The following is a 108,346-nucleotide window of genomic DNA, read 5'->3' as shown; positions in this document are numbered from 1 at the left end:
TGTGAGGACACTGTGGTGGTAATGAGGCAGTGATTGATGAGACTTTATGCTTCTTTGCTTCACAGTCTTAAACCACCAGTGTTTGAGCAGACTCCAAATGAAATCAAATCTGTCTGCAGAAAGAAATCAGTTAGTTAAGACAGGAAAAAGAAAAACACAATTAGCTTCTATTAGCAGTATCATAAAATGTTTCTTTTGCTTGTTTTGTTTCTCAGTTATAATCACAGAATTAATTTCTTGCTTTGGGAATCTTTGTCCTCCCACGTGCTCCCACTGTGTTTCTTCATCTGGCATCGGCCCAGCAAAACAAACACACCTGGAGTCGGGTCAGTGTGGTGGTATTTGCACTCATCTGCAGTAGGAGAACACACCAAATGCAGCTGGCTGTGGGCCGTGGCCCTAATGCTAATCTGAGTGCATTTAAAAAAAACATTTTCCCACTGCTTTGGACATTTACCAGGACAAAGTTGATAATTCAGCTATCAGGAATTGGAACAATGCTCTAAAAAAAGAAGATTTCTGAACTCTCTGTCTCAATATCTTAGAGTGATCAATTTTTAACAAATCTTCCATTCCAGTGTAAGACGAGCATGCAAAATGGCATCACCAATTTAATTTCAGCGCTCATCAATTTCTTGTGCTGTCAAATTAAAGCAAAATAGCCACGGAAAATAAATACATTGCATAAAGTTGATTATCTGCAAACTTGATAAAACTCATAAGTACTTTTCCATTGTTTCTCTGGTTTAACGAATGCATGAAAAAGTATGATTAAGCTGGCATCGCTTTAATTGTTATCCTCACAAATGGTCCTTTCAGTCTTCTCTGCAAAGGTAGGTGGAATACTAAACAACAATCAAACTTAGAATCCATCCATCCATCCATTTGCAAACTTGGAATCCTTTTAATAATATTTTTCATCAGGACAGATTTTTTTCAGCTTTCATTTATTTGTTCTAATTAATCAAAAACATTTTAATCTTAGTGGTTTGTAATCAGAATTATTACCATAAGTATAAGGGACACTTTTGCTAGAAATTGGATGAAAAATCCAGAGCGTCCAGAGAGTCCAGAGTTACATTTTGTATAAAGATTTGATTTTGATGGGAGTGTAGATGCAGTAGGTACAGATACTGGGCACTGAACAACAAAAGCAGTGACTCTAAGAGTCCTGTACACTGGGCATATTTTGCATTTGATTGGGATGATCAGGAGCAGTGTGGGTCACATAAGAGTCACAAAGATTTGTGTCGTTTTGTTCAGGCTAAGCAATAACTCATAATGTGCTCATACAGTCTGTAGGCTACACTCATTAATGTTAGATTTCCCAGAAAATACCATCAATGCTGCAGATTGTTTGTGGTTTTGTTTTTGTTTCAATGTATGTTAAAAACATTAACTTAATATTTTTATTTTATTAATACCAGTTGTAATTCTGTGGTGCTGTTCTGGTCTTTAAGTGATGACGTATGAAACCTGCTTCTTTCCAAACTACTCTGCGTTTATTAAGGCTGTTGTGTTTTTAACATGTTTTAATGCTTTTTATCTTGTTCTATTTAAACTGAACAAGCCCGTGAAAAAAGGCAGGGATCACTGTCGGCCTCTCTCAGTTTTATTGCCACTGTTTATTTTAAAGCTCAGTTTTTAAATCCTTACGATGTCACTACAGCCCAGCACACACAGCAGTATATTAATGACTAACCTCGTATTGTGGATGGATTATCTCAGTTGTTCTCCTGACTGAAGTTTGGTCCGTTTACAGCATCCTGCCATGCGATTGCATTTGTCCCTAACCATCAGGAACCCTCACGTTAACTTTTATCGAGTGGAAAAAAAAAATTGCATTCATCCTCCTGCTTCACTGTGCTAATGTGTTTATATTGTGCTAACCATAGCTGTGTAGCTAGCCACCACGTAGCATATCATTATATACCAGCTAGTCCAACTTCGTAACCCTGTCTTCATTTATGTCGGAAGTGATAGCAGAGCTGTACGTTTTAATTTTTTCAGAAATCTCTCAGTCAGAACATGCTATACCATCTTTAGATAAAAGCTAGCAAGCTAACTTCCTGCTAACTTCTGACTCCGTTAAATGACATAGATTTTGTTTTCATGGATGCCTGGATGTTAAACTTATTCTTACACTTGGTAAAGTAGCAACACTGATCATTTTATTGAAGATGAAAGAATTTAGACAGTATTTAACTCTCAGTGATGCTGCAGTGTTCCTTTGACTTTGGGACCTGAAACTGTCACGGCCAGATCAGCAGGCCGCTGACTAGTAGTGTTCTCTCTCTTGCTCTCTCTCTCTCTCTCTTGCTCTCTCTCTCGCTCTCCCGCCAGGGTGGAACTCATGGTGGGTTCGCGCCCTCGGCCCACGCCCCTCTGAAGAGGAAACACCTGGGCCTCATCAGTGCAGCCAGCATTTAAGCCAGGGAGTGGCTTCTACTCATCGCTGGATCGTTGTGTGTGACTCGCGTCAGTGCAGCCCGGCTCTGAGCAAGTTCTCTTTTGCTTCCCTGTGCAAAACCTCTAACGTGTGTTTCCTTCTGTACATAGATCCCCTGGACCCGACCCTGCATTCCCCGAGCGGATTCCCTTTTTGTGTGAATGTTTGGAGAGAGAGTCAGAAGAGGAGCAAGTGTCTTTTCCCTACCTGGATTTCCCCGGAGCCTTTTCCCTGTCACCGCTTTGTATATAGCACTATCCCCTGCACTGTTTGTATATACACCTGGTGGAACTGTAATAAATACTGACTGTGCCTCTGAGTCCTGCATGTGAGTCCTCAAGCGAACCGTGACAGAAACAGATTTTGGACCCGGATACGGCTAATGACGTCAGACTTAAAGACCGGATTAGCCATACTTTGATTACTTTGATTTGGATATATACACTCAGTTTAACCATGGACATGGTCAGCAGCAATACTATTCTGTGACATCAAGGGGGGCAAAATGTGCAAAGAAAACATCACCCGAATTACAATTACGTGACCATCACCAACCTGAACAATTGATGCGATGTAGGACAGATCCATGCTTTCATGACATTGGCACAGCAGAAATCAAGACAACGGTGTGGCGCATTCAGAGATGCTCTTCTGGATACCTTAGTTGTAAAGACTGGTCATTTTCTCTGACCTTTGGCATCAACAAGGCTTTCTCACCTCCTGCTCACTGGATATTTTCACTTTTCCACCTATTCTCTGTAAACCCTGGAGACATGAAACCATGTCATATTCAGAGTAACTTAAATCACCATTCTTCTTCATTCTGATGCTCAGATTGAACTTTAACAGGTCATCTTGATACAGTTTCAATAGTTGCCATGTGATTGGCCGATTAAGAAACAAGTGTATCTAATAAAGTGGCCAGTGAGTTTATGTAGCCTCCAGATGTGAACAGTGAAGCCCTGAAGTGTCTTAAACCTGTATTTTTTGCAATGAGCACCAAGGGGAGGCTCCTTTGGTTGCAGAGGCAGTAATATGCTATTTTTTAACTTATTTCATGCTAAACTGTTTCCTAATGAATATATGGTACCAGTTGCTCGCTTCTTTTTAAAAAAAAATATAATCACAATGTTCATTTGAAATCATAATTCAACTCAGATTGAAATAGGTGATAAAGCTGGAGACGTTTTGGACGTGTTCTTTCTTAACCAGAGGTTATTCCTGGCTAATGTCTGGTTGAGTAAAACAAAGGCTGAAGATGTCAAAACAGGACTAATGGGTAACACCAAGATGGCTTTGTCCATTTCATATAGAGTCATGTATCATCTACCAAACTTCTGGCATTGTGGCGAGCTGCTTGCACTCTTACTCTTGCCTGAGGAAACAGGAAATGTGGGAAACAGTATGGTTAGGTCAGAAAATGTTTGGACACCAACACATATTCCTCAGTGTCAGCAAAGCGCAAGACACTAGATTTGAAATGACAAGATAAGTTGCAGTTAAAAAGTAGACTTTAAGCTTCAGCGGAGTTGCTCATTTTGGACGTAAGGCCTACACCTGTGGGTGATCTGTCATATCAAAAACCGTCCCGGGATATTTCTCGAGATAAAATACGCTAAGCAGCTCTTACTGCATCCAACAGTAAAGTGCAGGCTCTGCTGTTCGCAGTGATGTAATGCCTAAAATGAGTTTCACTCCCCTTGCAGTACCCCTTGCCAATGGTTTATAATGTTACTTAAAAGATATTCTGTGAGTCATGAAGTGAGTACATTTCAGCGCTTTCTGTTTCATCACCCTGGAGGAGTTTGTTAACAGTGGGAGCCGTAAACTGCGTAGCTGGCGATAAGAAAAGTGATGATTCCAATGTTTCCTTTCCATTTGTATTTTAATTTTATCCCGAAACACACACACACGCTCATACGGACTCAAATGTAAACCTGGCAGCTCCCCTGCCACTCGGCTTCTGAGGTTTGGAGGTCTCTGATAGGAAGCCTCTGAAATGGAAAAGAGATAAGAGTAAATAAACAAATAAATACAATAAAACTGAATTTGTGCTGGTTCAGTGCACACAGAGGAAAAGAGGGGGAGAGAGAAAAGGAGGGAGTGCACTCTGCGAGGCCTGACGGCGAATCCCACAAAGGTGCATTCTCAGTAAAGCAAAGCAAGGTAAATAGCTAAGTGAATTCATGCGAGTTGCATTTATTCTCTGAAATCTGATGGAGAGAGACACCATTTTGACTCAGACAATGAAGCTATCGGTTACTGCCTCTGATATGATCTCTGTCCATTTTGCACTACCCAATTGCTCCAGAAAAGGCATTTTTATTTCCATCACAATGAAGTTATTTGGTGCTGTCAGCTAATTCTCAATGGCACGACAAGCTTTCTTTGGGCACACATCGATACCTTCGCAGAGGAAACCACGCAAAACCAAATGTTCTGCACAGCGAGCCCGCCTTTAATGCAGTGCCACGGGCTTTGATGTGCACCCACACCAACACACCACTCCAACAGCCTTTCTTCTCAGATGTTGCTTAATTACACTATCATAGTCTGTTAATTACCTTATCAGTGGTGCATAATCCCATGGTCAGTGTCTGAACGCCACGTATCAAAGCAAAGCAATGTCTCTTTCATGCGGCAGTTTCTTTTTTCGGAGGCCCTGATTAGTGGTTTGTGAGATTGCAGATGAGGTTATTTTTTACTAACAATTAGTGTCTCGAGGCCAAAATAAAAAAGATTTTTAAAAAGGTGTGTTTATTTTGTTTTGTTTATTTAGTAGTAGCGCTCTAACGGTAACTCTAATTGTTGCCCCAGAGAATCCGTCTTAGTCATATGATTAATGAAAACAGTGCAAGGCTGGATTTTGTAGATATAACATTAAAAGAATAAATCAGCTCACTGGAAAAATGTTTAAATATTTGCTTTCTCGTAGAGAGGGAGTTGATTGACTGAAGAGATGATTGGCCTAGATTAGTACAGCCGGTGTGCTCTACAGTTTGTTTGTTTGGTACTTTTTGGTATTAAAGTAGGCAAAAGATGTTAATTTCTATGCATCTAGTGTACTCATGGGGTAAAGGTAGGGTTAGTTCACTATGGCCATAACTCACATCGATCCAATAATAATAATAATACAGGTTCAAAAAAATCAAGCAGCACACAAGACAACAGGACTCTCTCAAAAAACAACAAGTATGGTTTTTAGGACTTCATCCAGCCATTTAAAAGCTCTAAGCACAGCATTAGGACTGTATGAATTTATCCGTTTCTTACATTGCTGTGGAGGAAACATGGCATCAGTGCATTGAGGTTTGCAGGCATTCATTTATGAACAGCTCTCACAGCATTTCAGTCAGGTCAAGTTCTGGACTTGCAACATTTGTTGCTATTTTGGGGTCATTGTCTTCTTGCATAACCCAATTTCAGCCAAGTTTTGGCTTTTTGACAGAAGAGTTCATTGTGGAATCAGTGACTGCAAGCCGCCCACATCCTGCGGCTGTGGTACGCCCAAATCATGACTCTTCCACCACCGTGCTCGACAGTTGCTATGATACGCTGACATGGCGTGTTTGGTTTTCACTAAATGTGGCACTGTGCATTATGCCCTGACATCATCACTTTGGTCTCATCAGTAAAAAAAAGGGACATTACTCCAGAACTGCTGTGCTTTGTTGAGATCCACAGAGCTCAGTATACTGTAAATGTATACTGAAAAACAATCTCCCCATAAAGCCCTTATTATTTGGGCTGGATCAGGTAATTGTGCACCATCCCTTAATTACACTGTAATAGGCCAAGGCTGGCTGGAGGCTTTCCATGATGCATTGACTGTCTCTTCTTCCTGTTAAAAGGTAGTTTTTCCTTCCCACTATTGCCAAGTGCTTGCTCATAGGGGGTCTGATTGTTGGGGTCTTTGCCTGATAATAATATAAAGAAACCATTCTTGTGATGTTTTTATATTTAATATATAAATAAAATTGAATTTAATTAAACTGTAATTCTCTTGAATTGCTGGGATTCATGCCTACCAATACTTACTTCAAGTGCATTTAATGCGGTGCATATGTGCCGATCTCCACGCATCTCCGTTTTGATGTGGAGATGATAATTAAGAAATAATTGAAGCCGCTAGAGAAGTGTGAAAGATGCATTCTTAAATGTCTGTGTAATTCTGCTCAGAATATGTTAACGTATGCACAGATGTTAATGCAGAATCTACATTGGGCTCCTGTCTTCGCGCACCTCAGCGCTTCCACATATGTACTTACCCTCAGCTCTGCTTGCAGCCTTACTGGATCTGTCAACTTGGGGAAAATTTCCATTTTGCAGCTAACTCTGCAGCCTTTTGATGGGTGCGTCTTGCCGACTTTTATCTCTCAGCGCGTCTGAAAACTAATTAATATTTTTTTTACTCTCACTCACTCTCTCTCGCTCCCTCCTTCAGGCAAATATTTGTTTCCTCTGAAGTGAGCGTGGGCAAACCTTCTTCACGGCTCCATATGCTGCCAGCTGCCAATCAAGCGAGCTAGAACCCTGAAACTAATCGCAACCCCCTCCTCCTTTCTTCTGCGTCTCCTCTCCATCTCCTTCAGCAGAAATGAAGGAGCTTGGGAGAGTGATGTTTGTGTGTGAGTGTGTGTGTATGTGTGTAGGGGGTGTTACAGGAAAATAAAGACATACAGTAGAGAAGAAAAATGATGGCTGAGACACGAGCCCAAAGCAGGATCTCCTCTGTTGTGTCTGTCCACAGAGCACTTCATGCTTGTCTCTATGCTAAGCTCTCTGTTTCCATTTTACATCCTGCTATTTATTTATTTACTGTTCACATAGATTGTACTGTCTCTGTGCTGGATTTGTACTTGTTTGCTTGACAGCTCCAAGAGCGAACAGCGTGTGTACACAGTGGCTGGTGTATGTGTGCGCCCTACCAGATAGCTACAGTGGTGCCAAAAAAAACATACAGACTAGGACAGAACAGCTTTGCATGCCCCCACCCCCACGCAACCTGCAGCAGGTGAATGAAGAAGGTAACAGAAATGTATTTTGTCAGTCATACTGGTGTGTTTCCACGTGAGCTCGCTGTCTCTGTAAGATACTCAGTGGTTGAGAGTGTTTCCCATGGGGCTCTTTGTGCATATAGCACCACTGTGGGTAATGAGGGAAGAGAGGGAGATGATGGACAAGTGTCCAGTGCTCTTCTGAGGAACTTTTAGGGCAACATTTTCAGCATTAGCATGAGGCTCGTAAGCCTCTTCTCTTTATTTTCCAACCAGGGATTTATTTTAGACACATACACACAAAAAAATGATTGTATCTCTCATATGAAACATCCAAGACCAGCTTATTCAGGGAAGAGAAATCAAACACACCTGAGTATAAACCATGAGAGTGCATCTCTTGTCTGGGACTATTTTTAAGTTTTTTTATGCTACAGACACAGGGGAAAGGTGGGTGAACATGACCATGACTATGTGCAATCAACTTGTGATCTCTTTGCCTGAAATGGTTGCTTGAAAACGGGGACGAGGTCTGCAGCTGCCTGCAGTCAGCTGCCGTCTTCAAAGTAACTGGTGCGTCGAGATGGTGATAAAATAAGACAGAGTCAGTCTGCTATCAGCTTGCAACTGAATGTGGTCATTTGGCAATCTGTCTGGGATAAAATCACAAATCATGAATCTGTCACTCTCTACATGCTCGAAGGTATTTATTGGAGATAGGTCGCCTCCCACCAGACGACCTGTGCAGCTGCCTTGTGATCAGACGTGGCTGTCCAGAGATTGAGGGTGACAGTGATAGCAATGTAATCACTCTCCAACTGATTTTTCAGTCCTAGGGAAGTTGCTGTGTGACTGCAGAGTGTCCTGACCTTTAGAATAGAATAGAATTCAACTTTATTGTCATTGCATATGTCACAAATACAAGGCAATGAAGTGCAGTTTGCTTCCATCCGGAAAGTGCTTTAGCAATAATATAGATATATTACAGAATATAGATCTATTATAGGTATGTTACAATGCTTTATTATGCAAAACAAAAGCTTATTTACTTGTGTTTTTTTTTAATATGTGTATATTACTGATTTAGTGACTTTTATGTGTAGCACATATTATGTGTAACTTGTGCAACACTTTGGTCAACTGATGTTGTTTAAAACGTGCCGTAAAAATACACTTTGCTTTGACATGACTGAGGCTTCAGGGGCGGAAACTTCCCGGTCATGGTTTGGGTCAAAATATAACTTTTTTAGAATATTGAACACGTGTTAGAGAGATCAGTTTTTCAGGTTTCCCGGTTGCCTAGCGCCACTTCATATGCAGGTAATGACTTAAGTGATAATACCACGTGCAGGTCGAGACATGGCAGCTCGATGGTATTTTTAAAACTTCACTTTATCTCGCTAAAGCCTGATTGGACAACCTGTCTGGTCTTTTGGTGGGAACAAAGAGAAGGAGCCCAATCATGGCTGTTTTCTCACTTCCACATGTGTGGCCAATCCCTGAGCTAAGTGGGAAGTTATAACAGTTATCCACCTAGAAGGTTGGTACTAGATTATCTGACAAGCTTTTTCCACAAAGCATCTGCAATCTTCCACTTCAGTTATTGAATGAGAAGCACCTATGAGCACAGCGCTCACATATACAGGACAGTAATGTAATGACAGTAACGTATTTTGTGATTATTCTGAACCAGCAACGAGTGCCAGACAAACAAACACAAACCTCGTGTCGCTCTATTCAACTTCTCCACTAAACGTAGACAATCTGTTTTCCTTTGCCTTACATCCAGTTTTGACCACACTCAGCAGTGCATTTCACCTATTTGCTCTTTTTTTCTCTTTCCTGCAGCATATGTTGCAAACGTTTGAGAGAACATCTCGGGCGACACAGAAGAATCTCTCTGAAGACTGAAACCACGACATTAAGTCCTTCACTAAGAGTCAATTCTTGTATCAGGCCTTGCTGTGAAGTACAGTCTGTTGTATACATTACACACACACACACTCACACACACACAGGCTTCACTGTCTCCCTCCTGCTATCATCATCATGTGTGTGTAAATGATCCTGTCTTTGTGAGGTTAATTGAAGGCAGGAGCTCTGACTGTCTGAGACATAATCTGTCTGTGTGAAAAGTAAGTGTGCCTGTATTGTGTGTGTGTGTGTGTGTATGTGTGTGTATGTGTGTGTGTTTAAGGATTGGGTGTTTGAGGGGAGGGATGTCTTTAATATGGCGACACTACTTTTTAAAAAAAATACAAAAACAGAAAAAGAAACATGCAGCAACTCTTCTTTATCCCTCCACCTGCTCCCTCTCTACCTCGACTAAAACCCCCAATACAGATTAGCTGTGTGTGTGTGTGTGTGTGTGTGTGTGTGTGTGTGTGTGTGTGTGTGTGTGTGTGTGTGTGTGTGTGTGCTGGGTGAGGGGTTAGTGGGTCTGTTCCTGGGGATTTGGGGTTTACAAAAGAAACAAAAAAAAAGAAAAAAAAAAGCCAAGAGTGATGCCATAAGGCTTTGCTTTTCTCTCATATCAGCTCTTATCAGGGCAGTCATTTTTGACAGGAGAAAAAGCCTTTATCTGGAAGAAGCTGTGTCCGTCTGGCCCTGCGTGTGAGCACAGACACACACACACACAAAGAGCCACGCTCAGGGCCTATCGGACTGGGGCTCACACACACACAGAGCAGGTAATCGGCTCACTAGTAGAGTTAGGGGGTTAGAGAAAAGAAGGAAAAAGCTCTTGCCAGAGTGTATCCCGCTCTTTGACTGGATTAAAGCCCACCAGTATTCAGTCCAGGTGCTCTGGAGGACAGAGGGCCGAGGCGGTCCACGTGGGGTTAACTCTCCCTACGGTGCGAGATCACTTCCTGCTGTTCGCCACCTGACACATCGTATGCACGTGGCCCTCAGCACAAACTGGGAAGTACATCAACGCATAGAAAGAAAGTGTGTACATTATTGTACTTTATTGAGCCCCGTGGGGAAATTGCTCTCTGCATTTAACCCATTCACTCAGTGAAGCAGTGGGCAGCCATTGGGCGCCCGGGGAGCAGTGTGTAGGGACGGTACCTTGCTCAGGGGTACCTCAGGGTAGCTGTTAGACATACATGGAATCATTTCTGCTGATCGATATGCTCCTCTGATGTTTCAGGGTTCATTTTCAGAGCGTTTAAGATCTTATTACCATGTCATGCCTTTATTCTTGTGATATACATTAACTATAACTATATAATAACACCATAATTGCCGACACTTGAAGTGCAAGATTATTTCTGTTTTAAATGAAGTGATACTGTGTTTCCATTGTAGTGGTTGACAGGGGAGGAGACATAAGAGTTAATTAACTCTGATTAGGATGAGCCACAGTCACTGAACAAGCCAGGGTTCTAGCTCGATACTCCACTCAGTAATTGCTTCCTTTCCTTTTTCTCTTCTTTCCTTTTACTTTCCCTTATATGTCTTCCTTGTGTCCATCCACGCATGGGAAGCTCGTCTCTCATAGAGGAGAGCTGGAGAGCCCTCTGCTGGCTCATCATGCACGTCTGTCAAGTGAAGATAGGCCAACTATTCATCTGGGCTGCAAAGCATTGGTTTGTTCAATAAAAATAAATAAAGATGTACAAAGTACTTTTTTCCATACAGAGTTCAGTTTTTCAGTCAGCTTCATGTAAAAGTCTTTAGTTGATTGTTTTTCATGTCTTTTAATCGCACACTGAGATCAGGCTCTGCGAGGGCCGTGCCATCTGTTGCAGGAGCTCTTACTCTTCCTCATGCTGCAGATAGCTGTTTATGACTCTGATCTTATATTTGGGTTTGTTGTCATGCTGCAGCAGGAATTTGGAACCAATAATAGGACTCCCTGATGAGAATGCAAGACAGATAAAAATGCAAACATCTGTGTATGGTCATTTGATCTGCACGAATCAAATTTAGTTTTACAAGAGAGACGTTTTAAGACACTGACATCAGCTTTTTTAAATCCTAAATAGACAAAGAGTAAAATGACTCTAACAGTCAAGAGTCATGGGGTTTTAGTAACCCCGATTCTGAATTCATACAGCTTTTGTGGTCCCAGCAGCAGCAAGCCAAGTTTCAGTGAAATGTCCTGCCATTTGATTAAAGCTACAACAATAGGATCAATACTTTGTTTCTATCCCTAAAGGTCAGTAGGTAGCACTCTGAATCATATTACATATATTATGTTTTTGTGAAAAAGAAAAAACTGTACCAAAGTACATTTAACCAAAGCATTAACTTTAAAAGAAAGCTGATTAGCATGGCAATAGCAATAACATGGCTGATATCCTGAATTCAAATTGGATAAGCAGTAACCCTACTGATATACATCGATCTTTGTATTTCAATGTCATTTTTTTAAAATGACATTGGAAGATTGCTAGCATTAGCTAGCTAACACTGATATTTATGAAGGATGTATTAATAAACATCCATTAATTACACATATTAATTAAGTAGTCAAAGAATCAGCTTAATCGAAGGTCAGTTGTTTAATATTTATGAGAATATGTCATTATGTGCTTATTTTTACAGAAAAAATGTCTACGAACTGCAGTGCCTACTTTGTAACACAGTCAACTCATGCTAAGCTGCACTTATACTTTGACATATTCAACAGATATTATGAGCAGAATAAGTCAGCGAGTTGATACAGTATTAAAGTCTTCCTACACAATCATTAGAAGTTTTAGTTTTCTTCTGCTCATGACTTACAGGACGTAAACTGAAATAATTGAGGCTAGCCTAGCTTCAGGGCTAACAGCGTATGCGCTAGCATTATTTGTGATGGGTTCAGTTTCAAGATGAGGACCAGACAACTCTCATAATCATGTATATTTAAACCTTATTAGTCAGTTTTTTAAGTAGGTACCCTTTCTCTTAATTTAACTCACCGAGCTTGAACAGAAAGAGTTAGAGCTACCACAAGGAATGATGATTAGCTCTTTTATAAAACAGGTATGGAGAGGGGAAGACAGCAGGTGGGGTCTCAGCAGACGTCTTGGCAGGAGAGAATATTTATGCTCATGGCTCCTCGTGTTGTTAACAGAAAATGCAAATCAAAGTTACTATTACAGTGAGTATGTGTTTAAAGAATCAGGAGATGTACTTCTCTTTTAGTTACACAAACTGCTGTCGTACTGTTCAAGCCCCTCAGTGGTTCATCATAAGCCCCGAGAGTCTGAAAGAGTTTGGTTCTCAATATAGACCACAGGCCTGAGTCATGGCCTTTAGGTTACACACAACAAACTAAAGAAGTTCAGTCAGGAATCTCTTCTTATTTTTATTATTCACGTAATTGTCACATAAAAGCGGTTCATAAAAACATTTTTAGTACCCGACGAGCAGCTAAAATGGGAGGTTTGCAGATTCGAAAGACTTTTTAAAAACATTTTCAGGCCTGAGTAAACTGCAAGGGTCTTCTAATGGGCAGTCAAAAGACAATACAATGGCTGCAATGTTTATTTCCTCTTCTTCTTCTTTTTTTCTTCTCAAATTTCAGTGAACCAGAAGAATATTTTGACCTGTTCAAAGAGTTCTAAGGACAGGGCCCAAATACTTAAAGGGATTATGCTAGGACAAGCCGCACTACCCACTCTCTGTTCCTAACTTCCTCCCCAGTGCCATTCGGTCCCTTTGCCTGAAAGACTTCCAGTGTTGCCTCATCTCTTTCAGGACCCTCACGTCCTCGAGCCTGACAGCCATCGCCTAATCAAAGACCTTCTTTTCAGAGGGAATGCTAAGTGCTCCTTAAATGGAATGAAAACAGGACACTTATTACTTGCTATTAAATTATTTTCAGTGATAGTACACTTAACAGAAAACAAAGCTAATGTAAAACATGCCATTAAAGCTCAACTGTCACTGGAGACATCCGCTGGTCCAAGTCTGTCTGAGTGGCCAGCAAAGGTAGCGACAACCACATCATCGGCCTCGCATGTAGCGCCACTATCAAATCACTGACTGCATGCCACAGGCTTTGACTTCTTCTGTTTGTTTTTCATCTGTCAGACTGTCATCACGCTTCCTCAGATCAGAAGTGGTGCTTTTTTTCCCCCTGTGGTTGAAATCCTGTCAGAAACCAGCTGTGCTCAGCTGTTCAGACTTCCTGCTCAAAGGACCCAGTGTTCATTTGTTATGTCACAAAGTCGAGTCAGTTTTATTGATATATGTTGTTGTATTTTCTGCGCAGAAATAATTCCACACACAGAATTTCATTGCAAAGATGTTACAGTCGGTCTTGCATAAAGCAGCTCTAGTAACGATATTTAGATATTATGTGCACATGTATTTCAGAAATCAGTGGACAGTTTGATCACAGCGTGTATGTGTGTGTGTTTGCGTGTGCATGAACACACGTGTGTCGAGTCCTTTGAAGCAGACATACACCCCACCACTATCACTGCCGTTCTTGCTCCTCAGATGAAAGCTGATATGTGATCGAGAGTCCGGCCGCTTGTTTCCATTCAGAGCAGTGAAAAGGAAAGACGAGCTAATATTGTAGCACTTGTGATACAATCACACGTCAGCGTTTCTCCTTTTGAATAACACAAGAAAAGATTCCTATAGGGCACGGCTCATTTTGGGAATTATTTTTGGATTTAGCTGCACTCTGGGCTTGAAATCTAAATCTAAAGTTTCTGTAAAAGGTGGAAAAAAGAACAAAAAACCAGAAAGAAACAATAAAGCATGGGGGGATTGAATGAGGAGTAAAATGTGATTGGGGTGAAGGAGGCAGGTGGCTGGCCTGCTGTACACCAACCAAACCCACAAACAGCTGTTCATTTCTCAAAACACCCTTGTGCCCCCCTCCATGCATCAATTCTCCCTCTCTCTTTCTGTCTCTCCCCCCCAATATCTTCCTCTTTCCCGCTCCACCCCCACCCTCTCCCCAAGCCTCCAGTCCACCCAGCCATTCCTGCCTCCCACCTCACTCTGCTGCAGCTAAACACACTTTGATCACGCGCCAGAATCAGGACACAGCTGGTTCACCCGTGCACTTCTCACCGTCTGCTTATCATTTGTGGCGATAGTAAAACATGGCAGCGATAACATGTTTAAGTAAATAGTGACATTTGAGGAGAAATTAAGCAAAGTGGGAGACAGACAGAAAACTTCCAGGAGACCCAAAGCAGCGGCAGTCTTTCCTGTATTTACATCCCAAAAACACGCTAATCCAGTCAAGTGCAGGACATAAAAAAGTCAGGCCTCTCCACCACCACCCGCTCCCCTCCTCTCCACCCTGTGATCCAGGCGGGCAGGTCACTTGCTGGCATGAATTGCACGGCCTACCAGCAAGAAGACCAAACCAGAGATGAGCTCCAGGGGCACTCCGGCAGCCGCCACCATGAATGACAGGCCGTAGAGGACTGAAACCTCAGCGTTCAGACATGTTTCCCCTCTCTCCTGAAGGATGTAGCTCTTCACATCCACCACCTCCATCCACAGGACGTAGAGCAGAAGCGTGAACAGGAACAGGCAGGCTGCGGAGAGAGACAGTATTAGAGAGACAGACACAGAGGCCGTCAGTGCTGTGAGTGGCTGCAGAGGAACGCAGCTCCTCTTCATCTCTACTGTTACCACGGCAGCAGTGTTTACTGCTGTCGTTATAGTGACAACACTGCAGAGTGACATCTGCTGCTCCGCGTGCCGGGTGTGTGTTTATCATGTGACAGGTATGAACAGCTGACAGCAGCAAAGGCTGCAGAATGAATGTGCGTCTGTGCATTCGTCTCTTATTTCACGCTACAGTTAGGACTTACACACACATAGATGCACAGGCAGCAGTCTATATTTTACCAGCAGCTAAGAGGAAGGCCCCGCCCAACTTGTAGAGTTTGTAGCTGATGAAAGGAACACCACAGACCAAGAGGAAGCCTCCAGCCAGAGCTAAGACGAGTCCGAGGATTATCAGCACGGTCCAGAAGCCCCGAAACACTGCAAGAAACACAAGCACAGCAGTGGAATCCCATAAGTGTTCTGCAAAGAAAGGGTGTTTTTGCTCAGGTTTTCAGTTTAATCCCAGCCCCCTGGATTCATTTGCTGACCGGTCCGCAAACAAGATGCTGAAGCCCAGGTTGCTCCTGTCGGCTGGCGAGTCTTGCATTCCTACCCAGGAATTTTGTGTATGTGTGTGAATGGAAGAATAGGAAACACATTGCAAAGTGCTTTGTAGAGCTGCCAAGGTTAAAAGGATGTCATATAAGAACGGATCATTTACATGTAAGAAGCTAAAGTCAGCATCCAGTTACTCTGGCTCTGAGAAAAAGAAAGCAAGAAAACTGCTCTTCCACATCAGTCATTACATGTTCATTTTGTTTGGTTTCAGTCACAGGAAGGCAACGCTGGTTCTGATCTTTTGCAAGAAGATTGGAAACAACCAGCCATCTGTAGATGTGGTTAAATGCTGTCCTATTTAACACACAAATAGAAGAGTGTTTCCCATCTTCCCATAAAACGCTTAGCAAGAAAGCACAAAAAAGTATTTCCCAAAATAGACTGTTCCTTCAGGCTGGTCCTTTAATAACTTCGATATGGTCCTGATACGTTTAGGCTGTAATATGAGCACTTTTTGACTGAATAATAAATACCAGATTAAGTATTTCTCTGCTAAATCTTTACTGCTGTAGCAAAGATGGGATTTACTACTGATATATATGTGGGGACCTACAGATGAGGCCAAAATTATTAAGCGTTGCTTCTTTTAACGGATCGAAGGAATTTGTTATACAAGTGTCAAGAACAGGAGTGAGGAGTATCCTCAATAAATTCCAAGAAACCCACAGAGTACAGAACACGCCTGGCAGTGGTAGGAAGTGAAAGATTTCAAAGATTCTGGAAAGAAAACTAGTGAGAGATGTTTCTAGAGAGCCCAGAATAACTGCGAAGACACCCATGAATGATTTAGCCAAGTTGGGAATTGTAGTCTCAAATGAGACAATCACTAGAGCCCTGCACAGGAATGATGCGAGATTGGAGACCAGGAAAAACTTCACTTCTGCAGAAGACACGCCTTCAAGCCAGACTGCGGTGTGCTAAGGACACCCTAGAGACAGATAATGCACACTAGAAGAGCGAGAAGAGGAGATAAAACTAGAGCTCTTTGTCCACAGACACTTTGCTGATGTTTGGAGAAAGTAGTGAGAGTTCTACATCTCAAAGGACAGCGTCCCCACAGTGAAACACGGTGGTGGGAGGATCATGATGGGTGGATGCTTCAGTGGGTCTGGAACTGGGAATCTCATCAAGGTGGAAGGAATCATGAAGTTTATGTGAAGATTTTAAAAGCATTCAAAAACAAACCTGAGTCTGGGTCGTCTCTTTATCTTTAAACACAACAACAACCCAAAATATGTCGCTCCTGGGGAACAACTACCTCCAGAACACCAAAGTAAATGTTACTGACTGGCCAGTTCAAAAAAATGCAAAGCCCTGACTTGAAAATCACTGTGGGATGAACTGAAAACCAGGGTCCCTGCTGGAAGACCATCAAATCTGGAGAGCATGTGAGACATGTTGAAAACTACAACAAACGACTGCAGGCTGTTATCCAGCAAAAAGAGTAAACGACTGACTGTTAGCATCGAGGAGGTAATTATTTGGAACCTGGTAGTTTTTGTGAAATAATTTTGTTTCTATGTGCAAAGCAAAAATAATGTAAGCATCCAAAATAAAACAAGGATGTTCGGACAAGCTGTGCTAAAAACAAGTTATCGCTCTGTTAAACAGCATTTGGGAAATACCCATATTTTTATTCAAGAGTAAAAAATATTTCTCAATCATGTATCAAAGATTTGTATCAAAGATAATTTTACCTGAAGTTTAGGAGTGAGACTACACCTTAAGCACTCCTCTTCTAAAAACCTGTACCTGCTCCAAACACCTGTCTGTTCTCAATTTTAGGTCCCACCCTCCCCGTCTTTCTCTCCGTTTCCCAGATAGGCACTTGGTGTATCCGGCATCCTCATATCAGTCTTCTCCAAACCTCTGCCTCTCACCCAGCTGGCGTCAAATAATCTATCCACGATTATTTGTACATATTTTGTTGTTCATAAAATGTCTTGCATAGATTTGACCTCACTACTGAACAACAGGAAACAGAAAGACGTGTGTCCATGCAGCATATATTTGAGACTGTGAATTACCTGCTGTGGGGTCATAATTTGGATGAGGGACTTGTCCAACTGCAACCGGTAGCGGGAAGAGGTAACCATGGATGCAAACCTTAGACTCTGGCTGGTTTGCTATAGTTAAAAAAATGAGAAAGGTTTACAAAAATAATCACTCAAAATAATGGGCAAAGGTCTATAACCACAATAAACAGCAGACATATTAAGGCTTACACATAATTCAGTACTGACTTTATTGTTGCCTTTTATTTCCCATCATTGACTAGATTTTCTAAAAGCAGTGTCTGAATGAGTGGCAGAAGCACACTCAGCTATCGGGCCACTTGAATAACAATATGCTCAATGGTTGTTCTGGATTTCTTTTTCAATTCAGTGATGAAACATTAAGTGCAGCAGAAAATAAAAAAGACACAAATGCAAAATGCAGTCGGGGGAAAACAAAAAGCCCCAAAACACCCCATAAACAACATATTTTAGCAATCCTTTACATTTACTGTCATATATGGGCATTTTTCTTTTCTGCACTTGTAGCATGTCAAGGAGACCGCAGTGTTGAGCAAGGGACACGCAACCACATTGGACAACTCCCAAGAAAACCTTTGCTCAGCTTAACTAGAGGAAAGTTTCGCCTACGTACTGAAGAGAGTGGCCAGCACTGCGTGCGTCGTGGGCTCCACCTGAAACGCACAGCGCCAGAAAAAGCCCTCGTGGTGCAGCGTGAGGGAAGGAGGGGAGGTACTCGCTTCTTCCACCAACAGCGTCTAAGAAAAAGAAATGGAAGACAGACTGACATCACACAGATAGATGCTCGAATACCTAAAGATGGATGAATCCCATTTTCTGTCAGCGCTGTCAACACGTCTGCGCTCGCGGCTCTGTGTGATTCCCTACTTCACTGGAGCCACGGCATCAAACGTGGTTCTGATTATGGCCTGCTGGTCTGTGAGGTTTTCGAGGGGGAACTTATATTCTCTGCTCGCTTGTCAGAAATATGATTGATGGCGCCGAATAACACAACAACTTTAATCATCCTGTTTTATTGAAAATGAAAGACTTTGTTTCTGTGATGTTACGGAGGAATTCACTGGGGGATTAGCTTTTATAAATATATCCCTTACGTTGCACTCTTTGAACTTTCACACAAGTGCTTCATGGGAGAATAAACTGGAAAATTAAAGGGCCACTCCACTGATTTTACACATGAAGCTCAGCCGGCTCGTCAGTGAGAGTCCTACTCGCCGTGTAAAAACAGTCATATCAAGGTGCCACAGTTTTGTCAAACCTTACCCCGAACCGCTTTTATTTTACAGCTGGCAGTCGAAGTGATGGACCAAAAATATTAAATTTATGAAATACACTCAAATTTTCAGCAGCATGCTGATAGCAGCAAAAGGTTATCAAGGATGTCAGTGTGTGATGACTGGGTGGTCCACAGCTGTGGTCCAGACTGAAAGATCTCAACATCTGGGTGGATTACTCTGACATACTCTATATAATCCCTGTTTTTGTCTCCTATTCATGAAATAATACCTCGGCTGCTTATTTGCTTAATATCAGCATGTTCATATTTTAACCAGAGCCATGCTCGTCTTCACAAAGATGCTACTGTAGTGTGTATGATGGGATGCTGTGTCACAAACTCTGGATGTGAAGTCAGAATGTAGGTGTGTAATGAGCAGGGAGGGTTTGATGAAAGGTGCATTTGGAGGTATTGTGGTAAGATCATAAATGCTCCGTCTCTGGGCTGGGACCCGGACTGGGCCTCGGGGGCTTGGGTCCTGGTTGGTGTGTTGCCGGGGTTGTGGGCGGGTGGGTGCATGGGGGCCCAGCCCTGGAGCAGGGTGCCGCCGGTGCGTCGAGCCACCTGGGGGGCTCTTCAACTGGTGGGGGAGATTGTCACATCTTGCAGGAGCTTTCCTCTCCTCAGGAGCTCCCTCTGCAGGAGGGGGAGATACAGGAGAGGTGGAGGAAGATCTCAGCCTGGGTGTTTATTGTCTTATGTAGTCTGGAAGATGAGTGGATGGTGGGGTGGGTGCAGTTTTCTCTGTGGTGGGGTTGGGTGGACTGTCCCGGGCTCTGTGGGGCCGGGCGGCGCTGCTGCACTGGGCCCGGTCTGGATGGGCCTGGGCCCCCTTTCCCTGGCGGGTCGCGGAGTATGGGGGTGCCTACTGGGGTCAGCGGGGAAGCTGGCCCCAGGGAGGGGTCACTTGCCCCTCCCTTCCTTCCCTCCCCATCTCCAGCTGCCTCCCTCTTCCCGCTCCACCACAACCACCCACACATGCAGGGCCTTGGAGTAGGGGTATGTCACCAGGGTGCAGAGGAGGCTACCCCCCCTCTGTCCCCTTCTGGCTGCCTCTGCCTCAATTTTATCCCACAACTTAGACATTCACATTACTCACACTCTCATTACACATACATATAGGATCTTGGGGGTGGGCACGATACACGGAGTCCAAAGTACCATCAGGGTGTACACCCCACCCCTGGCATCGTTGCCCACCTCTCAATTTTAAATACACGTAGACATTGAGGGCTAGCAGGAGGGACCATGCGCTTACCTGCTGCTCTCTGGCAGGTAGCTCCATGCCCTCCTGGGTTTTAAATGCACCTTAGAACACACATGCATCAACATTACAATGAGCGGGTGGAGGGAGGTTTGGAGTCTTCTCTCACCCCCGTTCTCTGCGACCTGCTGGAGCGGGGGGGCTAGGAGGAGGAGTTGGCCGTCCGACTGCGGTCTGGAGTGTGGAGCCTTCCTGCTGCTGCGGAGTCGGGGCGGTCTGCCTCCCCCCACCGCAGGGAAAAGGGAAACATCACCTGGGTCTGGGTGCAGTTCCCCCCTCCAGGGGCGAGGGCACCTAGACCCGGTTTGTAGAGTACGCTTGGGGAGTGTGATCGTGTGTACAGCGTCTCTTTATGTCTGTCTCCACGTTGGTTGAGTGTGGAGTAAGTGCATATGAGAGCATGAGGGTGGGAATGGATGTTTGTATCTGTGTGTGCCTGTATGTCTGTGTCTATATGTCAGGTTGGGTGTCAGGCGCCACCTCTCTGGGGACATCTCAGGCCCTCCAAGGTTTGGAGGCCTATCTCCACCTACCACCACTTCCCCTGCCAATGGCGGACCCCCTCAGACATCGGTGCGTTGGTGGTTCTTTGTGTCCGGGGATGGGCGTCCAGGTACACACCGGCTCACTCCTTGGCGGCCGCTTATCGGGGCCTGGGGCCTGGGGCTCGCTCGGGCCACTTCGGAGGTGGGGTGCCCCCGGCCTCTCAGCCTGGGGCTCGGTCACTCAGGCGCAGCTGGCTGCCGGCGGAGCTCACGGGCGCGTCACTGCAACCCCCCCTGGCTTCTGCTCCGCGGCTGCTGAGTGAGCCCTCATCTGGGACTCTCCTCAGCTCTTTCCGGGACAGTGGCGCAGCTGCCCCTCTGTTGGTCTTCCTTGGTCTCTTGTGTTCTGGGGGCCTCTGGATGTCTGGAGTTTTGATCTCCTCCACACCTGCTTCACGCCCTGGAGGACGGGGCTGTGGCCCCCCCACACCCTCTAGCAGATTATTACATGAAGGAACCTTTTAAAAAACAAAAAACAAGCGCGTCCATGCTCACAGGTGTACACACGGGTGATCACACCCACAAACTACACCCTTTTTGGCTCCTACCTCAAAGCACACTGTGTTCTGTTGATCTTATGTGCTGCACAATAATGTTTAACATTTAGTATTTACTGTCATATTCCCATATATCATTGTGATGTTGTTTATTCTATTACTCTTGTTCTCTTCTGCTTGCTTTCTTTTTTCTTTCTCAGCAGGTGATCCAGGTGATTGATATATGCATTTTTTTTTCTCTGCCCGTTCTGTTGGTTTTTGTTTTTTGCCCTTCTCCCCCGTCCCTCTTCTCAGCTGTTTCTCTTTCCCTCTTTCTTTCTCCCCTTCTTTCCCCCAGTCAAGTCTGTCCCGTATTCAGTAAGTGAAAATAAAATAAACAATAAAAGGTGAATCAAATGGACCATTACGGCAAGGCTGGGATGGTCAGTTTGGTAAAGTAAATCCGTTGGGCATCTTTCTTTGCCTTTAGACAACAATTCTGATGGCAAAAGAGCCAAACGGGACAGGCCAAAAAAAAAAAAAAAAAAAAAGATCATAAAGGCCACTAAATACAAACTACAAGTCCACATGTCTCTTCTAACTCCTCTCCTGCACACTTTACAGAAGTGCAGTCACCTACAACAGGAAGGCCAAACATAAGGTCCGGGGGCCAGAATCAACCCGGCAACAGCTCCAATCAGGCCCACTGATTTTGAACCTTTAACTGTATTTTCATACGTTTTACAGCTTTTCTGATGAAGACCTCCAACAACTCGTAAAGTACCAGTGAGGACACTGCAGGGAATGAGCAAGCTGAACTTTTTCTGTACTTTTGAGAATTTATCATGTGGAAAGACTGAGGCGTGCTGTTTAAACTGCACTTCTTGTTCTTCTCATGGATTTAATGTTTGGATCAAAGTCTTTACACTGACAGAAAGGGGAGTTTTACTGGTCCAGTCTATTTAAGATCAAACTGGGCTGTACTAACCACTATGTAAAATGAGTTTAGACATCCCTGGCCTCCCACACGTTTGGTCAGAGTGTAATCGGTCAAAAAAAAAAAAAAATGCAGTGGTTTCCAAATCAGGAAGACTTCTGATAATGATTGTCAGTCAGCAACTTTTACTGGATTCACAAATGCAAGACCTTTGCTATGCCATTAAAGAGACAAAAACATATTTTTTAAAAACACTCCAGTTGAACTTATCTAAGAGGCAAAGTGGAGAACTGTAGCCTGACTGCTTTCTCTTGCAGGCCAAAGAGGTTAAGAGTCCTCTGCCCTGACACGGTTAAAAGTCAGTACCTGTGTTGGTATGGAAGTAGATTAATAATGGATTGTATTTATATAGCACTTTTCAAGGCACCCAAAGCGCTTTACAATTCCACTATTCATTCACACACTGGTGGAGGCAGCTACAGTTGTAGCCACAGCTGCCCTGGGGCAGACTGACAGAAGCGAGGCTGCCATATCGCGCCATCGGCCCCTCTGGCCAACACCAGTACGGTAAAGTGTCTTGCCCAAGGACATAACGAGCAGGACAGAGAGCCCGGAGATCGAACCGGCAACCTTTCAGTTACAGATGCGCTTCCCAACCCCCTGAGCCATTAGTGAGCATTACTCAGGTAACCGGTAATGCTGACCAGTGGATTCAGGTTCTGGAGCAACATATGCTGCATTGCAGTGTCTTGTTTCAGGGAAGGTCTTGCTTATTTCAACAAGATATCAGCAAACAACGTTCTGCATGTATTCCAGTATGGGTGGAGCTGTTGCCCAGTCAAAACATTTGGAGCAAGAGAGGTTCAAACTGCTGGGCAGCTGGAATCCTTACAAGAAAGAATAATGCTACTGCCACGTTTCAAGAATTCGATATTGCAGCAAAGCATCTGACCCAGCTTTTATGAAACATGCCGGTAGCATCAAAATCTAAACTTATATTTTTTTCTTTTAAAAACAAAATCCCTCTGCTTCAACATTTGCTGTTTTCCTTGTTCTAGTTTTAATTAAAACTCATATGTTCTGTGATTATAAATGTGTTTTGCACAGCCTCCCAGCTTCTTTGGAAACAAGGTTGTAAATTGCTTCAGGACATCTTTAAATATCTTATAGTGGCACAGCAGCGAGTCCACAGCACCTGATCGGGTTTCCCCGTTTATTCTTTTTGTGGTTTTCACGTGTGACCAGTTAAAAATAATATTTTCGGTTGCTGTTATTGAATTGATGTGTTTTGATGGAAGTGATCAGTGATTGCTTACAGTATGTTAGGAATCGCACTTCTATCTGTCCTACCTCAGTCCTGTTGGCATCTTTGTCCCCCATCGGTGTCGTTTGTGTTTGCCATCTATATGGTCCGCAGTTCTCGCTTGCGACCAGCCAGTAGTCAGTACCAAATGCCAGGAAGAAACACAGAGTCCCTATTACCCCAAAAATCCCCCCAGACAGGGCTGCAGCTCCCACCCTCATAACTCCGGCCTTTACCCCGCTTTAAAGTATGATTCCTCTTAGCTTTTAGTCTTCAGGTCAGTGACTCCTTACTTGTGTCCACTCTGAAGGCTGTCTGCCCAGTCCCAATCCTAAAGAACATGACCAGCCTCTCTCAGCCACTCCCTGGCATGCTGGGAGCTGTGAGGAAAAAAATGCTACAGTAACCGAGCAGGTCAAACAGAGGGAGGTGGGGGGACAGGAGTTATTTTAGGACGCAGTAAGCCTGTCCTCGTCAGATTACCAGTGTATGTATTTTGCTGTGCATTTGTAAAGGAAACAAGGAGAGGAAAGATTGGCGTGAGGACGGTGTGGGCAGCAGGTATCAGCATTTATGACTGCGAGGTATTTGTAATGTTGGTGTTACTCTGGGAATGGTGCTTTGAAAATGAATTAGGCTGGAGATGCAAGAGTTGTTCAAGAGGTGAAACATAGAGCTGAGAAAAGCTTTATTGTAGCCGGCAAATAAATAAATAAAACCATTAAATTCATTTTATGAGGAATTTACTTGGGATGCATCCATGAAATTGCTGAAGACTTCTACTAGTTCTGCTTTGCACCTCACAACTCTGTGCTTAAAGGAATACGAGGTACTTATCACTTCAAATGATGGAACACGCTGAGTTCTTTGCTTTCATATGTTTTTCTCCCTCCCTCCCCGTGTCTCACAGTCTGCATTCATTGCTGCTTCTCATTCTCCAAAACAAAGCTGAGGTGTTTCCTGGCGGCTCTCTCCACGGTTTCTTGATGTTTTGGAGAGACTAGGTCTTCTCTAGCAGCTTTTGGATCCATTGATCTAGTCTGAGCCGGGCCAGCTGAGTCTGAGGAGTCCAGGAGAGTGGATCGTGGGCTTATGGAGCACACTGCCAAGAGGGAAGAGGGTGAAGTGAGCTCAAGAGTCACAATGTCAAAAAAGCTTCTGGTCAAAGATCAGGAGGGAGAGAAATACTAATAAGCTGTTTGTTTTTTTCCCCCCCTTTCTTTTCTTTAAGTTAGAGCAGAAAGTTTGAGAGACAGCAAACACACAGTTAAAAAACTGCATGAATTAAAACACAATTTTGCAGAAGTAGACAGGATGACTGAGTTTTAATCTTACGTACTAACTAGCAAGAAAAGCAAAAAGCCTTTAAAAGTAAAGCTTTCCATTTGTTCAACATAAGTTTGATAAACAGACATTTGAGAAAGAAAGTGGTTGTCGGACTCTATGCGATCACATAAAAAAAACAAAGTGCACCCTTATTGGTTCCATATGAGGGGAAAGTAGCAGCCTTAATTCATAATTTTGGTCATGTAGCCTGGAAAGTAGCAGCCTGGAGAAACTGCAAAAAACCAAAGAGCTGCATGTTAAATGTTAAACTTCATGACAGAATGGTTGGCGAGATAAGTTATGGCTTGTTTTAAAGTGCCAGGAGAAAAAACGACCATGGCAGCATGGTTTAGTTTTGAAAAGCTGCATCTGAACAAACAACTTCTGAAACAATGTCATTTGGACAGACCAACAAGACCGAATTTGAGCTGTCTCACCATCTTGCAGTTATTGAGTTTAACTCAGTGCACCAAAGTCATCTAGAGTCAAATATAATGCTATCTGAGAGCTAAAGTTTGGCTGAGAGTAGGTTATTTGGCATGGTAATGATCCCAAACATCGAGGTGTTACCATGGCTGAGCCAAAGTCCAGACATCAGCTTCATTAAAAACTGTGGTGGGACATTCAGAGAACCTGCAAAACCGCAATGAACTGAAGCAATGATGTAAAGAAGAGCAGGAAAAATGTATTGACAATGATGTGAGAGACTGATAAGGTCATACAGAGAATTAATGATTCAAGTTATTGTTACGTAAGTTGGTCCTACAAGCTGCTGAATCATGCAGAGGACTTGGCTGTTTTTTTATAGGACTGCATAGAGTCCTGTCAAGACTTTCTGTTTCACATGGCTGTGCATCTGGCTGCGTCTTTACCTGTGTGAGATCTGCTAAGTCCAGTTCTCACTCTCTGTGGCTCACTTAGCCCACCATCCTCCCCCTGCAAAAGTAGAAATACACAGTACAGCACCATGGAGGATGTTCTCTACTCTGATACCGACACTCCATCATTCACGTAGAGTTTAAACAGATTCCTAAACTTGGATGCAGTATTTCAACATGAATCCACCAAGCCACAGGTGTCGAACTCCAGGCCTCGAGGGCGATGTGTCCTTGATCCAACACAGCTCATTCAAATGGCTAAAGTACCTCCTCAATAAGTCTTGAAGTTTTCCAGAAACCTGGTAAGGAGCTAATCATTTAATTCAGGTGTGTTGATCCAGGGTGAGATCTAAAACCTGCAGGACACCGGCCCTTGAGGCCTGGAGTTCGACACCCCTGCAACCCTGTGAACTTACTCTCCTAACCATTCAGTCTTTTTAATTCTGTTCAATAAAACTCGAACATGAGGAAATGCAGGTAGTTTGCATGCACCTGAAAGTGTGTGATTGTGTTGTATGAGTATCTTTCTCCCAGACTTTGGTGTCTGTAAAGGGGCTTCCTTGTTCTGTCCACCGATGTGTCCTGGTGCAGGGTGTGTCTGCTGTAGGCTGGTGTCTGCTGGAGTGAGGACACATGCATGAGCCCAGAAGTGTGGAGCTGAATTATACACATTGTGCAATTTCTAAGTTATAGTAGCTGGAACTAGGAAATAGCTAACAGTGGCATAGAAACTTTACCTTGTTGTTGAAGTTTTGGAGGTTTCTTGAGAGGATGCGCCTGATGCTTTCCATCTCCTCCGGTAGCAGAGGTCGCCCTTGGGAGCGAGGATCCACTCTAGGTTTTTAGAAAACCCTGATTATGGTCATGAACCTTTCTTCCGTTATTCTGGGAACTTTAAGGACAAACACTGACACAGTCCAAAAACCATTTTCTTACATCGGCGGGGCCTCCTCCTCGACTCCCCTCTGCTCCCGTCTCTCCAGCTCCTGGTAAACTCTGAGGATGCTAGAGCTAGCCTGGCGGTCGTTACGGATGAGGAAACGGCGAAGGTACTTCTTGTTGAACTGCTCAAACCTCACACACACACACACAAGCACACAGATGGCAATACTGTGACTTGTAGAAAATGTGCATAGTGTTTGCTGCCACCTGCTGGTCATTTCATATTTTATCTTTTTATATGCACAACAAACGCTTTATGATAAAACACAAGCAGAAGGCAAAGTAACAGTTAAACACGGAAAACTAACTTGTCTTTCCAGTAGTGCTGCCCCCAGTAGCCAACCACATCCTCTATACCTGCCACCAGGTGATCTATGAGCTAACAACAAACAGGATTATTTGCAGATAACTTCCAAAAAATGATATCCTTTGGAAGTATTGAAAGAAATTCATGAAACAGGCTGCTCTCTGTGCACCATCCACTTCAGTGCATCCTTCAAACATTGTATGCTTTGCATAGGAAAAAACCGAACTCACCTTGTTTCCTTTTGGTTAGTAAGCCTTGCTCTTCTGAGATCATAATCCTTGACAGTCTTTGCTAATTTACTGATATCTAAAAATCAGTAGTGTCCAGAGTTATCTACAGCCCTATCACAAATCCACATTTAGCTGTGATTCCTGTGATCTCTCACCCTGCTGTGGATCTCCTCGCTGAGAGTAGGCAGAGCTCTCTTCTTCCTCTTCACATACAGTAGCTCCACCAGAGGCTTGATGGTCATCCCCTGCAAACCAGACTCAGAAAATAAAATCCACCTTCAAACTATGACAAACTTTTTTCCTTACAATTCACGAACATGTTTGCCCCACCTGTACAAAGACAGTAAAGAGAATGACCACGATGGTAGTGGTGATGAAGAGTCGTTTCTTTGGGAAGTCATCAATCAGGAAGACCAGGGAAAAACAGATTGCCCCTCTCAGGCCACCGTAGGCGATGATGAACTGGTCTCGGAAGGTCACGGCGTTCCTCCGGAGCTTGTTCACAAACGCGGTCAGCAAAAGCACGCCTTTTAAGAAGTGAGAAAGAGTTTAGATATCCACTTTGCTGATCTTGTGATATAACTTGTTTTAAAGTGCGGGGAAGACTTATACCCGTGGCCCTCCAGATGAGACAGAGCAGCAGTGTAGAGCACACAAACGGCCAGCTCCACATGTGGATGTCCTGTATGGTGGACACTCCCAGGAAGGTGAAGATTAAGGTCTCGCTCACGCTACTCCACATCTTCAGAAAGTACTGGATGCTGGTGTTGCTGCGCTCCGACACATTTGCTTCCACGTACTGTTTCATTGTAGCAGCACAGGTCACTATGCTGCAGGGCAGGGAAAGGGGAAGCAAAGTTAACTAATGTTTATACTAATGTGTACAATTTGTGGTCTTTGGGATTCAGATGATTCTGAGCAGCACTCACGCCATGATCCCAGAGAGGTGAAGCATCTCTGAGGTAAGGTAAGACAAATAGGAATAGAGGAAGACAAAGAGCGGGGCGATGACTTGGGCCCTGGAGGTAAAACGTGAGGTGAGGGCTGCCAGCAGGCCGAAGAAGAGACCTACACACAAGCCCCCGATTCCGACCACCACCACCCTGCAGCCCCCCAGCAAAACATCCAGCCCTGACACTGATGGCAGACGGAGGAAGGACTCAAAAAGCTTGTAGAGCACCTGAGAGGAAGAAACGTCTATGAGTATCAAGTGTTTCATTTAGGTACCTGAAACACGCACCGCTTCTCTCCTCACCACAGTGACAGCGTCATTGAGCAGTGACTCTCCGAACACCAGGATATGCAGCTGTTCGTTAACTTGCATCTCTTGGAAAACAGAAAGCACCGCCACTGGGTCTACAGCAGCGATCAGGGAGCCAAACAGCAGGCAGTGGAGCAGAGAGACATCTCCTAGTGAGCTCTGAGCCAGCAGGCAAACACCGTACAGAGACAGGCCGATGCCCAGGACGTTCCACAAGGTCCCCAGCACTGCATACCTGCACATGCACAAGAAACCAGCTTTAAGACACCTGCTCCAGGTACCTTTAACAAATGCTCGATGAATATCTGAGTTTAGCCACTCAGGTCCACAAAAATAAGCTCAAAATATGACAAATGTGGTAACATATGCAGTGCGTCATGTTTATTTTGAATATTCAATGTGATTCCTAAGTTCATGGTCAGTTCTTAGTAATCTTAGAGTTCTTCCTCCCTCAGTGTCTCGTCTTCTTCTGTGTTCATTCAGACTTGTCTTAACGTTGTCTTCATGTCTTGTCTCTGTGTTTTGTGTTCCCCTGTCGGTCATGTCTCCAGTGTGTGTTAGTCTTCTTCTCTGTTTTTATTGTACTTCCTGTTTTATTTTGACAGTCTCTCATCCTTGTACAGTATGTTCAGTTTTACTTCCCCTGTCCTATTAGTCTGTATAGGTTCCAGCTGTGTTTACAATTGTTGCCCATCCTCTCGTTAGTTTCTAGTTTATCTTTTATTAGTTTCTATTTGTTATTGTTTTTGTATTTTATTTCAAGCACCGTGTTACAGCACATGAAACTGCCTCCTTTAGTTCACTCCCTTTGTTTCATCTGTCTGCCACACAGCCATACATGACACAGAGGGGTAAAATGATTATTAGGTCTCCTGCTGAATTTGTAAGTTCACTCACTTACAAAGAATTGAAGAGTCTCTATTTTTGTTGCAGATAAATACAACCAAATAAAACCAGTACCGGTACCCAAAAAAAAAGAAGATCTATCCATAACCACGGGAAAAGAACCAGGGAAACCAAGTTAACAATAAAAACGATTTAACAAAAATAACAATAAAAACCAATAAAAACCCTGAAAACCATAAATTCAACTCTTGCAGCCCGGTACCAAACGGCTCATGGACCGATACCGGTCCATGCCCCGGGGGTTGGGGACCGCGGCTTTAACCCATTCCAGTCAAACAATCCTGTGACTCTGTGGGAGGCAGAAATCTGGCTGGGCTGTAGGAAACCAAATACTCATTTCACTCAGTGACATGCAGGGATGTTTATATCTTGGTTCTCTCCATTAAAATAAAACCGTCATAAAAATTAGAGACTGTCCAATTCTTGGTACACGATCAAAATGATGAATTAAGCAGGAGATCAAATAATTATCATTTGGATGTTTCAAATTTCAACCCTGAGCCTGAACCATGAAATAATTGCCACAAAATTCAATTGTTTTTGAAAGTAGAGTATTCATTAAATCATTTGAAGAAATTTAAACAATAAATAAATAAAATATAGATTTCTGTTTGTGAATTTCAATTTGTATCATATTTGGTGCATCATGACTTCTTTTTTTTGCAATTTATTCTTTTGAATTTTTATTTTATATTGTGTAATTTACACTGATGATTCAGACGTAGAGGTAGAAGAAGGCTTTAAAGGGTAAAACCAAAATAAAGAGTCTAATTCTGACTTTTAAATCAAACTCTTTCTACTCATATTTTATGTGGAAATGGCGTACTTTCATTCTGTTCAACGCAATCTGCATACGAATGCCTCCACACACACGCACACACACAAAAATCAAACATTTTAAAGCTACCAACCAGAGGATTGTACCAAGGTTTTCAAAGAACAGCCTGCCTGGCAGGAAGTATCCCGCATCTAACACGATGGGTGGCAGCAGAAAGAGGAAGAAAGCATCGGCGCTGAGAGTCGGTGGAGCAGAGTGGCGCACCCCATAGATCACACCTCCAACCAGGAGGCCCACCATGATGAGGACGCAGCTTTCGGGGACAACTGCAGGGACTCGACCTGACCAGTGAAAACCTGAGGGAATGAGAAACGGAGAGGGAGTAAAAGGAAATCAGCAGGATCCGAACTTTGTGGAGTTCTGACTAAATCGCTCTGTAGCTATACCGAGGGAGGACTACTACCATTGTACTCAGATAAACTCTTTCATTGATAGAACAGATTGTTAACTTGAGGTTTGGTGTGAGTTTTAAAAAATCCTGGAAATAACTAGAAATGTAGAAAAATAATAGATATTATATACATTATATTATATATGAAAGAATCTGGCTTCTCGTGGATGAGTGTGAGCACAACTGAGGCTTACCCAGCTTGGCCAGTGAGGCCAGCATGATCCACAGCACGATCTCAAAGGGAGCCTGTACGTGGTGATAGTCCATGCTGAACACCCTCAGAGCCATGGGTAGATCCACAGACAGGCTGCCATCGCTACTGTTGGTGCCCAGCGAGGGAGGCAGATTGTGGGGCAGAGGGCTCCCATCGGGAGAGGTCACAGCCAGACAGCCCAGCAGACTGGCAGAGAGCAGCAGAGAGAGAGTCCACAGAGCAGTCATCCTGCAGCCATGCTGGGACAACAGCAGAGAGAGGCAGAGAATAGGAGTGGGACTATGGAGATGGGGGGTGGGGGCGAGACACACAAAAAACCTGACTGGGACTCATGCAGCCACTAATGTGCACAGGAATCCCTGAGCTAGCAATGATACCAGCAGCACAGAGCTCAAGGGGTGTGTCACACACACAGACGGTCTCATCAGCAACTCAAAGAACATTACATCCATTTCCTGAAAATGAACCCTAACTGGAAGCCAAAACAAAACCCAAAATATGATTATTTCCATTACAGGGAATTGCTTTAAGTCCACAATATGTGCCTGTGTACACACATTTGTGTCCCCACGGCATAAGTAATGCAAGTACACATGCACAAGATTCAGCCAGGGTATTAGCACTGATGGTTTTTTGTGCACAAAGCTTAGATAGATTGCAATAATTGTTAATATATTTTGTTTACCTAGCAGAGAAAGGGCTTCTCCGATAATGGACTCATTTTCAGTGTTTGTTCTCATGCTGTGGTAGCAGTGCTTCATTTGGTGGAATTTGTGTTCTGCTGTGGCTTATTTGATTTGCAATCTTTCATTTCAAACAAGCAACTTATTGTTGATGCGGCATGTTGTGATTATTGAAATAGTTTGAATTACAGTTACAAATATGTTGCCTAGTGGTGAGAAAAAGGCTTTAATTATCAGCCAAGACAGTATCTCTTCCTCCCACTGGCTTCTTATTAAATTCGGTTTATCGTCTTTACATATTTTATGCCAATATGCGTGCAGTCCGTCAGTTCCACTGCAAACACAAGGATCTGTGTCAGAATAAGCCTTCCACTGTATAAGTGCACAAAAATAATTGGTTTAGTGAGTTTAGTTGTACGGGTCATTTACACAGAAAACAAACAAAAAGTTAAAAATATGTTGCTTGTGTGACTTGTTCCCTTTTCCAAAATGTTAGGCAGATGGCATGTGATTTTTTTTTTTTTCTGTTGCTTTAAAATCTGTTTGTGCTTCTGGAAAGTTGTTAGTTGTTCTTCTACAGTCCAAGAGAACATTTAAAAGCTAAGAGTTGTTTTGGTTTTTTTACACACCCTCACTACCTCAGTGATTTTGCCCTTCGTCCCTTCTTCCCTACAAGTGAACTCACTGAGGATCAGACCTCTCCACCTCTGATTAACACACAATGCCTGACTGCAACTTCTGGCCATGTTAGAAAACAGCTGGAGAAACTAAGAAGCAGCAAGTCCGTTTGTGACTCTAAGTCATATTTACAACCCGAGTCTGAAGCAGGAGAAGATACCATTGAAATGGAAAAAACATCCTGTTTGATTCCTCTACTGGAGAAGTTGACAAAGTCCAAACTTACTGACTATCAACCTGGCGGACTTCAAATCGCGTGTGAGGAAGGTGATGGGAAGACATGTCAGTCCACGTCAGACCAGAGATGAAACATCTTGACCCTCTGCAGTTTACACACAGTCCATCATCTACATGCTGCACAGCGTTTAATCATTTTACACGATTCAGCCACTGATACAGACAGAGGAGGTAATATCAGTAAACACACCCTCCATCGCATGGATTGCTGACAGACGTTGCGTTGCTCCGCCCAATCTCACATCCGTGGACTGTGCAGTTATTCCTGTTCCCCTTGTTCACCTTAGACTTTCAGTACAACTCCAACTCACGCCACCCTCAGAAATATTCTTTGATCCTGGAGTGGTTGGATGTAAGTAATATATAATCAACTAACTTGCCATTAATGTATAAAAATGAATGTACACTGAACAAAAATATAAACGCAACACTTTTGTTTTTGCTCCCATTCCCCATGGGATGGACGTAGAGACCTAAAATTCATTCCAGATACACAATATAACCATCCCTCCCAAACAGTGGTCACAAATCAGTCCAAATGTGTGGTAGTGGGCACATCTGCTATATTGAGATAATCCATCCCACCTCACAGGTGTGCCACATCAGGATGCTGATCTGACATCATGAGTAGTGCACAGGTGTACCTCAGACTGCCCACAACAAAAGGCCACCCTGGAATGTGCAGTTTTGTCTCACAGCAAAATGCCACAGATGCCACAAGCAATGAGGGAGCGTGCAATTGGCATGCTGACAGCAGGAATGTCAACCAGATCTGTCGCCCGTGCATTGAATGTTCATTTCTCAACCATAAGCCGTCTCCACAGGCATTTCAGAGAATATGGCAGCACATCCAACCGGCCTCACAACCGCAGACCTCGTGTAACCACACCAGCCCAGGACCTCCACATCCAGCAGGTTCACCTCCAAGATCGTCTGAGACCAGCCACCCAGACAGCTGCTGGAACAATTGGTTTGCACAACCAAACAATTTCTGCACAAACTGTCAGAAACCGTCTCAGGGACGCTCAACTGCATGCCCGTCGTCCTCATCGGGGTCTTGACCTGACTCCAGCTCGTCGCCGTAACAGACTTGTGTGGGCAAATGCTCACATTCGATGGCGTCTGGCACGTTGGAGAGGTGTGCGCTTCACGGATGAATCATGGTTCACATTGTTCAGGGCAGATGGCAGCTGAGAATGTCCCAGTTCTTGCATGGCCGGCATACTCACCGGACATGTCACCCATTGAGCATGTTCGGGATGTGCTTGACCGGCGTATACGACAGCGTGTACCAGTTCCCACGAATATCCAACAACCTCGCACAGCCATTGAAGTGGAGTGGACCAACATTCCACAGGCCACAATTGACAATCTGATAGACTCCATGCGACGATGTGTTGCACTGCATGAGGCAAATGGTGGTCACACCAGATACTGACCGGTTCTGGGTCCCCAGACCCCCAATAGCGCAAAAAACTGCACATTCCAGGGTGGCCTTTTGTTGTGGGCAGTCTGAGGTACACCTGTGCACTACTCATGATGTCAGATCAGCATCCTGATGTGGCACACCTGTGAGGTGGGATGGATTATCTCAATATAGCAGATGTGCCCACTACCACACATTTGGACTGATTTGTGACCACTGTTTGGGAGGGATGGTTATATTGTGTATCTGGAATGAATTTTAGGTCTCTACGTCCATCCCATGGGGAATGGGAGCAAAAGCAAAAGTGTTGCGTTTATATTTTTGTTCAGTGTAAATTCTATAATACATGATTGGGAATATCAGCACAAACAAACATTATAAATTCGGATCTTTCTAACAAGGTTTACTTTTTTTTTCCTAAATCCCTTTTCATTCATCTTTTACTTTAACAGTAGTAACTTAAATACCAAGTTACTTGTTCACAAGAACATTTAATGACACAGAGTCACTGTTCATCACACCTTACACATACACCTGTGCTATAAGTAGAGATGCCCTCTCATCTGAGTGTTTTCACTATGTAGTTTTGTATTGCAAATTCATAAGAATAAAGCTACTAATTCTTAATTAATTTAATCACTTCATTAATTTTATTTGCTTAGAACTCAATTTAATTATAGGACATGTAAAGCCATGAATGTTGTGTAATGTAGGTGTACACACCTATAAACGGTGGAAACTGTCTTGTGTATCAGACTTGACTGAGAGCCTCCTGCCTGCCGTCCGTCCTGTTTCAGGTCAGACAACTGCTCTGAACTGACTTGAATCTAAATTTCTAATGTTGCCTGTGTGCGAGCCTAAATCAGGTATGCCATTTTAATTCAGTTATTAAGTTGCAGATAATTTAGTTTTATGTTTTAAAAAAAATCTATTTTCAGTCATGGGTTTTCATATCACTTGATTTTGCTAAAGCATGAATTAATGTCCTGTAATCCCTGTAAACAGCATGCATCATGGATACCAGTACACCACATCCTTTTGATGATGCCGGAACCTGTTAAAGTTGAATAGCTTCCACTTTCTACCACAGGACCTTATATAACTCCTGCTTGCTTCTGCCTTTACTGAGGTCTAATCAACCAGCTGAAAACACTTGTGTAATTACACTGGATAGGGCCCCTAATAAGGTATAATGTTATCAATGTGAAGTGGGGAAGTGATTCAAAACATGAGGTAGCCTACACTGCTCAGGGATACCTCTGTAGTAGTTGGTATGTGGCAATATTAGCTTTGCTAATCAGAAAAATTAAAAAATATTTTAGTAAATAAATTGTGTGATCCTGAACAGGCGTGAGTTATGAATAAGGACTTCAAATAGACAAAGAGAGGGCAAAAATGATTAGAATAGCATGAATACTGGGCCAGAGTGAATAATAAATACTTGAAATAGCTAGCTAAACGTATAGCTAAAAACAGCTGAAACTGTTAGCTAACGGGCTGGATTAACATATTGTGAAACACTAAACTGACGTTAAATAGCATAGCAGAAAAAAGTAGTGGTAGAATTGTTTCATAGTTAGCTAAAAAATAATGATGATAATAACAAGTTAGCTACAAGAATATCCAAAACATTTAACCATCATTGACATAGCATTACCTTTAGCTACGCTTAGCTAAATGTAATGCTAAGCATAATCTGAAAGTCATTGAGAAGTGGTTTAAATAAAAATGAATTCATGATGAAGTAAAACTCTTAAAAATGAATTGATGAAAATGATTATAAATTTGCTGGTAATGGACAGATAGTAAAATACAAAGACTGTAGCTCAGAGCAAACTGACCAAAAAAACCCACGGACTGATAGTTTGACTTGGTTGAAACAAGTGTTAAGTTAGACTGGGTTCAGATGAACACATTTAACAACAAACATGAGGTATTTGAATCCATCTCAATAGACTTCAAGCTTATATCAGATGAAACATAATAACTTAATTTCCTCTGTTCACTCGGTTTGGGACTAATACATCTCCCACAAGTTAAATCTAATTTACCCCTGTTCTTTGTCTTTGTATTCAATTTTTAGATTAGCTCCTCTAAATTACCTTGGATTTACCTGCCATAATCTCCACACAGAGGCTACATATAACAAAGCCTGATCACACTGCCAATTCTAATCTATTAATTACAGGATAACCTCAGTTAAATCTCTGTTTTCCATCTCTTTTCACAGATGAATAGCATGCCTTAGGCTTCCAAAGATTATGTTGGTGCATGTTAATGAATTACCATTAACCTCACTGCAGGATGCCTACTTGTGAGGACGATTTGTGTTTTCTCTTAGCAGCCAGATCAATCATATTTCTTGAGACTGCTGCTCTGACAGTTGATGCCAAAGCTAGAGTGATCTTCGGGTCCCTTTAAACAAAAACCTAACCACTACTAATAATAATCATGGTGGAAACAGCTGTACTAAAGCCTATTCTCTAAACTTAACAAGGTAACATCTTTCTCAGGACTACAGGAAGAACCTGCTTTCTCCTATTCCTTTATCTGCCAGCGGAGATCAAACTAGGTGATGTGTATACACCCGTGGAAATCATCATGGAAACCTAATCAGACACGTTTGCATAGAACTGGTCGATAACATGTAAAGTTTGTGCTTGTGTTAAAGGGGGGCCTTGTCGGTGGGGTTGTGTTTAATCTCTGTTGCTAACATGCCAGCATTATCACCTTTTTCTCCTGACCTCTATTAGATATCAGGCAGTCCGAAGGCTTTTTGTAATCACACTTGAATCAGTTATTTGGTAGCAAAAACCTTTGCACACCATATTTTTTCATAGCGCACATAAATGTCAATATCCAGCCTTCTGCTGTCTAAGTAAGTAGATGGGTACAAGATGGCTTTACAGGTGTTGGTAAAAAGCAACAGATTAATAAAACGCAGTTGTAAACAACCACAAGCTGATACTTTGTTATATCTTGCTTTATTATAAATCAAACACTTAACACATTCCCAACTATAAGTCAGTAAAATACATTTGAATGTATAACAAGTAGCTCCCCGGTGGTGTAATACTCAAATCTAACAGAAGATGGCATATGAAAGCAACTAAGTTTCAGGCATCTTAAGCAAGAGAGCAAGGCTTTGTATAAAAATAGCACTGATATAGTGGATACAATTGTGTGTGTGTAAACTTGGGTGTGAAGCACTGAAGCAAAGTCGTCTAGGTCACAATATTTAAAGCTTTTGCAGGATCATTGCGGATGAGGATTTTCCGCCTCTGAAATCCTCAACACTGGGGAGCTGAAGTTGGAGGAGCAGGGCACTAAGTTATGGGTGTTCAGATAACTAATTTTACTGCTGCTGTCTTCTGTGCTTTCTTCCATGCATCCCAGTAATGAGTCTGGCCCCTCTGACTGGCTGCTAGGCTGCGGCGGGGGCACCAGGCCGTGCAGGAGGCTGTTCCCCAGGTGGGAGTTGCACCGAGCTAAGTTCTCAGTTAGATGCTGCATGTACACCTCCTCCAGCTGTTTCTCCAGCAGCCCGTTCAGCACCGAGTTAGACATGGGCTCTAGCCCCGATCCAGGCAGATCCAGGCTGATGTTCACACTGTCCCCCATTGCTAGATAACCCTGGTCTGGTATGGATGGTACTGAATTCTGTGGCTCTTGCTGGGCTGTGCTTGGACAAACTTGAGAGATGGGAGACTGGATGCAGAAATCATGCTGGCTGACAGCAGTTCTCAGTAGATTGTGTGTGATGCGGCCTGAGTCAGCCACCTGCAGGTCTGGATACTGTTCCAGCAAGCTACAGTCTTCTATGTAAAGGGGGTACAGGTCAGTAGGGATTGAGAGGGCTACACGTCTCTGAGGCACCACTTTGAGAATCTGGGGTTGGCTGGAGTTTAGATCTTCCTCTATGATCCCTGATTACAGAAGAGAAACTGGTTACATGCTTGCTTACAATTTTTTCCCCAATATGAAACCAGATAAAGGACAAATGATTATTTACAAATGGATTGCTTCTTATTAGCTATATTTAATTATTTAATACAGCTGTTAAATTATTTAACCAAACTACAATATGGGTATTATTAGTTTTAGATTCAACAAGTTTTTACCTTTAAAATATCATAAATCCACTGTCACCTGTACCACACTTTATTCTATTACGTTCAAAAAAAGGTTATAATAGTTAAATAAAAAGAGAATAAAAATCACACCTTTGAACAAAAAAAAACTCGAAATGAAGTGATTTTGTGAAGAAAAATAACTAAAATAAAATAAAACAAAAAGTATAGAGAATATATTCATAGTTTGTTAGTTTGCTAAAATTTGATCAAAACTTGCCTGACGATTCTTTGACGGAAACATTTTGGGTTTTTACAAGACTGTGAGTTCACTGCTTTCAGAAGGTTCTGTGTTTTTCGTGTAGTTTCTGTACTGCTTTTCCTAAATCTAACCTCTGACATCTGCCCTCCATACAATAAGAATTCACGAAGACTAAAACTAACACAAACTAACCTAAAACTAAACATGTTCAAACTATAAATAAATAACCAGAATGAGCAAACTCTGCCTGGAAATGAACCAAAACTTAACTGAATTAAGAGAAAAAGCTTTTTGTTGTGAGGCGTTAGTTCTATCAACTGCACCACCAACCATTTTAAACCAGTGACTGTTGATGTGTGTGTGTTGGTAAGTTTGCATTTAACAAAAAGAGGAAGCTTGTTAGTTAGAGGGAACTAGACTGCAGCAGGATACAAAGTTACTGCATAAACCCCACTGCAGAATAACTGTCTGTCACACTAATATGGGACAGTTGTTCCAACATGTTTTGTTGTTTGTAATCGCAAAAAAGGCTTCTTTTTTTTACCTGCTTCTGCTGAATGCACCCCTGGGACTGCAGAGCTCGAGTCAGAGCGAGCACAGTTGGATGGATCAGCACAATGACCACTTGTCTGCAATCTCCTTTGCTTGGAATTGGAGGCAAACTTTCTCTCCTCCCTGTACACCAGCAGTCTGAGAAAACCTTCAGCCAACATGCCCGCCTAGTAACTGGCCTTCTTTTTCCTCTGCCTCTTTTGCTTCTTCGGTCACTTGCATGCACTAATGGCACTGCGTGACTGTAAGTGCGGTTATAAAGATCTCCAGTCTGGTTTCACTTCTGCATATAAGAACTGCCCCCTCCACCTTCCCGCCCCGGCACTTCCTTTATTTAATCTATAACCGAAAATCTGAGTTAAAAAAATGAGAACAGCTCATTTTTACATAACAGGATAAGTTAACATCGTCAGGTTGAGGAGCAGGTGGTATCCTGCTCCGTTACTTAAGCAAAGGAAAAGTTCAGTTCAAGTAACAGTCATTCATTCAAAGTCAGAGAATAATTATATTTAAAGTCTGTGGAAAAGTTTATATAACGTGGCGTTTAGTGGCTAATAACCTCAGAATCAGACCCAATTCAAAGAGTAACAATCAAAATAACTCTGCTGTGATAAACGAGGTAGGCTGTTTTAGTTTGAAAAACAGCAGTCTGATACAATTTCGTTTCGTTTTCCTTGAAACAGTTATGTAACTGACATCATATGAGATGTTTATATGGGAAATCTTTTCTTTTGGTTCTATTGATCATATAACCATCCACAAACCTTAAGAAACCTCGAAAGGAAGGTTTACGCATCTCACCTTAGGACTCCTGTCCTTACCACTAAGTTGGTGAGAGAATACACGGTGCCTTACAGAACTTAAAGCACTTTTGAAATGCAGTTTTTGTCTTTATGTGTTATTCAAATGATAATCAGCTCCAGAGGTTTCACATTCTGAATTTCATTAGTACTTTTAGTGGCTTCAAGTCTTCTGGGTAGGTTCTGTTAAAGTGAACACCTATCTGAGATAGGACCTATTTGTGCTATTACAGTCAAATTTAATCAATGTCTATTCTTACATTTCACAGCTGTTGAGGCTGGTGGTAACGCGCAGAGCTTTAGAATAGGTTACATGCGCTTTTCCTGATTGGGAGAGTTTTATTTTGAAGGTCCACTGACAACTCCTGGGACTCTTTGGTCCTGACATGTGGTGTAAAGTGTTTGACCAGCGTAAAGTTTGCCAGTCTGACACAGTTTGGAGGGCCACAGTAAAGTGTCTGAATACTTATTATTATTTAGTTACTTCAGATTGAGATTTTGAATAGAATTTTAGAGAAGCGACACATATCAGTCTCCTGGATGTAGATGGATTAAAACAGTGCATTTGTTTAAAACTACATTTACGAAACAGTTACGTGTTCTGAATACTTTCTGAGATGACTGACACACGCTAAAGTAAAACAAAAACAGACACGTCAAGTCAACTTACAATTATTTATTGTACATAAAAAATGAACAGCACGGGGCGAGGAGGCAGAGCTCGTTTCAAAATCGGCTGACTGTTTTAAGAGTCATTCTTTTTGTCTGTGTGTCATTGCCGTTTTATTCCGAGGAGCGATTGTACCAGTTTACGTAAGTCAGGGATTTACCAACACCATGTTAAAAAAATTTATTCTAATAGGAACAAGAACTTCCCCCAAAACAAAACAAAAAAAGCACCAAAATTGCATGTATTGTCATTTCTGTTAAGCAAATATCATCTTGTAGAAAAAGGGTTTGCTAATAAAACAGTTTTAAGACGACAGAAAGTAACTATAAACTCAGCGGGTGGGACTGTAAGAGAAAACCGTTACTGGATCACACAATTTGGCTGAAAAATTTAAGACTTCTACTGATTAAACCTCTAAAAAACAATAATATTCATGTTTACAGTCAAAGGTTGGATGATGTTGTTTGTGGCCAACAGTGAATCTGTCTTTGTATATTTCACTGGGTCTGATGATGTCGTCCCAATCGGGTAGTCACACATTCACGGTAATGCTCTGATTGACATGTCATTGGGCCAATAGGACTATCAGGCTGAGATTAACGGGAGGAAGCTGAGCTGTTTTAGATACCCTTAATAGTCTGCTTTAGCACCTCCTTTCAACTACAGCTAGCAAGGCACGGCTGAACGCAGATTTATGAAACAGAAACGTCATGAGAAAAAGTACATCGAAACCTTCATTATATTTATAAGCTGAGCAAGGTGTTGCTTCTATTCCCCCCCCGGGTCTAGGCAAGGCTGGGTCCAGATGTAGGTTAGGCCTGAGGTGTCAGGACGGGAACGATGGGAAGCTGCTACTGCTGTGCTCCTTTCTTCGCTTGAGCCTCGGCCTCCTGGAGAGAAAAAAAACAGAGAGGGAAGGGACAGAGTGTGTTATATTAAAATGGAGGATACTGGTTAATATATCCCTTGCCACAGCTCAGAGGAAAACCCCCTCTGTCTCCATGGTAACTGGCACACCTCCCTGCAGTCCCCTTTGTGGCCGAGAGGAGGCGCCAGCGAGCGAGAGAGCCTGCAAAACCGATAGGAGGCCTGCTGTGGTGGATATCATGAACAGATGTATTATGTAATGTGTGTTTTCTTTATGGAAATTAAAGTGCGAAGACGAGTGTATATTTAGGATTGTTTTACAGGAAATGTGGCTGAGGGTGTAGGAATGCACTTCTCAGGAGGGACAGTCACCCAGCATGTGTTACTGTGTCCGTGAGCTTACCTTAGAGCCCGGAGGAGCGGTCAGACCCAGAAATGCGTATACGGCGTTTTCCTCCCTGGCGTCAAAGAAGGCCTCGTAGTTCTGCGAAGCAGGAAGAAACACAAACAGAGAGGTTTAAGGCCGATCAATCAGAAGATCCGGCTCTCCTGAAGCTGAACGCTGATAATTTGAAACAGCCTCTGAGCGTGTGCGGCCTGAGGCAACAATCTGGGCGGCTGTGAGAAACAGTTGAGGTTGTGTTATCTGTCCAAGGACAGACCTCGGCAGTCAGTGTGATAGGAGGGCATTGTCTTTTGAGAATGCAGCGCAGGGTAAACAAGTTAACACGTTCAGCCCGTCTAGGGTTTAGCCGTCTCGCACATTCCTGATCCCTCGCTCCTTCTCTGACCCTTTGTCTTCTTCCTCTTTCTCCACCAGGGCACAAAACTGATTTTTCAAAAGAGCTCTACAGCTGCGAGCATCCCTGTTGTCTTTGTCTGTGACATTCAATACAGCCCATGCTGCAAGTGCACCTTCACTTTGAGCCACCCATTAGCAGCACAGGATGATGCCACAGTGCACGCATGCTAAAGGCCCCAAGTGTTTACAAAGGGAGTAAACGAACATCTGCTAACACAGTGCATCAGGTTTGTGTAGTGTTTGGTAGAGTATGTCTGATCAGCACAGCTGCCAAACTGATTCCTGAATAGAAAAAAATGAATGGGGAAGTAAACAGAGGAAAGCAGAATTCATGTGTCACATTTTAAGACTTAATGCCTACAATTGTTTTGTTTTTTTTAATTGTGCGATTAGTGTATTTATACAGCCATTGCAAGAAAACTTCTTAAAGTCTTAAAGTCAGTCTGGATATAGCTCCTCCTATAGACTGGTTGATGTCATGCATTGGTTTGTGGACTTCTCAAATAAGAGGTGGATGACTAAGAAATCACTATATATGCTTTTTCACTAGAAGTGAGGCAAATCGCAGGCCTGTGACCTGGTGACTCAATTACATTTTTGTAGAGGATACAAATTTTGGTGACTGTTAAGTTACGTATGGACTCTGTATTATGACTGAACATAAAAATAAACGCAAACAGAACATAGCCTTACATCTGCAGGGTCATGAGGAATATGAAAAGAATTTGGATCTATAATAAATGTTTGTTTTTTTTAACACATACAGATGCTAATAATCAGTGTCTGAGTGATGATGTTCAACAAAGTTTTGTTCAGATTGGCCTGTTTGTTAAGGAGGATATACGTACATATATATACCCTGATCAAGCATAACATTCTGACCGCCTGTCTATTATTGGGTTGGTCCCCCTTTCGCTCCCAATACAGCTCTGACCCGCGGAGGCATGGACTCCACTAGACCCCTGAAGGTGTGCTGTGGTATCTGGCACCAAATTAGCAACAGATACTTTCACTCCTGTAGTTGAGAGGTGGGATCTCCATGTATCAGACTTGTTTGTCCAGCACGTTCCACAGATGCTCGACTTTGGAGGCCAAGTCAACACCTCAAACTCATTGTTGTGCTTCTCAAACCATTCCTGAACTATTTCTGCTTTGTGGCAGAACACGTTAATGGTCTGCAACAGTGGTAGGTGGTACGGGTCAAAGTAGCATCTAAATTAATGGCAGGACTGAACCCTGCAGAACAATATCTAAAGCATTGCACTGCTTCCTCTAGCTTGCCTTCTTCCCATAGGGCATCCTAGTGTCAGGTATTTCCCTGGTAAGCGATGCACACAGACAACTGGCCTTCAATGTGACCAGGCCACCTTCTTCCATTGCTCCATGGTCCAGTTCTGATGCTCACGTCCCCATTGTTGGTGGACAGCAGTCAGCATGGGCAGCCAGATTGGATTGGACTACACAAGCCAGTCTTCACTTCCCACATGCATCAGTGATCCTTGGCCGCTCATGACTCTGTCAGTGGTTCATCACTGGCCTGGAACATCCCACAAGAGCTGCAGTTTAAGAGATGCTCTGTCCCAGTCGTCTAACCATCAACATTTGGTTCTTGTCAAACTCTCTCAAATCCTTTCACTTGTCCATTTTTCCTACTTCTAACATGAACTTTGAGGACAAAATGTTCTCTTGTTCCCTCATACATCCCAACCACTAACAGGTGTCATGATGAAGAGATAATCAGTGTGATTCACTTAACATGTTAGCAGCCTTGAGTTTTGCCTGATACATGCATACACACATTTACTACGTTAAAAATGAAACCATACCTTAAAAGACACCCTGATTTGTCACCAGTTTTACTATAAATCATTTACAAAAATGGCCACGATGTTGCAAGCAGTCAGGTTTAAAACTGAACATAAACTCAGCAGGAGAGCATTTATTAGGCTATAGATCAAATGACAAGTACGGTAAACAAGCTCCCCCTATTGCCCATTAGAAAGTAAATTAAAGGTAGTTTGCATTAGTTTATTCTTTCAGACCCAGGGGTTATGTCCATTGTTTATTTACCGTCCGTAGGGGCAGCAGAACAGTGACATATTGAGACCTTACGTGTTTTGTATCAGCTTTAGTCTCCAAAAACTCTGTTTCCACTTTTAAAAAAACTAGCTGTCTTGTAAGTTGCTAGATTCCCCACTGTGTTCACCAGCTATTTGCTAACTATGTTTGGCAGCTCTGCGGTGCTGGGAAGGGAGTGTACGGAGTGTATTTTTATTAAAGCCTTTTCACTGAGCACAGCAGCTACTGAAAGAACAGTGAAGCTGCAGTCTATAAACCCAAAACAAAGGGATAAATGACGCCTGTACACTCTGTATACTTGAGGTCAACTTTTAATCAGGTGGTCTTGAAGACATGAGCTTTATTATCACAACAGTAGCTGCTTAGATGATCGCATGCAAATAATTTCATGTGTGTGCTCGTGCGTGTCTTACCCCGCAATATTTGGTTTCATTAAATATCTGTGGGGGGAGCGGGTTCCCCGTGGCAGGCCTGGATTCCTCTGGGACATTCTCCCTCATCCACTTCCTGTTAGCCTCGTTGGCTGCGATGTCACACTCCTCGAACTCGATCTTATTGGCCGCCAGGAAGCCCATCACATCCTGCTGCTGCTTTTTAATCTGTGTGCGGGTGGATGAGAAAAGATGGTAGAGGGGGAAGTTGTCGGTTAAACATGACTCAGCCGTATGAGGAAACACAAGAGCCTCAGTTCATCATGCTGTCATGAGTCTGTTTTAGAAATAAGGAGACTTTTTCTCTCCTGTGAGAACTACAGAGATCACTGACTCTCTGTTACTAAGTTACCACTCTGCTAGTAAGTAAAGGAAGTGGGAACATGGGAAAGGCTAAGCAGGCACAGATTATACTTCATCTGTATCAAAAAACACACCATACAGTGAAGAAGCCTGCAGACACCAGTAATTCCCCACATTATCAGAGGAAATGTTTAAAATAAAAGCATCTCAAAATTAGTCAAAGGCTGCACTGTTTTTCTCACTGTCTGGGATTTTATGCAGATGCGATTGATTTCGACAGGAGGATATCCTGCTGCACTGGAAAAAGCACTAAATTAAACATTAACACATTTGTCACACTTCTAAAATAGTCTATCCGGCTTGTTGCAAAGCAACATTTTTATCTAAGGGGATGCAGCTCTACAACTAACAAGGAAATAAAGGTCTATCAAGGTTGCCACGGTGATATCTTGCAAGGTTTCATCTCTTTACAAAGAAGCCTAAATGCATCCTGCTGACAGATGAAGAAGAAGCTACAGTCTGCATAAAAGTGAGTGTTTAACTTTGTTTTCTTCCTCCTTCTGTGTCTTTCTGTGTGTGTGTGTGCGTGTGTGAGAAGTTGTGGTCCAATGAGCTCTCAGTGGGTGTGTTTAAGAGGGAGGATGGCCCTACAAGGCCAGACGGAAACATTAGCTCCTCTGGGACTTGAGAGGAGGTAACTGGTCAAACACGAGCCAAATAAGGCCTGCTGAATGGAGACACACACACACACAGAGACACACATTCAGTCTTAGCGGCACACACACACCAAAAGTAAACCAACTTCACCACGAAAACACATAATAAGGATTGATGTATCATCTTTGTGCCAGACCTGACGCCCCTGTGCGAGGGTTCCTCCCAGCTTTATGGCATGCAGATGAGACAGGTGGATTATTTAATAGCTGTTGAAACTTCACTAAGGCATGGAGGACAGTGCTCTGTGATCAGCCAGGCTGCAATCTGAATCATGGCAGTTTCACTCCAAAGGGCAAAGTCCTAAAACCAGCTCTCACTGTCTATCCACCTGCCCCGAAAAGCAATGCAACATAAAGCAACCGAGCAGAAACCTCAAAGGCTTTTTAATAGACTCTGTGTCTCCTAACGTGCATGTTTTGCACAATCACAGGAGATTATTTGAATCTCAAAATGCTACAACGACAAGTTAAGCATAAGGTTTCTCATACTTTGGTCTGTTTTCTGCTTCACTTTGGTGCACTCAGGCCATTGGTCCAACAGGGCTACATTGTACCGCTGCCAAGCAAAATTAATTTGTAGGACAAACTGGCCACATGCCATCTGCACCGTAACTCTAATTGAGCAGTGGGAGCTTCCAGCTCCGGGCCTCTGAAATGCTCCCTCATGTCTTGAGTCCCGAATTGAGCGCCTGGTGAAAGAAAACTGGCTGTCCTTGGATTTGGGTGTGGTAATAAACAAACACTTACTTCTTATCCATTTCTTCAGAATGCTTTTATATCATTCCTTCTTCTCAAGAAGAAGATAATCATCTAATCATCTTCTTCTTCTTAAGAAGAAGAACACAAAAAGAAGTGTGAGGCAGGCCAGTATGTGCCTTACAGCAGAGACCTGCAAGTGTGAGGTTTCATTTCCATAAACTATGCTTCTCTTGCATCGAGTCCAAGCATGCAAATTAATACTGGTATTTAGCTGAACATAATGCAAAAACCAAAAAGGGTGCGCTAATGTCAGAGTTGCTTCTTTTGCATAGATGCTGATCAGCATTAGCTGTGTTACTCTATCTAATCCAGGCGTTCGTGGTACTAACCCAATGATTCCTAATCAATCAAGCGGTCCTTTTAACATTTCCAGCAGTTGGATGTTCAGTCATAGAATAACATTCAGTTATTGAATGTCTTGCACAATTGGTAAGCAGTTTTCCTTCAGGCCAGACTGTTTAAATATCTTCACCATCAAAGTAAGCTTAACTTACTTAAGTAGTCTGGCTTACAATCAAATTAAGCCAGCTGAACATCAACATGTTAGCGGTGTCACTGTGAGAAAGATAGCACCCTGATGTCAGTGTTTAGCTCAAGGTGCTGTGCAGCACTCACTTAGCGCCGTGTCTCCTGTGTCGAGTCACTCGCACACAATTACTTACTGCTGACTACCTAAACTGATTTCATCTGGGTTAGGAGAGAGGAGCCTGAAACAAACACTTCAAATCACTGATAACTACCATCATAGCACTTACTTGGCACAGTAATTAAATTTGATCACACTCATGCTGACGGACACACCCATGGAATGACTCAGGCAATTCCACATTAGCTTACTATACTAGGATGTCCGAAACCTTGATAAACAACTCCAGTAGGACAACTCCAGGGATTTATTAGAATATGAAAATATATCAAACTATGCTTTTGAAGTCATAGCAGACATTGCCGGATAGCTTGCCTGAGCTTTAAAGTCAGGAACACTTGTTTAATATAGTTTAAATTTCTTAATTATTACTTGGTTAAAATTAAACGAGACCATTGTTACCCACCGACTATCTGCTCTTAAAAGTTGCCATGCTAAGCACAAACCAGTATGTCTAAAAAGATACATACAGTCATGTAAAAAAGAAAGTTTTCACAATAGTCTATGCAGTCCTGTGAGCTCAAGGTGAACTCAGTGACCGCAAGGTACCCGGTCCAAATCATCAACCTTCTACCACCGTTGTTGACGGTTGCTACAAGGTGTTTGTGCTGATATGCTGTGTTTGTTTTACGCCAACATCTAAACTTTGATTTCTCTGTCCAAAGGACATTGTTCCAGAAGTCTTGCAGTTTGTTCAGATGCATCTTTGCAAACCCGAGGCATGCTCCCATGTTCTTTTCTGCTGCCAACACCTTCCAAACAGGCCATACTTGTTGAGTCTTTTTCTAATTGTACTCAATGAACTTTAACGTTTAACATGCTATCTGAGGCCTGCAGACTGAGAGCTCTTGGGTTTTTGCAGTTTCTTTGAGCATCGCAAACTCTGACCTTAGGGTGAATTTACTGGGACGTCCATTCCTGGGAAGATTGTGGCACTCTTCCAAACCACAAAAACTGCCACAACATCTGCTTTCCTATAGGTGCTCACACTTTAATCAAGTGCATTTGGTTATCATCGCCTGGCTGCTACTTGCCATCTTATTTTCTTTGGAACCAGTAAGGGTGTACTGACTTTTTCCAAGTACTTCATAGTCTTTTGAAACTTTCTTTTGCCTGTACTAAAGTTACAGATTGAAGTACAGATTAAGTTTATTATTAATTAAAAGAACAACTAGTTTTTGGTAGTAAGTTCAGCGGAACTTACTGTATATCGTTACATGAATGATTATTGTTGACTGACTAGAATCTGAGTTGAATACAGTTGAAGGAGGTGGAATCTGCACCACGTGAACTTTGGTTTACATGCCTTATCATCATGTGAGAGAGTTATGGCAGGACAATCCACATCCAGACATGATCAATCCCAGAAAAGGTCAGAACTCTGGCATTAACAGCTGCCAGACAATGACAAGAATTGATTGGATGGACCGTATCCACAACACTGGCTTAGATCAATATGGTGGACACTAATTGAATACCCCATCTGATTAAGGGCTGGGTTCAGCTCATGTTAATTTCAATAAGACAGGAAAGAAAACATGTTTAAAACGTCAGTTGCTCTTCACAGATAAGGCAAATAGCCTTTCATATTCCCCGGAAGCCCAACATTTGAATATGGGAAAGAAACCACTCTTTGCGCCAAGAGGAAACATGAATCAACCCCTGCCCTGTATGCTCATAAGGGATAAACGTTTGTCTTGATTAGATCACGTCTGATTTCAGCTGAAAACAGTTGCTTACTGGAAAAGTACCAAAAGCAGTAGCCTCCACCCAGTCCTGTACTCAGTCAGCATTACAATATAGTTACAAAAGAGCCTTACACTGTTGCTCTGGCTGAATTCCCATACTGCTGCCTGGAGGTGAAACAGCAACAAAATTAGCTGATATAGAAACGAACTGTAGCACCAGCCCAAATCACGTCTGACCTATAAACCTTAACATCAAATCCACAATAGGGAAAAGCATGATAAGGCTGACATTCTGAGGGCGAAAGTCCTGGGCATAGAGAGTTACACTGCATGTCCACAGCATCTCAGGTTATTACAGATTCACAGAGCATTTATTGTGACAATAAGGAAATTGTAAAACAGTGTGGCTGCAGTTCAGGCATGGAAATGAGGGAGGAAATGTGCCGTGGTGCTGGCCAGTGCCTTTGGCTCGTTAGACATTTGCAGTTTAAGTCGACCTTGTGGTCTATGGTCTAGATATACTGTTGTAGGTGCATATGTGCATTGGCATATGTGTATTTAAGGAAAAAAAGATTCTAGTTTGTTAGGCAAACTTGGCCTCGCTCAAAACCAGGCGCAGTTGAGATACCCGGTGGCATTCTATAAAAGATATTTTACATACAAATACAACATCAGAAATTTGGGTTATGTTTTAAAGAGCCATTAGCAACAGGATTGAAAACATCCCTAGAGAACTTACACGAAAGCACAATATTATATATCTAAGTGATTGAAATGCTCTGCTTCACATTACTGGGTGGAAATACAATAATGTCAGCTCACATTGTGATACCCTCCTTCATACTGTATAACTAGCTCAGACCAAAGTCAAGCAGCAACCTCCAGGGATAAAAACTGAAACCGATGTGGGAAAGTGCCAAAAACACCAGTTCATCAAACGGCCACTTGGCAATATATTGCACACAGCTTCTTGCACTGGCACAAAATATGGCTGTTTTTATAAAAGCGTGCAGGCACTGTTAACAGATTCCACTGTTAATGTTACTCACTAGTCGCTCCTGGAGGTAGTGCTGATAATACTGAGTCCTCGTAGTATTGTACCTTGAGTTAGTCTACGATTGTAGCCACTAAACATGGGTGTCTCTCCCTGTGAGACACATCCATACTGTCTATAGCTGTGTCTTTCTCTTTTAGCACTCAAAACCAAAACATGGCCACTTGTGGCTTCAAAAAACCAAGATGCTTTTTGGCTATAATGCCATCTTAAAGCTTCAAAATGGGACTTCACGAACTCAACATCACAATGCAAATGTCTCCTGGGGAAAGGTTTTATGTTCAGATGGGATAAATATTGAGCTGTTTGGCTACAATGACAAGAGGTGTGTTGCAGGAGTAAAGGTGTACCAACTGTCAAGCATGGTGGTGGTAGCATTATGCTCGACAGTTGGTACACTATTGTTAGGTTTGAAAGGCTAGCATTATGCTCTTGTTAATGAAGAAGGAGGACTACCTCCAAATTCTTTAACTTCATTTTAAATCAACTGATAAAGTGTTGAAAGTTACTCAGAGAGTTGCGTTCCAACAGGACAATGATCCAAACACTGGTTTTGGAATGGATAACACATGCTAGCAATTAGCTTCTGTAATGGCCTTCCCAAAGCCCCGACCTCAACCCTATTTAATATTTTGGGACTATGATTAAAAGCCAGGCCTGTGCAAACAAACCAACTAGATTAAATGAACTCTACCAATTCTGCCAAGAAGAATGGTCAGATATCGATCCAGAATTATGCCCGACGCTTGTTGATACCAAAAGTGCCTGATCAAGGTGAGTGTATATGTATATACTTGCGCCTGTATGTAAACTTGGCAAGTTGTGTATATCAGAGAAAACCTGAAACGATTTCAAACTTTTGTACCAAGTTTATGTTTTTGGATATAGGAAATCTGAAAAAAATAACATTTCATGCATGACCATGGTGGATGTATCTGAACTTCTAATTACAACTGTATACATTTACCATCTCCTACCAGAATACTCACATTGTGTATTTATTTCTTATATGTATTTCTTTAGTGTAAAGTGATCTATTTTTTAGATCTATTTCTTTTCTGATAGTTTTATTTTTATAGAGCTATGTTTTTTAATGTTTTGGGGACATGGTAATTTCCCAATTTTGGGGATAAAGTATTTCCTCATCATATTCTTCTGGAATTTTATTGTTGTTCCCTTTTTTCCATTTTTTTCTGTCAGAAAAAAACCTGTTTTTTCCAAGTGGCAGCAACGTATGCAACTGGAGTTTGTGGCATTTTGCTAAATCATATTTTGAGGAACAGTACTGTTGACATAACTCACCTCAGTTCTTTTTTTCATTACCATACTGTAGCCTTTTCTAACTGGAATCTGTCTATTGACACATACTGTAAATCTGATGTTGTGCTCTTCTATGACAAACTAATACTGAAGCTCAATCAAATAACAGTACTTTGTTTTTGACCTTTGACTCTTGTACGGATCAGCTTTCACATGAAATCAATCAGCCCCAAAAGCTAACACAATGCTCGAACACAAAGAAGAACTTAATGTCTTGGAAAACAAAACCATCTATCTGGATGATGCTGACTGTTGTAGTTTGTCAAGTGCTGAACCTCATATAGCCCTCTGGCTAACTTCACACAGTCTGCTGCTCTGACCTGCATTCAGTTTCCTCTGTGGAACAAAAAACACTTGAAATATTATTTTTTTAAAATACTCCTACTTATCTCCCTGTTTTTGGATGTTCCTCTCTGCACATTCTTATTTATACTCGAGTGCTTAATGTAGTATCAGATGGGGCTGGGTAGAGGAATGTGATGACACTGTTTTGTAGACACGGACGCAAAAAAGCAAGCTTAGTTGCGACAGAGGCTTTTCGCCACGATTTCCCGCTCAGCAGCCTGCTCATGCTAATGTGCGAAGAGAGATTTTAAATATTGTGTAATTCAGACATTCAGTAAATGCTTTAATAATCTACAATAGTGCATCTGCTAAAATAAAAATCAAAGGGAATGAGTTAAACATGGTAAGAACAAACAAAATGAACTCTAACGCTGCTGCTCTGCTGACTATGAAAACAGTGCAAAAGCTCGTACGCCTCTTCTAGAGGACTTAACCAAAAACAAATCAATGAGAGGTAATGCACTTTCCCAGACAGACTCCAGGACGCTGATGGCATCGCTGGCTCTAAACTCACTCCACTCTGACTCTACAGGAAGCTCCTGTGCTCTAAAGCCTGCTGCTGAGCCTGTGCAAATGTCATTTACTGTCAGGGCAATAAAGTCACTCAGAGCAGTCCAACTGAAAGGAGGCTCTGTTTGATTATTTCCTGTATGTGAGCTGTGAAAACAAACGGCTGGCGGAAGGAAAATCGCCCTACAGGTGATCTAAAGCACAAGGGTACAACAAGTGACTATAAAGTTGGACACTTTTATCAAAGGAATCTTTAAAGGTTCTTTTTTTGGGAGCATTTCTCCTGATAAAATTTGCACGTTTACAGTTTTGAGACTTTGCAGACACCAGGCGCGATGCTAAATGCAATGTTTTCATCGCATCTGATGTTGACTAGTTGTAGGATACAGTGTGCAAGAACTCAATGTTTAATGCACTTCTGCATGCTCGTGTTTATGTTGATCCAGAAGTCTTAAACCCTACTTCAGGGCTGCAGCTGCTTGTCTAAAAGGGGGGCCCTGGAGAATTGCATCACCATCATTCCTCTGCACTCTGGAAGAAACTGGCAAGTCTGGAGCTAAAAGAATGTCCTCTCTACTGAAAGAAAACAAGAGTCCTGCTCTGGCATCAGGTGACACTGCACATCGTTTTAAGTTCATCTATTGATTTTTTTATTTTCTGCATGTCTTTCCTGTTCACAGTCTAGTTTCAGCTGAAAAACCCAATAAACTGCCACTCCAGGAAGCAGCTGAGAGAGACAGACGCCCGCTCGCTCCTCAAACTTCCTCCCTGCCCCTTTCTCTGTGCACGAAGTTAAAAGAAAATCAAGGAGAGACTCGAGCTGCGTTCAAAGTGTGGTGGACGGCAGAGCTGCATGCTTACTGATGAGTCAGGCCACCCCGCGCAGTGAGAGGATGACAGCCCGGTGGACATCAGTTAAGTAGAATAAAAAAGTTCGGCCTGGCTGCTGCATATACACCCCCCAATCACCTCGTACGCACACAAGCCACACGCAATCACCCCGAATCTTACCGAAGTGGATCCAGAGGACGATGCTATGTACACTTTGATCACCATCTTATCTCCCTGATGCTGTTGTCACAAAAGTCCGGCGGGCTGAGCTGGTCGGCTGCTTGCTCTGCTGCTCGCAGACACTGTGCAGGTGGGCGGCTGAGCAGCGAGACACAAAGGAGAAAAAACTACAGCAACAAACTTCCGAGGCTGAAATAACGTACCAGTCTCTGGTAGACAGCGCAGACGATCTGCGCAAATGCTCCGGTCCTCAGCACTGGATGGAGCTTTGCATTCCTCCCCCGCCTCCACTCTGCCTCCCCGCCCCTTCTAGCCTCTCTCTCTCTCTCCGTTTGTGTGTGTGTGTGGAGCTGAAAAGCACACACTCTCAGACTGGTACACGCACAGAGAGGTGGCCTGTCAAGATGGCAACGGGGTTATACTGCCTGAATATTTCAGCATCGACCTCCCCCTCCACAGCATCACCACCACCCCTCCTCACCCCTTTGTCTGTAAGCCAGACACTGGCTATTGTTCGGCGCACAATGCACGTGTGCACGGTTACAGGTGTCCCGGCACTACGTGTGAACGAGGAGGCAGGTTAATGTGATAGAAAATAAAAATCTGATTTGATTTTTTTTTTTTTTTTGGAGAGTGTGTGTGTGACAGCACAGCCTGTGGAAGCGCCGTCTTCAGAGCAGGCGCTTTATTATTAGCCGGGCTTCGTGGGCCCCCTGCAGGCGTCTGGAGAAGTCGACGCGAGGCCTTTTTCCCCCCTGAAACGAATTTAAGGAAAGCCGACTGACAAAAAAAGTGTCGGAGAGGAGGAGTGGGCGCCATATTGGACTGAAACTCGAAGTGAATCTATGGTTAAATCTCCCCCGCTGACTTCTGCAGAGGCGAGCCTGTGCTTTAATAAGAGCCAGCGAGGATGCCTGGCTCGCACTGGGGGCATGTTGCCTACCGCCGGGGCCTGTATGAACCATGCATGCGGCTCCCTCTCTCACACACACACACACACACACACACTAACACGGCTCACTCGTGTGAAGGCAAACATGTCCTCGAACGCGAGCCTTTTCCCCCTTCTCTGCAGGCTTCCTCCCATCTCCCTCTGCAAGAACAAGCCATTCGCGGCAGACCCCTCAACATCACCGGCTCCAAAATTCCAAGTGTTCTGCAGCCCCCAATGGCGTCACCCGATTGGCCGAGGGCCTATCAATCATGCCTTTAGCCGCACCCCTCCCCCCATTCAACCACTCGCCTCTCTGTTCCAGTGTGTTTACTACACTGCCGAGCATAAGGGAGACACTCGTCTTCACATGCACTGATCCCACAGAGAAAAAAAAAAACAGTTTTTAGTTGTATTTGTAAGGAAACCCTCCAAGAGATCAACATGCCCAAGAGAAAGGTACGTATTACGAAAATAGCAAAAATACTTTGAGGCGGATAGCAGCCATTAATGCAATGAAAACGATTGTGAAGACATCCCTCTGAGACATTACTTAATTATAACGCAACGGATAGCGGTTATTTTTCGCTGGTAATTTTTTGCCTGTTTTCTAGATATAATCTGCATTTTTTTTGTGTTAGAGCGAATATTTTCCTGCTCGGACACGGCCTTTAAAACGCCTTTTTCGTGTGCGAGCCGCTGTCCTTTGGGGAGTCAGAAGTCTCTCTCGGTCTCCATGCAGTTAAAGCACAAGCAGCAGCCATGCTTTGCAGCTCTTGTCCACCTTCGTCGCCCGACCTACCGAGAACAAACGCTTCGCTTATCGCCGTTCGGGCTCCAAACCGGCCCGAAGTGGCGCCAGAAAATGCCTTAGTGGCTTTACTTTGCATTTTGACCGCGAAAACAAACATTCGCCGTCGCGTTTCGATAAAATTATATATTTTCTCTCTTTGTTCGCGGTCCCAAATGGCTGCGATGGCGTTTCCCTGCCGCCCGGTGGCGCCTGTGAGCCCGCTAAACATGGTCCCTCCCCCTTCTCAGAGACTCCCGCGCCAGCTTTCAAATCTCAGCTCCATGCACTGAATGAGAGAAAGAGATGGGGGGGCGTGGAAGGGGAAAGCAAGGCCTGGACCCTCGAAATATGGCCTCAGAGACCCGCATGACTCTGCTCTCACAGTCTCCGTCGGAATCCAGGCGTGGAGCCGGCATTTCTGGCCTGTAAATCGCTTAAACCCACCTGTATTTGAAATGAACTTTGCTTTTCACCTGAAACTGAAAAGTTTTTTCAGCACCTCTATGACCAATCCTAATATGTGTCCAGGTCGCACAGCATCTGTTCGCTGTTGATATAAACAGCAGCTAAGCTCTTATTTTTTCCAGTCACTCATTTAAAGCTGTTGTGTTGTGTTTTTCAGGCACACGGAGCAGAGGCAGGAGAAAAGGAGGAGGTAAGCAAGGAAACGGCGAGCTGCACCTCTCGCACGCCATTTAAATTCAGATTTTAATCAGCATGTGAAAGATTAAAAGGGAAAATAAAAATTTTAGATTAAATACCTGTGTGTCTGTGCTTCCTGCTTGTCAAAATAAAAGCCTCGCATTAACAACAACCTCTTGTCATGTTTCAGCCCCAGAGGAGATCAGCTCGGTTATCGGCGGTAAGATGGCACACACTTTTCCACGCTCACCGACATCACCTGATGAGAATGGACACGTAAAAAACCCAAACAAAGCAGAGCGGCTAAAAGTGTAGCACATGCAGATATTTAAATTGAGTGTGCATAGGGGCGCATAGGAGCAAGAACTGCGTTTTCCAGCAAAGCAAAACTTTTCAACAAGTTGTTTTTGCATAACAAAACATAGCAGTGACTTGAGAACAGTTATATAGTGCATTAAAATTACTACAAATGTCTCAGATATACTTTAATTTGCCTAAATTCACAATTAAAGCAAGATTAATGAACATTACAGTGAGTTAAAACAGCCAAAATCAACCTCAAAGATGTGTTCACATGTATCTACATGTAATACTAACTAAAAGCCAATAGCTGGCATAATCGACCCCCAGTATTGACTGTGGGGGTTTTTTTTCTTAATGAAGCAAATTATTGGCACGCTGTGTCTTTATTGAAAGAAGTTTCTTTTCAGGAACATTTTAGGGGTTTAAAGATGTCTTTCATGCACCAAAGTCCTCATGAACATTCAGAAGTACTGGGAAAAAACAGGCTCTAAACTATCATAGATACTCCTGTAGTGCTGCTGTATTCAAGCGTAGCAGTTTCCACATCGCTTTCCTCTTCTTTCCCCAGAAACCGGCCCCGCCCAAGCCGGAACCAAAGGTGAAGAAGGCGGCGAAGGTGAGAGGCTAAATGAAGTAGTATTCGAGGGTGGAGGGAGGGCGTTTGTAGATGCTCAGCATGCTCACTGCTTGTGTCTAAACCTGAACAGAAAGAAAAGGCTGTGAACGACAAGAAGGAGGACAAGAAGACCAAGAAGGCGAAGGAGAACGCCGAGGCAGAGGCGAACGAGGAAAACCACTCTGAGAACGGCGAGGCCAAGACCAACGAGGTGTGTGCGCAGGGGGACGCCCCTCCCCTTGGCCTTTTTGGACAACCCTGGTGATTTCACCAAAAACGAACAAAGTTTTAACTTCAGCCTTTCTGCTTCATCCCTTAGGTGGAGGCAGCTCCCGAGGAGGCCAAGGAGGAGGCCAAGTCCGAGTAGCACCACTGCCCAAACTCTCTCCTCCTCCATCTTCTACAGCCCCTTCCCCCCCACTCCACCCAAAAAACTACCCCAGCCAGTCCCACCCCACCCCCCCTCTAAGTCTCTCTCACATGGTTTCCCTCCAAGGCGTATTGTTAACAGAGGAATATTTTTATCAATGATTTTATAAGTATCCGTACAGATTTTTAGCACAAAAAAGCAAAGCTGATTATGGAGCGCCTTGCAGATTTGCAGTGGTCATATCAAAGTGTCTGCAAGCGAAATGAACACACTAAAATCTTTTTTAAATGGCATTTCATGATTGTTGAAGGCTTGTTTTTGGTGTAGAAAGCGTGTCCCTGCCGGATTGGCCATGTTGTGAGTTGTGTATTACTGTGGGGTTTTTTTTTTTGTTTGTTTGTTTCACTTCTAACTCCACAAAAATCAGACCTTTTCTTCCTCACCTCCTCCCCTTTCTCCCCCCTTTTATCCACGTTTTTACTACAACGGTTCAGACATGTCGGTGTGGGCGATTCCTTTTAGACCTCTATAAACGTGCAGTGAGTCCCCTCCTCATTTTTTTTTTTTTTTTTTTTCCATTTTTGTTTCTCTGCTTCTGTCTCATGGTGTTTTTTTTTTTTTTTTCTTTCATTGAAATTGTGTTTTGACGAAGAAGAAGAAAAAAAAGATACAAAACGAAAAACTACTAGCGTGTTGTCCATAAGAAAGAGGAAGACGAACATGTGAAACATTCCGGAGAACGGCGACTGCCTCCGATCCGTCTCCTTAGACGACCCTGCGTGTATAAAAGAAAAGAGGAAAAAAATTCTAAAAAAAACAACAAAACAAAACAGCTCCCGCTCCATCCACGCTGTCACGCCAGCTTTTCTAAACACTGTTTTTTGTTTTAGTTTTTTCTGGTTTGGTTCGGTTTTTTTGGTTTTTTAACAGCGATTGAATTTGGAATCCTTCTGTGACAAAAAAAAAGGAAAAAAAAAAAGAAAAAAAACATATATGCAGGTGTCCGGTCCCTCTCTTATGTTCTGAAATTCTCTTAATAAAAAGAAGTCCTGGGAATTTTCCTCGAATCGGAGTGTCCAGTTTGCTTTCTTTGACGACAGAGTGGGATAAATAAAGGGAAATGAATGGGGGAAAATGGGTTGTGAGTCAAAACTCAAGCGTTTCGTAGGTAAAAGCAACCATGTGTTGTCTTTGAATTGAAATATAAAGCCTGCAAGCATGCGATTTCCACTACTAACTGTGCTTAAGAGCCTCCCGGGATCTATCTGTACGCATAATCAAAAATGACTGCATTCATTTTTCTTTTTTAAACAAGAACATCCTTGCCACTTAGCAAAATCCAGTATTTCCTTCAAGAGAAGCTGCTGCAGGTTATAGATTCCACATTTCATCCGTCCTCCTTTCTCTGATTACACACTCAAGTCCACTTCATCCTCCAAACTTACTCGAGGCATGTTTGTTACAGCCCAGACTGCAAATATCTGTTGCAAAAGACTCTTTAAGGGAGGTCAGGTCAGCGAAAGGTCAGCCAGACCTTCATTGTTCATCCCACTGATCGATCCTTCTAAAATGCACCAGTGAGAGGACATCATACCCAGTAACTGAGCAAAGCCTTTAATAAAGTCATGCTTCTACATCCTCTCTGGCTCGCAGCCTTTACAAACCCAGAGAAAAAGGGCCTAGATGCAGACAGTTCCTAACTGCCCGCTTCTTCCTTCCCCTTTAGGGCTTAACACGCTCACGTTAAACCCTGGCGCGAGTGCTGTGACCCACATTCACCTCGACCCTGAAAGAAAGAAGAAGTTGCTGCTTTATTTCGTAACCTGCTTTAAAGAGAGCCCCGCATTTAGGTTGCACGTACAAAGCTTTCATGCATCGGTTCATGGCAAAGGCCTGGCAGGAGAATGGTGAAGAAGATGCTTGTAGTCTGCTGAGCAAACACGGTGTGAGTGGGCGACTCTGATGTGCACTTGCCTGCAGCACTGGGTGTGTGAGCGTGCACGCTTGCTGCGTTCTGTTGAGCCTCAAAGTCAACCGCTGCTGTGAGTTCAAGTATATGAAGACACATGCATGTGTGTGTGTGTTTGTAACAGCATTGTTTTCCAGGCTTGGACTGGGTGCAACAGCCTGCAGCAGCTCCTCTGGTTTAAGCTTCAGCTTTGTGTCTTCATGTGCTTCACTTATCTGTGAATCACTGCACAATATGACGCTCGATTTTAATTTGTATTTATTTATTTTGTTTAGTTTTGGGTTATTTCCCCCTTCTCTTCCGCTATGCTGTGCAGCAGTCTCAGTCCCTCTGACCTGCATTGTCATGGCCGAGCACTGGGCTCCATTTTGTCGATGTCTTGCTGTGCGTTAAGCGTCGTTGCGCCTCGCCGCCACTAGATGTCAGTCTTGTCTCATATTTCATACCTTAAAAGAAACCAAAACAAAAAACGCTCTTTGCCCACGGCCTCATGTGGAGCTTTGATTAACCTTACATTTGATTAACTCATGCATTAAAAGGCGTTATTCTGTTTTTTATTATTAATTTACTATGAGAGATGACTCACACATTTCTTAATAGAGCAAAAAAAAAAAAAAAAAAAAGCATTTCAAAGGCCTCCTTACCTCCCTTCCCCTTCTTATTCACATCTCGCTTCGTTATGTCTTTTAATCCTCTTGTCATCAGCTGTTGTTTAATGCATTTACTTTTCAATGTAGTGTGACTTGAGCCGGGCCGGATAAAAGCACACGGTCGGGCCCAGGCGATTAATTCGCAGCCTCTGTGTGTGAGATCCGTCGATAAGTGAGGGAAACTAAAGGAAATACATTATTGATCAGACAGAAAGTTTCAGATCTCAGCCAGGGTGGTCTCTTTTTTATTGCTCACCACCTTCTTTCATCTGTGCACTCCTTGTGATATTCCTCAGCTCTTACACTCTCATTGATCCGTCCATTCAGCCCTCTGACTCGTTAACGGCTTTGATACCGAGACACACACAAACACGCGCAAACAAACCAAACATGCAGCCCTCTCTTAAGGCAATCGGGCATCAAAGTTCTAATGAGCCCCTACCGATATTGTTTTATCTTCTGCCTGTGTGTGCGTGCTGAGTGCTCTGGCTGAAATTGAATGTTTGTCTGCCTGCTTTATCTGTCTCTCGGCCCATCTGCCGGTCTGCCTGCTCATCCTCTTCTGTCTTTTCACTGTCTGGTCTGAGTAATCACAAGGCTGCTTTGCCCCCGCCGTGCATGAACCCCCCTCCACCGCCAGTGTTTACTCTCACTTTGTCCTTACTCCTGGCAGGCTTGTTGACTAAAATAGCCCCCACCCCCATTTTCCCCCTTTTATTTATTTATTTTTAAACATTTGCACAGCCTATTCTGTCATCCCACGCGTTTTCAGCTCCCGTCGTTTACCTCCCCCTGTCCGCATCCCTCTGGTCAGGGACTGTGCATGTTTGCACACATCTTCCCCGCGTAGTTCGGTGTGTGTTACATGGAAGGAGATGGAGGGTGGGGTGCTCTCTGAGTAAAAAAGAATGAGGATGACCTTTTGCGAGGAAGTGATTTAAATGATGCCCTGTCGTCAGCAGGAAGAGCACTGTGTGAATGTGGATGAGCAATTGTTGTGGAAAGGACGTCACACTTTTTGCACACGCGTAAAGCTGGGGGACAGTGTGCGCACACACACACACACACACACACACACACACACACACACACACACACAGGTTCAGGTTCACATTTTCAATGGAAAATGTCTGGCTGTCTTAAACAACTGTTTGTGTTCGACTGTCTTGTTTATCTGTACTCGATGGGGGTGGGATGTTCAGGAGTGAATGGGAAGACGCAGGAGGAGAAAGAGAGGAAGAGGAAACTAACGAGAGGTGAGGAAGAAGAGGGGAAGGGGAGAAGAGAGGAGAGGAAGTGTGCAGGGGAGAAGAGCTGGATGCAGATGGGGATCTATTCTCTCCGTGCACACAGACAAGATGGAAATGAGTGGGCGTCTGTGACGTCAATCAGTGAACACACACACACTCCCCTCCTCTTCCAGTCCCATGCTAATACATGCTTCACTGCAAACAGCAGCAGTCCTACGGATCACAGGCATAAACATCAGCACACACAAACACCATCTCCACACACACACACACACACACACACACACACACACACACACAGGCACATTCAGATATGCAGAACTGAGTTTAATCTCTGAGCGGCTCGCGGAGCGCAGGATCTCTGCTCTGTTGTTTACACAGAGAGAAAATCTTGTTTGGCGCCACAGATGGCATTTAAAGACACTCAGATCTTTACCAAAGTATAAAACATAAAAAAATTCTAATTTTAAAATTTCAATAAGAAACAAAAAACTGGCATATAAGCCGACTCCAGCGCACGCTTACAGCCACTCTTGTTTTTGTGCAGACCTAATGGAAAGTTGCTGTGCGTATGTAATGTGGAATTATCTTCCTTTTAATGGATGAAGGTTCCGCTGAATTCAGTCCCGGCCTCCGTAGACTTCTCGTGCCATCTTATCGCTGACTGAGGGAATCGAAACAAGAAAATATAAATTCTTCATGTATAACCAAGAATGTACACAATATCACACAAGACAGCATTAGGGGGTTGTTGGAAGAATGAAAAGAAGATGACTACAATTAAGGCATGCTATTGACGCACATAGATGGGTTATCTTGTTGAATGCTGGGTAACTGTACCCCACTGTTCATTTAAATGAGAGGGTGTGAAGAGTCTAAAAGGAATCCACCGCATCTTGTCTTGAACATGAAAAGAACTACTTTCTAAAAGCTGACATTTTTTGAAGGATTTGAGCACAGAAACTGAAATTCGTCAGTGAATGTCACAATACATCATCAGCTACATAGCAGCACTTGTGCTTCTGTATGAAGCAAAACACTTAGTAAACTCACAGCAGCCACCTGCATGTTTTTCTCAGTAAAATGGGCCCCTCCCACTGTCGTAAACCTCCCTTTCCGTCCGCCTGATTGATCACCTCTTATGTAAGCCAGTGTCTTTGCCACACAGCCACCATTAAGATCCATTATGCTGAATTTAGTTTGCATAATTAAAAAAAGAAGTAAGGTCTCGTTGACCCGCGGGTTCCTGAATAAATCTGATAACTAAGAGTGAAGTAGGCAGGCGGGAGGCACAGACAGCCGCTCAGTAAACATAATTGTCTGCCACTATATTCCACATCGGTGCACAATTTTCCACTACTTTAAGAGGAAGTTAAAGCCATCGTGGTGCGAGCTGAGCGTGAAAAACATCACAGATGGGTTGGCGCCGCTCGGAGAGAAAGAAAGTGATATGATCGACAGCTTTGATTCCTCAAGGTTTTCTGATTCAGGGCCCATGTAAGGCGTGCATTTGGCAAGTTCGCCTTTAAGAAATCATCCATCCATGTCACAGAGTCGTGACGACACAGACTTCTATCTAGAGAAATGAAAAAACTATTTTTGAAACACTCCACGCTGCCTGCCCAATTTTTGCTTTTAAGGATGAATTACCGGATAAAGTAAGAGCGCATCCGTTTCAGAGCGGGGGCGGCGCGTGTCTGTGTGTGTGTGGGGGGGGGGGGGGGGGGGATTTGGGTGTGTGGGTGTGGTGGGTAGCATTAATGATGCAGCAGACACTTGTCTTTCTGGCTGCTTTACTTCTTTGAGTATTTATCTCCCCAACCCCCCCCTTCCCCCCCATAATGTTCTCATGTATCCTCAGCTGGAAGAGGACTGAGTCACTGCAGCCATGGAAGCAGGTGGGTGGGTAGGAACACAGTGGATGGGAGGGCGAGGACATGGGTGTGGGATGTGGGGTAGTGGGGATGATGAAGAGGGAGGTTGTAGTGAATGAAAGAGAGAATATATGAATGGTGAATACTGTGTGTCCATTTTATTGCTCTGCACTGCTCAATCACTAAAAGACAAATTCTGTCTGCAAAGGCAAATAAAGCCGTCCCAACTGGTTTTGGACTCTTACAGTCGCTCGCAGGAGACTTTAAAGGGTAATCGAGAGAAAGGAGCAGAAAAATTAATTCATGGGAATATGATCGGGGGAGTGGGAGCAGGGGGAATACATTTGTCGGCAGCCTTAATTATCTTAATACACACTTCAGGCAGAGCTACATGTTTCATCCCTTAAGCCTCCGCTAACCCCAACTTGATGCTTTTCTTTTCTTTTCTTTTTTTACATTTTTTCCCCTGCAGAGGCTAAATGTGCCCACAAGCGATTCCAGATTTAACTCTGAGGTATAAAAAGATTAGGCAATGTGAGCATATCAAACTAGAACCCATATTGTGTTCATAAAATGGTGCTGAGAACATCATCTAACCAAATGTATTGGCCTGAGTGTGTGAGGGACAGAAAGAGACAAAGGCAGATGTGTGGGTGATGTTCTCTTTTTGTCTCACTGAGTTTGAAAATGTTTATTGAGGGTGGACGGGTGGGCAGACCATTAGGAAAATTGATGTGCATGCAGATGTGTGTGGACATGTGTGTGTGTGTTCCTGCTCTGACATCACTGCTGCCGTCACTGCAGCCACCTCACGGTGACTCCCTTGTGACTGAAGGCCTGACAACCTCCCACGCTCTCCCCATCAAACTCCCATGCTCCTGCTCCTCTCTTGCCTGGCTTCATCTATAAACCCACCCCCCTCCCACCTCACTCACTCCTCATCCCCTGCTTTCCGTCTCCTCCTCAGCTCCGTTTCTATATCCATACATCATCGCCGTCCACTAGCTTTTCACCTCACCCACCTTCTTTTCATTCTTCCTGTTTTTTTCCCATCTCTTTCTCCCCCTCATTTGGTGTGTGGGTCTTCCCTGTCTTCCGTCATGCTCTCTGCACCCACAGTGCTCCCTGTCTGTGTCTCTATGGAAACCCTGAGTGGACATGAGTAGCTCAGAGGTCTGTGAAACACTGATACAGACACTATTAGATCACATGCTCCCGTTTCCTCTCAGAAAGCCGCGTGCGTGTGCAAGCCCTACTGTGTGGGAATAGATGCTGCGTGACCATGGCAATACAGCCTCCTCGCAAGATACACCTCGTCTCCCCCTGTGCCAATGACCTATCAGTGGTGTGAAGTGGGAGGAAAGGATGGAATGAGGGAGTAAGGAGGGAGTCCTATTGTTTCATTATACTGTAAGTCTCTTCAATTACTAGCTGGGGAAAGGGACCACCTGATGCCGCCTCTGCACAAATATTTCCATCAGAAGAACACACACAAGGCTGTGTTACCATGGCTTCAGAGGACTCTTGACTTACAGTCATTTCTTAGAGACATACCTTAACCTTATCGCCTTACCTTAAAATATGTCCCCATCTTATTCTGTAGTGATTTAAATTGCTTTATGTCCTCATAAAGATGACAAGTCCCCATAAATATGACTATGTAAACAGATTTAGGACCCCATAGTATCATAAATTCCAACCCATACAAACATACACACACACCGTCCCCCTCCTCTCCTTTCTCCCCGATCACTCTCACACCTCATGAACCGTACTCTCCTCACATTTACACATTGTTGAGCCTGCTGTGTTGCGTAGCTCGTGCGTCATCTGTGTCCAAACACATCAGAAGGACAGGTGATTTGTGATAAGAGGCCTCGCACAGACAGAATTTTACAGCTCTGGGTCGCTCTCCTGGGCACCATCGTTATTTGTCGGTCATGCTTAAGTGGATCATTACAGAGCTTAATCACGGGGAAGGATACGTAAGCTGCACAGCATGTCATTTCGGGAGTGCCATGAGGTTATGAACGTGCGTGCAAAAAGGCAGGAAAATACGATAGTGGAATTCTTTTTCTCTTTGCAGTCGAAGCATTAACCGATTTGAAAAAAGGGGAAAAAAGAATCAGTTTCACTCACATGTGAAGGTTTGTCGAGTCTCCCCTTTATTTTATCAAAATGTACATACAGAAACTACAACAGGACTACATTAAAGAAGACATCAAAATGGGCAGCAATAACAGGGGTCAACAGCTGAACAAACACCCAACCCAGCCCCAGGCCCACCCCATTAACATCCCCAGTGCAGTGAGATAAAGACATGCCAATGATGTCTCACATTTAGGCACTTGATTTCCCTACCGAACCATCTTTGGTCATAGTTGCTGTTGCACGGTTTCAAACTGAGATTCAAACAGGTTTGAGGTGGATCCGAACTCGATTCACGTGGGTTCTGCTGCGAATCGGCCGAAGCCGATGTACGCTGAGAGGAGTCGCATGAGTTTTAAAGCAAATCGGTTTAGACAGAGCTGCATCTGCCAGGTTTAGAGATGACCCAAAGATGGTTTTAACCTGACCGCCTCCATAGAGTAAACCGCAGTATTAATTAAATTAACACTAGATGATACAATACTTCACATGATTACAGAAAAGACTCCACAACAGAAAGGAATCAAGCAGCACATCTTAACACAGTTTACCTGAAAACAACGCAGTGTATTTTCACACGATATACTGGCAATGTTGTTAGACTTTTTTGTAAGAACTAATCAGTCTTTTTACCACTGAGTATAATCTTGGAAAGTCTTGCAAAAATAGATCAATTTTTAATAAATTAAAAGCCTTGTTTTGATTGTAGGATGTGACCTTTTAAGCTACTCATGCATTGTCTAACTTTGTGTGTATACAGTAATATGCGTTACCTTGTATCTCTTTATGTATGTATGCATGTATGTGTGTCTATATGTATGAGAGTGATTTGATAAAAATACTGTACACACTAGTAGACTTATCCCTCTCTCCTTTTTTTGGAATACACCTCTTTCGGTAAAAGGAATAACAAAGTTACATTAAACTGTTTAAGAAGCATAGTAGTCACACAGTATTTGGCAGTGAACAGTCCTAATTTATCCATGCACAATATCAACCACAGGCAAGGTCCACATTCTGAACAAACCCATTAAGAACAACACAGTAAGAACATGGAAAGAGTTTACAAGAATTTAAGACCCTGGAAGTGTGTGTGTGTGTGTGTGTGTGTGTGTGTGTGTGTGTGTGTGTGTGTGTGTGTGTGTGTGTGAGAGAGAGAGAGAGAGAGAATGTCCACAGCACATTTGGTTTCCCAGGGAGACCAAAGGCCTATGACTCATGTAGTGCATACAGCATTTTCTGGAATTTTTAACAATATCGGAAGAATTAGTATTTTCCACAAAGCCCAAATAATTACATATAATCATGTTAGAACCTTACAGAGTACTTGGGGAGTTTAGTGTAAAAACCCACTCAATCCCACCCCCATAGGTCTATTATAGACCAAACAGTTTATCCCTGGATTATATTTCCATTCTCAAGCTTTTTCTTTGGAGCATGCACCATCCCCTAGCTCAATTGTGTATTTTGTGTAATGACATGTGTATCCATGCATGTTTTACACAAGTCCAGTTTGCGGGTGCAGGTGTAAAGGGTAAGGTTGGTACAGCAGAGCTGATCCCCCTTGGGGTATGTAGTAGCTGCAGTAGCTGGGTTCTGCTAGATAGGGGGCAGTGTGCTCAGCAAGGTACGGGGCAGGCTGGTAGAAGCACGTCACATGGTCTGTGTTGGGTATTATGTTCTGCTCTCCCAGAACCTTCAGTGCCAGCACTGTGATCATATTCAGTGTTTGACGCCTTTCGTGTCCCATCAGACACACTGTGCTGTCATCTACCACACGACGCAACGTCATCAAGTACTGGTACTTGCTTCTCTCCTCGCCGATAAAATGGTTCTTCAAGTAGGATAGGATCTTTCGCTGTTGTTCCTGCACGTCAGGGAAATCAATAAAAAAGCGTGAGCACATGTAGCGCTCCAGTGTCTTTATCTGAGTCTCGCTGGCTGGTCGGTAGTCTCGCACCAACAGGTTGCTGTATTTCAACAAGCCACCACCTCGAATCTCTTCGGGGTTCCTGGTAGCAATCAGGCGGTAGCGCAGGTGGTCCATGGCTGCCTCAAAGTCACCATACATGCTCTCTGCCAGGACCTCGACAGCAGGGACTGAGTCAGATGCCTGAGGAGAGTCACACTGTTCAGAAGTGTCTGTGGTTACCTCAGGGGCCTCTTTGTTCTCAGGCACAGAGTTGGCTGCCTCAGTGGCTTCTGGAGAGGCAGATTCCCCGGGGCATTCAGACTGAGAGTGAGGCAGAACATGTGAGGTGGAACTTGGGATAGTGATTGGAAAAGAGACAGGCTCAGTAACCTGAGGCAAAGATGAGATATATTCATGTTCTTTTTTAACCTCCAACTGTAAGAGAGGAACTCCCGGCTGAGGGGAAGACTCTTTAATCTGTTCATCACTGTCCGTGTTTAGTATCAAAGGCTCCATGTCTGAAGATACCTGAGGTACAAGGTCCTCCGACTCCACCGGTGGAGTGAGGCAGAGGAGGGGAGGGCTCAGGCAGGGGGAAGGGGGTGTGAGACAGAGCGGTGTAGGGCTCAAGCTGAGCATTGGAGGGGTGAGGTAAGGAGGCGAGCTGAGGCAGGATGAGGTAGGGCTGAAGCTTAGGGTTGGAGAGCTAAAGCTAGTAGCAGGGCTGACAGTGCTTAGCATCGGAGACGAGAGGCAGTGAGATGGAGGGGTCAGGCATGGGGGAGGGCTGAGGATGGGGGGCGGGGGAGTTAGGCAAGGAGGGGACAGACTAACTACTGGAGGGGTGAGACAGGACACAGGAGGTGTAACACAGTGGACAGGAGAAGCTGGACTGAAGGCGGACCCTTGCGGGCTGTCACTTGGTTGATTCACAGCCATCTTTTTGGTCTCTTGTTCTGTTCTGGAACTAGAAGGATCTGACTGTGAAACTAACATGTCTGCTGAGTCAAGGGGCTCTACTTGTTTGGCAGTTTCTGTAGGGGAGGACTGACTGGGCTCACTGAAATCCACATGTGTAGTTGGTGTTTCAGTAGGGCTCTGAGTAGCCGTTTCACCTGGGTCTTCTGTGGCTAACTGAGAAACCGGTGGGTCTTGAGGTAAAGCAGACATGGAATTCAGAGTAGAGGTGGAGATTATATCAAGGGCTGGATCCGGAGCTGGGCTAAAGTTAAGATCTGAAGCTAGGTTACTGGAAGGACTAGGTTCAGAATTAGTCTTAAAAGGAATGGTGCTTGTTGGGGTAGCTGTAGAGTTTGAACTGGAAGCAGTTGGCTCTGTGTTAAAGGCTATCTCGGGGCTCGCGTGAGGGTTTGACTCCAGGCAGGGCACAGAAACGAGTAACTCGTTTTCGGGGAGTGAGCTGGGGTTAGGACTGGGGGTGACCTTTCTGCACATCCTCCGAGGGGGTTTGGGGGATGAGTGTTTGAGCACCACCATGTGAGATAGTCTCTCTGAGGCCTTACAAGGGGGAGCAGAGGAGGTCTTTTTGTCAGAAGAAAGGCTAGGTGGTGGAAGTAAAATATCCTGAGTATCTGGAGGGTTAGCGGCATCAAGTGTGTTAGGTGTTTTTTCTGAGTTTTCTGTTTGTTGTGTGTTGTCAATCTCCAGCAAATCCTGTGCGTCAGGAAGCTGTGTGCTGCAAAGTGTGAGAGCGGAAGAGGAGGAGCAGGAACAATCAATACCCTGTGTGTTCTCTGTGATTTCACATATTTCTGTGTCAGTTTTCCTCTCTTCTTCTATTTCTTCCTCTGTTTCTGCATTTTGTTCATCTGCTAACTTGTGTGAGGATGTACTAGTGTGTAGAGCTGGCACATGTTGTGTTTTATCTTCCTCACTGCTGCTTTCATACTCTCCGAAAGACTTAGATACGTTTGTTTTATCAGATTGCTCTGTACTGCGAGGGCTTTCTCTAAGGTTCAGACACTCTCCCTGGGTTTCGTTTGAGGTTTTTGGCATCTCAGACTGTCCCATCTGCTCTGCTAGTTCTTTCTGTTCATCAGGGGGTTTTGTGTGGTTAGCAAGTTCTTTCTGGACAGAGAGTTCTCCGTGGTTTGAATGTGCTGGTGGTAAGTCGTCACAGGGCTTCGCTTGCTTTAACTGTTCTACCTTTGTTGAGCCTTCAGTCTTTTCCAAGAGCTCTGGCTCATGTTCAATCTGAGCTGGTGGTTCAGCTTCCTCAGGGGCTTGTTTCTTTTCTGACAAAGATGTCTGGCCTGTCTGGTTTAAGTTTTCTCCGTGCTCTGACACTTCCTTCAACCCTTCAGGTATTTTCTCTTTGCTGTCTTTCTCCAGTGCTGTGTGTTTTGTCTGGTTTGAATGTACAGTTTGTTGCGAGAATTCGGTCTGAGAATTGTTTTCCTGCACCTCATCTCTCTGTTTTATCTGGCTGTTTTCAGCACCTTCTTCACCGAAAATGTCTCTGTCTGTGGGCTTTTCTGTTTCTGGCGCAGCTGTTTGATTCAGCAGGGAAGGAGAGTATTTATTCTGATTCTCTGCGGGCTGGTCCTTAACTTCAACCTTATTCATTTTGCGCTGCGAGTCCTTCTGCATGTAAGACTCTAGAAGACGATCCAGAATGATCTGGAAGGAGTCTACGCTGAACTCAAATTGGCGCCTGAGCGCACTCACAAATTTGAGCTCCAGGTTTTTGCCACTGTTGTTTGAGAGGGAGATGAGGCTCCAGCGGTCATGTTCGTTGAAGACTTTTACCATTTTCTGGACATAGGCCTCTTTCATTGTGGCGTTGCTGATCCGTTCCCTGTTGACTGCAGCAGGCAGAAAGTCCAGCAAGCAGCCCAGCACTGACTCTTTGATCACCTGGGAGGGCAAAAAGTTAACAGCATGACAGCTACAACTAATCACAACGATCTACTGAAATAAAAATCATTGCTGTGGTTTAGGTTTTGGTATAATCTAATTAAAACAAGCATGATCGATTCAGCTACAAATTAATTATGGTTAGGATTACAATATCATGTTTAACAGAACCCCAGTAAAAATCATTTGCAACCCCTACATGGCTTATTCAATGCTGTCAGCGCAGGTAACTGGTGTCTAAACGCTACAGTAATCTCACCTGGAACTCCTCTTGAGTGGGCAACTCCACTCCAAAGATGATGTCCAAGTCCTTGTAGCTTGTTCCGTTGTCTCGGACAAGGACGTGGCTGGCCGTGGAGCCGTTCAGACGAACATCTCTAACTGTGATTCCCTGCTTCTGCAGCCTGGCCCGCACGGCAATGATGATGTCACGAGGACGCAGCTCCAGCGTGGGAAAATTCCCACGGCCGTGGATTGGAACCACCTCTGAAAGAACCTGATGGAGAACCTCCACCTGCTCAGCGTTCAGGCTGTGAAATCGCTGACTGGATTTCTTTTCAGACATGCTGCTGCCCTGAAGGGAGGGATGACAATGAGAGTTTATTACAGCTCCTCAATGAAATATGCTGTGTGTTTCTCTCTCTCTCACACACACACACACACACACACACACACACACACACACACACAGTATCACTCATATGCACACTCTCTGCCAGTCTGCTGTCTGCAAGTCACAGCTTGGCTGACAGCTTTTCCACAATGCTAATGTAACTGCTGTGTTGACAAGCTGACACATGGAGCAAACCACGCAGATGTGCTTTGCATAAATACTCTTCAACTGTTCACCCAGGTCACAGCAAATTATGGGGAAGTGGTCGAGTTACAAAAAGAGTCTGAAATGCTTTACAGTATTTACTGCTCATGACTTACAACGTGTTAATTAGTCACTTTATTTACACTCCATCTATTAATTGCTGGCTCAGGATTTAATGTAATTCCTTTAACTCAAAATATAACATTTACTTAGCCTTTGTATAAGATAATAATAAAAGATAATAAAATGCAACCTTTGTTTATTATTTTCACCGGACAAGAAAGGGTTAAGTTGAATGAGTCATCACCAGCAGACTGCATTAATCACACCAACGTCACTAATTAAAGACACACATCTGTTTTTGTGGCCGTGTGTGCAGCACATGATGCGTGCATATTACAATCAATAACTCCATCCATTTGTGGGACTGCATGTTAAATGTATAAAAAAAAATTCCAACCCAAATTGAAACAAAGAGAAATTAAATAAGAGCTAATTATGCTGTTTGGCATTTAACATGTGGAGTCCTCCTGGCACTTACACACTCAGCCTCTGCATCCAGACTCCATTAATAAATCTCTAAAGAGTCAAAATATTTTCAATAAGCTGCACAATATCTTTATTTGCCTAACCAAGTCAGTCTGAAGAGTCTCTGTTAAGTGACTGAGTGTGCGATTGTGAGCGCCTGTCAAAGTGTTTCGGCGAGTGAGTGCTCGTGTTCGTGTTTGCAACTGTGGTTCATAGCAGCCCATTATGATCTATTGTTTGCTTTAATCAATAGTTGTCACTCAGTGCTACAGCTGAATGCAGCTGATTGCTATGATTTGTCAATACTAGCAGGCTAAACAGTGGGATAATAATGAGCAGTAATCGGATGCTTTCTGGTATCATTTAGTCAGACACCAGAGGGTTATAGTCTGTAACAACCACAAACAAAATCTATAATGGGGGCGTCTTAGAAAGCTTTGCATGCATTTCAACAAACACTAAATCAGCATAAGTGCAGATCGTACATAAAGCTACAGAAGTACAGAAGTTGCTGTTTTTTGAAGAACTGCTTACCAGGATGAAAAGAAGTTGAGTCTTAGAGCACAGAGCTCCTAAATAGCTTTTGTGGATGAGACATCGGCTCACGTGTCCCACTTTAACCAGGCAAACTTCACATCGCAAAATGATCATACATCCAGAGCTGATACAAACACCTCCAGATGTTTACACTTATCACACGCACAGCGACACAATATGTTGACGAGGCACTGCAGGAGCGTTTTTCCAACTGGCCCCTTGTATTTCCCCCACAACCCCCCTCCCCCTTTCTCACTCTCCTGCAAACTTGCAGCCTGAGTGACTCATCCAGGCGTATCGGCTCAGCTCACACATAATCTATAGCCACTGAAAACCCAACAAATCTGAGAAGCTCATACACACTGGGCTACATGTACAAACAAACAATAAGGCTCTGTAAACTCAGGTGAATGTCTTGTGTATAAAATCTGTCAAGTAGCACACAGGAGGGAGAGTTAGTCCTGTGGTTAGAATACTCTAAATATATGTCCTTTATATATACCTATATATAGACAGACAGACAGACAGACACACACACACACACACATACATACATGCATATATGTTATTTGCATGCAAGTCCTTGATTTTTACTTTTATCCCCTTGAAATATTATAAACATATGAATACTGAAGTGGAAGACAACTCAGTAGGCTACTTACTGAGCTTATAACACAATATTTACTGAGAAGAAAGCCTGTATTTTTAAATGCAGTGCTTGAGTTCACCAGTACATTGCTAAAATAAAGAAATAAATAAGAAATAAAAATACAGCTATTAATTTTTCCCATAAAAGTTAACACCTGTTGGGTGTTATAGTTCACCACTTGTACAGTTTCACAGTCCTGTGGCAAGTGGAGGCAATTAAGCGCAATGAAGTGCCTGCCAGGGTAAAGGGCAGCACTCGTGAGAATTAAAAACTTAAAAACGGGATTAAAAGAAAAAAAAAAACTTCACAGAGCTGAGTGTTCTTACCTGTTGCTGAGGCATCTGAGGGAGCGAGCGGCTCCTGACTTGTCAGCGGGATGAAACAGCGGGTATCCACCGAGCTACAGGTCCGGAGAGTTCGTGTTTTCTACTGGCTTTGTTTTTTCTTTTGAAGTCCCTGCCCGCTCCGTTTAGACTCGATGCTGACGCGGCTGGGTCCCTTATAAGGCATGCGTTGCCAGAATCTGCGCGCGAGTTCATTCGGGCGCTGTCCGGGAGGCGCGTGGTGCTGAAATGAAGAATGAAACGAGTCCTCGCGCTCTTGTTTCTCCTTCGGCAGCCTGGAGCGTAACGCAGTTTCCATAGCGACCTGCCGTCATTCAGTTATGACTGGGGAGTGCGCGTGCACACGCGCGCGGATGAGTGCGCGTGCAGCAGTCTTCTCACAACAATGGTGGAGTTGTGGTGGTAAAGAGGGCGTTAACAAGTGTCAGGGATAATTCGAGTGTTCGTGCCAGGCCTGCATTAAGAAGAATAAAAGTTTACAGGACGAACTAATCACAGCCGTGCAACCTGTGCGTGTACCAACAAATCCTCACTTTATTATGTGGCCTTTCTGTGTGTTTGACGTGTCAGCGCTGAACTCAACTGCTACCACATCACCTCAGTATTACACCGTGGCTGAGGTTGAGGCCATAAATGTCGGGACATATGGTTTTGGGGGGACATTTTCTCAACCGCTTCTCATCACGAAAACATCATTATATCTAATGCTGTGTCCACACAAAGTGTCAGCAGATACAGTATGAGTCATCCATGCAGCTCCCTCCCCCTAACCCAGCCTTAACCCCCCCCTCCCCAAACCCGAGCCTTCTTTGGCTGGCCGATGCACGCACACACTGGAACACTTTCTCTATCTGGACAATTACAGCCAATAATCCTTCTCCCCCCTTCATACTGCAAATTCGTGCTCCATCCCTTAAAAACCTACTTGCACAAATCCCCGCGCGTGTTCCCTTGCCGTGTTAGCTCACACAGCCATTCTTTCCGCGGAACTCTATAAACAAGCAGTTCCAGATGTTACCTAGTTACGTGTTAATGCATCCGCAATAAAGTGGAAGGATATGCGTGAAAGCGTTAAGTCAAACACGGCTGGCTCTGTGGAAAAGGTAAATTTACTCCTTCTCTCTCTCGCTCTCTCTCTCTCTCTCTCTCTCTCTCACACACACACACACACACACACACACACACACACACACACACACACACACACACACACACACACACAAATGACGTCACTAGACGTGTACCCCAACCTACCGATACCGGGTAAACTATTTTTAGCCTGGATGGAACTTGTCTGCTTTGCTTTGGACACGCGCACCCAGTCCACTTTTCCAACGGTCGTGACGTAGAAGGCGCGAGCACGTCACGCAGAATCGTGATCAAGTGTGACGACGGTGAAAGGTGGCCAGAAGTATCAGCGATTGTATTCAAAGATAAAGATTAACTAAGATGGTTCACACATCTCTCTTCTGCCCCGATATAAAGGTTTTAGTCATAGATCGACATTGTTAATGCAGATAATTTATTAATTAGTGACAAAGCTTATTTTGTACGTGTAAATATGGGCCGAATAGTGGGCTATTAATAAAATATAGATGCAAATGTTGAGAAAAAAGGTCATAAATACCACCAAAAACAAGAAGGAACATTCGGGAATAGTCGTCGTGTCTAATAGACGCTCTTTGGCGCATGCGTGATAAGAGAATTCCTAATCTTTCACACTTAGTAGCATTTTTTGCGAGCGATGGAATTTATTTTTGTAACTGCCTAACCAACGGATTAATATTTCACGATTATAAGAGCATTTTGGGGGACAGAAAGACAAATAAAAAAATCTACCACTCTTTTTTAACCGAATTAAAACAAAAGCGGAAGTATCTGCAACCGATGCATCTTGCCTCGCTACACTGCCGTATGGTACAACCCTCAAAAAATCAAAACAAGCATCTCCGGTTGAAAAAAAGCGAGTGTCTGGATGCTACTTTGTACATTACGAAACTCAGTAGTTGTCTCAGAAAAAGACTTTTATCATGTCGAATATGGAAAGTATCCTTTCATTTGTACTCTTACGTACATTTGCCTAGCAAAACCGTAGCTAGTCATAAGCTGGGCTTAAGCTAACTCTTTCATACATGGAAGTTCTGCTCTGTTGTGTCGTTATGAGCAAAAACCTGACCTTGTTTTCACGTTTTTCTTTTTATATTTGGCTAAATTTTCGCTAGCATCATGAGAACCACTGACTTGGGTTAAATAAGCTAGATGTATTCAGACTCGTCCTCATAGCATTAAATTGTAATTTGGATTTATTACCAGTGCTCTGCTAACATGAAACAACCCCTTGACCAGCTGCTCAAGAACACTTGTTCAACCTGAAGTTTGCTGCCAAGGAGCTACAGCGTAACTCCAGGAAATGTGATAAAGAGGAAAAGTCAGAAAAAACTAAAGTGAAGCAGGTTGGTTTATTACACTTATTAGAGTCTTGAAAAGCTGGCCCACAGTATAACTGCACCGCGTGTTACACTGTGTGTGTATGCTGTGTTTCTCAGGCTATCCAGAAGGGTAATATGGAGGCAGCCAGGATCCATGCAGAGAACGCCATCCGGCAGAAGCACCAGTCCATCAACTTCTTGAGGATGAGTGCCCGGGTGGACGCTGTAGCCTCTAGGGTCCAGACAGCTGTCACTATGAACCAGGTCAGGACTGTGGGTCATGGGTTTGCAGGCCACTTCTCTTGCTTTTCCACTGTAATGTAAACGATGACCACCGAAAAACTCTTTTAATGGCATACATTAAGACAGAGAATGTTCCCTGGCTTGAGTTGGTTGTACTTTGCTTTTTACGTTCCATTCAAAGTCAAAATCAGTTTTGCTTCTCTTGGATTGCAGTGATTCTAAAGAATGATATAAGTAATTATAGTTGTGTACTGCAACTATTCCAGATATTTGTCACACATTCAGATGTGTAAATATAGTGGGGTTTTTTTTTTTTTCATTTTTAAAAGGTTATATATGTAAACCAGATTTCATCGTAGCCTTGCATGTGCTATGACATCAAAACCTCTTGTCCTACATTTACAAGGAGTGTGCTCGTTCACCACATCAAATGTTATGCATGTATTTTTTTCACTGTGCATGTTCTGAAAATGACATCTTATTTCAGAAGAGGTGAAAAGCGCAGCCACTTCAGAGTCAGGCAAAAGGGCTCGCAGACATGCAAACAAAAAGACACCAATAACATAATGTCATTAGAGGCGCTTTAGACCTTGTGCTATTAGCTCCTCGCTCTTGTGAGAGTGACGGCCTCTTTTAAATTGCTTTAATTCAGCATCACTACAGGAAAGGCACCTTTTCACAGAGTAAAGCGTAATAATGTCTGCAGAAATGGAAGGAGTGCGTGAGATGTTACAGCCGAGCAACACCTCTGAGCACCCTTGTGTGTTGCTATAATACCGCTGCCTCTCATTAAAGCTAATGCCATCGCATTTATTATAAACCCATTTACCGCAGCTTGTTTACCTAATGGTAGGTTTGTTTTTGACTAGATTAATCTTTAATCAGCATCATCCTAGAACTATTAGAGGTGCTTCTAGTGTGAGAGAGTCATGATAGAGTGTCTAGTTAAAAGGGTTAAAGTGACACCTAGTGGACACGTTGGAAAACAGCACCCAAGCTTCAGTGGTTTATTTCATGTTTTGTTTTCCCAGGTGTCAAAATCCATGTCTGGAGTGGTGAAGTCTATGGATGCTACACTGAAAAGCATGAACCTGGAGAAGGTTAGAGGCTGTTTGCAGCATATGGCACAAAAACTATTCAGGAAATTTCTATTCGTTAATTCGTTTTTTGGGCTCACTGTGTTTCTGCACAGATCTCTGCACTGATGGACAAGTTTGAAAAGCAGTTTGAAACTCTTGACGTGCAGACAGCTCAGATGGAGGATACCATGAGCAGCACCACCACTCTAACGACGCCTCAGGTAACACTTCCTGTTATCTCCCAAGAAGGAAACATTCCTGAGCCCTTGTTGCTGCTTATGCATGCAGGATCACTGCATACTTATTCAGTTGTTTCATTTCTAAAGGCCTTTTTTTTTTAAATTACTATTTGCTTGTTGGGTCCCTAGAATGAAGTGGATATGCTGTTGCACGAGATGGCTGATGAAGCCGGGTAAGATCTCTACGCTGTCTAAAAGCATTAGGAAAGAAATTGGCAACTGCAGTGTATAAAATGAACTGTACTAAAAGCTTTATTCAAATGACTTTCATTAAGATCGAGGATGCACCTCTTTCACTGTTTACAAGGCTGCTTTGAAACACAAAAGGCTCATTAATATTAATTAATTAGATTTTTATTTTTCAGTTTGGATCTTAATCTGGAGCTTCCTGCAGGCCAGACCTCTTCACTGGCTTCATCTGTGGCATCAGCAGAGCAGGTAAGATATCCCAGTAGAGCAGGGCGATATGAGCAAAAATATTTATCACAATATACATTTGAAAATTTGAGATAACGATATAACTGACGATATAATTGACACTAGACAAAATACTTTACAACTCCACAACTTTATTAGTGCAATGTATTTTCACTTAAACAAGCAGCTGTTTTTTATGTGCATTAAAGTTATATAAAAAATTTAACTGTGCAAATGCAAATTCCTTGCTGACAGTTTAACCAAAAGGCATTTCCAGTGGAAATTGGCCGACATATCCTCAGCATAACCATGTATAATATCCACAAAACTTAAAAAAAGAGGTTATACACACACAATACGATAATATTATGTTGAAGCACAGTACGTATCACTCTGCGAGGCTCCTGCCTACGATAGCCGTAATGCTCCGAAAATCCATCAAGTGGTGCGGGTTCGTAGGCAGGAGCTTCGCAGAGTGATACGTACTGTGCTTCAACATAATATTACCGTATTGTGTGTTTGACAGATTTTTGAGCGACGTGTACCAAATAAAATCATTTAGAGGTCAGTAAACACAACCACAATTCATACATAAGACACACAGGATTATAAGGGGCACTGTAGATTTTCAGGTAGCATGCTCTACCAAAAATAGTGCTTTGTTGTGTATCTGATGGATGAAAGCTAAACCAGTTCCACACCACTGAAGTTGCAGCATTTTTACAAACCAATTCTGGTTCATTCGTTTCATTCAACGATCCGCTTTCGCCCTTCTCATTCTCCGTCGCCGTCATGCTTTTTCTGCATTGTGTGTATGAAAACAAAGGCACTGCGCATGCGCGTTTTACCCGTATTCTATCGCGATATTTCATTTCTTATCGTTGCCCAACATTATACCGGTATTACCGTGAACAGTATGATATGGCCCAGCCCTATATACCAGCTGTTAAACATCCATCCTTTAGAGCAGCGGTCCCCAATCCCCGGGCCTCGGACCGCTACCAGTCCGTGAGTCGTTTATGTGTGATATCTGACAGGGTTTTATTGAAGCGAGTCATCAGCACGACCCTCTGGTGGACAAAAAAAAAATCTGTGCCAAATCAAGCATGCTGATCCATCCGCTGTGCCGATCCCACGGGGCAAGTGAATGTACCTACTTCAAACCCATAAGTATGCAGGTCACTCTGTTATTGTTAAGCCGAATTTATGGTTCAGTGAGGGCAGCGCAGCCGGGGATAGCCCATCTACCTGCAGACCAGTGTGTGGGCTACTCTTGCTTGTGCTGTGGAGAACAGTGTAAGTGTGAAACTGAGTGTAAAGATCAATGAAAAGTGTCCACTGACCCGCTGTCTGTGCTTTTCATGCTGTATTTTTGAAGTCACTAAAGGTTTTTTTTGCGGTTCTCCAGTTCCCAGTAAACTCCACTGTTGCTCCTTTCTCTATTCCAGCCCACTTGTCAACCAGTCAGCATTTAGCGAACGCATATGACTTCCGCTTTCAGTGACATGCAGTTGGAATTTTGGAAAACTGCAGAGGAGCAAGTCTGTGTTGGGTGAAAACCGTGATACACTCGTTGTCTGAATGGTAGTGTGTACGCTGGAGGACACGTTTACGGGACCTTAAATTACGCTTTAGCCTGACTAAACCATCAGAAACAGACTTCATGAGGGTGTGCTGAGGGCCCGATGTCCTCTAGTGAGCTCTGTGCTCACCGCCCAGCATGTGGAGCCCGATTTGCATTTTCCATAGAACACCAGGATTGGCAGGTCCACCACTGGTGCTCTGTGCTTTTCACAGATGAGAGCAGGTTCACCGTGAGCACATGTGACAGACGTGAAAGGGTCATGAGAAGCTGTGGAGAATGTTATGCTGCCTGTGACATCGAACATTGATTCTGCAGGTTGATCATTTTCTTTTTCATCAAACGATGTGACATCCCTTCACTCCTAACGCATTACCTTGTCCAATCAGTGTAGATATCGATGTGATTTACTTTCCCAGTGAGATCTGATGTGTTTTCAAAGTGTTCCTTTAATTTATTTGAGTGATACACGTTCTTCACATGCCATTAAGGGTCAGTCAGTGGGATCTGTGGAACGTGTGAAGCCACAAAAAGGATCATCATTTTCTTTCCTGTTTAAGGAAACTTGTCTTTTATTGAGGTTTTCTTCGGTTTGTTTTGTCCTTTTTGTTAGTGTGATTACTTTGTTACTCATCTTTAACCTCCTAAGACCCGAACTCTTCCATTGCATGCATTTTTAATTTCTCTTTGATATTTGGGCATATTGGGGCCCGATGAATGTAAAAACAAAGAATTACCACATTTTTTTTTCTTACCTTTTCCTGTTTTTAAGAAAAATAAGAGCCACATGTGAAGATATTTGTTTAAAATTTTGATAGAACAGTAGCAGTAAAATGTCCTCGTAAGTGGATATCAGGCCCTTGTAGAGTAATTAAGTATTTTGGTCTAAATAACCTAAAATGTGATGTCCACATATGTGGACGCCAGGTCCTTGGAGGTTAAAGAATATTGCTGTCTGTCAGGCTTAACCCTGTATCCCTCACACAGTTACAGCAGTGAGCTGGTTGGATTTTACTTAATGGCTCACCCTCTGTTTCACTGTATTACATTTGGATGAAAATTGCTTGAAAACCAAGAGATTGGTTAGCGCCCCCCTGGGAACAAGTGCTAGGAAAAAATGTGTATTCCCAGATAGCAAAAGATAGCGAATGAAAATTTGAATTTCAATCATTTAGCAGGTTTCTGGAAGTTGCAAGGATTTTGGATCGCCAGGTGGTCACTGACTGGTTTCCGGGCATGCACGACTGGGAAGATAGCTAACAATATCTTAGTACCTGCAGCCCTCACTAGGATGACCTGCTGTCTGTTGTTTTGAACATGTGTACATGATGCTGGCTGCAAACTAAATCTACCTACAAGTATAAATATTTAAAGGAGCCGGAACATAAAAGATTTACAGTTTTAATAACTCTGTTCTTTTCTTCAGCCCTAAGAACACACAAAATCAATATATCGAACTGGACTATGAATGATTGAAAACCAAAGCTCCTGTAATAAATGTTTCCTTTGACCTAGCTGTCTCCATCTGCTGATTTCTCTCTCGTCTTTCGTGCCGTCATCAGGATGAGCTCTCCCAGAGGCTGTCCAGGCTGCGAGACCAGGTGTCATAGTGACACGGCGAGGAAAACAACAAGAAGGAGCAAAAACACGGAAGGGCCAATAAAAACAAAAAGTGCAATGTGCCTGCAGGCTTCATGCCCTCCTTTATATTCTTTTTTTTTTTCTTTTGAGAAAAGCCTGAAAGCAGAAAATGATGTTTTTATAAGAAAGCAGGCTTTCAGTCCTGCAAGTGCGTACAGCTATTACCTCAGTCTAAGCTGGTTATGTTGCATGTGTATATAATGCAAAGCAAAGTAATATATTTATTTATGTACTAATTTATTTCCTAACTGAATGGATATTGTAAGTGTGTACTTTTACTGCTACTGCTGACGGTGTTGACACTTTTGTTTTTTGCTTCCAGTGTCAGCTTTGCTGTCGTAATACAAAATTCTCCAGGTGAAATAGTTTCCTTGAGTATTTAATAGAATTTTCTTCATGTAGCAGTAACCACTCCAAAGGCTCACACCGCACTGCTATTCACAAACGCAAAGTCATTAAAAGTATTGCAAAATCTCATCCTTGTCATTTTTTTGTTGTTGTTGTTGTCCTTGTCATTTTGTGTTTTGGATGAAGTATGCAGCACACATTCCTCTCGGTCTCTCCATTTTTCTGCGTGCCCCTCCCTCTTTCTCTTCTTCAACAGGGAACAGATGAGAGGTCAAAGGTGTCACCTGTAGAGGAAGCAGCCTTCTGCCACTCGCATGCCAGTACCTCATTACACACACACACACACACACACAGTGTATCTCTGGGAGGGAGGCACATCCCAGCTGGGAGCCATTACAGGTGCCGTCCTAACACACACACACATATATCTTCATATGAACACGTTCGCAACCCTGTAGCGAGGGGAGCTCTCCGGAGTGACACTCGGTCACCTCTGACCTCTTTTGTGTCCCTCCTAATCATCATCAGCACAAACTTAACTACATCCACAATCATCATCATCAGTGCTCGCAGACTGACACGAGTCTCTTGTTTGCGCTTGCTTCCAGACACTTTGATGAGTTTGAGGTCTGCAGTACGTTTGAGCACGCACCCGCTCCTTTAAGTCCTCAGTTCTTCTTATTTTCCACTGACCTCTGTGATCCAACAGCTGTCAGTCATTTTTTTTCTCCACCGTTTTTTTGGGGGTCTAAAATTCAAATTCCGTGTTCCTTTTGTGGTAAGAACCACAAAATGTATTTGATACTTTTGTGTGTGTGTTTCAAATCTAATTTTAACCCTCAATGGCCGTCTCTTTTCTTTCAACATGATTAAAGCTGGGAGAGTCTTTCACCGCCTGCCCCCTCCACTGTGTGCATCTCAACATATGTGCAAGGGATGTTTTCACCAGATGTGCAGGAGACAACTCCTGTGTGAGCAACACCGCAGGGAGAAGCCTGTGTTTGTATGTGTGTGTGTCAGGTGTTGATACCTAGCAGCTCTCCCCTCCAGTCAACACCTCCCTGTCCAGGTTCCTACAGGAGTGCCACTTGCTGACAGGAAGGGATCTGGTGGGCTGTGGGTTGTGTCCCTGTGGCTGACCCTTCTGCTTGTGCACAGGGTGTGTGTCTGCATGTCTGTGTTGGTGGATGAAAAGCTGCTCAAAGCCACAAATGCTGGCTCAGCGAAAAAAACTAATTGCAACAGGGAGGATTGGTTAGACTTCCATATGATTCATGTGCAGGATATGAAACAGCGAGTTTAAAGAGTCATAAACTGGATTCAGCAGGAAGAGATGAATACCAAAAAGTCCCAAATTATTTTCTGGAGAATTAAATAGAAGGAAAAAACGAATTAATGGATCTCTAAAGAGTTGATAACTTCCTGATAGTTCCCTTGAAAGTGCTAAAAAATATGGTACTTATTATAAAAAAAACTTGTTGTACTTGGATAACACAGGTTTATATAAACAAAGATGTTTTAATAATCATTTAATTGTTCCAGGATAAGTTTCAGTACAAATTGTTTTAATAATGCAGTTTTGTTATTGTTCAAAAACCATACAGTGGTGACGAACGCAAAGAAACAAAAATGAACTAATACCTAATGAAATAATTAGCAATCATTTATCGTTTAATTTAAATTAAATTAAATTAATCTAGTTTCTTACAGGAAACTTAATGTTAAGCTGTTTTTAAGAAATCTCTGATTTGCAACATGAATGCAAAAAAATATTGTTTGATCAATTTTTATTATTTAAACCATTATAAAATCCTGATGTTGTACTTTTAGAGTGTACTGTGATTAAATCAAAATGCTGAGAAATGTAAATAAACGTAACATCTGCAGTTTTAAATATAACACATACTTTTTCAGTGAAGACCACATTTGCCCATCACGTGTCTTACGCTCATCTTTTTTGAGTGTGGATGGTAAGAAGACCGATATTTAAGGTGGCACAGTACATGGAAAAGTGCAGCGCGGCCTCCTTTTCCTCCTCTCCTCTGCTTGTCTTCCTTCCACCTCTCAGCTTCCCATTTTAAATATTCAATTACCACGCGTGAAGGGTCAGGTCAAACACAGGAAGCCGAGCTGATTGGTTCTACTCAGATATCGATGGTCGTGTGTGACCAATCGCTGCTGCTCAGGGCTTTGCCCAGCTGCTGCTCTGTGTGTGTGTGTGTGTGTGTGTGTGTGTGTCTAATCGTTCCAGACCACGGTTTCCCTGGGTTTCCACTCACCTCTTGACCACTGTATCCTGTCAGACGTGTAAACGCTGCTTTTAATCAGTTTTACCGTCTCACACACACACATACACCCAATGCAGCTGACCCTGTCCATCCCTGCTCTGTAAAGCACGCTTCATTAAGATTTAACTGATCTCCTGCTCACACACCCCTCTCACAACCTCTGTCAGGCACACACCTGATCCTACCAGCGCTGTTAACCCCCCCAACTTAACCCTCACCTCACCCCATCATCCACCCTGATATCTCTTACACTGAAACAGCTCTTCAGCTCAGACATGCATCCTTGACTGTATGTGCTAAGCTTCCAAATCTGCGTTTGACGTTATAATTGATAAAAATCAAACAAATTGGAAGACCATGTGTTAAAAAATAATAACCATAATTCATCATACTTTTTTTCTTTTTCTGATTTGCTCTGTTAGCCAAACTGCAGAATTTAACACATTAAAGTAATAAACTCGACACTTTTGGGAAGAATATGTTAGAAATATGGATGCGATTTTCCTTAGTGGAGAATCTGGTGGACCAGAATCTGGTCCATTCATCTTCTTCCACTTGTCCAAGGTTGTTTGAGCCTAGCAGAGCTGTCACAGAGCAAGAGAAGCTTGGTGGAACCTGGACAGCTCGCTGATCTGTCACAGGGCTAACACAGCGAGAGACAGAAAACCATTCAAACTCACATTTACACCTACAGCCAATTTAGAATCATCAGTTAGCCTGACTCCGTACATGTCTTTGGACTGTGGGAGGAAGTTGCAAAGAACCCCCACAGACACAGGGTTAGCATACAATGTCTGAGACGGGTGCACAGTATTCTGCGGGACCAACATCACCCTGCGCGCCACCTTTTCCACCTGCTGCCCTCAGGGAGAAGGTACAGGTCTATACAGGCCAGAACATCCAGACTGGCCAACAGCCTGTATCCACAGGCTGTGAGGCTCCTGAACTCTCTGACCCCCTCTCACGGACAATAACCATATCCAACTTCTTAATAGCACTGAACTTACTTGTCAGGTTCTCATGTTTACTTGTCATGTTCTCATGTTGTTGCTAAGGATTGTCTTATTGCACTGGAGTCACACTGGGTTAAATATTTACACTTGGGTTTTAAGGGGTATTTATTATTTTCTTCATTATTTTATTTACGGGTTGTACGGAAGCCCCAAATGCAATTTCATTGTTCTCTGACAATGACAATAAATAAATAAATACTAAATACTAAATACAAACTCCATGCAAAAAGGCCCCGGGCTGTGCGGTGACACTACTAACCACTACACCACTGCACCTCTATAGAAGTTAGGTCACCCCAACAATTTCATTTTGCACCACATACCCGCTAAACTCCTGTCAGTCACATCAAATTCACTTTATGTGCTTTATGTTGAGTCCTGATACTTGTGCACTATTTAATTTATCTGCTGTGCTACTATTGTTACTTTATAGCTTCTTAATGTATCGAGTGCTTACATCATGCTAGCCTAATCCCACCCCAGCTGAGTCCAGCTGTGCCAGAGGTGTCTTCATGTTAAAGAGTTTTTCCTTCCCGCTGTCACCACGTGATTACTTGCAGGGATCATCTGATTGTTTGCATTTTCTCTGTAATGCCTTACCATATTAAAGCCTTAAAACTGAACTAAATGCTTTATTTTCCTGTAAAGGGTTGGGCACACTGAAATACAATCAAATATGAGAAATCTTTATTGCATTTGGCATCTAAAGCATCCTTTGCTAACACTTTACAAAAAGGACACTGAAAAAAACTCCATAATGTTATCCTAGATAGTGATTAATAAATTATCTAATAACTGTTGATTAGTCAGTGGTCAAGCCATAACTCCACCCCCAACCATCCTACGGAAAACTGCAGATTATACAGAATTTATCTGCTAGATTTTTAACTTTTAACTAGAACAAAGAAACAGGATGACATCACTGGCATTTTTACGCTGCCTCCCTGTTTGTTTTAGAACTGATTGTAAGAGCTTATTGATTAGTATCAAGGACCTTCATGGTCTTCCTCCCGCCTACACGTCTCACCTCTTACTACCATATGAACCAGTATGTATCCTGAGAGCCATGGGCAGAGTTTTTAGGGGCCTGGCTGAAAATGAAAAGAGAGCATTTGAAGTCAGGGCCTGGGGGCTCTGCAACAACCTGCCCAAGGAAACTGGGTCAGTGAAGTCAGTCGTTGCCTTCAAGTTGAGTCTTAAAACATGCTTTTTATTGATTATTATGAACTGCACGGGTCACTAAGTACATTTAATAATTATTAGGGAAGCACTGATGAATGACTCCCTGACTCTCGGGTTGCTCCTGATTTGTTCCTCACTCGTTATTTGTCGTCTCTTGTGTATTAGCCACGTATCGCTTTGCTGGTAAGGTGATTCTGGCGTAGGCAGTGAGGATGAATCGGTTAATAAGGTGTTTGTCGATAGTTGTTGACAAGAAGGTTGTATTCTTGACAACGAGGGAAACAGGAAAAGAGATCTACCGAGGATTTCTGCTTCTGGAATAACGTTGTTATAGCAGTGGATGTGGCAGAGCTTTGTGTGTGAGGATTGCGTGTGTGTGTGTGTGTGTGTGTGTGTATGTGTGTGTGTGTGTGTGTGTGTGTGTGTGTGTGTGTGGTGCATATGGTAAAATACTCTGCAGGTCTGCTGTTAGTCACACTTCCGCGTCTCAAATTGAATTAGCGTTGACAGCGCACAGCGCCGGCCGCGTGTATGTGTGTGTGTGCACCGGGGGCACTAGCTGTTGGCAAGCTGTCCACGTGTGTGTGTGTGTGTGTGAAACACAAGAGAAAGACGGCCTTTCCCCCCTGAAATCAATTATACAAGTATAGGTCTGTGGATGTGGGGGTGAGAGGGGCACATCCTGTAGAAGGCAGCCCAGACAGACAGCACCATCTGGGGCAGCAGGCGGGTCAACCCTTGGTTGAGACATGAAAGAAGCAGAGGCTTGGATAAGAGGAGAGGAGAGTACAGCCTGGTGCTAAATCACTTTTTTCTCTCCACCCCACACCCTCGCCTCATCCTCTCATCTGCCATCCGATACATCAGCCACGGAGCATCATTCTCACTCAATCACTCTCTGCCTCTATTCCTATTTCCCCCTCTCCCCCCTCTGTATCTGTCCCAGGAGTGATAACCTGTCATACACAGGAAGCAAAAAGAGGTAAGAACGATCTATCCCTCTGCCAGAGATAGGGGCAAAGAGAAAAAGAATATCTCACATCTCTTGTTCCAAAGGGGTTGATGGCTTGTATTAAATAAAACCAATGCCAGAGACTCTTTCTCTCTCACACACACACACCTGTAGAATCACACTTTAGCCTAACAGACAAGGGGAGGAATTAGCAAACACACACACTTTCTCCCAGGAGGAGTGGAGCTGCATATAATAAAGGGTAGAACGTGTTTTTTGGACAATCTTTGTGCAGAAAGTGCTTTAGCTAAATGAATGCACTGTCACATAGCTGCAAGTGTGTTAATTATGTTGAATCCCTTTTTTGGGGGGCTTCTTAAATTAGGAGATCCAAAGATAAAGCATGATACATGGACTGGGAGAAATGATCTTAAGTATAAATTTGGGAAATGAGGGAGAATGCAAGAACTGGTTGGGTGATTAACACTTTTTCTGAAGAATGGCATGAGTCTGAGGCCCAGATGGAACATGCAGAGGAAACCCCAAAACTCACACACACAAACATGGAGGCCAGCTGCCAGACCACATGTTAAAATAGTTTGTCCTCCACTCATCTAACCTCTGCTCCTGTAAGACAGAGGCTTGTCAGGGAGCACATGCCAAAGTGAAGCCCCCATGACCCCCGTCTACGCACACGTGTGGCCGTACTGAAAGGTATACACGTGCATATAAATAGAAATCTAACTCATTGAGACTTCTTGCGCTGCGTCAGAGAAGAGGTTTTGGACTATATCTGTAACTAGGAGGGAGATAACGATCACAGAGAGGAGGAGAGGAGCACTTTCACTGTAACTGTGCAGCGTACGCCCGGTCGATGGGGCGGTAGAGGAGTGCTTAATAACTGTTAAACTGCTCTTGCTTTTCACATTACTCACAGAGTGTAATTCAATTTCAGCCACAGCTGGTTTCACTTTTAACTTTACAGCTGAGCTCAGTCATGTCCCATAATCTGACCTGATAAATAACCAGCTTTTATTGAATTTGCAGAGAAAATAGGGTCCAGTATAAACCTTCACGAGAGACACGCAGAGGTGAACACGAGTTTGGCTGCAGGGCGTTTAAGCTGAATGAGCATATGTGTGTGTGTAAGTGGGTGTATGGCAACTATTATTAACTGGCATACACGTGTTAGTGGTGTGTGTGTTTCATGTTTTTTAATCTAATGAAGGCAGAGTATACTTACACGTTCCGACTCTCTGCTGAGCCTCTCTCCTGTTTCAGGATGCCATTTCACATGATTGGAAACAAATGACTTCGGGGTCACATTTCTTTCCCTTTACTGCCTGTCAATCACAGTGGAACAGTCCAGAAAAAATCAACACACAAAAAAAACACAAGCCACCCTTTCTGTTGTTTCATAAGCGCAGCCTCCATGTTATTTCAACCAGAGGATTATGCTGACTCAGTATAAGGCAAATTCATAGAGCGGATGAATGGGCAGATATGGATATTCTTCCACAAGTTGATGAAAGGTTAACCCAGCTGTTACCTTCAACACGCTATGGGGTCTAACCAACACAGCAAAAAGATGGATAGTAGATCCTGTGATGTCACCCACTGGTTAGTAAATTTATAAAGCCTTGAGCTCAACTTTTTCACATCGCCATATTGAAAGCGGATATAACGGGAGAGCACGGGACACCACACAGTCTTTGGCTAATGACTTGTGATTGACAAGTTGTTAGAACTTGTTGACAAGTTCTTAGCCTAAGAGCTAACAAATTGTCAACGACTTAAGATTTACAAGTCAATGAGCAAACTAATTTGTCCTTTCTGTCTTAAATTATAATCAGATTTCACAAAGTGAATTTCATATTTTTTCTGTATATAAAACTAGCGACTCAGCCCATGAAGTCACCAGGAAAGTGTTTAACGAGGGAGCTAAGGGCCATTTTCTTATAGACTTAGCCTACATACAATACACATCCATCTTTTAAGTGGTTTTAAAACACGGTTTCTTTAACTAGCCAAGTAATATCCTGCTAAATTATAATCTGTAAATACATGTAACTCTCATTACTGAGAGTCGAAGGAACTATTGTTGCTTTTATATTCTTCCAAGTTTCCAATTTTATGCTAAGCTAAACGAAGCTAAGATAACCTAAGCTAATCATGTAAGAACCCTGCTTCTGGGTCCAAACTACTCTATGTTTATTAAGGTTCTATTTAATCTGAACAAGCCCCTAAAAAAGGTATTGATAACTGTCGGCCTATCTCGGTTTTTATTACCACTGTTCATTTTAAAGCTTCGTTTTAAAAACCTTACAATGTAACTACAGCCCAGCTCACACGGCAGTATATTAATGACTAACCCCTTATTGTGGATGGATTATCTCTGTTGTTCTTCTGACTGAAGTTTGGTCCGTTTACAGCATCCTGCCATGCGATCGCATTTGTCCCTAACCATCGGGAACACCCGCGTTAACTTATCGAGTGGAAAAAAGTTAACGTTCATCCTCCAGCTTCACTGTGCTAATGTGTTTATATTATGCTAACCATAGCTGTGTAGACAGCTAGCCCAAATTCAGTATCCCAGCAAACGTCACTGCTGTTTAGTTTCCTGTCCTTATTTATGTCGGAAGCAGAGCTGTATGTCTTAATTTTTTCAGAAGTCTCTCAGTCAGAACATGGTATATTATGTTAAGTGGAAACTAGCGAGCTAACTTCCTGTTAACTTCTAACGCCATTAAATTTAATAAATTCTGTTTTCATGGATGCCTGGATGTTAAACTTAATTGTTACACCTGGTAGAGCAGCCACACTGATCATTTTATTAAAGATGAAAGAATTTAAACAGTTTTTAGCTCTCAGTGATGCTGCAGTGTTAGTTTGACTTTGGGACCTGAAGTGGAGTTTGGACCCGGAAACAGTTGATAACGTCAGACTTAAAGACCGGATACTTTTGCAGTTAGCCAGGTAGCTTTTTTTTTATTTTTTTATTTTTTTTATTTGTTATATGAATTCTGCTTTCCAGATGAAATTGGAAGACAGAATTTACAATTCCCAGTTAGAATTTTCATCTTGAACAATTTAAATCAAACAAAATTAAAAACAATAAAACAAAAAAATTCCAATTTGGAAAATCGGAGCAGTCCCGCAAACCCCAAATTAACAATCCAAGATGGCATGAGCGAATGGCAGTAAAAGTGTAAAACCTTTAAAAACAATTAAATTGAATCTTTACTGCCACTATCACGTATTTGTGACTTGCTAAATAAGCCATTCACAGAGTACTGATCAGGATCTATCCATAAGCGTGCTGCAGGGGTGTTTTTAACCATAAGAAAACAAGTATTGCACTGCTTTGCTAGTGACATATGACTGGCTCTACCTCCTGAGAAGCGAAACAAATCCTGTTTTTTCTTGCTTTTCTGACTTTACTGCTGTAACGAGTTCTGAAATCCACCTTTTCTAGGTGGAACATAGACTAGCGGCATATTTCTCCTTCTATTGGCAGAAAAATTGTTTGATGGACATTGATGAGGTACAGCTGTTCAGCTTTTTGACCATTACAGGTACACCATTCATCGTGGACTTTACGTAGTAAGACATGATACTATGAACACTGCTATATGCTGAAACCAACAAGTATAAGCCTACAGTGTAAGTGTGCTCCTTCATGTATTAATTCACAATGTGCAGTCATGGTAGATGGCTGCCCCCAGCTTGGGCCTGGTTTTGCCAGAGGTTTCTTCCTGTTAAAAGGGAGTTTTTTCTTCCCACTGTCACCAAGTGCTCACAGCAAAGGGGGTTGTTTAATTGTTGGGGTTTCTCTCTATTATTGTAGGGTCTTTACCTTACAATATAAAGCCCATTGAGGCGACTGTTGTTATGATTTGGTGCTATGTAAGCAACACTGAATTTAACCGAATTTTATCAAACACAGTTTTAGCTATTTCAGACTCTATGAATGTGCGTCAAACCTCTTGTTTATCTTTCTCAATTTAGCACACTCATATTTAGGCCCACATGCTCATGTTATCTTTTTCCTTCTAATATCTACCACAAGCGTGTGCCTGCTTCACTGAAGAGTGACAGGTGCAATGTTCAGCCCTCCTGGTATGAAAGCAATTTGTCTAATTGAAAGATCAGGAATTAGAAGGGAGTTTAAAATGATTGTCCTATGCAGGCCAAATGGAAATGACAGACAGTATCAAATAACCTGTCCAGATTATGTTGGTCTGCAGACAAAGAGCAGGCTGTTTGATAGCGGCGCACCTGACCATTCACCAAAACACGGGCCATCCCCTTACCGAGATCCTCAATTAACTTCTTCCTGCTATTTCCACGTCCAGCTCACATTAGCTCACCGCCATGCTCGGCTGTGACAAGTAAATTGCTGTTTGGTTATGACCGTTTGTCGGGAAACAGGCCATTTCCCTCTCCCTCCCTCCCCACTTTTCCTAAACTGCTGTTCCTAGCTCTGCTGAGAGGGAGGAGAGAGACAGGGATGAATGGGTGCTGGTTTCTGACTGAGCTGAAGGCAGGAATTATCACATCAGTGGCTGAACGGGTGTGCCCCATTTGGTATGAACGCAAAAAAAACCCCAAAACAACTGTGTTGTGTTGGCCAACGGTAGTGATAGCTTTTCATTTGACTCTGAACAACACAACAATCAAGAAAAGAGCTGATTTAAACTGTTTCAGGGAGCAAAGCTCTTGTTCCGAATAAAGGGCTCTACTGAATAACCATTTCACCTCCATGCATCTCTGATTAGCCTTATTATTGGTAATAAAATGCAGGAATGGAAACTGGCTGCCTGGATTCTGGCAGCTGTGGTTCTTCCCCTAAAAATCACACAGAAACCTGATGAGCTCATGTTATTAGTCAGGGGTGACCAGGCCTGACGCAGAGATTCAAAAACACAAAACATGCTTTTGTTCACTTTAAATGGACAGCGGCAGATAATTGGAACATAATGTGCACCCTTTCATCATGTCTCCTTCAAACTCGCTTCCTGTTGCTCAATACTGCATGTGTGCTTTACTCTGAAATACATTTGGCATTTATGTTCAAGCAGAACTGTCATTATGCCTGTGCTATGTGTGCACTGCCGTGTTTGAAAGTGTATAAAAAGACCATTTGGAAGTTGTGGAGCTCAACAAAAAGCACGAAAAAACTTTAATGGGCACTTATGGTCAGTTTAACAAACACGTTCATTATAATAGTTCTGTTACATACCTCATTGCTGATGCTCTTTGGTAACACTGTTACAGCCCTTGATGCAGTAAAACTGTGGACTGAACTGTCAAAAGCAATCTGTCCCGAATAAAAATCTGCATCCTGCCTGAACAGGAATGTTTCTGTTTACTCCGTTTTTGGCTTCTCTGGCTCTAGACGAGATTGCAGAATGAAAAGGAGCTGCTCGCAATCTGCCTCGGGATCGCTTGTTTGTGCTGGTAACTCCAACACGTTTGTGTAAAAGAGTTTATAAATACAAAGAAGTCCCCACAGCCACATTTCTCCTCTCAGTCGGATCAAGGAGGATCAGCCCTTTCTGTTTTGTGTGTTCAGTTTTGGGATTGTTATGCTCAATGGGCCGGAGCCCGCAAGTGCCGTCCAGCCGTCAGAGGCAGTGGTTGGTGGTCGGGAGCCAGGGAGGCTGGCGCAGCAGACAGTCTGTAGTGTCTTCGGCTAGTTTGGGGTGCCGGGAAATGGCTGCAAGCTGGGGGTTCAGAGGGAAGCTGTAGCGGTAGAGGCAATACGGGCTTACAGTGTCTGAGAGATGTGGGGGGAGAGGAGAGCTCTGAGGGCTGAGAGGGCAGTGTAAGGGGAGTAGGCAAGGAGACCCCGGGGACTCGTGAGGACACGGGTCCCTGCAGTGGGGCGGTTTCTTCCCCTGCAGCGCAGAGAACAGCGGGAGGTCTGTGAGAGGAGGCAGAGGGGAGAAGCCTCTCAGTCTGTCTGCTCCCAGGGAGGAGAAGGCTCTGCTGGGCAGAGGGGAAATGCTGGGTGAGGTGGTGGAGGTCTTGCTGTAGAGGGGGAGAGTGAAAGCGTGGACAGCGGCGTCCTGGCAGGACAGCGGGTGAAGGGATGAAGATGAAGAGACGGGAAGGAGGCTCTTCACACTGCTGGTGGGCGACCCTGAGCTCCCTGTCAGCGGACAGGACAGGAAAAAAATAAGACACTGAATCAACATGGTAAAAAAGTCAAATCTCAGAAGTAAATAGAGCTGGAGCACTTTACCTTGGAGCTGTATGGTGAAAGGCTTGAAGTCCAGGCTGAAAGGGCCTCTCCAGGGATATGACTCGAGCAGGCCATCCAACACTCCCCTGCACACACACACACACACACACACACACACTTATTTATACATACTGTAAAAGCAATGAAAAACGTTATTCCAGGTATTTAAATTTTGGTACTGAGAGGTGTGAAATTCTGCACTACTCAGCTCAGCTTTATTTGTAGGTTTTATGTGGCTTCAGATTTCAGTGGTTGAACTTTAAATCCCTCTTGGGTCCTTTAGTGGAGCACTTTCAGCTAAATAAAAAGTGTTTATGTTCAGCGTTCAGTGAGAGTTTGCTATACCTATTCCTTCCTGGATCTCGGAAGCCTTTGGCGAAGGGGTTCCTGTCGATCTTCAGTTTTGTAATCTGGCCCAGAGGAGAGGAACAGACACGGGTTAGAGTGGATTTGTCAACGGTTGACGTGCTTAAGCTAACAATGAGCTCAGCTTTTACAATAGAGTAGAGTGGCAGAGCACCCCCGCGGGACTGCATCTCCCAGCAGCACCCAAGGCGATCAGCCATGTCAAACAGGGGTTCTTGCAGAAGGGGTTCAGGGTCGTTCGGTTTTATCCTGTGCTTTAATAGGCCGTGGACGGCTGCAGTCGGCGCAGTCACAGCTCGTTACTGCGTTTCTGTAATAACACGTTCACTGATAGTAAAATGAGCCCTGATGAAAAGAGCTGGCAGTCCCTGCGGAGGGCTCTGTTACTGGAGGAATGGTAGCCAACAGCAGGGTCAGGTCCCCTCGACGGGAACACACACACACCCTCTCTGAGCGATTGGACCAGCAGAAAATCAGAACACTGCAAATTTATGATTTGGCTGCGAGCACATGGAACCGGGCCTCACTGGCTTCACAATGTGGACATTTTATGAGGTCAAGCAGCCTGAGCTGTTCACTGGAACATCATCATAACAACCGTGCCAAGGAAGAAAAGGCTAAACATCTGTTTTTTGATCAAATCTGGCAAACAGTAGTAACACAGAGTCACTGACTGATTTTTCTTTATTAAACATCACTTCATTTTGTTAATGTTCCAATTCATGAAAAAGTCAGATGTTTATTAAAGAAACAATCCAACATTAGTGCGCTTAGTTTCTGAGCTCAAACCTTCTGTTTGTGAGAAGTATTGAGAAGTATTTCAGCACTGCTGCTGAGTGTTACCTGCTGGTTCTGGTAGGCTGTGACTGTGGTGAACTCTGTTTCTGGGAAGGAGAAGCTGTGCACTCCGTCAGCAGGCAGCGACTGGATCTGAGACAAGTCCATGCGAGGGTTGTGTTTGATGATGTGCACACGTGGCTTGTATTTATGCATCGACTGAAGAATGATCTGCATCATGAGACGAAGAATGAAAGGCTTTTTATTTATTTATTTTTTAAGGTGGACATCAATTTGGAATCATCTTTCAGATCAGAAACGGACATGTCAAGTATTACAGCTGCATGTTCTTTTTTGTTTTTTATATAAAAAAAAACCCTTTAAAATAAAAAAAATGCAATTTTGTAAATCTGTCATTTCCATTTTTTGTGCTAACAATCCAAAAAAATAAAGAAAGTTCTGGCAAAAACTAAATTTTGCTGTACTTTGTAGTTTTTTTTAAAATGTAAAACAGATTTTAAAATAAATTTCATTCTTAAAAAAAGGAAATTAAAAAAGTGGATTTCAGGCTGTTTTAGATATAAATCTTCTTCTGGTGCACGACAGTAGGTTACATGATTAACAGGATAATGAAAGGAAATATCCAAGTCTTTAAAATACAATTATGAAGAGCTCTACGTTTTATAAAAGTATTTAGCACAAATGTGCCTTTCATCAAATAAACCTAATAAAACATCAAATATGGTTAAATATGTCATATTACTAACAAAGGTCTGACAAATTATTAGTAATACACTATGGGTTACATGTGACCTCTTTGCGAACAAAACAAAATATATGAAACAATTATTTTGTTCCTCATATATTGTCATGGAGTAAAACTGGTCTCCTAGAAGGTTGTTTGGGGGTTTTATAGCACAATTTTTTGAGGTGGAATATTAATATTATCATTTTTTTAATATATATTTGGGAAAGTAGATTAAAAACACTGAAAAGAGTCAAAACAAATAAACATGTAAATGTAACAGCACAACTGTAAAAATTTGTGGTCCTAACATCTCGAGCAGCTGTGTTAAACTCATTTTGCGTCGAGGGCCACATACAGTCCACTTTGATGTTAAGTGATCTGAAATGGGCCGGGTCGGTGAAACAACATGATAAATGTGTAAAATCATAGAAAAGGCTATAATAGTTCACTGTTCTGTAATTATAAAGCCTAAAGCTCTTCTTAATACAGTTTAATATAAACAGACTATCCTGTAATTACAAACGTTTTTGTTTTTTAAATTATTGTGGACTCATTAAAATTTTCATATTATTTGATATTTAATATTTGAAACAGTAACTTTCCTGTAAATTTAGCTCTTTATCTGTTAGTAAATTACTGTGATGTTGTATGATGAAAGGCGATGGAGGTGGAGAGGTTTTATTAATAGGAAAAGCTGTAAAATTTATGAAATTAAAGATAGAAATTTAAACTCTATCCACTCCTTCCCATTTTCTATAGCTGCCCAATGGGCCGGCTTAGAGTCTTCAGCGGGCTGATTCTGCCCCCCAGGCCTTATGTTTGACACCTCTGATCTAGACTATTTCTTTTCACAGGAGAAAAGCCCAATAAAAAAACGGTAGTGTGATATATGAGGTTTCACAGTGGAGGGAAACGCTTTCTAAAATAAACTCAGCACTTACTGACAAACAGCAATATGTTAAGAAAAAAAAGTGAAGACAATAAAGTTAATTAAAAATGCGTAAAATGTCCATTTGAGATTTTACACTGACCACGAGAGATGTGGATTTCGAGAAAGTTATTCTTGTCTTTTTTCTTTTCTTTCTTTTTTTTTTAAACATGAAATTAATTTCATAAACACACAAGTTCCAGCGTGGACGTATAAACAGCAGGATCGAGTCGAAAAGCCTCCAGATGCCTCCCTGGTCACAACATTTGCAGATTGCTAAATCTTTCGCGGTAAACTTTGGAGCTGAGAAGTATTTCCGCTTCCTTCCTCCCTCTAAGATATCCAGGTTTCCCCTCGATGTTACAAATGTGTAGGAGAGCAGTTTAAGGACTGAAACTCTCAACGCAGTCAGAAAAGCAAAAGCAACACGCAGAAACACATAAAAATGATTAAAAAGATTTGTTAATATCATGATCTAATACACAAAAATTAAAGAATGATCTTCAGCACATACGCTTTAAAAACGAACTCCCTTTTAATCTTAGTGCATCTGATCCTTATCCAAAGCAAGAAGAGCAACAGGAGGCAGCGTGTGGGTTACCTACATGTCCCTTATCGTCCATCTCGTTGTTGGTGAGCTTGACTCGGTCAAAGCTGATGACCTGACGCATCCACGTCTCTCCTGCGCACGGGGAGTCCGGGTGCACGTAGAGCCGCGGCGAGATGCAGGAGTGATCCGTGTTTCCAGCCACCATCCACTGCGAGCTGTGGTACACATACCTGCGTGGAGGAAAGCGCGTGTAAGTAAAAGGAAAAAACAACAACAACAAGAATAAAAAAAAAATCGGCGCTCACCTGTAACGTTTGGAGTCCACGGGCATGACGTCCATCGCGATATAATACTGCTGGCAAGGGTCCAGATTGCGCACCTTGACGCGCACAGAAGGAAACATTCTCCTGATGAGAGGAGAGGAAAAATAACAAGAGAGAAGTCGTGTTTGATCTCTTTAATGAAAGCTGCTTAATAAAACTGTTAAATGCGTATTTGGCCATCACGGATTTCAGTTTATAGCGACGTCTTAAAGACAAGAAGAGGCCGAGACGCTTCTGCTTCTGCCGGCCAGGTTCACAGGAAAGTTCAGGGACCTCCAGGGGCCCTGAGGGCGTCGTCACTGTCCGAGATTTACAGCGCGTGTTGTCGGTGATTGAGTAAACGGAACTTAGATTTCCGCGCGCAGTCATGTTCCAATAACTCATTTATCTGAGCAAGAACCCGTTTTCTGCGAACCTGAGATAGAAGCTTAATTACACTCCCAACAACAAGTTTTCTCTGTGCAAACGATGCGTCACATAAAAGAGATCTTACAGATCGGCAAATATGGGTAAAATACTTAGCTAAGAATGATTTAGAAAACGGTTTAGTTCATGAATATGAGTTAATTCACAAAAGCAAAAGTAAGTGACATATTTCCACGTGATGAAAAGCCACTTTCAGTTTTTGTTCTGAACCTCATAATTTGTTTAATGATAGCTGCCTCGTTAGTTTAGGGAGTGATCTTATTGTACACTGTTGTTCTTCTGCTCGCCTCCGATTGGTTGTATCTTGATAGAGCGTTTTAAAATCCTCGATAAAGCCGCACCTGTGACCGCAGAACAGTTAATGTAATTATCATAGCCTGATAAGCCCGCTCCACGTTGGATTTTATTTGCAACAGACGCTTTAATGAGGAAGCACACCTTCAGTTATCATTAAAATGTAGACAAGTCTTTTTTAAATTTATTTGCGGGGGTAATCCCCTTCAGAGGCCCGGACTGAAAACTAAACCGACGGGTTTAAATTGCACTAAGATAAAGTATCTGATTAAACTGTCGTTTTAACTAAAATCTCAAACTGTGGCACTAAAAACATAACGGCCAGACTGCACTGTATCTGGTGATCTACAGAAAAACGGCTGTAGCTCTTTGCTTGTTAACGTGGAGGCAAATACAGTTGGAGTTTAAACGTTTTAAATAAAAAAGCTGGTTAAAGTTGGTAAAATCAGCAGGAAGACGGCTTGTGCGGGGCTAAGACTTCACACGAACTTCTTTGAATTTAGTCTTTCTTGCGCAGATGTTTTACCTTCCGGCTTTAGTGATGATCATCTCGGTGCCGATCTCGTAGAATCGCCTCCACAGCTCGGAGCCCTGCAGCTCTACTCGGACCTCTCTGTCCGGCCGACAGTCGCTCTCCTTCGGCTTCTTCTCCTCGCTGCTCGGGTCAGAGTCTTCAGTCTGTGATCTGTCAGTCTGTCCCTGCGGGTCACAGGCTGAGGGGTCCTCTCCCCTCCTCGGTGTCGGACATGCTTTCTGTAGCTGGTTGATGGGATATTTATTCTGGTCTGAAAAGTGGGGAAAGGAGTGGAAAAAAGAGAAATGAGAAAAAAACACAGAAATGTGTCTATTTTTTTTAATATTTAATGGAAAGCCAGAACTTTGGAAGCTCTTTTAATTTGGGGAAATTTTAAAAATTGGTAATATTATAAATCTTATTTTACTTCATGAATGTTAAAGTTCCTAGAGCGAGCTAATTTTAGCCCTATTCCTCAAAAGCAAGTTCACGTGATAACTCTTGAGTTTTAACTGATTGAATATATTCTAAATCATGAGAATTTTAATTTTTGAGAACTTTAAATGTGGCCTAAAGATGAAAAATCAACTGAACCTTGCAACTAGAAAGTTGTGCGTTTTCTGTTTTTTCCCCCAAAATTGTGCGTAAAAGTCCTTCAAATAAAAAGCAGCAGGGTGCTCTCGGCGGTTAAGCAAAAGTGTCCTCACCGGGAAAGATGCTCCTATCGCCGCTGGTGTCAGCGCTGCTCGGCTCGTGCTCCTCCGACACTTTAATCCTCTTGCAGGGCTTCCCGACCAGCGCCTCCACCGAAAAGGCGTGAGCCCGGGAGCTCAGTCCCTGCATCCTGGTGGGAAACACCGTCTGTACGGCTCCTGTATTCCCCCGAACTTTAACTTCGTCCCGCACAAAGTTCAGCCTCCTAGCTCGCTCAGAAGAGGACAGGCAGAGCAAACACCAGCAGCCGCAGCACCTCAGGGAGCTCCGCGTGACGCTGCGTAATTAAACCGCTGCGTTCCCATGTGTTCTCCGAGACGCGCGCCCGCATCAAAAACACCTCCCTGATTATTGGCACGCCTCTTCTCACTACAACATTTCCCCCCTTTAACCGGATCAACTTCTCGCCTTCCCTCTCTCACAGAGAGCTCGTTCCTCCGGTTCCGCTCTGCGCGTCATAGAGAAGGAGGGGAGAGCGCGCATTCCTTCACGTGCGGCCCCGCGCCGTAGTAGACATCCACCTAAACTCTAATGTAACCTGAAATTCATATTAACTGAAACGAATGAGAATAAAGTGAAATAATAAAGAGTGAAATAATGACATTCATTTCATAATCAGTATTTTTGCGCTCGACGTTGGAACTTTGGAACCAAAACAAGCAGCCATTTGGCTCAATACGCACCTGAATTAAGCTTATCTGAAATATCTTTTTGTTTCTTAACGTTGAGAGAAAAGTAAAAGGACTCGATAGATGTTGGATATTTTTTGCTGTGTGTTACTTTGGTCTCGGAACAGCCTGTAGGAGCATGTTTGCGCGCCTCACTGTCCTCAGAAATTCAAAATTCTTAGGTCAGTTCATAAATTTGGGCAGTAATCTTCGACTCATATTAAATAATAAAATTAAACGTTTAAGACAAAAATAAATTTGATGGCTTGAATTTATCCTGTATCTTCGTCAAATGTAAATGTTGTAATGTAAAGGACTTTTTTTTTAAACAAATAAGCCGTTCATTTGCATTCTAAGATGCTCTCCTATTTAGACGGCCCATAGGTTAATACACTTATTCTGTCAAATATTGTAAGGAGGCGAAAGGCACAAATATTTAGATCTGTTAACTCGGACCATCTGGAAGGTAAAATATCACCGTGAAACTCTCTGCATGTCTGCTGAAGCTAACATTTCCTATATTAATTTGAAGGCTTTCCGTAAAGCGCCCTCACGTCTCCCGTTTCCTTGGTACAGAAGTGGGGTTCTTATTCGTGGTACCCGGTGAGGTTGTGCGCAATAGTCTGGTTCTCATAAATGCGTGGATCAGATGGAGTTTGGCGCACAGGGGGAAGAAAAAGGGTCTGTAATGACAGCTCGGGATTATTACATTACTGCTCGACATGAAATAGATCCGCTTTACACAAATAAAAGTCAGCAAAGGCTCTATTTAAAATGTTTTTTAATCACATGGTGTAATTGCTCTGAGGAGAAAACAAATGAGGGCTGTGTTTACAGCACGGTTGGTTTGGTTGCTGATGGAAATCTCTGACAACAGCCGGGAAATGGAGAACTATGACCAACCGGAATCACATGTTCCCTGTCATCATATAACCTGCTGTCGGACCCCGGCCTTCGTGTTTATTCTTTCCTAACTTGTCGTTTTCTTGCAAAGCATCTCAAACACCCGCCGTGGTTTCAGGCTGGGGGGGAGGAGGGTGTAGCAGATCGGATCTGGCTGCGGCCTGCTGCTGCTGTTCCTGCTGGCTTTTATTGGAAAAAGACGCTCAAAACTGATAGAAATAGCCTGCGCAGTCTCTTTCCTCGCATGTTTGAGAGATTGCTTTCCGTGCTGTCTTCGCCAGTCAGCTCATAAATCTTTCTCATGGGATTATGGGATGTCAGGAGAGTGATGACGAGCGATCGCCTCGCCTGGCTTTCTGCTAAACGGCCCGGCACCTTCTTGTTGCTTTCTGATTTGGCGCAAACCTGCGGCCGTTCAGGGATGGCTGGCACACATGTTTCCTCTTATTAAACACAATATGCGTGCACGCGCTTGGCGGAAACAAGGGATTCAAATCCAATTAAGAGGGAGGCCTCGGGTTTCCATTAAAGCGGAAGTTCGATGACCAGCTGCAATTAGGTTTCCCATTCATTTTTTTTCGCCTTCCGGCTTCTCGCTGCCATGCTGTTGATTTGTATACAGGGCCTTAATTAATAGCAAATAATTGGCCTTAAACTAAAGGACCTTTATTTGTCCATAAGAAGTGTTTTTCTATTATCTGCACTTCAGTTTTCGCGTTGTTTATTCACAGCTATTTGTTTTTTCCAAGTTTGTGCCTATTTGGAGCTGAAGGCCAGGGCCCAAAGAATAATCACCACCAGCCACACACCCATGTGCTGTATGTGCGCACAGGCTCACAGCTCGCAACGTGTGTGTTTATAAACAGGCCTGGCTGTCTGTGGCTCACTGCTGAATGGATGTGACGGGGCTCCCTTATGGTTTGTTTTAAGTTGGGTCATGTGTGTGTGTGTGTGTGTGTGTGTGTGTGTGTGTGTGTGTGTGTGTGTGTGTGTGTGTGTGTGTGTGTGTGTGTGTGTGTGTGTGTGAGAGGCTTATTCTGGGCACGGGATGCCAGCTCTCTTGCCAAACGTCAAACTTCCACTGCCTGTCTCCTGTGACGTTTGCAGAGTGATTAAATGTAGGACGGTGGCTCTAATGGGATGTGACCTCTCTGCTCTGTGCTGGTACATGGATGACGGCTCACCTGGAGTACTATGACTGCTATGACAATGATGTGCTCATTTTTGTGTTGTTTGCTGTTATCGTCATCGTCTGCTCCTGTTTTCCATTCGAAGCAGACGTGGAAAAGGACGCATAAGGAAGCCCAAACAGAAGCTATTCATCCTCATGTCATCATGTCCAGGGATGTGCATCTGTGTAATGTCACATCTGCTACTCATAACCTCTGCCTTGTCCCTCTTCTTGGAGGTACAGCAGTGTCTCTCAGACTTTCATGTCCCTGCAGGAATGAAGCCTTCATTCACATTCACTGCCTCTGCATCTGCAGCAGCACTCATGTGAGAGTCACTGGGACTGATCACATCCTCTTCTACTTGTAATTAATTAACTCTGTGTGCCAGCACATCGTGGTTCTTGATTTGCTGTTGAACGTCATCCAAACGCTATCTTCCAAAATCTGATGATGAAATGGTAAAAAAAATGTAAGAGACCCTTAAGTTTGTCAGCAAATGGATTGTAGAGCTATTTGCTGTTTATGTTCACAACTGTGAATTTAATGACCATCATATACTCAACACATAAATCCGGCATGTGGGAGTTTCACACACTCTCTGCACATCATCACCGCATGTAAATTAATTTCTGGATTTACAGTTAGGTCCCCAAAGAACTTTTTTTTTTCTGAATCATTTTGTAGCTGAATTTTAAACCAAACAATCAAGATGGGATTGAAATGCAGGCCTTCGCCTTTACTTCAGGCAGCTTAACAAAAGTATTCATTAACTGCTCAGGAATTTCAGACATTTTTATACACAGTCCCCAGTTTTCAGAGGCTCGGCAGTAATCCTACAGTTAAAGCAGTTTCACAGATGAGGCCTCTTTTCATGTTATTTTGTAACAAATTAAGCAGGCAGAAGATCTGGAGTTGACCGTTGAACTCTCTCATTTGGTCTCTCTTCACTGGAACCATGAGTTCTGAAAACATGTCAGTGCCAGTGAGGGAGGTTATTCTTAGGAAGAAAAATCAACTATTAAAGAGAGATAGCAAAACGTAAGAAGTGTCCAAATGAATAATAGTATAGTGTAGTCAGAAAGACTACAGAGGAAACCTAAAGTGGATGATTGCAGAATTCTTTCCTTCATTTCTTCACAGCATCTAGCCAAGTCAAAAACACATTTGAGGTGGTTGGAGTATCACTGTCTGCAATCAACAGATTGGACACACACATTCAGAGGATTCTTGAGTATATGGGTTACACTTAAGAACAGGAAGGCCACATGAGACTTTGTCAGAAAATATCTTAAAGAGCCTGAACAGTTCTAAGATAGATGAAACCAAAATGAACTTTTTGGGAAGAGAAAAGTAACTGAAACATACCACATTACCTGCCTAACATGGTGCAGGTAATGAACAGGTCCAAATGCCTTTGGACATGAAGCAGTTGAGTAAGTACAAATATCTAAAGAATGGTCACTTTTGACTTGCTATTCATCACTATCTCCTTGCTTTTATCATGAATGTCACAATTATTTATACTTGTACCGGCTGAATAGTCATTGTCCTTACAACTAATAGTCTTCATTTCATTGCTTGTGTCAGTGCACTCAAAATTTTTGAACATCTTGTCAAACAATTTGTACACCCATTTTGAAAACCCTATTTTTAAGGAGTTTCCATGAAAATCTCCATAAATTACTTTTCTCAGGTGAACCTTATCTCACACTAATGAAAATTGGTGTGTGTTACTCTTACTTGCAACCAATGAAAAGCCTCTTCTACCCAGTCACAGGTGAATCGCGTTATAGTATCCCCTACTCTACAAGTATATATATAATGTGTAAACCAACAGACAGGCATGAGGTGCATACTGAATCTACAAAACTGCAGAACATGGAACGTCAGCCTTGTGGAAGAGGGGTGAGAATCGGTGGAGGACGAGGACAAAACCGGGTAAGAAGAGGCCAACCACATAGACACGTTCCTGACGAAATCAGGGCAACACTTGTGGATCATGTGATAAACCATGGCCTCACAATGGCCGAGGCTGGTCGAAGGGTGCAGCCAAATGTTGGGAGAACTACTGTAAGTTCTATTATTCAGACATTTCGTCGGGAAAACGGGTGAGCATACTGTAATGTAGTTATTCAGCACAAACTAATTTGCTCTGCACTTTCATAGTCCTACAGGAGACTTGCATTAGGACATGACCTTATCTTTACATATAGACGTACTGTAACTGAAGCGCAGACTAGGCCCAGGTGTGGCATAGTGTGCTGTGGTACAATACAGTAATGCTGTAAAGAAAGGAGTTTTGAATGATAGTCCTGTAACAATTACTGTAAGCATGTTTGCGCTTATTTATGTTTGTGTTTTTTTTTTGTTTGTTTTTTTCATCTGCATCTCAAAAAGGACTGCCAGACAACCTGGAAGAGGTGGAAGAGGTCCACTTTTGACTCCGCAGCAAGAGGAAAGAATTTGTGCAATGGTGGCTGCAAACAACGCTTTGAGACTGAGAGAAATACAAAGAACTGTCGTAGAAGATGACACCATCTTCGGAAATATTCAGTCAATATCAATTTGCACCATAGACAGAGTCCTCAGACGGAATGAAATGTCCATGAAGCGATTGTACAAAGTACCATTTGTTTTTTTTTGTTTTTTGTTTTTTGTTTTTTTGGAAGTGACATCAGAAACAGCAGCATGTGACATCACGTGATGGCGGAGCTTCAGTTCATCCTTTGTCATCCTTTTTTTTTTTTTTTTTTTTTAATAGGACAGGGGGAAAGAATGAAAGAAAGAGGGGGAGAGGAAGAAAGAAAACCAAAGGGGAGAAGAGACGGTGAGAAGGGGGGGAAGAGAGAAAAAAAAAACAAAAAAAAAAAACTCCTGGGTCACCTGTATGGAGAGAAAGAAAAACAAAAAAAACAGGGGAGACAGCAAACAACAAAGAGCAACATAATAAAAAAAAAAAAAAAAAAAGCACCATCACAATAAACTAGCTAGTCATAGATATCAATAGTTACTAAATAGTAAACGATATTGTGCAGCACGCAAGATAGACAGCGCACAGTGTGCTTTGAGGCAGCAGCCAAGAAAGCTGTAGTCCGCATCTGTGAATACCCATGTGTACACCTGTGTGCATACCTGTGTGGATCAGCATGCTTGCATTCCAAAGGTTTCTCCATGTAATGATCTGCTAGAGAGTGTGGGGAGCCACAGCCCTGTCCTCTATGGTATCAAGCAGGTATGGAGGAGATCAAAACTCCAGACATCCAGAGGCCCCCAGAACACAAGAGACCAAGGAAGACCAACAGAGGGGCAGCCGCGCCACTGTCCCAGTAAGAGCTAAGGAGAGTCCCAGATGAGAGCTCATTCAGCAGCCGCGGAGCAGAAGCCAGGGGGAGTTGCAGTGACGCGCCCGTGAGCTCCGCCGGCAGCCAGCTGTGCCTGAGTGACCGAGCCCCAGGCCGAGAGGCCGGGGGCACCCCACCTCCAAAGTGGCCCGAGCGAGCCCCAATAAGCGGCCGCCAAGGAGTGAGCCGGTGTGTACCCGGACGCCCACCCCCAGATACAAAGAACCACCAACGCACCGATACCTGAGGGAGTCCGCCACCGGCAGGGGAAGTGGTGGTGGGTGGAGATAGGCCTCCAAACCTTGGAGGGCCCGAGATGTCCCCAGAGAGGTGGCGTCTGATACCCAACCTGACATATAGACACAGACATACAGGCACACACAGACACAAACATCCATTCCCACCCTCATGCTCTCATAAGTACCAAAGTACCATTTGAACGGAACAGTGATCGAGTGAAGGAGCGCCGTCACCAGTATGTACAGGTAAAACATGTTTGCATATGTACCTCTGTTTACTGTAAAAGTTTAGGCCATGCACTGCACTTACATTTATGCATGTTACTGTAATCCTATTTACAATTCAAACTGTACAATCTGTTGTGCCAAATGCACCATTACAGAATTTTTCATTCTCATCCTTTGTATAGCGTATCCTGGAATTGGAAGCCAGGGAACACCTGCACACGTGTGTATATCTTGACGAAGCGGGATTCAATCTCGCAAAAGGCAGACGGCGTGGACGCAATCACATTGGAGAAAGAGCCACCGTTGATGTCCCAGGCCAACGAGGAGGAAATATTACAATGTGTGCAGCAATCTCAGAAAATGGCGTTCACACCCATATTCCTCGTGTTGGTGCATACAATACACAACACCTGTTGGCTTTTCTGGACGCTCTTTATAGGGACCTAATCCCACAAAATGAAAGGGATGATCCTGGTGACAATCGGACAATGCATGTAGTGGTTTGGGATAATGTTGGCTTCCATCACTCTGCTGTAGTCAGGCAGTAGTTTGCAGCACACGACAGGATACTTATGGAATTTCTTCCTCCTTACACTCCATTCCTAAATCCAATTGAGGAGTTTTTCTCTTCCTGGAGGTGGAAGGTATATGACAGGCATCCACATACCCAAATGACCCTGCTAGCAGCTATGGATGCAGCTTGTGATGACATCACAGCAGAGTCTTGCAGAGGGTGGATTCGATACTCCAGAAGATGCTTTCCCCGATGCATCGATAGAGCTGACATTTGCTGTGATGTTGATGCAAATATGTGGGCAGACAGACGGGAGCATCTAGATATCATTGATTGATATGCAACAGTGTCTGTTTTTCAGTTTTTTGGTGTTTTTCTTTCTTTTCTTCTTTTTTTTTTTGTTTCATAACTACTGCAGTAAGGTTTACTGTCTAAGTGGGTTTGTTTGCTGTAAAATGTTTGATTTACTGTATTTCCCCAGTTGCACAATGCTGTGAACAGTTTCAATTAAATATTATCAAGAGTGCATATGAAGTGTCTTGATTTTCCTTTACAAGTTATGGTTTTCAACATGCCATGCATGCTGTCCAGACTTGACATGTCATTGGGAAGCACCTACAAAGAAATCCGTCACAATGAGAACATGTTCAAACCATTTGATTTTGTGACCAAAGGTGCTGGTGTAATGACTTGTAATTGTGACAGGCCTGACACTTTGATATAAGTACTTGCTTTTGATGAAAATAATCTGTTTTGATTAAGGGACTTGCTTTTGAAGCATTGACTACTTATTTTGAGCAACTGACTTTTCTTTTTGATGAAGTGACTCACTCTTGCAAGTTATCCACCATGTTTTGCAGTTTGCACTAATTGTTTTGAGAAGAGCCTTAGTAGTGGTGCAGAGATCAATTCTGTTGTGAGAAATGCACCAAAGCAACTGAGGAAAAACTGTAAGAACAGGAAGGCCACATGAGACTTTGTCAGAAAATATCTTAAAGAGCCTGAACAGTTCTAAGATGAACCCAAAATGAACTTTTTGGGAAGAGAAAAGTAACTGAAACATACCACATTACCTGCCTAACATGGTGCAGGTAGTGTTATTGCATGGGCATGTGTGGCTTGCAGTAGAAGTGGGACTCAAATGCAGGGGGGGGGAGCAACTCCAGGCCTGTGTCGGCCAGTGTCCTGCAGGTTTTAGATGTGTCCTTGATCCATCACAGCTGATTTAAATGGCTAAATAACCTCCTCAATAAGTCGTGTCATTCCCCAGAAGCCTGGTAATGAACTAATCATGTGATTCAGGTGTGTTGACCCAGGGTGAGATCTCAAACCTGCAGGATACGGCCCTCGAGGCCTGGAGGTGCCCACTCCTGCACTAGTGTTTATTGATGATGTGACTGCTGATAGAAGCAGATGAACTATAAAGTGTACACGCCTGTACTCTTTGCTCAGATGGTGTAAAACAGATTAGACAGCCTTTAGCAGTGCAAATGGATAATGGCCCAAAACACACTGCAAAAGAACCACAAGAGTTTCCAAGAAATGGATCATCTTCGATGGCCAATGGCCAGTCATCTGATCTCAACTCAACAGAGCAGCTTCAGTTATTAAATACAAAACTGAAGCTGCTCTGCAGAACGACCAACAAACAAACAGCACAGACTCATTAGCCTTTACTTGACATGGAGAAATTACCGTACACTCACATATGAAATCACCCAAGAAAGGCCGTTTCTGAGCCAAGAGAGACGCCTGAAAAGGACCTGGTTGCATTATGAGAAGCGGAGGATCTGAGGCTTTTCAGCTTGACACATTTAAGGGAATGAACAATAAACAAACCGTCTCCTGGAAGTTATGTTGATATGAAGTTAACTTGTAGTAATGGCGCTGTGTCTTGTGCTATGTTGACTTTTCCAATATTTAATCAAGACCACAATGTCAACTATGTGCCGTGAGCGGCTAAACACACCCATTAATAATGTTAGTCATAACAGTTCCCATAGTGGAAATTGGGAACACTGTATTATAAACATTGTGTTGTTTAAAAAAAAGAAAAAGGTATCCGGTTGGTGTTAAATTTGTACCAAAATGCATATGACAGAAAAAATTAGTTTGAGATTAGTTTAGATAGAAAGCTCAGCCTGTCTCTGCTCCTCAGCAGCACATTTCTAAATCAACTACAGATCATTTAGTCTTGGGGGGGTTGTTATGAGTTATTACAATAGTTATAGATGTGGTGAAACTCTGTCTCCCTCTGTGGATCCCCTCTTGCTGTCTGCTCTCTGGGTCTCTAGCCTGGCAGCATGTGGGGATCTTGGGCACAGGGCCTGGTACTGCTGCCCCCGCCTCCCCCTTTGCCCGCAGTGCAGGAAGATTTAATGGCTCATGTGTCACGGCATCCAGCCTTCACTGGCTCCTTCTGTCTCAGCGAGGGCAAGAGGAAAGCAGGAGAGGAGAGGAGCGCCTCTGCCAAGATGCAGGCCTCCTCCTCCTCTCACCACAAGTGTGTTGTGAATTATGTCCTCCCTCTCCCTCCCTCTTTTCTCTCCCTAAGCTTTTACTTATCCCTTACTACTCACCCTCTTCCCATTAAAAACATATAGATCTTCATCTGTCCACAATGCTTTCATGAGGCCAACTGTGAAACTGACTCTACGGCACATTCGTCTCACTTGTTTGGATAGCTAATTCTTTTTGATGAAAATTGCTTTCTCTCTCTCCCTCTCTCTCTGCCTGCCTCTTTCTCTCACTAACTCCCCCTGGCTGCCAGTAACAGTGTGGTTAATGGCTGTGGTAAAAAGAAACAAAAACAGCCGTAATTGATAATGAGAGTCAGACTCTGCATGTGAGGGTCTGAGCCGAGCATCTTTTCTCCCTCGCAGACAGCCCAGACGGGGCAACTCTGCCAAGCAGGACGCTGATTGAACGGGGCACCGGGAAAGTTGGGATTTAGGAATAGATCCCTGGGAATGAGAGCTCTACTTCCCAGAAGGATGTCAAGGGGTGAAAAACTAATCTGCCGGGTGTTAGGGTGTAATTTTCTAATACTGTAATGTGTAACTACCACACGATTTTGGGAATGTTTGGATAGAGCGATGCATAAAAGTGAACGACGCTCCAACGTAAATACACTTTCTGGATGGCTCGCTGACTTGAGCAGGAGTTTGAAATGTGTTGAGTGCTCCTTTTGCTGTTGTTAACACGTATGGTGAGAGGGGGAAGTAGTAATTATTTGAGGGGGGGAAATCCGTCGTTTCACATGCATGCGGTGGAAAGCTGTTGAGGAACCGTCACGCATGTCTTTATCTGTTTCTGTCCCACAGCGCACAATCGTTCTGAACACCAATATTTATTTTTTTTATCAAAGCCACACCGCAGCAGAGGAGGGATTATTTTTAGATTTCCCTGATAAATGAGGGGTTTCGTGTATCTGGATGTGGTCGCAGGCGGCCAGGGAGAAGGGTGAAAATTTAGGAGAAGAAGAAGTTGGGTGGAAAGAAAAAGAAAGAAAGATCTGGCAGAGCTACAAAAGCTTTTAAAACATGTGAAAAATCAGCAGTTCTTTAACAGTTAGCTTGTCATTTTTATTTGCCTCTTCAGATGGTGGCAGCGGTTGTCTTTCAGGCTGTGCCAGCTGGGATTGGCTGCTGGCTCGAAGGCGCAGGCCTGGCCCCGGTTAGCACTCTTATTATCATCACCACACACTATAATTCACATGCCAATCACAGCTCTGAGGAGCGCAGGACGGAGGGGAGCAGGGGCTGGTTAGAAGGGGGCCGCCGACTGGAGTGATGGGCCGGGCAGGGTAGCGACTGTGTGCTGAATACTTCCAGCAGGCCCTAATCGGACCTTTCATTCCCACATCTCTGCAGAATGAGTCTGGATAGCGGTATGATCAGTTATACAGGGCTGGCCTGTGTTGAAGCAGGAGGCCGTGCTGGGCTGGCTGCTGTAAGAATAGGAGTGACCTCTGAGGAAGGTCAAACTGTCAGAGTTTGGCTGGTTTGGCCTCGAGTTAGACACAAGCTGGGAGAGACGGCAGAGAGGAGAAGAATATAGGAAATATTAATCTAGCAGAATTCTCAGTTTTTAAGCCAAAAGTCACAAAGCTGAAAATGCCTGTTTAAGCTAAAGAACAGTGGGTTATATG

General features: G+C 43.2%; 7 protein-coding genes across 14 annotated transcripts; 2 read left to right on the top strand and 5 right to left on the bottom strand.

The window, feature by feature from the left end:
* Positions 1-14,368: 14,368 nt before the first annotated feature.
* Positions 14,369-23,769, bottom strand: LOC309716019 (transmembrane protein 182-like). Its single transcript, XM_082549572.1, has 5 exons — positions 23,467-23,769; positions 18,232-18,355; positions 17,610-17,708; positions 15,265-15,402; positions 14,369-14,948 (listed from the first exon to the last, which is right to left on the bottom strand). Exons 1-5 carry the CDS (start codon positions 23,638-23,640, stop codon positions 14,728-14,730), a joined length of 756 nt encoding a protein of 251 aa, XP_082405698.1. The 5' UTR covers positions 23,641-23,769; the 3' UTR covers positions 14,369-14,727.
* A 354-nt stretch (positions 23,770-24,123) lies between these two features.
* LOC309715407 (sodium/hydrogen exchanger 2-like) lies at positions 24,124-35,911 on the bottom strand. Its single transcript, XM_082548494.1, has 14 exons — positions 35,839-35,911; positions 30,693-30,951; positions 30,181-30,403; positions 28,358-28,598; positions 28,032-28,282; positions 27,715-27,932; positions 27,433-27,629; positions 27,258-27,347; positions 26,874-26,944; positions 26,560-26,697; positions 26,361-26,457; positions 26,116-26,241; positions 25,618-25,681; positions 24,124-24,521 (listed from the first exon to the last, which is right to left on the bottom strand). The coding sequence occupies exons 1-14, from the start codon at positions 35,854-35,856 to the stop codon at positions 24,337-24,339; spliced, it is 2,178 nt and encodes a 725-aa protein (XP_082404620.1). The 5' UTR covers positions 35,857-35,911; the 3' UTR covers positions 24,124-24,336.
* A 4,170-nt stretch (positions 35,912-40,081) lies between these two features.
* On the bottom strand, positions 40,082-53,067 carry sh3bgrl (SH3 domain binding glutamate-rich protein like). 2 transcript variants are annotated; one of them, XM_082548462.1, is made up of 4 exons: positions 52,825-53,067; positions 44,252-44,437; positions 41,361-41,441; positions 40,082-40,980 (listed from the first exon to the last, which is right to left on the bottom strand). In XM_082548462.1, exons 2-4 carry the CDS (start codon positions 44,411-44,413, stop codon positions 40,942-40,944), a joined length of 282 nt encoding a protein of 93 aa, XP_082404588.1. In that variant the 5' UTR covers positions 44,414-44,437; positions 52,825-53,067; the 3' UTR covers positions 40,082-40,941. The 2 variants fall into 2 exon arrangements, with proteins under 2 accessions (XP_082404588.1, XP_082404587.1); XM_082548461.1 differs by having other exon boundaries at positions 52,622-52,936.
* A 796-nt stretch (positions 53,068-53,863) lies between these two features.
* Positions 53,864-57,343, top strand: hmgn6 (high mobility group nucleosome binding domain 6). Its single transcript, XM_082548481.1, has 6 exons — positions 53,864-54,011; positions 54,968-55,000; positions 55,178-55,207; positions 55,859-55,906; positions 55,998-56,117; positions 56,226-57,343. Exons 1-6 carry the CDS (start codon positions 53,997-53,999, stop codon positions 56,271-56,273), a joined length of 294 nt encoding a protein of 97 aa, XP_082404607.1. The 5' UTR covers positions 53,864-53,996; the 3' UTR covers positions 56,274-57,343.
* A 7,417-nt stretch (positions 57,344-64,760) lies between these two features.
* Positions 64,761-73,214, bottom strand: tent5d (terminal nucleotidyltransferase 5D). Of its 3 annotated transcripts, XM_082506915.1 has the most exons (4): positions 72,365-72,594; positions 71,814-72,285; positions 69,216-69,530; positions 64,761-68,956 (listed from the first exon to the last, which is right to left on the bottom strand). In XM_082506915.1, the coding sequence occupies exons 2-4, from the start codon at positions 71,826-71,828 to the stop codon at positions 65,666-65,668; spliced, it is 3,621 nt and encodes a 1,206-aa protein (XP_082363041.1). In that variant the 5' UTR covers positions 71,829-72,285; positions 72,365-72,594; the 3' UTR covers positions 64,761-65,665. The 3 variants fall into 3 exon arrangements, with proteins under 3 accessions (XP_082363041.1, XP_082363042.1, XP_082363040.1); XM_082506916.1 differs by lacking the exons at positions 71,814-72,285; positions 72,365-72,594 and adding an exon at positions 73,086-73,214; XM_082506914.1 differs by lacking the exon at positions 72,365-72,594 and having other exon boundaries at positions 71,814-72,360.
* On the top strand, positions 72,859-79,938 carry LOC309690085 (charged multivesicular body protein 1B1-like). 5 transcript variants are annotated; one of them, XM_082506940.1, is made up of 8 exons: positions 72,859-72,934; positions 74,145-74,284; positions 74,378-74,524; positions 75,535-75,603; positions 75,696-75,803; positions 75,951-75,994; positions 76,187-76,259; positions 79,336-79,938. In XM_082506940.1, the coding sequence occupies exons 3-8, from the start codon at positions 74,396-74,398 to the stop codon at positions 79,660-79,662; spliced, it is 750 nt and encodes a 249-aa protein (XP_082363066.1). In that variant the 5' UTR covers positions 72,859-72,934; positions 74,145-74,284; positions 74,378-74,395; the 3' UTR covers positions 79,663-79,938. The 5 variants fall into 5 exon arrangements, with proteins under 5 accessions (XP_082363066.1, XP_082363065.1, XP_082363067.1 ...); XM_082506939.1 differs by having other exon boundaries at positions 72,883-72,934; positions 74,178-74,284; XM_082506941.1 differs by lacking the exon at positions 72,859-72,934 and adding an exon at positions 73,236-73,316 and having other exon boundaries at positions 74,178-74,284.
* A 10,505-nt stretch (positions 79,939-90,443) lies between these two features.
* Positions 90,444-97,768, bottom strand: tbx22 (T-box transcription factor 22). Its single transcript, XM_082508799.1, has 8 exons — positions 97,125-97,768; positions 96,430-96,688; positions 95,166-95,267; positions 94,916-95,090; positions 92,701-92,865; positions 91,837-91,901; positions 91,492-91,577; positions 90,444-91,398 (listed from the first exon to the last, which is right to left on the bottom strand). Exons 1-8 carry the CDS (start codon positions 97,258-97,260, stop codon positions 90,872-90,874), a joined length of 1,515 nt encoding a protein of 504 aa, XP_082364925.1. The 5' UTR covers positions 97,261-97,768; the 3' UTR covers positions 90,444-90,871.
* Positions 97,769-108,346: the final 10,578 nt, after the last annotated feature.

This window comes from Aulonocara stuartgranti (assembly GCF_965226115.1).
Source record: "Aulonocara stuartgranti genome assembly, chromosome: 2".
NCBI classification, from domain to species: domain Eukaryota; kingdom Metazoa; phylum Chordata; class Actinopteri; order Cichliformes; family Cichlidae; genus Aulonocara; species Aulonocara stuartgranti.
The sequence above is the reverse complement of the archived record's forward strand: the minus strand, read 5'-3'. Positions and strand labels throughout refer to the sequence as shown.

Excerpts from the sequence above, each read along its gene's own strand:
- LOC309690085 (XM_082506938.1), top strand. Across the intron at positions 74,285-74,377 it reads AAAAAACTAAAGTGAAGCAG|GCTATCCAGAAGGGTAATAT; the intron begins GTTGGTTTATTA and ends TGTGTTTCTCAG. Across the intron at positions 75,995-76,186 it reads GAGATGGCTGATGAAGCCGG|TTTGGATCTTAATCTGGAGC; the intron begins GTAAGATCTCTA and ends TTTATTTTTCAG.
- LOC309715407 (XM_082548494.1), bottom strand. Across the intron at positions 28,283-28,357 it reads TCAATGACGCTGTCACTGTG|GTGCTCTACAAGCTTTTTGA; the intron begins GTGAGGAGAGAA and ends TCTTCCTCTCAG. Across the intron at positions 26,698-26,873 it reads CAGCACTACTGGAAAGACAA|GTTTGAGCAGTTCAACAAGA; the intron begins GTTAGTTTTCCG and ends TGTGTGTGTGAG.
- hmgn6 (XM_082548481.1), top strand. Across the intron at positions 55,001-55,177 it reads AGGCAGGAGAAAAGGAGGAG|CCCCAGAGGAGATCAGCTCG; the intron begins GTAAGCAAGGAA and ends GTCATGTTTCAG. Across the intron at positions 55,907-55,997 it reads AGGTGAAGAAGGCGGCGAAG|AAAGAAAAGGCTGTGAACGA; the intron begins GTGAGAGGCTAA and ends AAACCTGAACAG.
- tent5d (XM_082506915.1), bottom strand. Across the intron at positions 68,957-69,215 it reads CCACTCAAGAGGAGTTCCAG|GTGATCAAAGAGTCAGTGCT; the intron begins GTGAGATTACTG and ends TTGCCCTCCCAG.
- tbx22 (XM_082508799.1), bottom strand. The coding sequence starts at position 97,260 with ATGCAGGGACTGAGCTCCCGGGCTCACGCCTTTTCGGTGGAGGCGCTG. Across the intron at positions 96,689-97,124 it reads CGATAGGAGCATCTTTCCCG|ACCAGAATAAATATCCCATC; the intron begins GTGAGGACACTT and ends CCCACTTTTCAG. Across the intron at positions 91,902-92,700 it reads CAGCCTACCAGAACCAGCAG|ATTACAAAACTGAAGATCGA; the intron begins GTAACACTCAGC and ends CCTCTGGGCCAG.
- sh3bgrl (XM_082548461.1), bottom strand. The coding sequence starts at position 52,666 with ATGGTGATCAAAGTGTACATAGCATCGTCCTCTGGATCCACTTCG. Across the intron at positions 44,438-52,621 it reads CGTCCTCTGGATCCACTTCG|ATTAAAAAGCAGCAGCAGGA; the intron begins GTAAGATTCGGG and ends ACCCGCACACAG. Across the intron at positions 40,981-41,360 it reads CCGCTCCTCCGGGCTCTAAG|GAGGCCGAGGCTCAAGCGAA; the intron begins GTAAGCTCACGG and ends TTTTCTCTCCAG.
- LOC309716019 (XM_082549572.1), bottom strand. The coding sequence starts at position 23,640 with ATGAGGGTGGGAGCTGCAGCCCTGTCTGGGGGGATTTTTGGGGTAATA. Across the intron at positions 18,356-23,466 it reads AAGATGCCAACAGGACTGAG|ACGCTGTTGGTGGAAGAAGC; the intron begins GTAGGACAGATA and ends TCTTTTTCTTAG. Across the intron at positions 17,709-18,231 it reads AGTGCTGGCCACTCTCTTCA|CAAACCAGCCAGAGTCTAAG; the intron begins GTACGTAGGCGA and ends TTTTAACTATAG.